This window comes from Prunus mume, linkage group LG2 (genome assembly GCF_029339155.1).
Source record: "Prunus mume cultivar Tortuosa linkage group LG2, ASM2933915v1, whole genome shotgun sequence".
In the NCBI taxonomy this organism is placed as follows: Eukaryota; Viridiplantae; Streptophyta; class Magnoliopsida; order Rosales; family Rosaceae; genus Prunus; species Prunus mume.
Window position 1 is genome coordinate 42,251,907 of NC_142699.1, and position 116,222 is coordinate 42,368,128.

The 116,222-nt window shown below is 35.9% G+C and overlaps 4 protein-coding genes and 4 pseudogenes across 14 annotated transcripts in view; 1 reads left to right on the forward strand and 7 right to left on the reverse strand.

Moving 5' to 3' along the window:
• LOC103322503 (uncharacterized) overlaps positions 1-2,155 on the reverse strand; it is a 7,230-nt gene extending 5,075 nt beyond the window's left edge. The window contains exon 1 of the mRNA XM_089044370.1: positions 2,076-2,155. The gene's annotated coding sequence lies outside the window, so the exon portion shown is untranslated. The remainder of the gene's footprint in view (positions 1-2,075) is intronic.
• Positions 2,156-5,222: 3,067 nt separating this feature from the next.
• Positions 5,223-6,020, reverse strand: LOC148920418 (uncharacterized; annotated as a pseudogene).
• A 4,420-nt stretch (positions 6,021-10,440) lies between these two features.
• LOC103322507 (ENTH/VHS family protein) lies at positions 10,441-19,437 on the forward strand. Of its 5 annotated transcripts, none has more exons than XM_089047512.1 (14): positions 10,441-10,727; positions 11,226-11,351; positions 11,583-11,634; positions 11,801-11,880; positions 11,962-12,040; positions 12,277-12,360; positions 12,539-12,684; positions 13,734-14,117; positions 14,555-14,596; positions 15,250-15,342; positions 15,435-15,595; positions 16,521-16,795; positions 17,485-18,430; positions 18,556-19,437. In XM_089047512.1, the coding sequence occupies exons 2-14, from the start codon at positions 11,317-11,319 to the stop codon at positions 19,038-19,040; spliced, it is 2,862 nt and encodes a 953-aa protein (XP_088903638.1). In that variant the 5' UTR covers positions 10,441-10,727; positions 11,226-11,316; the 3' UTR covers positions 19,041-19,437. The 5 variants fall into 5 exon arrangements, with proteins under 5 accessions (XP_088903638.1, XP_088903640.1, XP_088903642.1 ...); XM_089047514.1 differs by having other exon boundaries at positions 16,524-16,795; XM_089047516.1 differs by having other exon boundaries at positions 10,442-10,727; positions 16,551-16,795.
• A 362-nt stretch (positions 19,438-19,799) lies between these two features.
• Positions 19,800-26,388, reverse strand: LOC103322502 (Phosphoenolpyruvate carboxylase family protein). 7 transcript variants are annotated; one of them, XM_089047518.1, is made up of 9 exons: positions 25,916-26,386; positions 24,659-24,870; positions 24,083-24,364; positions 22,991-23,113; positions 22,014-22,164; positions 21,425-21,645; positions 20,348-20,384; positions 20,101-20,270; positions 19,800-19,997 (listed from the first exon to the last, which is right to left on the reverse strand). In XM_089047518.1, the coding sequence occupies exons 1-8, from the start codon at positions 26,277-26,279 to the stop codon at positions 20,134-20,136; spliced, it is 1,527 nt and encodes a 508-aa protein (XP_088903644.1). In that variant the 5' UTR covers positions 26,280-26,386; the 3' UTR covers positions 19,800-19,997; positions 20,101-20,133. The 7 variants fall into 7 exon arrangements, with proteins under 7 accessions (XP_088903644.1, XP_008222651.2, XP_088903646.1 ...); XM_008224429.2 differs by having other exon boundaries at positions 19,800-20,252; positions 25,916-26,382; XM_089047520.1 differs by having other exon boundaries at positions 19,977-20,270; positions 21,425-21,522; positions 25,916-26,387.
• Positions 26,389-43,575: 17,187 nt separating this feature from the next.
• Positions 43,576-45,609, reverse strand: LOC148920419 (uncharacterized; annotated as a pseudogene).
• A 4,715-nt stretch (positions 45,610-50,324) lies between these two features.
• On the reverse strand, positions 50,325-52,070 carry LOC103342997 (uncharacterized). The gene is made up of 2 exons (XM_008246670.2): positions 51,829-52,070; positions 50,325-51,316 (listed from the first exon to the last, which is right to left on the reverse strand). Exon 2 carries the CDS (start codon positions 51,308-51,310, stop codon positions 50,474-50,476), a length of 837 nt encoding a protein of 278 aa, XP_008244892.2. The 5' UTR covers positions 51,311-51,316; positions 51,829-52,070; the 3' UTR covers positions 50,325-50,473.
• A 16,730-nt stretch (positions 52,071-68,800) lies between these two features.
• LOC148920420 (uncharacterized) lies at positions 68,801-75,503 on the reverse strand (annotated as a pseudogene).
• Positions 75,504-113,466: 37,963 nt separating this feature from the next.
• LOC148920421 (uncharacterized) lies at positions 113,467-114,219 on the reverse strand (annotated as a pseudogene).
• Positions 114,220-116,222: the final 2,003 nt, after the last annotated feature.

Below are 116,222 nucleotides of genomic sequence, written 5' to 3' on the forward strand. Positions count from 1 at the left end.
TGACACACTTTTCAATCTCTGACTTTTGAAGTGGTCCATAAGCATATGGTCTAATGCTTGGTGGTTTACAACCAGAAATTAGTGGGATCCGATGATCATGTTCTCTCACAAGAGGTAGTGTAGTTGGGGTGCCAAAGACAGCAGAAAAAGAATCCAATAAGGCTTGCAATTCATGCTGTTGTGGTGAGGATAAATCTTCTGCGGGTTTGGCCATATTTTCACATTCTACAGCACAAAGAATCACACCATAACATCCTGAATGCAACAACTGTCCATCTGTTGACAAGAAATAGGCTTTGGAGGCTGAGGCTTAGAACTGGACAAACAGATTTGCTCATTCCCATGCCAAAACTTCATAGTTAATCTCTCAAAGTCCCACAAGATTGGACCAAGAGTTCTCAACCACTGAACCCCAAGCACAATGTCACAGCCTCCCAATGGCAAAGCAAACATATCAGAGGTATATACATAAGTCCCGATGGCTAAAGGAACCGCAGCACAACAACCCTTACTCTGAACTTGTCCACCATCAGCTATCATGACATCACAAATATGAGACTGATCTAACTTCCAACCCAACTTCTTAACCATGCTAAGATCGATGAAATTATGAGAACTTCCAGAGTCTAACAAGACCACAACCGGACAGTTTTTAATTACAGCAGTGAGTTTCATAGTCTTAATAGCAAGAGGAGCAGGAGTACCATACAAAGCACAAGCTGTGATACAACAAGCAGTTACCTCAGCCACTTGTTCAATCTGTTGTAATTCATGAACTATTTCCTCTTCTTCAGAACTATTATAACCCATATCCAACAACAAGATTTGTTTCCTTGCACACTTATGACCCCTCACAAATTTTTCATCACAATAAAAACAAAGATTATTCTGCCGTTTATATTGGATTTCTTCTGGGGTTAATTTCTTGACAGGCATATCCTTCCTAGGAGCAACCTCATTTTTAGCAGGAACTAAATCATTTTGAATGGGTAAAAAAGGCAATCTTGACTTAAAATTTCCAGCAGAATGTGCATACCTCAACTTCTGAAGTTTAGCCTCCACTTCGTGAGCAAAATTCATGGCCTCATGAACTGTAGCAGGACGAAGCAGCTTGACATCATGCTTGAGTTCTTCCTTTAATCCTCCAACGAAACAGCTCAATCGAAAAATAGGACTAAGATCACGGATTCGAGTTGCCAATCGTCGAAACTCAGCAATATAATCCTTTAAGGGACCTGTTTGACGAAGCTTAAAGAGTGACTCTGCAAAATCCTCAAATCCATGAGAGCCAAATTCTCTACAAAATGCCCTGGTAAAATCTTCCCATTTGGACAAAGAAGAAGCACATTCCTCCCATTTATACCATTGCAGAGCCTCACGATCCAGATGGAAAGAAACCATTTTTACCTTTTTCTCAAAGGCACCGAAAAGTAATCAAAATACTGCTCCGCCTTGTAAATCCATTCAATTGGATCATCCCCATCGCTGAATCTGGGAAATTCGATCTTGACAAAGGGCATCCGATTCTCAGAAGAAAAACCCGTTCCCTTCCTCGGTGATCCCTCTCTCGCGCCACGAGAGCCGTCACCGTCGTCGTCATCGGATGGAGGCGGAAATGGCTGAGCAAAACCCTCACGACGAGAATCAAATGAATCGAGGCGCTTGTCGATGGAAGCGAACTTATCCTCAAGAAGACGCTGAATGGTTTCCAAAATGACTTGGTTTTTGGAATTAGAGGTTTCCAGCGCAGCAACACGAGCGTCCATTGTTAACGCACGAGTACGAACTCGAGCACGGGTCATATACTAAAGGAACAGCTTAGAGGATCAATGGCCTGATACCAATGATAGGACTCTATCTTTCAACCTTAGACATTAACCAAGAACAGAGAGAACCCAAAGAATGTTTCTGTATATTTCTCAACAATACGTACAATGGCTCCCCAAATTGGTAATAAAGCCACCTTCAGGATACAACAGTAATTGTAACAGATTCCCCAACTAACACTTGACACATGGCTAACTAACTATCCAAAACTGTTTTACAGTTTTGGCTCTAACTCCTAATTCCTATCACTAGTATTTACTAATTAATACCCATCGGAGGTGAAATCGTTACTAGATAGAGAGTGGTGAACTGAAAAGGTTGTATCCATCCCCTTTTCACTTTCGGGATTACTTACTAGTGCCCCGAAAATATGAATTTCATGACATATTTACTTATCAAGAATAGGAAGGCTTATTTATGTACATGCCATGTGCTTTCAAATTTGTCTTAGATTATCATATGTATTTACAAACGTTTTAAAATACCCCTTAACATTTTAAAAACCTGTCTCATGTTACCCATTCTCAGTTTTTTGACGTTATGAATGTTGGGCCCCACTTCCTTTTTTCTTCTTTTTTTCTCCTCCTCCCCCTCCATTCCGAACAACCCTCCCTTTGTTTGTTCATTGCTTATTTACCCTCCAAAACTCAAAAATTTCTCCTAACCAACACAACTAGCAAGAACAGCTCGAAGGTTGAAAAAACCATACAGATCGAAGCAAATGGTGCTCAGAATCGCCCAAACGAGTGATGGAGATTTTGGCTAAAAACCAGCCAATTTCTTGCTTTTTCGATCCGCTTGGTTGGCGAGATGTGAGGTTGGTAGAGGACAACGTGCTTTGGTTCTTTTGATACCCATGTCGTGAGACAAAGACTTGATCCATATTTTTTTTTCTTCAGGTGAGCCGAAAGAAGGAGTTATGACATATGCATGAGATGCTATTAATTGTGGGAAAGTTAGGTGAAGCAGATTCATTACTTATAATTGGAGTCAAAGCCCGGATGAACAGTAACAAAAGGGTCAATAACCAAGTTGACCAAAAAGTCAACAACCGGTCAAAAACCAAACCGGACCAGTTTAGACTGGTTTTGGATCCGATTTCATGTCTTCAAAAATCGATCGGGCCGAACCGAACCGGTCAAATTAAAAAATATATATTTTCAATATATATTTATATTTAATGCTATATTTTTAATTTAACCAAAAAAAATATTTATCCAAGTTCAATTTCAAAATATCTCTCTTTTCTAACTCAAGTAGAAAATAATAGGGACATTTATTTTTATATGATTTTTAATTAAGGAATTCAATAATTGCATGCTAAGCTTTGGCTTTTTCAAGTGTAGAAATCCTAATAATATTTCAGTTGAGAATTGTATTAAAAAAATAATTTTTATAATCCGGTTCAAAATCGAATCGACCGGAACCGATTCAACTCAACCGGACAGTTTTTGAATTTTTTCTTTTATTAAAACCGAATCGAACCAAATCAGATGAATGGTACCAGATTGATTCTAATTTGAGACAAAAATCAGTCTAACCCGAACCGTGCCCACCCCTGACAGCAATTGTGTGTTAAGTGAAGTGAGTGTGATTAGTAAACTCAATTGTATAATTAGATTTTTACTTCCCCTAGGCCTATAAATAGTAAGTTGTTCTCTAAGCTTATAGACACTAAGGGGGGGAGCTCTCAAACACCTCTCTAGAGCTCCTCTCCATTCTCCCTTATCTCCCTCAAATTCTCTTAGTTTTCCTTTCGAACTCTCAGTTGTTGTAACAAAATCATTTTGTTAAATTTTTCTTTAAGTTTTTCTGAGTTCTACTTTAATTTTCATTGTAATGTAATTTCTTATTGTAAGTTTTCAAGTTTGATTATTTTCCAAGTTTCAATTATGGTTTTTGTTCTTATTCATTATGCTTATAAGTTAATATGCTAGTTTGAATGATTGATCACTATTAAGGCTTGCATGTTAGCTATCTTGATTTGAATTAAGAGTAGACACCATGCTTTAATTCAAATTGAACTATGAATAGGAAGAGTATGTATGGAAATTCGACAACTAGGATTAGATACATACTTGGTTGTTTAAAATGTTCTTCTATGCTTAATGGATTCCTAATGCTTAATTTTAGGTTAAACAACAGATGATCAAATTAGGGAATTAGGAATACAAGGTTAGGATCAGACATCATGGTTTAATCATACTTTAGTTAGAATCAATCTGTTAATCTAAATTGAACTTGGGAACTTATTTGCTTGAGTTAGTTATTTTCTTTCTTTCTCGTTTTCAATCTTTGTAGTTTTCACAATCATCTTTAAACCTTGTTTCCATTTTTGTTTATATAGGGAATCAAATTGAATCAATCTATCATCAATCCTCTCGACCTCGCACTGACATATGCTATACTACCAAAAGACTTATGCACTTGCGAGTATCACAAGTTGAGGATGCAGCTGAATCAATTTTGGTGCACCTCAATCGATGCAATGAGTTATTGGTGCCGTTGCCAGGGATTGGCAACATAGTTTGGTTCTATTTCATTTCCCTACTTGTTTTACTTTCTCTTTTCCCCTTTTTATTTCAGTTTTTATTCCGTAATCCTTTTAATTATGTTTCAAGTTTTCTGTGTTTGTTTTAGCTTAATAAAAAGGGAGAGAGAAGGCTACTTCAATCATAAAGATAGGAAGTGTGGAGTATTGGGAGAAGTCGCGACCTTCAATGACTCCATGCTCGACCTAATTGCTTCAAGGGGGAGTATTCCAATCCTTTGTCTTTACTTGTTTTGTTATTATTTTAGTAATTTTAAGTTTATGTTTTTTTTAAAATTTAAAAAAAAAAATTAAAAAAACATTTTAAGCATTTGAATGTATCATTTGAGCTGACGTTTGGTAACTCTAGTGAGCACCTCCGTTAATACAGTGTCTAGGAGTTCTTTAGGCGATACCTTCGGTGTCTAAGAAGTTCGGGTTTTAAGTGGGACCATTGTGACCCCTCCAACCTTCTCGGAACCCCGGTTGTGTTTTCTGATGCCCTTAACTGGTCATCCTTGAGTTGCTTGTACATTTACGTGTTCTTAAAATAAAATTTTTATTTTAAAAAAATTAGTTTAACTAAAATAAAATTTAAGTTTGGCTATTGTATTTTTACTAATAATAATTAATTAATTAATTAATTAAAAAAATTTTAAATTGCAATTGGAACTTCTTTGTTTTCTTTCCTGTTTATTTATTTATTTTTTTGTTAATTTAGTTTTATTTATTTATTTACGTGGTGTGGTTAGTTAGTTTATTTCTAAGTGTTAGAAAAAAAATTCACTTCAAACAAGGCAGCATTAAAAAAAAAACTAAAAAAATTCAAGTTTTAAGAAAAACAACAACACCATCATCTTCATTATCATTCTTGATTCCACCATAGGACCATAGTAGCTTTTAGTTTGGCACTTTGGATGTTCTCTTTTGGGTCTTCACATACCGCTTCTTGGGCTCATCAACTGAGCTCCCAAAGATCACTCTCTTAGATTGAGCAAAACTTGTCTCGTGATCTCGCTTGTGCTTCCCTAGGTTCTCCAAGGCCTCCAGCTGTTTTTGCATGCCTTTAGAAGAAGAATCTACCATCTTTGATAGCTTTTTGTTTTCTTCCTGCAATATTTGAAGCTGGCGTTGGTTCTCCTCTGCTGTCTTTGCCCTATTCTTTTTCAATCTTTTGATGTCACGATGATATTCATAAACCAAATTCTGCTCTGCCACCAACTGAGCTCTCAATACTTGCATCTTATGAGATTTCGCAATGAGGCGATGCCCCACACTTGCGATAGATGCAGCACTTTGCACGTTCAGTGCCACAACGTCGCTCACTAACCGGTTGTCATCCCTCGTTCCCAATATGCGCACATCCCGGAGTCACCAAACTCTTAGCAACTCCAATGGCCTTCATGAGAAAGCAAAGTAGAACGTCGGACGGTGCAACTCCTTGTCCCCATGTCGTGTTGGCAGTGCAGATTAAGATCTAGAAAAGATTGGAAGGAATACGACATTTTCTTTATGCTTCCTTTTTCTTTCTTTTCTCTTTTCATCAGTCCTTCGTTTCCTTTTATAGACGTCAATTATGACAAACCTTAGCACCATTGTGGCATCTAAAAATCTTCTGATTTTCCAGCGTTCCTCGAGCTCCACAGCCTTCTGGCTTTCCCATCGTCCCCAACTTTGTCGCGACGTGCCCTTCCTAAAAGGACGCGTTCAACAAAGTCGTCGCTCCTTTTCATGACATTCGTAATTTTCGCTTGGGAATCTGCGGCGCCTTGTGTCTTGTCACATCTCACACTATTTGTCGTGCCTTACACAGAGTCAAGACATTAGGACCCACGTTTGAATCCAATTCAGGTTTGTTTTTAAATTACAAAAATTACAATAATTTAATTTAATTTTTTAAAAAAAAAGTGTGGCCTTTGAAATTCATTGTGGTTCGGGTTTCACCGTTGTTTGAGTTGTGGGTTTTGGGCTTCAAGTTTTTTGGGTTTCATTGCGTAAGCATGTGTGATTAAGGCTTACTGTTTCTTTTTTTTATTATATATTTTTTATTTGTTTGTTTGTTTTGTAATTTTTATTTTGTAATTATTTTATTTTATTTTATTTTTGTATTTTGTGATTTTTATTTGCTTTAATACCTTCATTTGTTATTATGACATTGTTTGTGGCTAATTTTTAAACATTGAGGACAATGTTCATTTCCAAGGTTTGGGAGTATTGGAGTTTACCAAGTAAATTTGGGTTTTCTTATTTAAATTTTTTTGTAATTTGTTTTTATTTTGAATTTTTGCTTGTTCATTTCTATTTTATTTTAGTCTTGCTTTTCTTTTCTTTCATTTTTTTTAGTCACTTTCCGAATACATTTGATGAGATTGTGATAAATGTTTGCATGACTTAAATAAAAATTGAGTTTTCTTTAAAAAAAAAATTTAATTTTCAAAATTTTTTATTATAAAATTTTAATAAAATTTGGCATTGTTCTATCATGATATGTTTGAAACCTTCTTTACACTTGCCATTTGTTTCATAATTTTCCAATTAAAGGATTTGCATGATCCAAAGAATTGTATCAAGCATAAATTAGACTTATCGAACCAACCATATAAAGTGAGCTTTTGAGTCTTGTACTTCAATTCATGAGTGTTATACACAAACTCTTATGTTCTTGTCATCTAAGTTGTTGTTTGATCTAATTATTCATTGATTTGGTTAAGCACTTAAAAGTCATTCATTCTAATGCAATTTAATTACATGACATTTAAGAAATGATATTAAGGCCCTCTTTGTGCCTTTCAAGCTAACCATATGCATGCTTAAGAATGATTTTCCATTGTTAACTATTTTGAGCCTACATGTCAACTTTTTCTTTCATTTAACCAATTATATTTCCTCGTCTTAGCCTAAAAAACAAGTGTTTATCTTTCTAAGGAACTCATGAGCTCTGATTGGGATGTGTCTTTCATGCTAAGTTTGGGAAGGGATGTTACATTTCGAAAAAGAAAAAAATCACACTTTTGGTGAAAGAAAAGAGAAAAGTTGTGATTAAATGGTGGTTGATTGAAATTCATTTTTGGGCCTTCAAAATAAATTGGCGGTTGTTCAATTAAAAGAAAGGAGTGTGAATCAAATTAAATGGAGGTATAAGGAGTTTTGATCATGTAAAAATAAATAAATTTTCAATTAAGATGATTCGAAGTCTTAGAAACAATTATTTTATGCTCTTACATTGTGAGTTCCTTAGACTCTGTATTATCCATACCTTTCATTTCTCACTCACCTTACACCCTTGGCCCCATTACAACCTACGCTAGGCCTAAATTGATCATAAATGTGATGTGGTTGAATTGCATTCATTTTCCTTGGCCCCATTACACCCTTGGCCCCATTACAACCTTTCATTTCTTAGGAGTATCTATTTAGCAGAGTTTAAATATTATTGGTTTTCTTTTCTTTGCCCTTGCTACAAATCATACCAACTTTAGATGTCTACACAGGCTATTACATAATTATCTGCATTATTTTGTACATGCCTCAAAATCGGTTGTAGCTCAAGAAACATTACAGAATTATGTTCATCGAAGTACCAAGGTCATCACAGAGCAAGAAGCTAGGCAGATTCTTAATGTCTCAGAGGGAACCACTTGGGAGGAAGTTCATCATGGTCTCATCTCATGTATGTATTTTGAACGGGTTCGGAAAAATCTTTCTTAAATCCAAGTTCGAACCCTCTTCTTCACAAAGTATATTAATTTAGAGTAATTTAAACTATCATTTATATAATCAGTGCAGAGATACAACACTTTCGAAAATAATGCCAAGAACGGGACCTTTTACCTCGAGTCAAAAGTTCACAAGGCCAAGGAATGCTTAGAGGCTGCATATCGAGACAAATGGCCTGAAAGATTGAACGTGTATGTGTATGTTTAAAAAAGGAGGGCTGGGATTTGCAGAGTGGTCTTAAACGGAGGGCTGAAGCCATCTTCAAGTTTTTTGTTTCGTGCGTTGGCCGAGTGAAGCCATCCCAATAGAAAAAAAGCATCTCTTGGCCTACTTTGATTGACAAGTCACAAGTTTAAAAAAGCACATGTGCCTTTGATCACTTGTGCTATATGATTATGCTTACCACCATTACAGATTTTCACTATATAAAATAAATTTCTTAGTTGTGTTGCTTTTTAGACTCCCTTTATTTATTTAGTAGCCTCTCTTTTTCTTTTTCTTTTTCTACGTAAATTTCATAATTTGCTTTTACCTTGATAAAAGTTTGAGGAACAAAAATAAAATATAAAATATCACTCTTTTTCCTCCTCAACTTTTTCTAAAAGTACATTTGCCTCCTGTAGTAGAGACATCTTGTGCGCACCTCGACAACAAGTGACAAGTGTGCTTTGACATTTTTTTATATGTGCAAATAATAGCAGGTAAAGGGGATTCGAACACAAGATATCTCTTAATCACTTGAGTTACAAACTCCTTTGCAGTGCCTTTGGACGTCTTTCAACTATGTTGGTCGTTGACTTTTATTTTTGTTTTTCTTTTTTGGAGTTTTCAACAAATTTAATTTGTAAAGAAAATTGGAATAAGAAAAATAATGATTTTAGGGAAAATTGTAGCTTTATGACCAAAAACCTTTCTTAATTTTCATTAAAATAAGAAATATTTAAGTTTTAATGTCATCCATTTAAAAAAGGTGGAAATATATTCTATATGAAAGTTTAAGAATGTTCCTAGAAGCACTATGTTTCACCTGTCTTCCATTCAATATGGTGCAAGCAAACCGCGTTAGCAATAGAATAAGATTTGTGTGTTGATGATACGATGCTTCGCAATCGCAAGGGATTCTATTTTGGAAAATGGATGACATCACAAAATGGCACAGGCATACATAAAATATGAGCTGTAATTTCACCCGGAATATGAGCTGTGACAGCTCCTCTCTCTCTCATCATCATCAATTCTTAATCATTTTTATTTATTTATTTATACAAGCGATATTAAGAGAATGAGAATGCGTTTATATTTTTTTGTCGATATTAAGCAAAGAAGAATGGGTGCTGGCTGTTTAATGGTTTCTCTTTTTGGCCACTTTCCAAGGTTGTGTAGAATATAGTAGAAAGAGGCTTTTATGCCGGTTGCTTATCAATTAAAGTTTTGAGCAGGATTGAAATGAACACTAAAGAATTAGGACAAAAAAAAAAAACATTAATGAAAAATAACGTAGGGTGGGCATAATAACCGGTCCGCTGAAATATCCAAGAAACCAAACCGACATCTGGTGTGATTTTGTTTGATTACCAATCACACAAATTTTCTCCATTAGTGTGTCAATCCGAACCGACATCGATTTGGTGGTTTGGTTCGGTCTGTAATTTGAGAGCTAAAGTGTGCCAAACTGGTTTATGTTTAAACTTAAAACATAACGTCTTTTTATTTATCATGGAACTCCAGTAAATGTTAACAAGTGGACGATAAGTGTTTATGCAAAAATTTTGATCATCCAAATTTTATATGAACGTGACCGGAATTCCTACAATCAAAAAAATTGAAAAGTTCAAAATCATAAGTAACATGAGAATTCGAACCTAAGACTATCGGTCTGCTCCTTAAATAATTGACTAGTGATATATCATATTCTAGTTTTGAGCTATATCAGTGACATTTCAACATAAAATAGTGAAAAATTGTCAATTAACATATCAACATAAAATTGGTTGAATTGTCTAAGGACAACAAGATAGAGACATTTTAGCAGTCCAGCTATTCAAACACTCTTTCACTATTGATTTTTGGTGTGAGAATGGGGGACCCTTCCTTCACTGTTATTACATCTCTAAATGGAAGAAAAGTATAAAATCTTCACACAAAAAACGTTTAATCACAATTAAGAATTATTTAAAAATGGTTAATTACAATTAAGGAAAATAAAAAAAAATGAATAAGATCATAAGAAGGAGAGGGTTGTTTTCCTTAATTGGCTGCGTGTAAGGTGCGCTGTCTTTCTCGTCATTTTGCCATTTAAATAAATTATTAATTTCATTTTTTTCAAAACAAAATTTTATAGTCAAAATGGATGGAGATTAGAGAAAAAAAAATTTAAAAAATAAACAAATTAACCCAATAAACCAAAAAAAAACCCAAAATCCAAAAGCCAAGGCCAAAGACCTCTTCTCTCTCTCTCTGTCTGTCTCTCTTTGCTATTCTTATTTTGTTCAAAGAAGAAGACAATGACCAAAACAACAGCTTAGGGAATTCAGGAGCACTTCTCTCTATCTGCTCCTCCTCCTTTCCCTCCCTTTGTCTGTAACAGATCCAATTCTTATTATTTTTTCATAATTTTTTTTCTTGGTCTCAATAATCGCTTCATTTGGATCAGGTAGGTAGGTTTCGTTTCATTTAGATCTGGGTATTTCTCATTTTGCTTCATTTTTCTCTGTTCCAGATCTAATCCATCCAAGTGTTTTTATTTTATTTGATTCAGCTCTGCTGATTGCCTACCTTTGCAATTTTTTTCTTCTTGTAATGGCTCATTTGAATTCAAATTCGATTTCCCAATTGATATGGGTCAAAGTAGATGTAGATGGTATCTGGGTTGTCAATACTTGATTCAAAAGATTCATTCTATATTTATATGTAAATTGGTTTAAAACATTACATTTGGGTGCCTCTTCCATTTACAACATGTAGCATATTCCTGAAGTTTTCCAACCAATTCTGAATTCGATGACATTTGGGTTTCAATTCAATTGATGTGTTGCATTTTTTAACCAATTTTTTTTTTGGGGTGAATTTAATCAATGAACGTTCTGTTCTGTTATTGGGTCCAAAGATCTTCAACCTTGTCTTGTATTAATTGAATTGATGATTCTTATAGGTAAAGTTTTCCTTAGAGGCGATATTCATTTGAATTGGATCGTGGAATTTGCTGCTGTTAGTGATTTCTGTTAATTCGGAAACGAGCTACAATGAAGAAAGTCTTTGATCAAACTGTTAGGGACATGTAAGTCTCGAATTGTGTTCATCAGATTAAATTGCTTAGATAATGATCTTCCTACCTAGCATTTGAGTGTTGCTTGTTACTTTAAGATTATTGTGAAAAAACTGATATTGAATTGTACTTTTGACAAATTTCGAGTTTTTATGCCCCTCTGTTGATAAAATAACTTCTTATTTTTCCCTATATTTTGCAACCAAAACTGCGTAACTGTAGTTCTTTATTGTGTTCTTGCAGCAAGAGAGAGGTGAATAAGAAAGTGCTTAAAGTTCCTGGAATAGAACAGAAGGTAACCTTCTTCTCTGTTAGTTGTTCTATGTCAATATGCAAAAGTAAGTTGGTTAATAGTCATCAATGCCTAGGTTCAGTGGTCGTGAGGTAGAACTCTAATAGGCTTTGAATTTATATTCTCTTTCTTACTCAATTACTCACTCTCTCTCCCATTTCCTTTCAAGGTTCTTGATGCTACTAGTAATGAGCCCTGGGGTCCTCATGGATCACTTCTTGCTGATATTGCACAGGCAACCAGAAACTAGTAAGCTTCGTAGTTTCCTTTTATGGGTTCTTTGAATCTCTAACTATCTTCGAAATAATTCATTTTGGAACAATTGTGCAGCCATGAATACCAAATGATCATGTCCGTAATTTGGAAGCGGCTAAGTGATACTGGGAAGAATTGGAGGCATGTTTACAAGGTTTGTCATGTTCTATATGCTTTTTGTAGTAACTGGCAGATACACATTGTTTAGCTTGCTCTCTCTCTCTCTCTCTCTCTCTCACCCCAGGTCCCCTCCATCCCCATGTACTGTATGAGTAACTCCTATTATCACCGTCATGAGATTTCCTATTTTTAGTTTTATGATGCAGCAATATGGTAATGTTTTGTTTACTATATGTGTTGGTTCATAAAATATTTTGTTCTTAACTGCAGGCATTAATTGTTTTGGAATACATGGTGGCTCATGGGTCAGAGCGTGTCATCGATGATATCAAGGAGCATGCGTATCAAATATCAGTAATTTCCGCCTCAATGCTGTTTCCAAGATTCATATTAAGTCTTTGGTTTTTTTTTTTTAAAGGAGAATTGCAAAGAAAATGTATCTGCTATCCTTACCACTTGTGCTAGCCCCAATGGCTTAGCAATCTGCTTTATTCATTGAGCTAACTGAACTAGTACTTTTTCTATGATACAGACATTATCCGATTTTCAATACATTGATTCCAGTGGAAGGGACCAGGGAAGTAATGTCAGAAAGAAGTCTCAGAGTCTTGTGGCCCTTGTCAATGATAAAGAAAGGATAATTGAGGTTAGACAGAAAGCAGCTGCTAACAGGGACAAGTAAGCATGCTCTCAGAAAGGGTTGTTAAAAATACTGCCATGTTATTCTCGGACATTGCTATATAGCATATAATGCATAAAATTAAATACAATTGTTTGTACCTATAGTATCAGGCTTCATAATTTATATTTTTCATTTATATGGGGTTCACAATGGTCTGAAAACCTGAAGTTGTTTGGTCTGCTGCTTTGTCTATTTTATTTATTTATTTTTACTATAAGAGACATACTTTCATTAATAAAAATAAAAATACAATACTATATAATATAATACAAGGGAGAAGATGTCCATTTCTCTAGCTAGACTACTCAACTACAACTTCAAAAGACAGCTAAAAATCATAATATTACATGGCAGCAAACAAACAGCACAGTAAAATACAGCAGCACTCCAACAATAAAACATACTTTCTGTCTTGCTTCGACATCCATTTTTTATTTTTAAAAAGCAGTCCATGCAATTAAGAACAGGAAAAGTTTCTTCAGTAGAAATATGTGAGAGCGTTAAGTTTCTTAAGTCTCATATTGAAGTTTCTTTATTGATGCACAGTATTAATTTGAGGAGTGGCTGTAACTTGTCTCTTGTTTTTGAGTTATTGCATCTACATTAAATTATCGAGGCAGTTTAAGAATATTTCATTGATTTTAATTTGTCTTCATTTGATGAGTTATGAATTAATTGTAATGCTTTTCCTGTAATATTTCCCTTTTGTATTTTTAAACATAAATGGGCACCTTGTCCTTTCTTGCACCTTCTATTTCAGTTTTGTTAAATTCAAATGTTTCCTATGATAGACCCTTAAAATTTTCCATATTTATTGTGAGGAACATCTCACTAGCTAATTGTAGCTTATCATGCTCATCATCTTATGTGCAGTTCAGATAATAGTTCAAAACAGTGATTTACTTATGTTTTTCCTTTTATAAATGTTTTTGCTAGTTGTAAGAGGGAGAAGTCGAAGGAGTAGTATTGTAAAACTACCCCTGGTTCTTCCTTTACAGGAAACCATAATGAAACAGGTTTATGACTCTTTTCTGTATCGCAACAGGTTTCGTAATACATCATCACCAGGCGGAATGTATAGGCCCGGTTCCTATTCAAGTACAGGAGGATATGGTGACAAATATGACGATGATCGTTATGAAGGCCGCTATGGAGGCAGGGATGAGGATAGAAATGGTTATGGTTATGGGAGGGAAAGAGAATTGGGCTATAGGGATGACGACCGGTATGGAAAACAAGGGGATTCATATAGTCGTGATGGAGATCGTTATGGCAGAGAATATGATGAACGCAACGGCAGAGAAGGTTTTAGGGATGATGATTACCGAGGAAGAAGTCGAAGTGTTGATGATTACCATGACTCTAGAAGTAGAAGCTCTGATAGAGAGAGAGAGCGCTCATTAGATGATGATGGCCAATATTCATCTCGGTAATTGCCTACTTCTGTTGATAATCTTGAATCACTAGCATGATTAAGAACCGTTTTCATTTTATTGGTGGCGTTATTGATTTTGTTTTGGCTTATCATGCTCAACTCTCTAATTTAAGAATGTCGACTTAGTTTTTCACTTGAACATTAAGAAGGGAAAGTTGTTATGAACAATTTTGTTTTATTTTTATATATAATTTTTGTGATGGTTCTCTGATGAGGGATAAGAAAATCTTAAAAAAAATATTATTTTGAACAGGGATTAAACACATTTTCCATTTTAATGCTTGAAAACTGGAAGTTATCTTCGTAACATGCCAAATTATTATGTTTAAAAGAAAATATCTGTCACAATTTAGGCTACAATCGATGCCTTCATGGTATACTTGACCTAGATTATAAACTTATTTTTTGTCCTTTGTTTGTCCTCACTGCAGTGGTAGTGGCGCTAGAGCTGATGACCAATCTCAGGATGGAAGGTAAATCTGCAGTTGATTTGTGCTTGATATATATCTAAAAATCTGTGTGTGTTAGGAAGTTATTGGACATGACTATATGTGATTAAAGTTGGACAGGAATCAAATGATACAATTATGATCCTAATATTATCACTCTTCTAAATCACATAATACATATGAAGAAATTCAAATTTTTTCACTAAGTATTTTGTTGTATGAGGAACATTATGATTTCTAGTATAAAGATTTTCTTTTAAGATTGGTAGTACCTTTACTTTATTTTTAAGATCTCTGGGTTTCTTTACTTACTCATATGAAGGAAATTTCTATATATTCCAATTAAGAAGGCTTCTATGTTTTTTGGTCACTAAAATAGGTGGATGGAGATAGCATGACATGAAAAAGAATTAACTAATTTAATTTATAGGCATTTTTAGAAAAACAATGTTCACCCACATTGGCATCCATATTTGTGTGTTTTTTATTGGTGGTATATATGTACATAAATTAATATATGATACATTCAAGAAATATTAAAGATTTTGGTAAGAAAAACAAAGTAATGATAATATATTTGAAATTCAGTGATAATGTTGTTTCACAAATATTCATCACGCTCAAAGCATTCCAGAATATTGCGAGTTCCCCTTAAGAATATTAGTCATTATCTGCAGGCTAAGTAGGAAATTTTCGGAACAAAACATTGGCGCTCCTCCTAGTTATGAAGAGGTTGTAAGTGAATCTCGAAGTCCTGTTCACAGTGAAAGGTATTTTTTTCTTTATAAAGATATAAAATTCACATTTTATTTATATTTGTTCTATTATAACAGTAGCTCAATCATTTAATATTTCTTTACAGGGGTGGAGAAACTCCAACAGCTTCTGCTCCTAGAGCTTCTTCTCCCCCAACAAGCACTAATCCAGGCCAAGCAACCAGTGCTCAAGTTGCTTCTGCATCGCCTGTAAAGCAGGAAGTGGAGTCTTCCGATGAATTTTTTGATCCACGTGGTTCTGTTTCAGGTTAGTAAGTCTTGTGTACGTGTTTGTGCTTTATTCAAGCTTGAAGTGCGGAATAATGAGCTATCACTGTATCATCAATGATGTTAACTCATTGGTTCTGATTGTGAAATGTTGCACACGTCAGGATGGGGGTATTTGAATGGCAGATGGTCCCATTCAAACGACATGGGACATCTGCTACTAAACGGTCCCTACTCGATATGCACTTTACTTTTGCATGAATTCTTTATTTTCTTTTATCTTGATTGTTAATCATGTTAGTAGATTCAGACGTGATTTTGGCTGATTAACAGTCTAAAACATAATATACTAGACTATTTGAGAACTATTACCTGTTTCATATATATTTTTTCTGATAATATAGAACCAGAAGTTCCTTTATATATGTGAAAAGTTGCATGTTTTCTTTGTATGAGAAAAATGCCCACAATATGTCTTATAAAGTTAGTGACTATAAATCATAATGGTGAGATCAGTAGGAGCTGTGGAGGTTGAGGTAACGACATAATACTTTGTGATGGAATGATAGGTGATGGTGGTTGTGTAGGTTATGGTTCCGATTAGGCATGGTAGTTGCAGTTGTGGTAACTTTGGGCAGTGTAGATTTATTGTTGGCAGCCTCCTCTTAGTTTGATCCTCTTATCAGGCTTGGATGCTATTTTTACCAGTTGTGTTCAACATCATAATACTGTTTAGGCAAAGGTAGTTTAGTTTTGGATGTGTATAGAGAACCAAGATCTTGTGTAACAATAGTGTTTTTATGTTGGTTTCCTGAATATAGAACCAGATCTTTAACTATTTGGTTTCCTTTTGCAAGCAGGTTTCGTTTTGATATAGTTGTTTTGTGGCCCTTTAGGTATATTATTTTGTTTACAGTAAGAAAAAAATGCAGCACTATGAAAAACTCATACTGTCTTTCCTTTAGCAGCTGCCCAAACTGCCCAAGCTGCCCCAGCTGCCCAAACTGCCCAAGCTGCCCCAGCTGCCCAAACTGCCCAAGCTGCTTCAGCTGCCCCAGCTACCTCAAACAATGTTGAGATTGACTTACTCGGCTCCCTATCAGACTCATTCTCTTCAAATGCATTGGCCATTGTGCCAACTACATCTCCTACCACTACATTTGAACCTGATGCCCATGCAAACTCTGGTTCTGCGACCACATTTGTGGCAACTCCATCAGCTTCTAATGTTATGAGCCAGGTAGGCATTTTTTATGTCATAAAAAAATTTGAAGGGCCGTACTTCTTGAGTTGAGTTATGACAGGATAATCGTTTAGGAGATCTTTCAATTTGATTCTTGGATGTATTTAACATGTCCATTTTTTGGTCAGAGTAATATGTCTCATTTATGACCCACTTTTACAGGTTATATGCATATCACACAACAAATTTCCCCTGGACACATTCATTATTCTGTTTGTTTTTAAATGGGTTATCTTCCTTAGGAATAAATATATGGATCATTTAGTATATGAGTAAAATGGTAAAATGTAATATTGGTATGTAAAAGGCTTCTCTCTACAATTATAGGAACGGAATTTATAATTTGAAAATTTTGAAATATTAAAAGTTCTTTCTCATCGCATCTCATATTAATAATGGTTTCAATGGCTAACATGTTCAGAGTAGTTGACATTAGAGAATCTGTGACCCCCGCTTTCTCTGCTGTATCTTCATCTATGTTTTTGTCATTTTCCATGGAATTAAAATGGCTACATTAAACTTTGGCCCTTGTAGTTTGAGGTGTTTTCCACTTAAGTCCCCGTAGTTTTAAATTTTCCAATCAAGTCCTTTATAACAGCAAGTTAAGTATTTCCGCCTAAACTTTGGGGACAAAATTGTATAGCCAATTATAATTATTGGATTAAGAGTGTTCTCCTTTGATGCAGTCATTTGATGATCCATTTGGCGACTCCCCCTTCAGAGCTCTCCCTTCCAGTGAGACTGTCCAACCTCAGCCACAGACTTCCACGCCCACAGACTCTTTCCCTCCAACCATGAACCAGAGTGCAGCTAACTTTCCCTTTGGGGACTCATTTTCTGCCGTAACTTATTCGGCACCTGGGGTTTCCAGTGTTCAAACTCCTCCAACAAACCCACAATTTTTGCCTCAAGAGCAGTCTGCTGAACACAACACTGATATTCTTGCAGATATTCTCCCCCCTCCTGGACCTTCACCTGTCATGACTTCACAGCCACCCTTTTCAGGTTCAACAGGTCAACCTTCACAGCCAAATGCTAATATGTATGGGAATTTTCATGCACAGCCTGGAGCTATTGTGCCTCATAATCAAACTGGATTTGCTGGACAAAACAGCAGTGGGGGTTTTTCCCCACAGGGAGGACCTGCAGCTCCCATCACTTCACATGTGGCTCCCCAAACTCCGACAGGACCAATTGCGCAGTTTAACAGTGGGAATTTCATTTCACAACAAGGTGGATTTTCCGCTCCCAATAGCGGAAACTTCTTCCCACAACAGGGAGGTTCTACGGCTCCCATCACCTCGTACATGGCTCCTCAAACTCATACTGGACCAGCTGCACAGCTTAATGGTGGGAACTTTCATCCACAACAGGGTTCTGTCGGCCCAGTAGCTTCGCAGGCTGTTCATCAAGCTCCAACTGGACCAGGTTTGCAGCACAACAGTGATGTTCTTGGAAACCTTTTTCCACAAACAGGGCCAAACACTTCAATGGGTTCACATCAAGCACTGCCATCTTCAACAGGGGCACTTTCTATAGTTGCTCAACCACCTAAAGACAAGTTTGAGCCCAAGTCAGCAGTTTGGGCTGATACACTGAGCAGAGGACTAGTTAATTTTAATATATCCGGAGGTGAGTGCCATATGTGCCTGGTTTTTTTCCTCTTTTGGCAGGAGGACAAGCCTCTTCAACTTGTTTATTGACTGTCTATGTTTTTTGTGGCTCTTGTAACGGCTTTTGTTTATTTTTATCTGCAGCTAAAATTAATCCGTTGAATGATATTGGAATTGATTTTGATTCCATTAACCGGAAAGAAAAGAGGATGGAGAAGCAGCCAGCAACTCCTGCAGCATCTACTGTTACCATGGGTAAAGCTATGGGATCTGGTTCTGGTATTGGCCGTGCAGGTGCAAGTGTTCTTAGGGGTCAACCAAACCCTATGATAGGTTCTGGTATGGGCATGGGTATGGGTCCAGGTCCAGGTCCAGCTATGGGTATGGGTATGGGTATGGGTGGCGGTCCGGGTGGAGGCATGGGCATGGGTGGCTACGGAGGCATGAATCAACCCATGGGTATGGGAATGGGGATGGGGATGGGGAACATGGGGATGGGAATGAATATGGGCATGGGGATGCAAGGGCCAACTGGATTGCCTCCTGGGTCAAACATGCCTGCCGGTTATAACCCCATGATGGGGGCAGGTGGTTATCCTCAGCAGCCATATGGCGGTGGCTACCGATGAAATTCACGGAAATAATCAATACATGTTTGATTTGAGGTCGATGAGATTGCAATGCCAAGCTGGGTTTTTACTATAAAATTCTATCACAATTCACATCTAGACCAATATTTGGTATAGAAGGTTGTATTTCAAAACAAAAGTGGTGTAATTTTATGTGGCCCCCATGTGATGTATTTTTTATCCGCCCCTTTGTAACTCTCCTGGTTTCTCAAGGGGTCACTAGAGAGTTATATAGGTGCAGTGCCTTGGCTGGTTTCTGCTGTTGTCTTGTTTGTGTAGTAGTGGAGATAACCGTTCTCAGGTTATCGTTTCTGTTTTTATCTTTTTTATATTTTTTTAATATCAGATATATATTCTTTTTGTCAGTTGGCTAAATAAGTGTTGATTCATTCCTGAACTCACTCATCTTTTATTTTATTTTATTTTTTCTCTAATGGAATCAGAATACGTTGTCTGTTTGGCGAGAAGGTATGAGAACGGGACGGGGTAGGGCTGGGTTTATCATTCCCATCCCTGTCCAGCCAGATAAATGGTGATTCCGTCAGGCATATGGTCTTAACGGTACCTCTTTCCTTATTAGGAATGATAAAAATTGAACATTGATAAAATAACACTAAATCTAAAAGGCAGGCAAATTAATTTCGAAAAATCTGTTACGGGTTGGCGGGTTGATGTCATCCAAATTGTATAATTTTTTTTTTTTTTTCTTCCAGCAAATGGTATTTGTTTGTTCGAAATGTAGTATAATTACACGACATCTAGAAAGCAATCACAATCAGAATTTTTTTCCATCTCTTGAAAAGAAAGTTTGTGTACATACTTTTTTCTAACATTTCTTCTTCATGTGCCAATAATTATGACAATCTTTCTTCTAAACCTGACATTGTTCTCACCACCAGTTTCTTTTGCCAAGTATGAGTGTGTAGGTCACCAATCATAGAAGTTAAACACTTGCATCTGCATTTTGGTATTTTTCTACCCAATTTGAGAAATTGTCTCTTAAGAGAATACCCAATAAACAAAGCGTCTTGGAGGACCGTTCATGTTATACAGAGAATACCTTTAGCATTAAACTGGTAAAACCGCATTGGATTTACTCCAGAAAAACTTGAATCCTATCACCAATTGTGTCATTAAAATCTAACAGCACTTTCCCTCCCATTTCATCAGCTGCCTCATTCAACAGTTCTTTGATGTTTACACCGCCGAGAGCTGTTGGAAAAATGTGGACTTTTATTTATACTATAAGCGACTACCAGACTGAAGTAATTACCCATTTTCAAAAGTATAGAGAAGATGAATAATACCTGGAACTATATTTGTGATTCCATCCAAGAATCCAGCCTGTAAAATGTATATAACCAAAAAAATAAAGCACTTTTTCATAAGACAATCTGAAATATCATAACTAGCATGCAGGGGATTGGTGTATGAAATCATTTCAAAGATTAAGAGACAGGAAAAATGGGGTGGGATTACAAAGAAAACTTCCTAGACCTTCACCCTTCTTCCCTCCATCAAAAACCTTCCGCCTTCTACAAAACACAGCAGTACAGGATGTTGGAATCATCCAACTCAAAGTAGTTTCCTTGAAAAACCTTGATACAATTAGGCAAACTTCTCTTTTCCAAGAAAGTTTGAAGCCTTCTCTTGTTCTTCAAGATTCTATAGCCGCGCCCACTTCTGCTCCTTTACATTTTTCTTGATAAGCATCTCCTTGTACATCTACTATTGATTTTCTAGTGTAGGAAAATGTTCTCTTGGGAGTCGGGATGAAGCCAAAATTGCAAAGTCTTCTCAACTTCCATCCATTAAAGTTGATGGCAGATTGCACCCTGGCACTGTTCACCTAATATCACAACACCTTAGGGATTCTAATGATATAAGAGTGAAGACCAACTTGGGATTATCAATAAGGTTGATGGTGAACCTTTTCCGAGAAGTGCACGAAAGTGGTGTGCTTGGACCAAGAACTTCAAGAAAAAGGTTATAGAGGTTTTGTCATAACAAGGACCGACTCCTAGAGGTTTCAGCTATTGTGCGAGGTCCCTAAAAGTGACAGTTTTACTCTTTCTGAATACCAGAAATAGTTGAGGTTATGAATGTAATTAGCACATCACCTAAACTTTATGCACTACAGAAAGATGCCATGATAAATGTTTAAAAGAATAATAAAACATAAACTACATAATGAAAAGTAAAATATAGTTGAAAGTTATTTTAAATAAAAGAGTTAAGGCTTCATCATTAAACTACTAGGTTTTGTTTTCTCTATTTTTATTTTCTATAATAGTTTGGTTCTAACAACAAAAGCACTATGAAGGGAATGCTATGCAATAAGAAAACTATACGATATCTGTGCCCATAAAGAATAGATGACTTACAGGAATCCTAACGTCAAGTTTCTCAAATCCATCTCTTCCAGTTATTTTGACCCTCAACGTCCGAGACCAGATCCCAGAAAATGAACCCCTGGAACCATCTGCACCATAGTTATTGTAGACGTCAGGTGTTATAACTTCAACAATGGGATCTTGAGGACTCTGATCTTTCTGCTCTGCATCCTCTTTAACCCTCCTTTGGAGACTGTACACATTACTGGTCACTGGAAAATAACCTTCACATATAAGCACTAAGAAACAGAAAATGGCCATCTATATCTATAGAACTTTGGGTGGGATGGTAACTGGTACAGGAAAAATTGGCCAATCTTGGATATTTCCTTTAATGGAAACAAGTTGAAATTTATCTTCCAAAGAGTCATTCATACTGTGATGTTAATCCAGCTTTAACCCAGTTAACTTCTGATGAAAGTAATCAACCTCAATCAGAACAGAGGGAAAGACATTGGATTTCCAGTTGATAATATCCAACTTCATGTTACAGGCCGTGTGATAACGAATTATCATCATTCGGAAGTGGGTAAGCAGTAATGACATAGATATGAGTCATGTGACTTTACAAGGTACTCACATCTTTCTGAAGATTGTGGAGTGATGCTGGCAGAATACCGCTTTTCTTCGTCATAATAATTGTTGAAACCTAGGATTTCCTTAAGCTCTTCGAAGGATGGCATGCTTCCAGGAGGAGGGATACGACCTCCTCTGATACCAGCTAGTGCTTCCTGCAATTGATTCATATAAGTTCCTTGACCATAAGTAATATTCTAAATTAGAGAATTCTAGACGAGTAACACTTCTGAAAACCATAGAAAAATGCATGGTCTTTTCTGAAAATTAGTTTGTTGACAGATTTGGTGATAATACCTTTAATATTCTTAACCAGATTATGTATTCATATAATAAGTGAATTACTCGCCGTGGAATCTAACAGAATCATGTCACAAGATAACTTAAAAATTGAATTTAGTGCAAAGTACCTTACATAACAACGTAAATTGTTACGATTTCACTTTATAGATCTGTAGCAGCCATTATTAATTGAAAAAACTACGTTATACCTCAAATTGATTCCGTGTGAAAGATAATGGAACAAAATTGCCTTTTTGTTCATTAATATATAGAAAATAATTCCATTTCCAAGGAAATGGATAAAAGAGTTCTAAAGATACAGAACCATTCTAGTGGAACTTGTACACTTCCAGATTGTATTGTAAAGGCCAAGAATTCAAGGTGTAATCATTTGAGGATTTTCTTTAGCAAAGAATACCCACAGAGATTGTAACCCACAAATCCATTACTACTATTTTGTACACAGTTTCTTGTCTATTTAATTTTCAGGAAATTAGTGGTTATGTTTTTCTTAGCTGCTCAAATGTTCTGGGTTTTGAACAACATCATTAATTCACGTAAGAAAATCAGAGAGATCAAGAGTCATAACTATTTCAAACCTTTTTATAGTAGCACAGTTATTGGATTTCCAAGACAATTGAACTTTTCTTTTGTCCATGAACTGGACTCAAATGAAATGAAAAGGTATAGGCATGTTACCTGCATTGCTCGAATAGAAACCCCAATCAAGGAAAGTGGATAGGTCACAAGTTTATATCCAACATCCTCAAGTTCAAGAGGATTGAGTATTGGTGTTTTGCCCCCTCCTTCAAGCATATTGGCCTGATAGAACGTAGAGCTTTATCAATCTCTGCAAATCATTTTCATTTTTGTACAACGCTTCTGATGTTACAAATTTGAGTCAGATGATTTTTTCTTAGATTAATGATTGACATATCTTGATATGTATAAATCACATGTTTCCATATGGATGCAGTGCAGCTAAAATACCTGAAACTAAATGTAATTTCTCGTTCATGCAACAGCAAATATCTCATACAATACCCACATGGTAACTAACCTAAATATCTCTGTTAAGAATGTCCAAATATGTTCTTGTAAACAGAAATTACACATGATAATGAACCAAAAAAAGTAATGAAAAGTGCATGTAGTCAGATCCAGAACTTACAACTACAGCAGTATCACACCTTGTGGACATAACATGCCCTATCAAGTTTGACACTCCATAAACAACTAATAAACAAAAACCAAGGACCAAATAATAAATATCCCAGGCAGCAGAATGATGCTGTAGTAAATGATCAACAAATTCTATATCTTCCTTACACATTTAGCACCAGGTGACAGATATCCTTCAGAGTTCAGCTTTTACCACTTTGTTGAGTGCTCCAGTCAGAACATAATTTGGAGTCGTGCTACAACATATTTCTCAACTTACATGGTACAGATATATTCAACTTTGTTGGATAAAAAGAACAGTTTTTCAACAACCAGTATCACAGGAGAGAATAAAAGCTGAAACTTTTTATGTTTACTTTTTTAATTTTCAATTCTAGATATCATTCAGGTTTATCTTCTGCTTCCAACACATGGGTTATAGTCAAACCCAATTGTTTTTGGGATAAAGGGTTAGTTGGGTTGAGTTGGGCCTTGGGAGAGTGTGTGTGTATATACACATGCATTTAAAAGGGTTTACTATACGACTTAGGAGAAATGTAATAAATGCCAAATCTTCAACAACATTAGATGTTTGTTACTTGTTAATGTACCATGAAAAATGTAAGGTACCATTTTTGGAACTGGGGAAGATATTCCACAAAAAGCCTTCATCTCTTCTTTAGAAGTTAGTGCATCAATGAAAAGAACATCTGCTCCAGCATCAGCAAATGCCCTTGACCTCCAGAGTGCTTCATCCAAAGACACTGCTTGACGAGAATCAGTTCGTGCTACAATGACAATGTCAGAGCCACTCTCTTTCCGAGCATCAACAGCTGCTCTTATCCGTATCACAGCCTCCTCTCTTGAGACCACTTTCCTGCCTTTCGTATGACCACAAGCCTTTGGAGAGACCTAAAGAGGATAGCTTTGTAACCAATAAGTGTCTCATACAGGCACAAAATAACAGAACGCACAATACTTAACAAAACAAGGAAATTTTTTACAAAAGGATTGTTAGAAAGTGTTTCACATCAACTTATCAAACCAACCACAAAGTCATACAAAGGTATACCAGGAGGATACTCAGAAATTACTTCACCTAACAATACAAAATCACACCATGCAACAGCCAGTGCATGCAAGAGTGAGTAAGAAGATGAAAACAGGCAGATTCATGGATGAAAAATTATATTTTAATATTATAACCTGATCTTCAAGCAGAATCCCAGCAAAACCGGCTTTAATATATCCCTTGACAGTTCTCTTAACATTGATTGCATTCCCGTATCCATTATCCCCATCCCCGATAACAGGAATTGACACAGCTTGGGTAATTTGTTGCCCCTGATCCACCATTTCTCCATAGGATATCAAACCTGTATCTGGCAATCCTAATCTAGCAGCCGATATCGAAAACCCTAATGGAAGAAAAAAATGGCATTAATAAATTTGTTTCTCTGTTTATACACTTACACAAGAAAATATACCACGAAATAACCAAGAACTCAGATCCATATGCAGTAACTCAACTTCAGTTACTTGCTTTCAGGTGTTATGATTTTTATAAAAGAATTAATAGGGTTTAATTAAACGTGCATGAAAGCAAGTGCATACACAGTGAACAAATTTCCCACTTAAAATTCAGTTAAAGGCATTAAAATCTAATTACTGGACAGCTAAATATATATCTCACAATACAGAACATCTAGAATAGATAATATCTAGAAAAAAACAACCTGTAAACTCACATGAATAAAGAAGGACGCTAAAATATGACTTTTACGTTTGACTGCTTTAGAGTTCATTCAGATAACAAGCAATATTTTACTTTGATTGAACAATTTCTATTTCAATTACTTCCTGTTTGCCTGGTTGACAATGTAACAATAGTTTGTTCAACAATGATGTCACCAACAATGGAAAAGCTGCAGCAACAGCAGCTTGTAGATCCGATATAACTGTAAGAATATAGAACATGTATTTTCCATATTCCAAAAGCTTAAGCTTTTGTGGAACAGCATTAAACCAATAAACTTTATCAGGATATCAGAACAAGATATCTTGAGTTAGAATCCCTGCAATTGCACCCTCGCAATATAATTTGAATTCCCCATGTTGTGCTAATGAGGGAGAGAGATGCACAAGTGAATTGTGGGCTCACATCCCAACAGCTAAATCTTTTGGAAATAGGGGTATCAATAACAATGAGTATATAATCAAGAGAAGTCCCATATTCCCACAACAAGAAACAACACACTGGCAGCATGAGCACCAATAATCAACCACATATCTATTACAAAGAAAACCAATCAACCCCTTATCTAAAAATGCTCAATACCAAAGTACCAATAATCAATCCTGCCTCAAAAATCATAGTCTGATACCACCCCATATACCAAATCATGCAATTATGCCAACATCTACAAACAAGATAGAAAACCCACATCTAAGAAATTCACATACCACTGGTCAAGCAGCACTGGAAGCCAGCTCTTTCAACCAACTTGGCACTTAGAGCATCAAAACAAGCAGGGGCTTGATGAACCCCTGGCAAGTCAAGAATTCGGCGGAGCGCTTTCGCCGGAGACTCAGGGGCTGATTCTCTGCCTCTTGAGTAAGCAGCGACGAGTTGAAGGACACCCCTTTTCGCAGGAGAGGCAGAAGGGGTATGGTTTAACTTGTGGGGCAGTGAAAGTGCGCGTTGATGGAGGGATGACCCAAATGTGAGATTTGAAGATGGTGGTATTTTTGTGCTGAGATTGAAAGAGCGGGTGTGAGGAAGAGAGACAGTGCAGTATCTGCTAAGCACCAGATGCTGCAGATTCATTCTCTCTCCTCTTCAATTCAATGGCCGTGTTCAAATTGATGGAAGGCGTAATGACTTACGACAAATACAAAGACTGAGCTGAGTTCAGTCTCTTGTGTGTTTTGGGAGAAGAAAGTCACACAACTGCTGACTTGGCGACACATTCCACTTACGTCTTGCCTTGTGGCAATGCTCCGCCAATAGTTTTGTTTTAGTTTTTTAAATTTCTTTTTTATTTTAAAATTTTTATGCAAGTTATATTTGGGGAGGGGGTTTGTCCCCCACTGTTAAGGTGTCCTGGGGTTCAACACACTGTTAAAAATCTGTGAGGGTTGACGACAGGTTGGGGTGGGTGATGGCTATTTTCTTTTTGATTTTTCTTAGTTTTATTCACAAGACAATAATTAGATTCCAAGTCTAGCTATAAAATAAGTTTAAATTATTATTCTCAAATGACACATGACATATTTTCAATGGGAGTATTACTCATTGAGGTGGTAGTACATTCTTACTTTATAATTTCTTGAAGAATAATGCTACTCTTATCATATTTGTATACCATATCTTTATACCATCTTATGTGGCAGTTGAGGTGGACAGCTATATCAATTAAAATTATTTAATATTTTCTTTTCTTTTATGATTTATTCCAGTATTTGTTTTTCTAATTGCCTTAATTAAAATACACTTAATTGATTTAATTGATGTGACATATAATATAGACATTCCACATCATGTGGTATAGAAATGTGGGATAAAAATCAATGAAGTGTAATGTGGGATAAAAATCAATGTGGTACTATAAAAATCAATCCTTGGCCATAATATATAAATTGACTAAAATATACATGCCCAAAAATTCATGTGGTTAATATCAAAATTAAAAGTTCAAATAGTAAATGGGCACATACCTCTAAAAGTTTATGTGAATGCTAATTATTTTGTGCAAATTCATATCGTGTTAATGAGTTATGTGCAATATTGATATGTCAAAATTCATATAGTAACTATGTACATACCTAAATCAATGAAGTGCAATATTGATATGTCAAAATTCATATAGTAACTATGTACATACCTAAATCAATGAAGTGCAATATTGATATGTCAAAATTCCACATCATGTGGTATAGAAATGTGGGATAAAAATCAATGTGGTATAGAAATATCGATGATATTATCATTTTTTTCAGGTCGAGGATATTTTGGAACATATCCATACATATATCGTATAAGTATCGATAATATTGGAAAATATCGACGTCGATAATTTCTCTTACACTTCAGCAACATTTGACCAAAATATCGCTATAATATCAAAAATATCTAGAGATGACGAAGACAGTGAAAAATTTGAAGAGTTATTTACACTAACACCCCCTGAGGTTTCTTGTTTTTCACAAAACCCCCCTCATGTCTCAAAAATTACGCTAACACCTTATGAGGTTTCAGTTTGTTTTCACAAAACCCCTGATTGATTGTCCAAAAATTGATGATTTCATTGCAAAAAAAAAACTTATGCAAATGGCAAAATTAACCTCAATGAAGTATATGCACTCCAATCTCAAAGGCCAATTTTGTCATTTGGAGAATGTTTTTGTATAAAATCATCAATCTTTGGATGAAAAATCAATGAAAATGAGTTTTGTGAAAACAATTTAAAACCTCATGGGGTGTTCTTGTTATTTCTAAAACATCAAGGATTTTTGTGAAAAAGCAGAAAACCTCAAGGGGTGTTAGTGTAAATAACTCAAATTTGAACCTTATAGGAACTCTATTTGATACTAAGTCATTTATGTATCTTACCATGAAATGTATGAAGTGTAAAATATTATAGTAAATCATTACAAATAAATGATAATGGTGTGTTTAATATTCTTTCATTAATTACTGTAGGGGCTTTTTCTTTCGACAGGTACAAATGGGCTGAGTTGCCATAAGGAGCGAACTGATGAAGTTATCCCCTGTGTCTAAGTTTGAAGATCAAGCCCCAAGAATGCTTCGAAATGACAGAGATGCCTTAGGAAATACCTAGGTTACCTTCACCAACAAAAATAACAACAGCTTACAGATAGATTTTCTAGCTTGGCATGAGAAGCTTGTGACATGGGAGCTAAGCATTCATGAGTTTAGCATGAGAGAGAGAAAGAGTTGCGATTTCCAGAAGAGGAGATGGGAGGAGATGGAGGAAAATGGCTTGAAATTGCAAGGGTTTTAGGGATGAGAGATGATGATTGCTCTTTGGATGTGTGTTTATGGAAAGAGAGGAAGAAGATGGAAGCATGGGTGGCTTTAGCATATTCCAACAGCTTGACGAAAGCTTTGTCAAGCTCTTGGGTGATATGACAGAAGAGAAAATGGGAAGCAATGGAAGAACAAGGATTGGAATCAAAGGGTTCTAGAGATGAGAGATGATGCTTGCTCTCTCTGGATGTGGGTTTTGAGATAGAGAAATGAGGAAGATGGAAGAATAAAGCATGAAATTGAAGAGTTCCAGAGGGGATGCTTGCAGCAACCAAGGTGAGTTGTTTTTGCTGGGTAGAAAGTGGCTCCTTTTATAGGTGCTGGAAACCTTAATTTTGTCAAGTCACCCTCTCCCATTTTCCTTCACTTTCTTCCATTCCATCTTATTTGGTGAAACTTCCCTAGCCTGAGCATGTAGGCATGAAGCTTTTTAGAGTTCCAAGGTCCTTAGGCATCTGGACTTCTTCATGTGGGTGAGGAGCCACCCACTTTTGTTTCTTGTTTTCTTACCAGAACTTGAAGAGGAAAGAATGGGTAAGGGTGCTTGTCAAAAAAGGTGATTAGCACATGGGTTTGCTTGGTTTTGATAGTTTTGACAGATATGCTGGATATTTTTCACAATCTTTGGGCAATGTTTTGTTTTCAGACTTGTGAGTTCCTTTGATTTCAGATTCTGGAAGCTTTAGTGATGTGGAATTTTTTATGGGCTGTGGCTATTTGATATTTTTCTAAGATGTTTGGGCCTTTTCTTAAGGTGATGGGCTATTGGGTTTTCTCTCATGCTTACCCATATGTTTGGGCTCAAGGAATGGGCTTGAGTTTTGGTGCTCCCAAGTAGCCCAAAACTTCCACTCCTTGGACCATCAATGGGCATCGTGAATGTTCGTAACCATCCATACCACAACCCGCTTAGCAAGCCTCAGGCATTTGCGTGGCTTGGGCCCACTTAAGCTTGTAGCGTGGCATATTGCTTAAATAAGGATTTTTCGCAGTGCTGTATTGGGCCGAAAATATATTTGGGTCAAGCCTTGGATTTTTTGGGCCTCAACAATTACTACATATTTTCTACACTCACAGTGTTTGTTAGCTCGCTATATAGTCAACTTAAATAAGTGATCATGCAATGCATTTCCTTCCAATTTTTTGTGATTAAGTAATAGATAATTGACTAAATAAACATCCTTAAAAGTTTCAAGAAAAATTTCCAAGTATTTCTTACAAATTCCATGGTTTTTATTCAACTTTTATTGATATCGATAATTTCCCGATATTTTCATCAAAATTTATGTATTTTTGGACCATCGATATTTCTGACCTTAATTATGGCTCACATAAATCGATTTCCCTCCCTACCCATACCTAATAAGCCATTATAATGCCAAAATTGGAGCCTAATAATAACCCAATTCCCTTGCAAATCAATTTCTCTCCATACTAAATCCTAAATAATTCTATAATGCAATCATCATTGAAGTCTAAATGTAGATGAACTAAAATATTCATTCAAATGAGAACATGTGATATATTTTCACGAAAAGTGGACGAAATATATCTTGGGTGGTAAATTGTAACTCTTTACCAAGTACTAGTAAAAATTAAAAGTTTAGATAGTAATTGCGCACATGCCAAGTACCAGTAGAAATTGAGAATAAGCTATTGGAAGATTGCCACAAGGCAAGGCGTACGTGTGTTTGCCCAAATGGGGGAATATAAGAATTTTGGGGCTTCACTTCACACACGTGTAGTGTTGCATTATAATTGGCGTAAAATTAATATGCTAACTATCCAATTAAAAATACTCGCAAATGTACGAATATATTGGAGTATAGATTTGTAAATATGAGGTCGTTCCCAAGAGGACTTGATAGTTTATAAACAAATCTAGTTTGAGTATGTTAAGAATACTTAATTTAAACACAATCACAAGAGATGAAACAAGAAAAGTGAAAGGAAAAATAGGGGAAAAGCGACCGGTTGTTTTGTACAGAGACGAAATGTCTCGGGAGAGGGAAAAAGCGACATATTGTTTTTATCAAAGTGACCGGTCATTTTACAAGAGGCTAATTTCCTCAAATTTCCAGCTTCGACCTATGTTCCTTTTTTGACTTGTAACTTTCCAATCATTAGGCCACATTTTATGTTCTTTATATGGTTGGATTCAGTATGAACAAATGAAGAACCCAACATAGACCAAATGTCGAAATAAGCTATAGAAGTGAGTAGGATTCAGTAAAAAGAACACTCAATGTTTCAAACAATAAACACAAAGGGGGAGGGGTTTGTGATTCAAGTTACCTAATTCTACTGCTTAGAATGTAATCGAACTCTAATTTTAACAAGATTAACAAATGTGATTATCAAAGTGTAATTCAATGGTGACAAACACTAGAGCATTCGGAATCCACCCTAAGTAATCCTACTCATGTCCATGGATACTAAAGTTATGAATTCTAGGTATATTGATGAAAATATTAGCAATCAAGACCGGGTTTAGTGGCTCAAGACGCATGATTCTCTCTAAAATAAGTAAGGTGCGTGTTTAGTGCTACAATACTCTTGCTTCCCATACAATAAATCTAGGTGTGCTTAGTACTTTGATCTAACCACATGAGGAAACCATTAAGATTGAAGAGAATATGAACATCACAAGAACCCTAATAGTATGGTGTTTACTTTAGGCATTCAAGAAACCAATTCACATGAAACTCACTTAGAAAGGATTAAATCGTTTGTTGCTAATTAGAAGTTGTGTTCTTGGGTATTTTACACAACTTCTCAATTATAGCTAGATGCATACAACCTAAGGTGATCAATCAAAGGAAGCAAACACATAATATATGATTAGTTTAGTGAAAGAGAATTCATGAAAAATATCTAGAAATCCATAAACTTAAAACATCAAAACAATAGAGTAATCATGTTTAGGGCTTCAACCTAAGCCGTAGTTATGAGGTTTAGTTCCTCATATTCATTACAAAAATAACTTAAAATAAACTTAGATAGAGTTTATAGATTTTGGATGAAGGGGGAAAGCTAAAGGCATTCAATGGTGGAAAAGCTTCTTCTTCTTCTTAAGAGCTTCTCCCTCTAATTGTGTAGAGATTTTCCTTGATATTGCTTGATAGCTAACCCTCTATGTGAATGAAATTTAATGGAGAGAAGCTAGATATTTTCCTCAGCATTACGTGAAAGTATTCCTCATGCATTATATGCAAGTAATCCCTTGCATCACGTGCAAGTAATTCCCTTGTGCAGACTCTAAGTCTCATCTCCTGTGTTACGCTCAATTCTATATCGGTTGGGAGAGTTGTGATCTTCCAATGGAGCTCAATTTCTGATATGCTACAGTCGACACCCATTAGAACAAGTTCCATGAAGAGCTCCACCTCATCCAAGGACTGGGACATGATGAAACAAGGCCAAGAAGTTGACCTACGAAAATGAGCAAAACGTAGTTTAAATTCAATATTGTATTTTTAGCTCAAATTCATTCCAACTAGAGTAAAACCTATAAAAACACAAAAAAGAAGTAAAATGCTATAAAATATCAAGAACTAACTCAAAAAGTTGGATGAATATTGTTATACCCACAAATATTCCAGTGGGTAACGTATGAAAATGCAAAACTCTAGTTTACTTTGGGACAAAGACAAGGATAAGGGACAAGGCATTCTTTGTGCATTCCTGGTATTTTATTCTTCTTCCAAGATTTCCCAAAAGAGAGAAAAAATATCATTTTCTACAAGCATCACAAGTTCTATTTATAGGAAGATTGAACAAGATAATTTACGAGCTGGTCACCTCGGCTCGGAGCCGAGCTGTCCATGTCACACCAATTTGTTAGGTGGCAAAAAGTCAGGGTTCACCCACGTCCTTTTCTCATGATGACTTTATGCTTTTACTAAGAGGCGGGTGTGGGCAGAGTAGCATGTCACGCTCGGCAGTAGTCCCATCTGGTCAAGTGGTGATTTAGGTGGTTTACACATGGCTTTTGAGAGGACATGGGCATACTTTATGAGGTGCGGCGAACTTGTGGTCAGAGGAGGTCTTGTCGTCGACGTGGTTGATTTGCATCCCTTGAAATTTCCCAAAGTTAGCTCCGAGACTGAGATAGAGGGCGGTTTGGTTATCTCCCGATGTGGTACGCAAGGTCCACGTGTTATACTTTTATTGGGTAGATGAGCTTGGTGTGTGCCGAGCTTGGTACGCAAGGTCCAACTCTCTAGGCAAGTCTCCTTGGGTGGGGAGTTGCCTTTGTCTCTGTCTGCCTAATAAGAATGTGTTCCAAACAGTCCGATCTGTTAGCCTTGACGAGCGGTTCGATTGGTCTACCTTGACAACCTTGATGAGTTATTTTTGGATCGAGTGGTCGGGTTAGTCCCCCAACTCCCTAGAGAAAGAGTACATTTCCTCAGGCAGGTGAAATGATTTGACAGGTGTCGTTTGCTCGGGTATTGTGCAATTGATTGGGGGTATGATGATTAGGTGTCTAGGGAAACGGAGTGATCGGGACTGCTAGTTTCACGTCGATTGATGGAATCAAAGAGAGTGCCACGCGTCGTGATAAAAAGGGGGATCGCAGACAGGATGGATGACAATGATTATGAGTCAGGGTCTTATATATAGGTCAATTTGGAGAGAATTTCCATTTCCGCCACTACGAGTTTTCAAAAGTTTTTGGCTTTTTGTTTCCGAGTGCTAGAAGGAAGGGTGATCCTGGTTTGTGGCAGCTAGGATATCGTGGCAGCTAGATGAGAGTCTTTCGCTCGTTTCTTTTTTTGTTTTTATGGTGAGAGGGAGAAAAGATAGTGAGAATGGCTATGGAAGAGGAGGGGGACAGTGGGTCCAGTAGGGGTAGTGTGAAATTTAGGATTTTAGACAAGGCCTGGCATCGGTTGGGTGATAGGCCGCTAGTGGGATTGATGGTCGGTGCTGGGGCGGGTCCTCTGTGATGGAAGTTCTGAGCTTGTTAAACGATTCTGAGGTAGAATAAGTGCCGGAGGAGAGGGAGGCCGAGGTGGAGCAAGTGCATGAGGTGTCTTTAGATGACGAAGAGAATCTCGATGGTCATCCTAATGTTGAGGCAGAGGTATCTGGAGATGGGGATGCCGAAGACCCTAATCGGCCTAGGGTGGACTTGGATGGAGTGCCATTAGAGGTGAGCACTGTGATAGGTTCAGGGGAGCTGTCATGCTTTTATAGGTGCCTATACATCCGTACTTTTATGAGGCCGGCCTAGTGGTCCTTGGTAACCAGTAGTACCGTGCGCAGAACAAGGTAGCGTGTAGTTCTTTGCTTGTCAAGGTCGAGAGTGCATTGCTCGGTGCTCTACTAGGGGTCGTAGTGCTCGACGAGATGGGCCGATAGACCGACCTCTACGGTATTACGACAGATCGAGGCCGGGGAGAAAGGGTTTCGCCCATCGAGGTATCTTTGTGTGATAAGATAGGCCCATAAGACTTTGAGCAAAAGTTTAGCCCAGTCCCCTTTCTTGACTCCTAGCTTTTTTTTGGAGTGTGCGCTTAATAATTTTGTTGATGGCCTGGACTTGGCCATTGGCTTGGGGATGCGCTAATGATGAGAAACAAAGAGAGCTGTTAAAATTTGAACTTAATTCTCGGAACTACGCATTATCAAATTGTCGGCTGTTGTCGGTAATAAGAACACGAGGTAGTCGAATCGGCAGACGATATTCTTCCATACAAAACTATGAACACGTGCCTCAGTGATGGTGGCGAGGGGCTCGGCCTCTACCCATTTGGTAAAATAGTCCTCCGCAACTATGGCAAATTTTGTCTAGCCTTTCCCTTCGGGCATGAGTCTGATTAGGTCTAGCCCCATTAGGTGAAGGGCCACGGGCTAGCCATAGCAATGAGCGGCTCTGGTGCTTGGTGTATGAGGTTAGAAAAAGGCGACACTGTTCGCACTTCTGGCTAGAAGTTGGATATTGGTCTTCAAGGAGGGCCAGAAATAGCCTCGGTGATTGGCTTTGATGGCCATGGTTCTAGATGCCAAATGATCCCCACAAATGTCCTCGTGGATCTCATGGAGAATCTTATATCCCTCCTCGAGTGATACACATCGTAGACAGGGCAAGGAAAATCTTCACTTATACAAGTGCTTGATTATGCAACTAGCGGGATGCCTTAATGTCGGAAGGAGAAATCCCATCTGCCATGTAGTTGTAGATAGGGGCCATCTAGTTGGGAGCAATGTCAACGAACATGGCCTCACTCCGATCTCTAGTGACGGTAGGTTTGGCGAGGTATTCAATTGGGATCAACTGTTTGATTCATCCGTCAAGGGCCGAGGCCAGTTGGGCCAAGGCATTGCTAGCTGTTTGGCTCGGGGAATCTGCGAGGTGGTAAAGTTTGTAAAAAGGGACACCAGACGTTGTGCTTCCTCCAAGTAGATCCCTATGATTTTTCTTTTGACCTAATAGGTGTTGTTGATCTGGTTCACGAAGAGCATCGAGTTGCTGTGCGCAGTCAATTTTTGGCTCCAAGGTTAGGGGCGAGGTGGAGCCCAATGAGTAGGGCCTCGTACTCGGCCTCAATGTTAATGGTCTTAAATTGAAAGTGAAAGGTGTACTCCACTTCGGTGTCATCTGGAGAAGTGAGCATGATCCCGGCACCACCCCCGGAGAAGTGCAAGTTTCTCGATTAGAGGTTACGTGTCTCGGCTTCTGTGAATGCTCTACTCACATAATACATGGCCGTTGTATGGCGTTGGTTTCTCTAATGAGAATTGAGCTGATGGTGGAGACGAAGACGGCTAGATAAACGCACATGGTCTCACCAGGCTCTGGTTTAGAAAGGACATAGGTAGCTCCCATGTGCGTTATTAGGCTTCGAAAGGCATCGTCATATTCTTCTTTTTAGTTGATTTGCCTTTTCACACCTCGTATGGCCTTGAAGAACGGCAGACATTGGTCGATGGGACTGTGAGATAAAACCATTTAGGGCAGCCACATGGCTGATGAGACTTTGTATTTCTTTTTGTTCTTAGGGGGAACCATTTCTACCAACGCTAGGACTTTTTCGAGGTTGGCCTCGATCCCTCACAGGCTAACCATGAACCCCAAGAACTTCCCTGACTCGACGCCGAAAACACATTTGGCGGGGTCAGCCACATTTTGTATTGTTGGAGGACTGCAAACATCTCGGCGAGGTGATTAACATGCTGGTCGATGGTGAGACTCTTGAAAAACATCTCATCCACATATACCTCGATGGACTAATCGAGGTATTTAGTGAACATCTGATTAACTAGTCGTTGGTACTTAGCGCTAGCATTTTTAAGCCCAAAGGGCATAATTTTGTAATCGTAGAGCTCCCGGTCAATGATGAATGAGGTGTCTTCTTCGTTGATGAGGTCCATTCTGATATGATTGTACCTAGAGTAGAAGTCTAGGAAGCTAAGGAAGGCAAAGCCTGTGGTGGCGTCGACCAGTGGGTCAATTTTGGGAATGGAAAACTGTGTTTAAGACAGGCTTTGTTAAGATCCGTGAAGTCCGTGCACATCCTCCATTTCTCAGGTGTCTTCCTGACCATGACTACGTTTGACACCCATTACAGTAATCCATCTTGTGGATGAAGCCGACCTCCCTGAACTTTTGGACTTCTTCCTTCATGGCAGAGTATCGGGCGTTATCGTATGGTGGACGCTTCTATCGAATAGACCGAGCCTCAGGGCTAATTCCTAAGTGATAGGTTATAACCAGGGGGTCAATGCTGGGCACGTTGACATGAGACCAAGCGAAGCAGTCCGTGTTTTTACGTAGAAAGATGATGAGGCTTATTCTTTCGGCTAGCTCCAGGTTCATCCCTATCTAGATCCGTTGGTCTAGATGCCTGTCAGAAATTACTATCGACTTTAGGTCTTCCAAGGGTTGTGGTCGGGGATATTCATCAGTCAGTCTTCGGAAGGTCGAAAGGCCCAACGTCAACGAGCGATAATGCAATGTTATATGAAGAGTCTTTAAGAGGGGTTGGCCAAAAATGGCGAAGTACGGGCTCGGGTGATTGACCACCACAAAGTGTGTCAGTGCTCCGACATGTACTGGGAACACTACTACAAAAAAGGAAAAAGACGACGGGAATTCACCGTTGTGTATTACGTTTTCAAATGGTCTTGGAATCCACCGACATCTTTTCCCTAACCAAACCACGACGCTAAATACCCGTCGTTGTTAAAATAAACAACGTCATCAACAAATAAAAACCGACGTCTTTGTACTGCAAAAAGAGACAAAAAAATAGTCGAGGATGAGAATAGACGACCAACTCTAACAAAAAACGTCGTTAAAAAGGCAACATATGACATATATTAACAGAACATGGCCGCAAGATACACATACAACGACGAGAAATAAATCTCAAAGCCATTAAATACACCTTTCATGACAAATAAAAATATGACGTCTTTAAATACATAATAGACGACGTTATTGACACCTACTACGTCACTACATTTCCAACAACCGTCGTGAAATAAATTTTCCACTTCGATTTTTCTATGAATGATGACGTGGAAATAGATGTTAGGTTCATTACTTACGACGCATGTATTTACAGAGACGACGTTGAAATGAATAAACAATGTCGGTTCCAAATAAATGAGAGCCGTATTACAGAATTTATACGTCATATTTTAAAATATAATCGTCGTCTAATAACTCTGAGACGGCATCGTTTCTCATTCCACCGCCGTGTAAAATAATTTTAAAGACACGATCTGAAAATAAATGATGTGGAAAAAATGTTGGGATCATTAATTATGACACATTAATTTATAAAGACGACGCTGTCGTCAATATACAACGTCGTTATCATGAAAAAGACAGCCGTATTTCATAATTTATACGTCACCATTAACAAAATTACCGTCGTCTAATTCATATTAGACGGCGTTGTTTATCCGAAATTCGCTGTATAAAGCAATTTTAACGACATTATCATAAGAAAAGAGACGTGGATACGTCAATATAACGTTGTTTTTTTTAAAGGAACGACGTCCAAATATATCATAACGTCGACAAATTTACCTATGGACTTCAAATACCGTCGTGAATTTATCTTTTCCACTTCATTTATGAAAGAACATGCGACGTGGTAAATTTATGACGACGTCATCTTTTGTAACGTTCATGTTAGATATCTCGTCTTTTAGACGTCGGTATTATGGGATTGGAGTCGTGTTATTTTGAATTACATGGCGGTGCTTTATGCTTCTCCGACGTCTTATTCTGAATAACTGTTTCACAATAGCGTCGTGGTTCTTCATTGTTATGTCGCTTTAAGACGTCGGTAAATATATTGCGGTCGTTGAATGCTCCAAAACGTCGTTTTTTATTAGAACATACATTTGTTTTTCACATTTTAATCAAGACCGTCGTGTTTGTAATGTGGAACCAGTAATTTTTGTACTGATTGTTTTGTGGCCAAAACCTGTATAATGAAAGTGAAGAAATCACATTACAATATATTACAAAATTAATGTCATACACTGCCAATTACATAAAGCATCATTCAATCCATATATCTTCACACCCATCTCGAATATTTTGGCTCCCTAACTCACCCACCACTTCATAAAATGTGTCAACATTTGGCATCCCTCTAGTAAATGGCTCACACTCAATTCTCACATCACCTAAGACATCATCACCAATAACATCATTATATTCTCTATTTGGCATTGATAACACTACCGACCAACCACGATGCGTTGGGTTGTCAACAAAAAATACTTGTTTGACTTGAGAAGCCAAAACAAATTGGTCATTCCTATGTCCAGTTTTACTCAAATCTACAAAGGTAAATCCAAGTTTGTCCACTACAAGACCAGAAGTACTATCTATCCAATTACACCTAAAGACTGGGATTGTAAACTTTTGGTAATCAAGGCCCCAAATTTCTTGAATGACACCATAGAAACCCATATATGAGAGAATTGAGTTTTTATCCTTGGCACTAGCAACTTGCATGGTATGTGCAAGTAAATAAACTCCACTATTTTGAGTTGTCCGCACATTATCTTGTGCCTTGATGTTGAATTTAATACCTTTAATAAGATAGCTCATATATAATGGCACTGCCATGTTTGGACCATTGCTAGCCACCTTAAATTTTCTGATACGCCATGATTGTCTTCCTCATTAAGTTCACTTTGAACCTACAAATTAATCATAACTTAATTCAATCTAACATAGAAAGAAGAAAATTAAAAGTCCAATATGTTATTCAATAACGTATACCTTGAAGCATAGCCATTGAATGAAAGTGCTATTGTGCTTATCCTGCAGCCACTTTGTTCTCTTTCTAAATTTTGGATAAACGGTCTTGATGTGGATCATATATTCCCTACTTGACACGAAAAATTCAAGCATTACGGTCCCAAACATATAAGATAAACATAAAAAATAATCTAAAATGGAAACTTAAAGAATAAAACTCATACGTACTCGATATAAGGTAGGACTTTCTCCGTATTCTCCAAGACATATAGATGTGCTTGGTTCAACAGGTCTCGATCAACTACGCTCACTGTGCAACCTGATAATGGCTTTGAAACTCCCATCTTTTGGCTTGAAGGCACTCCAACTGTACTAACATCAGATAAATGCTCAGTACAAAACTCTATAGCTTCTTCAGCTATATACCGCTCAGCAATGCAACCTTTGGGATGAGTACGATTCTGAACATACCCCTTTAGCACTTTCATATATCTTTCAAACGGATACATCCATCTAAAATATACTGGCCCACATAGACAAACTTCTCTGACAAGATGTACTACTAGATGAACCATGATATCAAAGAATGAAGGGGGAAAGTACTTCTCAAGCAAACACAAAGTAACTACTACATCTTCTTCCAACTTATCTAGCTTGGAAACATCAACAGTCTTTGCACATATAACATTGAAGAAGAACCATAAACGAGTTATTGCATACCTTGTAGGCTTCTCCAAAACAGAACGAATTGCCACAGGGAGCATTAAGGTATGACAATCATGTGATTTAAGGCCAAGAAGTCTTGAATCTTGTAAAGATACAAGATTTTTTATATTTGAAGAATAATCTTTAGGGACCTTCATACCATAGAAAGAATTGCAAACCTATCTCTTCTTTGCTCTTGACAAATTCCAAGGTCCTGGGAGGCAAACGAGTACGTCTTTCTCCATACTCGGGTTGCAAATCAGTTTTGACCCCCATGTTCAATAAATTTAATCGAGCAGCAATCCCATCTTTATTTTTTCCAGGGATCTCCAGCAATGTACCAATGATACTATCGCAAACATTCTTCTCAATGTGCATAACATCTAGGACATGCCTCATAGGAAGGTATTTCCAATACTCGAGATCAAAGAATATTGATTTCTTCTTCCAACAAACTCTGTCACCATCTTCAACCATATGCAACACTTTTTCTTCGGTTAATGGCTCGGGAGGTGTGCCATATTCAGGTTTCCTATTAAAAGCTGCACGTTGCCTCCTATATGGATGATTGATTGGTAACCATTTTCTATGCCCAATGTAACAAATTTTGTGGCCATTTTTCAACCTGTGACTAGGTGTATCATCGCCGCATATTGGACAAGCTTTATATCCTTTAACAACACAACCAGATAAGTTTCCATAGGCAGGGAAATCATTAATTGTCCACATTAATGCAGCTCTGAGTGTAAAGTATTCTCCATTATATGCATCATACACTCCTCTAATCCCATCCCACAAAGATTTTAAATCATCAATCAAAGGCTCCAAGTAGTTGTCTATATCATTTCCGGGTTGTTTAGGACCGGAAATCAATAAGGTCAACATCATGAACTTTCGTTTCATGCACAACCATGGAGGGAAATTATATGTAACTAAGATAACTGGACCAGCAACTATATCTGTTACTTAGAGAACTGTGGGGATTGAATCCATCAGATGAAAGAGCCAATCTCAAGTTTCTCGGCTCATTACCAAACTCGAGCCATTTATCGTCAAGAAGTTTCCAAGACGGGGAATCCGCCGAACGAGACATCTGACCGTCAATTGATTTTCTAGTAGCATGCCAAGTCAAACTCTTAGCTGTTTCATGTGATCGAAACATCCTTTTAAACCTTGGAATTGGAGGAAAATACCACACCACCTTCGCTGGCACACCCTCTTTCAAGATTGAATCTTTGCCTTCCTTCCACCTTGAGATACCACAAGTAGGACAATTTGTTGAATCCTCATACTCATTCCTATACAAGATGCAATCATTAGGGCATGCGTGCATTTTCTCATAACTCAGCCCCAATGCACACAAAGTCTTTTTGCCTCATACATAGAGGCAGTCATATTTCATACGAAGCAAATCGCCTTGAAGTATCAATAATTCTGTAAAACAGACATCACTCATCCCATGTTTTGCCTTCAAATTATACAACTTCACTAATGCCGATAACTTCGTGTACTTTCTACAACCAGGGTACAATGTTTGATCTCCATCTCCAATCACATTGGCAAACTCATAAGGATCAGATCCAAAATCACCAAAATCATTATCATCCATCTCTATTTCTTCAGACACAAAACTGTACCTACTATGGTCATCATCTTCTTCAACATTTCTACTAGAATTAGTAGTTGCTTTCCAAGGTTCTCCGTGAAATGTCTAATTCTTATAGCTTTGGTCAACTCCATTAAAGTATAAGTGATTCCTTATAATTCCAACCCCAAACAATTTCAAATTAATACATTTAACACATGGACAACGGATATGTGATGTAGTTACCAGATTTTCTACAGAAAAGTTCAAAAATGCTTCCACTCCTAACTCATATGCCTTCGATCTTCTATCCGAGTGCATCCATGGCTTATCCATCTCCGACATTATACCCTATTACATATAATAAAGTGAAAAGACAAGCAATGACCATCACTATAGCAGATTATATAAAGTTCTAATAGCAAGTAATATATAACACATACGACGGTTTTTAAACAAAAACAGACGTATTTGACATATATAGACGACGGATTTTCAACAAACGTTGTCTAATTATAACCACGATGGTAGTTAAAGAACACCATCGTGTATAAGTAATACAAACGACGGTTTATGAAAAAACCGTCGTAGTATGCCTACAAACGCGTCGATATCCCAGTTTATTTTCAAGATCCCAAAACGCTATTAAGAACACAACATATACATGAAACCAAGCATGAAACCAACATATACATGAAACCAAGCATGAAACCAACATATACAAAGCATGAAAACAATAAATCTATTCCCAATTCAACATAACAGAGAGTGATTAAAAGATCCGACAAAATTAAATCTATTCCCTATTCAACATAACAGAGAGTGATCAAGAAAACATTAAACAGAAAATCCATGAACCTATACCTCCAACAACATTATTAACAGATCGCAAAACATATATCTAAAACCCTTTAATGAAACAACCTAATATCATTCAATGAATTTACAAGGGGAAGATAGGGTTTGTACTTACAGGTTGGCAGAGCTCACAGATTATGGCCTACTTGGATTCGACAGAGCCTGGAGAGCCCAACTTTGAATTAGAGATGAAGTGAGAGAGCGAAATGTTATGTTGCGCAAAATCTGAAAATTTTAGGGTTCAGGGTTAGAAGTATAAAACTAAGAGCCAAATCTGAAAATTTTAGGTTGCGCGAAATTTTTAGAAAGCGCGCTCTTTAAAACATCGACGAAAAAAACAACCGCGTTAAAAGTTCACTTTAAACATGACGCTTATTACATTAAAGACGTCATGGTAAAACTATGTACGACGCAAAATCAAACAGAAGTCGTCAAAACTAAGAAAAACCATGTCGAAAGTTCTACCAAAACCGACGTAAATATAGTATTCCACGACACAAACACTTAATGTAACACCGTTTATTTTGAAGAAACCACGTCGGTATCATCACTTTCGTTGGCCACGTCGGTACACCTTTGTTATCGTCGCTATCATCACTTTCGGTTTCCCAATCCTCCTCCTCATCACTTTCGTAGTTCGGGCCCAATGGAACATCGTATCGCGGAAGATCACCGAGGTCAATTGTAATTGACTGAATTGGTATTTCGATTGAAGACACTCCTTGGACCTGAAATGGTTCTTGTATAACATTTGTATCTCGAAGTATTTCTGCATCATTTTCCATGGAAGACTCCAAACGTTGGTTAGGGACATCATTTTCCATAGCATACACATTCCTCTGATCCATCTGCTGAACAACTTTCCAACCGCTCTCGGCTTTAGGGTCATCTAGATACACAATCTGTTTTGCTATGTTTTGCTATGTTTGCATGTTCTGTTAATGTTCACTGATACTAAGCTATGGTCGATTTTAACACTTCCCTACCTATTTGGGTTTGTATCAAACCGTCGACACTTAAACATGATCACTTGGTATCGGTCTTTGTAAAGCAATTGCACGACCGTTGTTAGTTTGCCATAGAAATCAATGTCCGTACTTTCGCCTCCACTTGGGACATGGACACCGCTGTTTTGCGTACACAACTTGTCATCTCGTGCAGTCCCCAAAAACTTGATGCTGTTAACATGGCAACCCGAGAATAATTCAGCCCGAATCGGGCCGAACGCCAAGTTATATTACTCTTCACTGTAAGTGGGGGAATTCGATGATTTCAACTTGTTGACCTAATGTTATACAAAAACATTCACATGTTAGTTTGAGAACATTAAATAATACAATATATATCTCAAATACAAAACACTATTAACTTACAGTTTTCAAAATCCATTGTGGAAACAATTCACGGTGTTTCATGGCATATAAATGTGATGGATGTTCTCGCTTCATCATCTCTTCATGCTCATCTAAGTATGCCATTATCTCATCACAATTGTTCAGTACGAATGAATGTGCTACCTCCATGTCATTTATGGAAAACGACTCTCCTCGTACAGGATCTCCAATGGTCGTGCCCTTTGGGCAAAAACATAAAATTTCTCATTTCTCACACCTCCGTCATTATTGTGCCGAGGACGATTGAAAGCCGTGTCCAAATCTTGTAAATACATTCCACAGAAAGTAAGCAACTCATATTGAACCCAAGCCTCTATAATTGACCCTTCGGGCTTCGCCTGTTGCGTCTTTTTTCAGCTCTTCGAGCAGCCTGCGAAAATAAAACGATACGATACAAATTATGAGGATTATATACCTTTCTATTGGATACATCCAACGATAGTTGACAGGACCAGCAAGCAATGCCTCTTCTGGCAAATGAACCATCACGTGGATTATACTTGTGAAGAAAGCTGGAGGGAATATCATCTCAAACTTGCATAGGACTTGGACAATGTCATGGCACAACTGAAACATGCCCGTCTTTCGCAATGTCTTTGCCGTCAGTTGGGAAAAAAATATGGACAACAATATGATCAGCTTCACTACATCGTCCGACAATAGGTGTCGAATACCCACAGGAAGTAAGCGTTGCATAAACACATGGCAGTCATGGCTCTTAACTCCAGTAAATTTACCCTCATCAACATTCACGCAACGCATGATATTAGAAGCATACCCATCGGGAAACTTTACCGACGATGCAAACTTTAGAAAATCTTTTTTGTAATTCGGTTTCATGGAAAAAAATGCCAGATCCCTTCTAGCTTTATCACCATCCCTGTTCATCCATAAACCTCTTCGTATGCCCATTCTTTCCAAATCAAGATGAGCTTTGATTGTGTCCTTTGTCTTGCCCTCGATGTCTAGAATCGTACCCATCAATGTGTCAAACACATTTTTCTCAACATGCATAACGTCGAGATTGTGCCTCAATTTTAGTTTCGACCAATATAAGAGCTCCAAGAACATAGACTTGTGCGTCCAGTTCATACGTGTAGAAGGTCTAGTCCGACTAACTGTTTTCCTGAACAGAGCAAAATCCAAGCAGTTAAGTGTTCCAAGATGTCATCACCAGACCATTCTCTAGGTCTGAGGTGATGCTCTGTGTTCCCGTCGAACTCTTTATCTTTTTCCCGCCATTTGTGGTCCCATGGCAACCATCTTCGATGACCAAGATAAAAAACTTTTCCGGCATGCCAACTAGAAGTTACATCTTCCTTGCATATAGGGCATGCCATATAACCCTTTGTGCTCCACCCAGAAACCATTGCATATGCAGGAAAATCATTCACAATCCACATCACTCCTGCCCGCAAAGTGAACACCTTCCCAGTGGATTTATCGTACGTGCGCACACCGTTTGCCCATAAATCCTTGAGCTCATCAACCAACGGCCTTAAGTAAACATCGATTGACCTGCCAGGATCCTCAGTTATCAAAATAGTCATCATCATGTACTTTTTTCATGCATTTCCAAGGCGGCAAATTATATGGAAATACGAAAATCGGCCAAGTGCTGTGGTGTTGGTTTAGAACCCCGTACGGATTGAATTCATCAATGGCAAGTCCCAATCTAACATTTCGGGGATTAGCAGCAAAGTCGGGGAACGTTCGATCGAACTCTTTCCATGCTTCCCCATCGCAGGATGCCGCATCACATCGTCGTCTACCCGTTTTTCTTTATGTCATCTCATGTCGTGGCAGTATGCGTCGACATATACAATCGTTGCAGCCTAGGTTTCAGAGGCAGATAATGCATAACTTTTTGTGGGATCTTAATCGTTCTATTCTGAGATGTCATTTTGAACCTCGACTCATTACATATAGGGCATGTATCCAATGTTTCATACTCTTTGTAGAATAACATGCAATTGTTTTTGCAAGCGTGAATTTTTTCATAACCCAATCCAAGACCATTCAACACATTCTGCACGTGTTTATGGTTTTTCGGCAAACAATTGTCCGTCGGAAGCATTCTCTTGAAAACCCCTAAAAAGTAATTGAAACACAGGTTCGACATACGATATTTTATTTTTCCGTGCATTAGCTCTATAATGCCGTGAGAAAGAAAAGCTCTCGCACCCGGGTATAACTCTTGGTTGACATTTTTAACAGTTTCTCATATTGTTCGAACTCTGCACTGTCCATTGGTGTAGGCATGTCATCTTCCCCTTCCTGATTGATGTTCGTCGATGCAAATGGAAAAACATCGTTTATAATGTCCATGACTTGTTCATTAGGATCCACAATAGGTTCAACATTGTCCACTCTTGTGGAATTTGAAGACGAAGCATTGTCTAATTGTTCCCCGTGAAGGTTCCAAATGCTATATGTCTCAATCATTCCATTCCTTACTAAATGAAATCCAACATTTTCAATTGTCTCCCATAACGTGTTGTTACACCTCCTATAAGGACAACGGATTCTAATTGCACCCGGGTTGTGTCTATGTGCAAACTCAATAAAATCCTCAATTTCATCCAAGTATTCGTCTGTGCATCTATTCGGGTTCTGTATCCATAGCCTGCTCATAATTCTTGGAGCCACAATCACAACACAACAATCACAACAACTTCATATGAAGTTATAATGTCACCTTATGCCTCCGGTAAGGGTCCTATCCCATTCGGGAATGCAGCGTAACCTACGGCTACATGAGATTAGATTTCGACGTGGAAGAATTTCAGACATCTCGTCATAGATTCTTGAGGTGGGCATAAGTATAAATACCTACGTACCACCCGAAGAACGTACCGAGATAACACCAAAATTTCCACAATCGAAACCTAGTCCTGTAGTCGTAGATTACGTGACAACACTATGCATTACCAAACTGTCCAAATAATGGGACAATTCAAGAATTAATTGGACCGCAGTCATGCTTTACGCATCCATGCACGACATCCAACTAATCTCGAAAGGGAAACTAAGTTTTAATACAATAAAAAACAAAGTACGAAGTTAATTTCAATTAACTTCGTACATCACAACACATTGTGCTACGTGACGGACAATTTAACAACATAATATAAATATAATTTCACAACAAAAAATATAAAAATAATCAAATACCTTCTCAATCGTTTTCCACCAATCGCTAATTACAATTATCCCTAAAGACAACAAAATTAATTGCGTTAGTGTGAATTTAAATTAATACTTTCAAACTAACGACTTCAAATACATACCTAATGACCGTAGTCAACTCCCAGCATAGCGTGCGCAATGATGCAGAGGCGAGGCGAGCAGTTTTTGTTTTGAAGTGCGCCTGCAATGGCGAGAATCCGGCATATGAAGAAAAGAGTTTCACGCATGCGAACCCATAATTCGTCACCCAAAAAATCTTATTCCGTTGTGCAAACGGCATGGGTTAAATCACGCAAAACCCCAATCTTGTCGCCCATGTGTTCCGTTTTCGCCCAAAATAAATTTTTCGTCCGCAACCGTGTCGACATCCGGCTTTTACGCGACGTAAAGTTTCGTCGCCAAAACAAATTTTCCGTCCCGCAACCGTGCGACATCAGCTTTGCGTGGACGCAATGGTTTGTCGTCGCGCAAAAGACGATTGTTGTCACGCAAAATTAAGTTTCCGTCACGCATGACCGGGCCGACATCAACCTTTAAGCGACGCTACCAGTTTCCGTCGCGCAAGCTATAAGCCCAATTTTTTGCGCGACGATAAACCTTATCGTAGCGCAAAGTGTTCTTTTGCGATGAGTGTTGTCGTCGCGCAAGTGTTTGGCGCCAGATAAAAAAATTGGCGGTTTTTATTTCGTCGTGCTAATTGTTTTTGCGCGACGATATATGTTGTCGCCCAATGTTTTGGCACCATAAAATCTTTCCCTCTTTTTTGTTCCTCACTTTGTGCGACGATGGTGGGTTGCGTCGCGCAGAGTTCTCTTGCACGACAGAATATATTTGTCGTGCAAATTTTTCCTAGTTTGTGCGACGAATGAATTTTTCCGTCACATAATTATGTCTTGCGAGACGAATGTTTCTTCGTTGCGCAAAATACCGTCGCGCAAATAGTAAAATGTAGTAGTGATAGTCATCAACAAAGAGAAGAAAGTATTTCTTGCCATTAAAAGATGGTGTTCGAGTCGACCTACATATATTTGCATTTACCAACTCAAGAGGGGCTCTTGCTTTCCATGTTGATTGTGAAAATGGTAAGCGGTGAAATTTTTCAAAAATACAACCTTCACATATTTCTTTCTCAGACTGAACGGAAGGAAGGCCAACCACCATATCTTTCTGATGTAAGAGCTGTAGACTCATTTGATTTAGATGTCTGTATCTCATATGCCACAATAGTGATTCTTCTACATTTTCAACTTCCAAAACATAGTTTTCTTTTGATATCATGATCAACAGAAAGACTTTGTTTGCCATCATTTTTATCTTAGCCACTACATTGTTTTTCTTTTTGTCAGAAATAACACAGTGATCATCATCAAATTTAATAGAGAAGCCTTTTTGTAGGAGCTGTCCTACACTTAATAAATTTTGTGCCAAGTTAGGAACATATAGCACATCATAGATTAGTTTTGGTGTACCTTCTCGAGTTTGAACAGAGATAATACCCTAGCCTTCCACGTTGTGAAGCTTTCCATCTCCGAGCTTGACTTGTGAATTCACATTTTCTTCAAATTTGATAAAACATTGTCTGTTTCCCGTCATGTGGTTACTGCATCCACTATCCACGTACCATATATCTTGTGGTTCTTGATGAGAACTAAGACATGTATAAAATAGTTGCTCTGGAGAGTCATTATTTTCTGTGAAATTGGATTCATTATTTTTTTGATATCTACAATCTCTTTGAGAATGGTTGGGTATTCTGCATCGGGTACACCTATACCGACAATCTGCACTTTTGTGCCCAGTCTTCTTACAAACATGACATTCAAGGATAAGGTTACATTCTGGTTGTTTTGATGGCTGCATCCTTGCTAATTGTTGTTATTATAGTTGCCTTTGTTGTAATTCTTCTGCCAATGAGATTCTCCTTTACTTTTTCTGTTTTGGGACTTTTGAGATTCTCCTTTTTGTTTGTCTTCTTTCTCCTTTGAATCCAATTTGGATTGAAAAGCTTGCTCCAAGGATTGGTATGCAGACCTATTAATCCTTTTTTCATGTGCTTCCAAAGAACCAATTAGTTCATGGAGTGAAAGTGCAGTGAGATCTTTTGACTCCTCTATTTCTGCAACAACATGATGGAACTTTGGCAATAGACTGTGTAGAGTTTTCTCTACAATTTTCTTGTCTGGAATTGTATCCCCATAACTTCTAATTTGGTTAACAATTCCAGAAACTTTTGTGAAGAAAACCTGAATGGACTCATTCTCCTTCAGTAATAAATTATCACACTCTCGCCACAAGGATTGGAGTTTGATGGAGATCACTTTTTGTGAACCTTGGAACTCAATTTTGAGTATTTCCCAAGCATTTTTTGATGTAGTTGCAGAAAGTAATCTTGGAAAGAGATTTTTGCTTACTCCCTGTTGAATTAGGAATAAAGCCTTGGCATCTCTTTTCCTATTTCTTTAAGTGCTGGCTGCGATTCCGGTGTCGCTTTACCCGTCCAAGTTTTTTCCGGTTCCTCGTAACCATCTTCTACAAGATCCCAAAGATCTTAAGAGATGAACAAGGTCTTTATTTGTAGGCTCCAATATTCATAATTCTCTCCATCGAAAATAGGCATTAAATTTTGAATATTTCCAATGGTTGAGGAATTTGAACTTGATGCCATGATTAACACAATGGAGGGATCGACTGGCTCTGATATACCAAATTTGTTGGAGAAAGATGGATATGAGAGAATTTGGAAGAGAGTTTTAAACAGAAAAACTAAAGCTTTATTGATTTCCTAAAATTGATTACAACACTAGGCCATCTTATTGGCTATTTATAATAACATTCAAATCTTTTCATAACAGACATAACTCTTGGATTAGTTCCAAGAGTTGCAGACACAACTCTAGACTTCTAATGAGATACCACTCTTTCTAAACATAGCTCTTCTCAAGAGACACAACTCTACTTAACAACTGATACATCTTACAAGGGGAAAATGCCTTACGTTTAACAGAACCAAAGTTATTCAACTTACTAATGGGGTGTGTAAACTGGTGTTGAGACAGCAAAAGCATGAGCAGGAAGCTCAGTATAGTCAGCCGACCTCGACAATTTTACCCTTCAACAAACTCTCTAGATAACTTTATATGCCTTATATACTCAATCGACACATATAGGAGCTCCTTTAGCCTATTATACAATCATATCATAATCCTTAAGCACAGGGACCGATATTCTAGTGCTGGAGTAGGAGAGGGTGGGAGGTGGGGGGCGGGGCGGCAACATGCATTAATTTAACAAAAAATTCACCGTCATACACATCACCCATTAGACAAGCAACCAGTAACGGAGCTAGAAACTTTGATAGAAGAGGCATCTCAAATATTAAAATATATTTTTCTTATGGTGACATTTGAACTAATTTTTTACGTGATACTAAATTCCTAAATTTGATTACTATATTATTTTACATATCACATTAACTATCTATTTATCATTGATACTAGCAAAAGATATTGACTCAAATTAAATGTACTTTGTCAGATATACAAAGATTTGATAATAAAAGGTTTGTAGTTGTGTTAAGAAAACAAAGGTCTCAAGAAAGTTTAGAGGGGAGCATAGGATCCCCCAACGCCCTAGCTCCCTCTCCGCCCCGGACTATATCATGCTATATAATCCAACTCACCAAATGAATATAATAGAAGAATGAATGTCCCAACATATCGTATGGTACAAGGTATTAAACCCTTCTTTGGTGACTGATCCCAAATATTTCTTGTGTACAAACAAAATAATTAAAACTGCCAGACAAAATCATATCCGCAGCATGTCAAAAACAGAATATACAATGAGACCTGTGGTGGAGAATAGGAAGTTTTACTCATTCACGCCGTCCAATAGGTTTTACAATAACTATAAAGAGTTTATACAATGCGGAGGAGTCCAATGGCAACATCAAATTCTCATACGGTATATCTCAATTCACATGGCTAAAGAAATTCTGGAATTACTATGATAAGCCTAAAAAACGCAATAATCGTCTTATAATATTCTTGCAGTTGTATTTGATGTTGCCAAAGTTTTGTATCCCAACTTTTCGGGAATTAACTGCTATAATTGTGTTCTTATAAATGTCGTGACTGATACCTTCGTTTTTGTGGAAGCCCTCGTTTCCTTCACAGCCACCTTCAGCTTGGCCGGCATTGATGTTGACGTTGTGAAAGTTGAACATCCCAACATTTGAGGATTGATTTTGTGCTGTAATTTCATTGTTAGAAATTATGGATTCGTTGGTGCTGCCACCTTGGCCTTGGGCGGAACTCGAGCTACCTGCTGCTTTGCCTTGATTTTTAGTACTAGTAGACTTGAAGTTGATGTTGCTGTTGCCAAAGTTTTCAAACCCAACGTTTGTGGATTTATTGTCTGCGGTAATTTTATTACAATCAATGTTGTGACAGATACCTTTGTTTTTGTGGAAGCCCTCGTTTCCTTCAGAGCCACCTTCAGCTTGGCCGGCATTGATGTTGACGTTGTGAAAGTTGAATTTCCCGACGTATGAGGATCCATTGCGTGCTGTAATTTTTTTGTTATAAATTATGGATTGGTTGGTGCTGCCCCCTTGACCTTGGGCGGAACTCGAGCCACGTGCTGTATTTTTATAAATATTGGATTGGCTGATTCCACCACCTTTGGGTTTCTTTCCTCTTCCACCACCTTGGCCTTGGGCGGCGTTGCTCCCGTTGACATCTGAGTAGGGAGGCTCAAAAATCCCAACATCCGCTGCGTGATCGGGGTTCATAATTTCATTTGTGGCACTATATCTGTTGCTGCCGTCGTCTTCTTTCATTTCTGGCTGGAGGTTTAATAGACAACAGGTACACAAACAAGATAAATTTTAATCATAATTCTATTCAAATTTTAAAAGATCAGAAACGATATTTGGATTACAAAAATCCTACAAAGCAGGAATCAGATTCAGCAAGGACTAACAAAAATAAAAAATAAAAACCATGAGTAACTGAGGGGAAATCTTCCAAATAAAAATAATAATTAGAAGAAAAAAATTGTGTTATAAGTCCTGAAAATTTTAAGAATTAACAAACCGAGACAAAATTTTACATCTTCTAGCAAAAGCAAATCTTGTTCTCTCACCCCTCTCTTTTGGATGATCTGCTTTAAATACCTAGACACTAAATTTATTCAATGAAGACCCAAGCCCTAATTCTGTTCATTGAACACCAAACCCCTAATTTGATAGAATGGAAGCCACAATAAAGCAGAAAAATGAAAGAAAAATCGACATAAGTAACTCATAATTCCAAAAATGAAACAAAAAATTAGAAGAAAAAAATTGGAAAGACATACCAACTGTGTGGCCTGGGTCTATAGCTTCGATTCGACCAACGAAGCAGAAAATGACTGTGAGGTGTGGATGGAGTTTGGACTGAGAGCAAAAAAATGACTGTCCTTCCTTCCTTTCTCCCACTTTTATTTCTTCTTCTTTTTAGTTAATGAAATTTTTGGTTTTGCACTAAAGATAATAGAACGGCAAAATCATACATTAACAGTGAGTTGAGGAGAAGAGTTTTTCTTTTGTCAAACTGTATAATGGGTGGGTTAAGGTTTTTTTCATAAGTCCTTAGAAGTCTTTTATAAAGGGATAAATTTGTGTTTAAAATTCTAAAAATAAAGTGGAAAGGAAAATAGAACATGGGGCTGAAATAGCTGCATTTTATATTAATACTAGAGTCAAAAGAGTGTACAACTAGTCGGCAAGGGAGCCCATCAGAATCATTGCCTGTAATTCTTATAAGAAGATTACTAGCCTCTTCAGACGCTGCTTTGCTGTGAGAGGCCTTTTTTAATAAAAAAATTAAAATTTATTTTAGAATTAAAAGAGATAATGGGTAGTTGTGTTCTATAAAAATAAGATTCATTATTTTTCTTTTAATTTTAATTTTTTAATATAAAAATGTGTGAATTTACCATATTATCCTCATTTAATTAATAATTTTAATCCTTAATGTTTGGATTAACAGAGGATATTTTCTAGTATTTTGAATGTTTCACCATTCTCTGCTTTTTGTTTTATATATATAGATAATATCCCACAAAATAAGTGACACAATTAAGAAAACAATAATGAATTTATGGGCTAGTGTGATCCCAGGCCTCCACTCCACTTTTTACCTCTTCTATTTGTATATTATATATGATATATAATATTATAAAATATTACATTAGTTTTAGAATATGTCTTTTTGTCTACAAATTAACTATAAAATTTCTTGATATCTCTTCTACTTTTCTCCCTTAAATCTTCTAGGTTAATTTATGATATTTGCACTAAAAACTCCCAAAGTTTTAACCTTTCTTTCTCTTCCTCTTTTGTTTAAAGCTTTGTGAATTTTTTATCTTCCTCAAATTTTTTTTTTCATGTATGAGTTGGGTACCTTAATATATATTGCGCTTTATGAACTCAATTTTTTTTTTCTCTATTTGTGTTCAGTTTTGGAATATAAATGATTAATTTTTAAGTCTTTGCATAGATGAGTATCTAACCAATTTAAAATATGAAATGCATGATAATTATGAAGAGAAGACAAGTTTTATGAAGGGCTCCTCTAATGTGAAATCCGAGCTCCGTCACTATTACTTAGCATTAATATACTTATGGCATGGAGAAGAAGAAAGAATACAGAAATATAAGATAAATAAGATTCAAATTCAGATATGGTGGCCATGGTGGCCATACATCTCCAAACCCTTCCGCTGCGTAATCGCACGGGAAACTCCAAGCCTCGCGTTTCTTGCTTACTTATTTATTTGTTTATTTATTTTTTGCCAACTATCATTTTTTGTTTTTCTTACTCACCATTAATATATAAAAGGAAAAAAAAAAAGCTAGAACAAGAAGACTATAAGAAGAAATGGTACGCTCGATTTCTTGTAGTACTGGTTGCCAACTTTGCTAATCCCTGCACGCTTGCATAGTTTGAATAAATGCTACTGCCACCAATGTTGTGGTTTTGACCCCTTCTTGCTTGATGAACATCAACATCACCTTCACCTTCACCTTCATGATATTCATTGCAAGTGTCACGAATACCAACATCTGTGCGATGATTTCATTCTCAAGAATGTTGAAGGTTTCATTGCTTTCATTAGTATTTTCTGCCTCACTACTATTTTCGTTGTGCTGGAGCTCTTGTTCAGTTCTTTCTTCTTGGCGCTCTTGTTCAAAAAGCGTTCTAGGGTGACCAGAAAAACAGTTTCTTAGACTCTCTGTTTGGGCCAAAAGCAACCACGCACCGGCCCATTTCTCAGAAAGGCCCACGAAACAGAAAAAAAACGGAGGACTAGGCTTTGAGTTCAAAAAAGAGGAAGCCCAAAAAGCCAAAATCTAGAAACCCATGATCTTTCTTGCAAATCAACCACCAAAAATAGATAAATAGAAATTGAAAGAAGTTTGATGGGGCCCAGCTGTTGGTTCACCATTAAAATCTCAAAGTCCAAAGTGCAAAGATAGCAAAGATCTTTTTTGGAAAGCCTATTTTCAGAATTCATGTGACTACCTGACTTAGAAAGAGTCAACAATTTCAACTATCATAGGGGAAGTGATTAAGAATTAAATGAAAGCAGGTCATTTGGCAAGAAAATTTATCTGAAATCCTTTTTTTTACAATTCTACGTCAGAAAAGGTGATCCTTCCAAGAGATAAGCAAGCTACAAACTTAAAAAGAGATAAGCAGGAAACAAGGAGTGGTTCAAATTGGAAGATCAAACTAACCATCACGGATGAACTCTTATAGGGGCAATTGGAATTAAAGAGGGGTTAAGCCCTCTTTTAGGAAAAACAAGGAAGTGATCTGAAGAATTGACTATTGAGAACTTATCTGCCATAATTGACAAAACCATTTTTTTTTTCTTTCCATTAAAAATGGAAGATCCTGCTTTCTAGAAAATCTGCCGCCCATTTTTAAAGGATTAAAAATTCTATTCCAGCACTCCTATAAAAATAAAGAGAGGATGAATAGAGCAAAGGGGACTCAACTCAACTGTAAACACGAATTTCCTGCGACAAATGAGACAAGAACACGTGTACAAAATAATATTTGTATTTATGAAATTTAGGGTTACAATCTCTGTATTGAATCCTCTGATTCGATCTCCAAAATGTATAAAGAAAATTTGTGTTTGATGCAAGGGTCGTAGAGACTTGATCTTGATCAAACGGGTAGCACAAGGCTTGTTTGGTGTTTGGGATTTTCTAGGGTGGAGGAACCGACACGTATTTGTTGTGCTTGGTGGCTCTTCCCAAGTGTAGGTGAAGAATGCAGGGAGTTTTCTGCTTCTTCTCAATGCTAGGTTTTTCTGGCCTTTTCTTTCGTCTTGAAGCCTCCTATTTATAGGCTTTTGTAGGGTGCTTGACCTAAATAACTTTCCCTATTTAAAACCTTGTTTTGTAGGATTTTGATTTGATTTAAATCAATTCCCATAATCTGGCAATTTTAACCAGATTATCTTTAATTGATTGACCTGATTAATATTTGATTTAAGTCAAGGTCAATCACAGAAGATTCTTTTCCTTAATTTTGTCTTCATCTTGAACCGTTTGATGCATTCCGTCGGATGTCGCCATGTGTCACCTTTTTGACAACTAATCCAATTTTGATGAGTCACATGCCACATGGGCGAATTATGGGGCCCACAATTTAATCCACCAAACCCTAATTATTTTCTCGTCCAATGGGATTTATTACACCAAAATTTCATTGTCTACATCAACAATCAATCAAACAACCAAAAATCAACCAAAGGCAAAAAAAACTCAAAATGATCACTTAATCACTGAGAACCTTCAAACAAACGGGAGCAATCAAAAGCTCTCTCTTAAACCACAAAAGAAGCTAGCTATAGATTAGAACTTCCAAGTTCATACTTAGAAAAATAAGTCATTCAAAACGAGACTTTTCTCATTACAAAATTTGGTTCAGCAAAAGCCAAAACAAGCAGAGTTGAAGTTTTTACAAATATGAAAACCTCAACAAATTTGTGGAGAGTCCGATCAAGCACAGTACTATAGTGCGATTCCACTCGGTAAGTCCTTAAGTCCAGCCACTTCGCCCTTTCAGATTGAAGAGGCGCAATTCGCCCATTCAAAAAGCCGTAGACAGGCTTGAAATAGATTCAAGCTATGTCAAAATTGAACTTTGGTATCGATTTACAAAGGTGTCGAGTAGTTGAAGTTAGGGACAGATCCGTCCAAAGACGGATATACCCAATTCACCCAGATCGAAGCTTGTCCGACAGAAATGGAATTTCAGCTATCTTTTTCTTTCTATAGTTGATTTTTTCCTTTCTAGTTTTGTAAAAGGTAGTTTTGCCTAAAACAGTCCACTTTATTATCAATTATTCTGGCCAGAACCATCAATTTTGTACTGAGATAAATTGTGAAGTCCTCACCAGTCTGAGGCAAGAAAAGAACTTACTTGGTAGATATTCCTCATCCAAATTCACAATCGCTTGTTTAGAAATCAGTATTTTGGGGCAGAAGTTATCTGTTTCAAAGAAGTTTGCTAGGATTTTTCATTACTAGTAGTGGCACGCTTGCACACCAAAAGACAGTGGGCTTGTTGACCAGTCAATGGTTTTCAAGGCAATGAGAAACTTTGCCCTTTCATCACAAGAGTAAACACAAAATGGATGAACACTCTCTTGTGAGCTCTTGTTAAGTTGTTTAGCTTTAGTTCGAGACCTATCTTCTATATATGCAAACTAATTACACAAATTCCTTATAGGATACACATAGAATCACATCAAGGAAATTATCTTGAATCAAATAAAAATATTAATCATGCATTATACACACATACCTGCCATTGATGAAAGCTCAAAAGAAAGTCTTCTCCTCTCTGTAGAGTTCTTATGTTCAACTAGTAATAGGAACACACTATTATATGTGTGGATTTATTTATTACTCTTTATTATATCGGGAATGATCAACTTGAAATATATAGACTTTGCCAAAAAGTACTGTGTGTGGAGAAGGTTAGAGATTTTCCTTTTTTTTTTCCTCCCAAACCTCGACAGTGCTAGTGCATTTATTAAAAATAAAATAAAAGAATTGCAAATTAACAATCCAAAATTAAGCAAAATTAAGATTAGCCAAATTAATATAACCTAATCATACAAAAAATAATAAATACACCGGTCCTACCAGGTAAGAAGAAATCAAGGGTAAAATAGTTTGCCAAAGCAATTACCACCCCACCAAGGTGGCGTTTGGGATTGCTGCGCTTAATAAATAAGTAGCTTATAAAAAAAAGTTAGGGAAACAAAAGCGTTTGGTAAAACAATTGAAGGCTGCTTATTTTAAAAACTGCGGTGATCCACGGCAGAATCTCGAAGCAGCCAACACGCTGCTTTGAAAAAAAACAGCGGTTCTTTTAAATGAATTTTCACGTTTCCCATAATACCCCTAATAATTTTCTAAATTGACAGCTTTTATCCCTCTTGCAACTCGATTCTTCTTCTCTCTTGCAACTCGACTTCTGTCTGCAACTCAATTCATACCCAAAAAAAAAAAACCTAGCCCCTAGCTCTCTACGCTGTTATCTCCACTCCAGACACAAAAATCCAAACCACAGCTTTAAAAAAAACTCAACCTTAGCTCCCCAGTCCATGATCTCCACTCCAACCACAAAAGATCCAAACCCCAAATATATCTTCAAACATCTGTATGCGAATTGTGGAGGACCAAAATCGATAGCAACACAGGCATCTACCATCCTTGATCAACGATTTTCACAAAAAATAGATTCTTGAATCCATCAACAATTCGTTGACCTTCTCTTGGAAACCAAAATCAAGGAAAGTTGAAACTCAAAAATCAAAACCACAGGAAAACAACATTTTCATTTGGATTTGATTTCCTTCTTGTTGTTTTCTTTGATGACAACACAGTTTTTATTTCGGTTTGGGTTGAGTTTTTGGTTTTAAAATTCTTGATCTGGGCTTTTTCTCTTGGTGTTTTGGGGCAATGGAGTGAGAGAGAGAGAGAGAGAGAGAGAGATGCAGGTGGGTACGGTCTGGGATGGGGTTTTTTTAGGGTACTTTCTTAATTTAATTTTGTTTATATTTTTATATTTTTGGTAACAATATTTGGAATTGGAACTTATTTTGTTACTTTAAAAATTTATGGCAAAATAAGTGACAATTTCATCATGATGTCCTTTTTAGTCATTATACATACTAAAAGTACTTCTAATAAAAATTTACCAAATACTTTGACTCTTCACAATACTTTTTCTAATACAATTTACTAAATGCCTAGCTATTTTTTTCACAGTTGTTTATTCTCATAGTACAGCAGAAGCAGTTTTTAAAAAAAACACAGCAATACCAAACTAGCCCCAAATTACCATAGCAGAAATTATCAAGACTTGAGAGGTCAAATCAAGAATGCAAATAACAATAAGGATTTTCAGAAGTTTTACCCTGAAGTATCACGCTAATCGACACTTTACCCTAACAATAATAACTACAGACGTCATGTCACTGAAAAAATTAGATCATTTTTCTTTGATGCATTGCGTTCATTCAGCTTATTAGCTTCTGCATTACTTTTTTGTCCCTATATATGTCATTAATTCTAGCAAACTCGTGACAATGGTTAATGATTGTTCAAAATCTAGCTATAGTGTCAAATTTTTTGTTAAGTTGTAAACGTGCCTCGTGCCATTAAGGAGATTAGGGCTTAACTCTCAATTCAAAGAAAAGATTAGAGTTAAACCTTTGCACTCAGGGCTTAACGATCTTGGGGAGAATTCAGGTATCAAATTGAGATGGGCAGCATTGAGGTTAGGGTTTTGACACTATTTTGAGGTGATATCGAGGATTTGTGGAACTTACGACTGTTAATGTATGCATTTTGAGTCTTGCTTTTGGCTTCCCTTGATAATTTTGTAATAGGATTTTTATTGTTTTTATCAAGCTCAAGTTTAGATTAAGAATAGCTTCTCTAGGTGTTCTTAACTAACAACTATCCTATGGAGGTTCAAGCAAATTAACAAAGGTAAATTGTATATTGCATCACATTACATTAAATTGATTTCATAAAATGATGACTAGTCATTTGTTTCTTGTATGTCTAGTCATCCTTGCTCTGTAGGATTTCCAGCTGGATAACCAATATTTTGTCCTATTCTCCTTTCTCTCTCTGCTGCCATGTGTTGATTCTAACCTAGGGAATTTTTGGGGTTAAAAGCCAAAGGATTTTTCATTTGGTAGCCGTCACTTCGGGGGACAAGTTTTGGAAAGTTTCATAGCAAACTTTCTCTTCTTCTTCCTCAAGAGTAACCTTCATATTTTTCATCTTTGAGTTTTCCAAATTGTTTCTTTTTGAAAACTGCATTTGAAATATGAAAACTTCATCTTGCTAGATTAAACACTCTATCATATATATCTAGGTCAGATTCAAGATTGATTTCTTCAAAAATATGGTTTCTTGAAGAAATTGGTCATTTTCTCCATGAATCCAAATTTCATTTCTGTCTGAGTTAGAGCTTGCAAGCTAGTGCCATGGGATGAAAGAGCTGGAGAAGGAGCTGTCATTGCCATGAAGAACTGAGCTTCAAGCTTTGCTAAGTTGGAGAAGAAGATTGCACAAAGGAGGTATAACTCATCTTCCTAAATAGACCTAGCAATTTCTTGAGCTTGCTAGTGTTCTTTGTAAGAATCTTTTTGCTTAGTGGATTGTCTGGTCGGTTGATGACCCCCAGTTTTTCCCAATGGTGGGTTTCTGAGTGAACAATTTCTGGTTTCCATCTCTGTAAATTTTCTGGGTTTGTGTTCATGGTAGTTGACTAGTCATCTGATTTTGTGTTCTTGCGGTTGACTAGTCATCTTTTTCTATTATTTGGTATTTGCTTGATTATGCTGTCTTCACCCACTTTCACCATAGTTGTAGCTAGTACAAGGGATGCCTAGATTGACGGGTCCTTCCGAGTGCCTACATTGTCACTAGTAATTCTTTAGGCTTGCAGGTACATTTTAGTATGCTCTGTGTATGTTATTGTTTGATATAATTCATATCTGACCGTTGACTAGTCATAAGAGTATTTGGTCAAGGTCTAGAGTATGTGAAGTTTGTTGCGTTCTTGGTTGAATATCTTTTAAATTTACCCCTTGTCACCTAGGTACCAATTTCAACGACTATAAGAAAGCGTATTGTCGTTGATAGAGGGCCAAAGGGTCTTGGTGAAGTTTTTGCTTCCAACTGAGGTTGTTTAACTATCGAGCCCTTGAGTTTAAAATAGGGGTGTCATTTTGGACCGAAAAACCGCAAAAATCAACCGATAATTTACGCAATAAAACCGCAATTGCAGTAAACCGAACCGCATTTACTGTATTAAAACTCGAACCGCATTTGCGGTTGCGGTTGCTGTATTCGATATTCAAATACCGTGGTTACCGCAAACCGCAAAGTATAGCCGCACGGCTATACTCTACAGCCTTATTTCCATTTAATTGTCTGTAGCCTTATCTCTAGCCGTTAGATGCAATTGCAATCTCACTCTCACTGATTCTCATTCAACTCTCTCTCTCTCTCTCTCTCTCTCAACTATGAAAATACGCTTGTCTTTCACAGATTCAATCAAACTCATCTCCTCTCTCTTTCTCTCGATCTCAATTCTCTCTTCTCTCTCAACTCAACCTCCAGGACGCTCACTCAACTCAAGCTCTCTCTCTGTCTCTCTCTGTGTCTCAAGCTCAACAGCTGTTCTCAGCCGATAGGGTGTTCCTAGGCCGAAACCCGCAGCCCACACTGTCAATAGCCGCTCTCAAACCCGTCGGCCACCACTATAACTAGTTTTGGAGGTAAATTATGGTGTTCCTAATTTCTGAAATTGATTGTTTCAAAGATAGGGTTTTAGGTTTTAATTGGGAATTTGTAATGTCAAATTTGATGGGATTTTTAGGTCAGAGAAACACGTACAACCAAACCTATAATGGCAATCGAAATCAAAACTCTTGAACTGAGTTTGTTGATGGGATTTGAGTGGCCATGTATGAGTTTAGACATTCATCATTTTATACCTACAGAAAGAACCTATCTCATTAATGGAAAAATAAGTAGTCTTTGGATCCGACTCATTCTCATTTTCTGCTTATATATATGAGGATGTATATGAGGCATTATTCTTTTGTGCGCTGATTGAATTATAATGTTTTTTCCTGCCCCGAAATTGTAACTTTAATTTTCTTTAGGTTGTGAATTTATAATATGCTTGAGGAGATTGTGAATTTATAATATGTTGAGAAGTTGAGGTTGTGTATTTATTTATTTAGGTTGTGAATTTATATTTTTGTGAATGCTTGAGAACTTGCGGTTTTAAACCGCTAATTCTCTCAGAATCGACAGCAATTTACGGTTTGCAATGCATTTACGCAAATTGCGGTCGGTTCGCAGATTTGAAAAATCACCATACCTCAAATAGTCGGTCGGTTCGCAGTTTGGACAAAAATTCGCGATTACCGAACCGCAACCACCCCTAGTTTAAAATGTTGACTTCTTTAGATGTTCGGCGCGTAGGGTTTTTTTTAGTCGTTGACAGCTATTGCGAACTGCAACTTTTGCTGTAGTAATTGTGAACATTATTGTTTCCTAGTGGTTTAGGGAATCTTAGTGGTACTTAATATAGTGCAGGCATCCTACTTGCGTGTGTTTGGGTTTACGTTAGGTTAGTGGTGGTCCTACCATGTGCATATACTGCCTTTACTTTTCAAATTGTGATCATTTCACCATGAATTCAAGTTTGAACAAGATTCAGACCAAAAACTATTGCTGCATACGGTCGGGTCGGGCCGGTTATGGGCCCAAACCGCACGCCAACCGGGCCTTGTCGGCAGGCCCAAATGCAAAATCGTGGACCTCTTTTTTAGGCCCATTTTCGAGTTTGGTCGAAACCCGAATGTGTCGGGCCGGGTTGGTTCGGTTCGGGTATTTGCCGAGGCCCAACAAAAGCAACAGTTTTAGGGTTTTTTTTTATATTCCAGTTTTCTAGGCCCATTAAGTTTTTTGGTCAGATTTTTCAACAATTCCAGTTTTTCCAGTTTTGACAGTTCCTGTACAACAATTCCAGTTTTTCCAGTTTTGATAGTTCCTGTACAGTTTTTCCAGAATCTCCAACTCTGCATATCTAAAATTTTCATCATTCAAATACTTCAAAAAACCTTAAAACCATAGCAAATGATCATCCACCACACGTCCAAATACAAAAATTAATATTATACAGTCCATAGCAAATTGTGAGAGTAATCTCAATCACAATTTGCAAAGTTCTAACGAAAATCCAAATAAAAACAAATAAATGTCCATTACATATACACATACAATTCCATGAGTTGTTTCATATTCAAATCAAATTTGCACCTCTGCACAAAGAAAGAAAAAACAGTTAGTAAACATATGAATTAATAACACAAAGAAACTACAAATTATGATTAATGTAGAAAAGAAAGAAAACCTTTTTCCATTTTTTCCAAAGCTTGGTAGAAATCTAACTCATCCAATGCGGGTTCTTTGTAGTAGCTAAACTCCTCCGCCCTTAACCAATCACTACAACAAATCAATGCCTCCACGGTTTTTGGAGTTAATGAACTCCTAAAGGGATCTACAACTCTCTTTCCCGTGCTAAAAGAACATTCCTAAGCCACAGTTGATGCTTGGACAGCAAATACATCTTTTGCAACATTGGAAAGTATTGGAAATTTTGTAGCATTCTCCTTCCACCAATCAAGCAATTTGAACTCATCATCGGTAAGATTCACGGGAGGTTCCAAAAGGTATTTATCAATCTCATTTCTTATCTCAACAACATCCTTATCTCTCCTTGACTTCAAGAACTTTTGTAACCTTGATGATTTAGTAGCATCATTGTTCACATGCAATGATCCTTCACTCTCTACATTACCACGAAATACTTGGGCAGCAGTTGGATTTTGCTTTCTATAGTAATCATACAAGTTGTGTAAAAGTGTCTTGATCTCCAATGACATGTCATTAACCCCATTTTCATCGGACACCAAGTCACCCAAGCAAAATTCCACATACTCCATCTTGTATCGAGGATCTAGAATAACCGCCACAAAGAATAACTTGTTGATGTTATTCACATTTCCCCAATATTTATCAAACTTTTTCTTCATCATTGTTGCTATTTTGCACATAACAACATCATCAACATTCATCATTGTGTCTATCTCCTCCAAAAAAGAACATATCTCATGGAGTGGGGCATTAGAAGACACGGTTTTTGATGCACTAAACCTCAAAGTAGCATCATAAAACTTCTTCAAAAATTTGACAAATACCTTTGTATTATCCCAATCCAAAGAAGTTGGAGGCCCAACTCTTTTCTTCTTTTCCTTACCATGAACTTCATACTCCTCAAAGTACCCCAAAAAATTTGGGTCATCCTCCTCCATCCTCTCAAAACCTTTTTGGAGCTTCAAAGCACTCTCCAACATCATGTAAGTTGAATTCCATCTTGTGCACACATCTAAAGGAACCATGGTTCTAGTATCAACCTTCTCCATCTCCAAACAAGCCCTAAACTTCTCTAACCGTTGGGATGACCCCCTAATGTACTTAGCACAATTGCGAATACTCTCAATAGATTGATGAATTTCTTTCATTCCATCGGTTACAATCAAGTTTGTAATATGTGCACAACACCTCACATGCAACAAACTACCATCACCTATGAGTGAATTCCACTTTTCTAACCTCTTCTTCATGTAGCTAATACATCCATCATTAGATGAAGCATTATCAACCGATATGGTGAAGACTTTGTCTATTCCCCATCCATTCAAACATGCCTCCACAAGCCTACCAATTGTATCCCCCTTATGATTAGGAATGACACAAAAATTAAGGATTCTCTTATGCAAGACCCAATCATCATCAATGAAGTGGGCGGTGAGAACCATGTAATTGATATTTTGAATGGACGTCCAAGTGTCGGTGGTAAGAGAGACTCTTTGTGCATTATGTGTTAAGACACTCTTGATTTTAGCTTTCTCCTCTTGATAGAGATCCCACACATCTCTAGCAATTGTTGTACGAGATGGCAAATCAAATCTAGGTTGTGCCTCCTTCATAAATTCACGAAACCCAATACCTTCCACATGACTAAACGGAAGCTCATCCCGAATAATCATCTTAACACATGCAATTCTACATCTCTCTTTACTAAATGCATGTGCTACTAGGTTACCCCCTTTCGCTTGGCCCTCAAATGAAAGGACTTTTTGTCTTTTCTCATGTCTCAATGGAGAACTCTTACATTGACTTCTCAAATGGTGCCACAAAGTGGATGTACCATTCCTTTTACCATCACATGCATAGTCCTTTTTACAATACTTACATATGCATCTAGCCTCACTAGTTTCATCCTCACACTTTATCTTTGTGAAATGATCCCAAACCCCCGAAGCTTTCTTACAAGGCTTTCGTTTTCCTAAAGTGCTAGGGGCTGATTTTGGAAGGGCTGATTTTGGAGGGGCTGATTGTGAAGGGTCTGATTGTGGAGGGGCTAATGGTGGAAGGGCTAATGGTGGTGGTGGGTTAGTTGAAACAGGGGTTTCAGATTCTGCTTCCATTAAATTAATAATACCCTACAAAATACAAATATTTGGTGCTTTAATAACCAAAAACAATAAGCATGTAATCAATATTGCATATCAGCCAAAGCAGCAACCAAAATACAAATATCACATTATTATTCAATGATGCAATTTTCCAAAATGCAAAATGAAATCACAAAAAACAAATAAAACAACAACTGAAAATAACAAATAAATCAAATAGCAACAAAAAATCACTTCTGTCCCAAAATCAATTCTATGATCCTAGATATTACTAGAAATCACAACAACACCAAAAATAAATCGAACAAAAATAGAAAATAACAAATAAATCAAATAGCAACAAAAAATCACTTATGTCCAAAAATCAATTCTATGATCCTAGATATTACTAGAAATCACAACAACACCAGAATTAAATCAAACAACAACAGAGTTAGATCAGAGAAATTACCTAGAGCAAGCCAATCGTTTCCTTCCTATGATCCCAAAATCAATTCTGTCCACCAAGCCAATCGTTTCCTTCCTATGATTCCAAAATCATTTCTGTCCACCAAAAATCACAACAATGTCAGATTAGATAAATAGAATTAACAAAAATTGTCAAATCCCTAACATTTTTAATTAGGGTTTACACATTAATACCTGAAACTGAGAGAGAGCGAGAGAGACGGAGATAGAGCCGCTGACAGAGAGCGAGAGTGGCTGAGAGAGAGAGAGAGATAGCGAAACTGGTTGAGGGAGATGAGAGTCAAAGCGGGTGAGAGAGAGAGAGTGACTGAGAGACTGAGTGACTGAGAGATTGGGTGAGAAGGAAGAGAAGAGACAGAGCAGAGAGTGATTGAGAGAGGCAGGGCCGAGATTGATTGAGAGAGGCAACGGCGAGAGTGAGTCTGAGAGGAGAAGAGCCGAAATGGAGAAAAAAAAATCGAAGCAAAGTTTTAGGTTTTCGTTCGATCCGGTGTAACGTAGCATAGGAAATGCCTTCATCTCGACGAATCATCAGTTGACACGCATATATATATTTTTTTAATAATATAATTAAAATACTCGGTCCGGTCCGATTTTCGGCGGGTTGTAGCCAATTAAAACCGGTCCAACCGGTTCATGGCGGTTCGGCCGGTTTTTTACCGATTCTTCAATTTTTCAGTAAAAACCGAACCAAACCACCTTTGGCGGTCCGATTCGGGCGGTTCGGTCGGGTTTTCGGTAATAATGCCCACCCCTACCAAAAACAAAAGTTTGAACAAGAATTTTGTTCACACTTCACGTATTCAAATACCTATATGGTAGGGTTTGAAAACATGCCCGTGAACCAGCGAGTGGTCTCTATCGTTTGAACTGTGACATTGCTGTGTCTTGGCATTACGTACGTGTCCCTTTTTATTTTGGCATAACTCTTTTGAATCTTAAAAACAAATAGTTTATGAAGGCTTATATAGTTGAAGGAGAATTATAAGCATAATCTTCATTCAATCACAGTGAAGATTAAAAAGTTACACTTCCACATTGCCGGTCCCACCGACATTGACTCTCACTATGGTAGGATGGAGGCTTAGTTAGGACTTTGGTTCCTTACTTAGTTAGGATTTTGGTTACTTACCAATTTATTTAATCCTATTGTAATTGAGGTTTATTTACCCTAAACCTCTCCTCCCCTTCTCTTCAAGGGAGGAAGGGAGAGTGAAAATGATATGTTTCTCTAGGGTTGATTTTTGGACAGATCAAATCGGAACAAGAGGATTCCAATCCCATTGTAAAAAAATTCAAAATGAAAATTCATTTCTAATTATGTTCCAAAAATTCAGAATTTCAACATTCATTCAAATTCGAAATTTCAGAATTCTTTTGGAAAATTTCGGAAAATCAATGGAAGTTTTAAACATGTCTAACAATTTGAACGGTTGAAGTTGGCTCAAAATTGAAAAATCACATGAAAAACTCAAACAACTATTATATGATATATATAATTTATATGTCGTTATCCTTTATGAAATAGCTCGTCCGTCTATATCTATTTTGATCATTAAGTCATATCAAATTCAACATGAAACTAGCCATTATGTACAAGAATCCCAAATATATTATGGAATTCAAAAATATTTAATTACTGAAATGCCCTTAAAGAAAGTAAAGTTTATTTCATTTGGAATTCAACACGAAACTACTACAACTTTTCATGTGGAAATATTCTATAAAATATTCTCTATACTTATGATATGTATTAACATAAAAATTCATTATTAAACTATTGTTTGGCTACATGGTGGGGGAGGTGGTGTGGTACAAGAAGATCAAAGTGGGTGAGGTGGTCGGTCGGCTAGTAAAATATGAGAGGGTGAGGAAGGTGGTACGAAGATGAGAGAGTGGGTGAGGGTGGGTCAGGTATTGCTACCCTATCATTATAAATTTATGATTTTGAAAATGTACGAATAATACTAGTCTTATCACATTTTTTATACCATAATTTTATACCACATGATGTGGCAACTGATGTGTACATACTACATTATGTAAAATACTAGTTTCTGTTTTTCTAATTTTATTTATTAAAATACACTTCATTCATTTAATTGATGTGACATATGATATAGACATGCCACATCATGTGGTATAGAAATATGACATAATAATGTGATAAGTGCATTACTCAAAATGTACAAATTCTACAATTTGAGGAATTTAAAACTTCAGCAATGGTGATGCTCAGAAGAACCTTATTGCCTAAATCATATATGCCTGCAATCAAGCAGTAAAATTGAGGGAATTAACTAACTAAAGCTGAACTTGGGAGGAGCATTAATATTAACCATCAACATAATATATAACTTATTTTACTTATCAAATTAATATTACATATAACTTAACTAGGATGGATGGAGGGGGAGGCCCTAGCTAGCTACAGATCTCAGTGAGTCATCATCAGTACCGGAGGCCGAGTCGGTTTCTCCACCGGAGTCGACTGGTTTCTATTTCCCTTGGCCTTTATAGATGTGGGTGTTGCCAAACTCAAAAATTCCAACTCTCTCCGATTTTATCCCCGTATTATTATTCCCAACGATGTTGAAGTCATTGCCTCTTCCGCCCTTGTCTTTTTTCTTGGGTTGGAGAGTTTTAGTGCTCACTGATGGGGATTGCGAGCTGTTGCTGTTTTGTTGGTCGGTGTTCGCCTTGTTTCTGATCACCAAGCGGAGGCTTCAGATATCGCCAGCCGGTAGACATTTTCACCGTCTGGGATCCTTGTTTGGAGGTATCGATAATTGGCTGCTTGTGTGCCAGAAAAAGTTATGTAGTTTCTAATTGTAAGTGAAGCCAAACAGAACTCTTTTTCTAATTATAAGACTTCAATTGGCAGAGCAAGTGGGTCCATTAGTATGTTGAATAAAGAATAGGAGTGAGTAAAAGATTTCTGCTCATGTGGGTGTGAACCTGTTTAACAATTGCGCTTCATGATGACAATAGAAATTTGATGGGGTTAGTGTTTTTAGTTGTTTATGATTAATAAAGTTTACATAATTAATTAGCATTTGTCAGCATTTGTCTAAACATAATTTATTTAATATTAGTAGCAGCCCTCACCATTTCAATTTGGATCTACACAATTTTTTATTTCCCATCTGTGAAAGAAACATGAACACCAATAGGAAAAACGAAAATTTTCCACCCACATAAAATACCTTTTGAGTCTTGACTATACTAATCCAAGTTGACTATCAGGACTTTTTTTATTTGTTATTTCCATTTTTATCCTCACCTCTATACAAGATGGGTCTCCAAATGAAGCTGAATACCTGCACAAGGAGATGGCAACAAAACCCTTTACTGGTTCCTCTAGAAAACTTTCTGAAACTGAAACAGAGCTCCCACAAAAAGAAACTGAAACAGTGCTCCCACAAAAAGAAACTGAATCAGAGCTCCCGCAAAACAGAACTAGTGAGGCAAAAAATAGTAATAACCAGACCTGCAACATTCGTGAGAATGTAATTACCGCAACAGAAAGCAGAAGCGTTGGGGTTTTCGACTTCAACAACGAATATCATGAAGGTGGTGCTGTCGATCATCATCAAGGAAGGAAGGGTCAAAACAAAACTGACTACAACATTGATGGCAACAAGATTGATTCAAAAGATGGGGAGTTTGTTGGGATCGGCAAATTCGGCAACAAGTACTACAACTCGAGGAAAGAAGAAGGAACGAGCAAGAAGCCATGGTATAAGTTTTGGTAAAAATAAACAAGAGAGAAAGTAAGGGAGCTGCGCTGCTGAATAAAGAAAGAGGCTTGAGTTAATTTCCATTTTATAGTCCATGTCTTTGTTTCTTTGTAGTGTCTACTATTTGAATGTGGTTAGTTACAGTATTGGAGTTGAGAATATGGTCGATCTGTGGAATTTATATATTGATTTTCAGCATGAAAAATACGTTCTACCTGAGAAAAGTAGGGATTATGAACCCCGAAGCCATGTGGGTCTTGATCAAAATCATAGAAGGATCAACCCCTAACGTATACTCATCAGTAATCTGTGTGTATTTGGATTTCTTATTAATTTGGGCAAACGAGAAGAGGAAACTTTCCCGCATTTGAATGCCATGAACATCTGAAAGCTTTATTCTGAGCATGAGAAAGAACTAATAACGAAGAAATCTGACTTATTGATTGCCACAAAACCAGTCCATACATAAATCTAGATTTTCCTGCCCCATAACATGTGGTAGAGTCTTGACCTGCCCCATAAAATCTAGTTTTTCTCAAACTATTTATTTTTGTTCTTCTCAGTCGTGCCATTTTTTTTCACTCAAGCCGCTTCCTTCATTTTTTGTTTTGCGTACTCACCATTGATATATAAAAGAAAAAAGAAGAAGCAATAACTAGAAGAAATGGTACGCTCGACTTCTTGTTGTACTTGTTGCCAACTTTGCTAATCCCAACACGCTCGCCTTTGTTTGCGTAAAATGTATTGCCACAAATGTTGTGGTTTCGACCCCTCCTTGGTTGATGAACATCAACACCACCTCCACCTTCTTCCTTGTAAGCGTCGTGAATTCCAATATCCGTGCTTTCAATTGCGGAGAAATCATTCTCATTAATGTTGAAGGTCTCACGTTGCTTTCATCAGTATTTTCTGCCTCATTATTTTTGTTTTGCTACTCTTTCTCCTTGGGGCTCTTGTCCAAAAACCGTTCTAGGGCAACTAGAAAAGCGTTTTCTTATCCTCTCCTGGAGGCTTTGATTCAGTTGAAGCGTTTTCTTCAACATCGTTCAGCTTCAGATTGAGATCGAGACCCATCTTATGTATATGCAAAGATAAAAATGGAAAGATCTTCAAATAAGTGGAGGCAAATACTCCAAAATCAATTGGAAGACAAGCTTTCAATAACTGGAAGTTACTATTGTAAACTAATTACATAAATTCCTTAAACCCTATACACACATAGAATCACATCAAGGAAAAGATCTTGAATCAAATAAAATTTCCTACTCTCTCCGATTTTCCCCGTAATATATTATTCCCAACGATGTTGAAGTCATTGCCTCTTCCGCCCTTGTCTTTTTTCTTGGGTTGGAGAGTTTTGGTGCTCAAGGAAAAGAGAAGTTCACATTAATTATATAATAAATTATAATTGGTGTTTGCAATTATCAATTATCTAGCTAATTGATTGCGTCGAAATTATAATTATCTTGCAATTATCAAAAGAGGACCCCTCCTGTCCTAACCAAAGAGGGACCGTACAGACTTTTTAAAGTGGCCATGCTTGTGGAAAAATTATACAATACATTGTACATAGAATTTGGAAAGCAGCAATTTGAATAATCACCAGTGTTGGCCAGGGCAACTAGGTCATCGCCCGGGGTCCACAATTGAGAGGGGCATAAATATGACGTTTTAATATGTGTTTAGGTCAGTTACCAAGCGGGTATAGTATTTGTATGAGATATTTCTTAGAATGAACAGGAATTCTTTGTAGAGATTTGTAACTTTCTTCGATTATGAGTGATCGTTAGTGGATGCACATTAGATTGTCTTAATTTTGATGTTAGATCGTTTTTTTATTGTAATTGCCCCTTATGACAAGTTTGTATTGGTCATTTGTGACTAATGACTTTTTTAGCTAAATTATGTATGCAATTCTAGAATTTCTCAACAAAAAAAAAAATAATAATAATAATAATAGTCATGATCGATAGTGTAGTACAAAAGGTACTCCTGTGGACAAAATATGAGAGTTTCACTAAAACACCCAAAATAGAGGTTGAAATTATAAAAAAACCCAACACCCAAAACACTTTATAAATACACCCAAAACCCATAATTACATACACTCAAAACCCATTTATAAACACACCCAAAAAATATACAATTGTTGATTTTAGGTGTGTTTCTATGTTTAAATAGTGTTTGAGTTTTTTTATAAATACATGTCTAAGATTGGGTTTATTTATAAATTTGTAAAAAAATATTTGACTTCTTTGGACACGCACATGCACCTTTGAAAGAGAAGTTCACACATAAATTATATAAGAAATTATAATTAGTGCTTGCAATTATAAATTATCTAGCTAATTGATTACGTTGAATTTTTGTTTTGATCACATGCAGGACAACTTTTGTCCAAATGCTAAGGGGGGCCGGACACAGACATTTGTAAGTGGCCATGTTTCACAGAGTGTACGTAGTATATGCCCAGTTGGCTTCTAAACAAAGAGCTCATGTGTTTTGTAACAAACAAAAAAACAAAACAAAACAAAACAAGACAAAATCAAAAACCAAAAAAAAAAAAAAAAAACAGCTTCTTTGTTTTATTTTTAGCCAGTCCACTTCATATTTATATCAAAATATAAAAATATGAACAATTTTTTGATCTATACGCATATTCCGGGCTAATCACCTGCAAAATTTTTATATTGAAGGTCACCACGTGCCTAGTGATAATCTTTGACTGTCTCTATGTTTTATCCTCTGTCTTCACATCACATCACATGTCACCACGTACCTAGTGACAATCCTTATGTACTTTGTCATTTGATGCTCTATTGATAATAGAGGGCTCTGGTTATTTAATTAGGGTAATTTTTTCATTATTATTATGAATTTGGATTCCTTTATCATTGGAAAAAGAAATACTACTCAACCTTAAGGTTAACTATGAATCAGAGTGAGAATGAATCGAATCAACATGACTTCTCATTAAATTATATATATATACTAACTGTCATGAATCGAAATGAAGAAATATTTGATTAGTGGAATGCATGCCCTCGAAGAATGTTTATTTTATTTTATTTTTTCAAAAACCAACTACAACTTTTCAAATGGGAAAAACTGTTTCACTAACAATAAAAATATTATGTAAAAATATTTATGTAGTTATTATATGTATTAAAATAAAAATTCATTATAAATATAAATTATAGTTGCCTGTGATCTGACACATTATATATTATACTTGCAGTCCTACTGAGAATTGAGGGGCTCAAGCAACTTTGATGCTTTCCAGTTTGTTTAGCGTGAATTACAACAACTTCCCCTCTTTTTAGCTGTAACGTTAGCAAAGATACTAGTGATATTAATTATTGGAGCATACATAAGCTTGAAAATAGGTATTGCTATTATTAATTTATGATTTTAAAATGTCAAATTCTACATACGTTAGATCTGAAGCTAGCCCTTCTATCATACCTTTTATTTTCTTTCAATTTCGTAGACAACCTTGTTTGCTTTTGGTGGAACCTTCCTGTTCTTAGAATAAAAAAGAAGAATTTAAATTAATTTGTTTATGATAATAAGTCCTTGAGTTTTCCATAGTGGAACTTTTAATGGAGGCACCGTTGAGTTTTTAGGGTTTTACAGAAGTGAAGGGGAGGAGGGAGGGGATGAGTTCAATGTTGAATCTTAAATCGTTGGGTGTTTTATTTTTTATATTAATTTTTTGTTTGGTGAAATTCTTTTTGTTGCAAAAAAAATATGGAATTTAAAAAAGAAAGATGATATAGCAGATAATATGGTCTGCCATATCATGTGTCACATGTGTTGGTATTTATAAGTTGATAAATAAGTTGGTGGGCATAGCGTTATTGCATTTATTATTATTATTTGGGGTAATAGTGTGAATGGAGGACATTTTTTTCCAAATTCAAGGGAAGTGTGCTAGAATAAAATCATTTTTTGTAAAAAGAAGTCTTGACTAATTAGGACAAAGTATTTCAATTATAATTAATTAAACCTTCCCCTCTTTAGTTGGTAATTCACTTTTTCGACCACAGCTTTTTTCTTTTTTTAAAAAATTTATTTAATTGATTTTCATTTTTGTCGGTTAAACTACTGGGGCCCATTTCAGTAGATGCGCTCCCATTCTTTGCTTGCTTCATTGCATCCCGCGTTCTTGATGGGCCCCGTTTTATTTAAAGATCTATTCATAGCCGTCTCCAGTTGTATCGATACATCTAATCTAAATTTAAAACTATTGTATGGCCTTGAATCTTTTTTTGTATTATTTTTAATCTATGACCATTAGCAGGTTTTAAAAAGGCAAAAATTCATTTCTAGTCTTGTAATTTCTCGGTTTTACCACTTGGGTCCTTATTGTTTCAATGGCACTTTACTTATATTTTATTGACACAATGGTTTGGACATAAGAGTTCTAAAAACTTGTAAAGTGGATCTTTAATCTCGTAGATAACAAGCTTTGGATTCTCATTTATCATATTATGCACCATGATTACAAGTTTAAAGTTCTTCATAATCTTGTAATAACCTAATTCATAATTTTCAAGAACTTGTAAAGTGGATCTTTAATTTCATAGATTACAAGCTTTATCTTTTTTTTTTTTTTATTATGAGTTGCAATCTTAGTTAGGATGCCTATGCTAGAGTTTCTTCGATCATGAGTGATCGTTATAGTAGATACACATCAGATTGTCTTAATTTGGATGTTAGATCGTTTTTTATTGTAATTGCCCCTTATGACAAGTTTGTATTGGTCATTTGTGACTAATGTCTTTTTTAGCTAAATTATGTATGCAATTCCAGAATTTCTCAACAAACAAAATAAAATTAATAATAGTCATGATCGATAGTGTAGTACAAAAGGTACTCCTGTCGAAAAAATATTTGACTTCTTCGGACACGCACATGCACCTTTGAAAGAGAAGTTCACACATAAATTATATAAGAAATTATAATTAGTGCTTGCAATTATAATTTTTCTAACTAATTGATTACGTTGAATTTTTGTTTTGATCACATGCAGGACAACTTTTGTCCAAATGCTACGGGGGGCCGGACAAAGACATTTGTAAGTGGCCATGTTTCACAGAGTGTACGTAGTATATGCCCAGTTGGCTTCTAAACAAAGAGCGATCATGTGTTTTGTAACAAACAAAAAACAAAACAAAACAAAATAAAAAACCAAAAACCAAAAACCAAAAACCAAAAAAAAAAACAGCTTCTTTGTTTTATTTTTAGCCAGTCCAGTGTTTATATTTATATCAAAATATAAAAATATGAACAATTTTATATTAACTTCCGTAGTTTCCTTTGATCTATACACATATTCCGGGCTGGTCACCTGCAAAAATTTTATATTGAAGGTCACCACGTGCCTAGTGATAATCTTTGGCTGTCTCTATGTTTTATCCTCTGTCTTCACATCACATCACATGTCATCACGTACCTAGTGACAATCCTTATGTGCTTTGTTATTTGGTACTCTATTGATAATAGAGGACTCTGGTCATTTAATTAGGGTCATTTTTTCATTATTATTATGAATTTGGATTCCTTTATCATTGGAAAAAGAAATACTACTCTACCTTAAGGTTAACTATGAATCAGAGTGAGAATGAATCGAATCAACATGATTTCTCATTAAATTATATACTAACTATCATGAATCGAAATGAAGAAATATTTGATTAGTGGAATGCATGCCCTCGAAGAATGTATATTTTATTTTATTTTTTCAAAAATCAACTACAACTTTTCAAATGGGAAAAACTATTTCACTAACAATAAAAATATTATGTAAAAATATTTTATGTAGTTATGATATGTATTAAAATAAAAATTCATTATAAATATGAACTATAGTTGCCTGTGATCTGACACATTATACATTATACTTGCAGTCCTACTGAGAATTGAGGGGCTCAAGCAACTTTGATGCTTTCCAGTTTGTTTAGCGTAAATTTCAACAACTTTCCCTCTTTTTAGCTGTAACGTTAGCAAAGATACTAGTGATATTAATTATTGGAGCATACATAAGCTTGAAAATAGGTATTGCTATTATTAATTTATGATTTTAAAATGTCAAATTCTACAATTTAAGGGATTCAAAACTTCAAGAGCGATGTTGAGTCAAACAATACAGGTAAAATATTTTTTGGTATATTTCCATTCATCCAAAGGAGGTATTTATAATACAAGTGTGTAAACCCTAATAAGGTTATACAAGAAAACAAATAAAATTCTAATTACACAAAATTTGTACAAAAGAGAAAAAAATAAAATCCAAATAGAATAGGAAATAAATATCCTAAACGAATTTTTCGAACATGATGATGATCACCGTAAAGTTCATTTTAGTGTTTGAAAATACATAATACGGTCAGTTATAATAAACGAATTTTTTGATAACGAGAGATTTGTTATATGTATTAATGTTCGTAAAACTACATTTTTCACGAAAATCTGATGAACGAACTCTGCTTCTTCATTTTCCATTTTTATGGTTCGCTGGCTTCTGTTTTTTTATTTTGTTTTTATCCATATATACTCCAAAAATCTGATGGCTTATTCTTCTGCTTCATAGAGCCTACTGTGCCTGTGCCTTAGGGAGAAATCGTTATTAGATATTTATGCATTTTGTTATATATAATGCCACTGTTGCTGAACTTGAGAGAGCATTAATATTGTATATTGACGACCATCAACAGAATATATATATATATATATATATATATTTTTTTTTTTCATCAAATTAATAGTACATGTAATTAAGAAGGGAGGGGAGGCCCTAGCTAGCTACAGACCTCAGTGAGTCATCAGTTCTACTTCGTCTTCATCAGTACTGGATCCCGAGTCAGTTTCTCCACCGGAGTCGACTAGTTTTTCTTTCCTGTGGCCTTCGTAGATGTGGGTGTTGCCGAACTCGAAAATTCCTACTCTGTCCGATTTTTTCCCCGTAATATTATTCCCAACGATGCTGAAGCTGAAGTCATTGCCTCTTCCGCCCTTGTCTTTTTTCCTGGGTTGGAGAGTTTTGGTGCTCACTGATGGGGATTTCGAGCTGTTGCTGTTTTGTTGGTCGGTGTTCGCCTTAGAAGAATCCTCCGAACCTTGTTTCTGATCACCAAGTGGAGGCTTCAGATATAGCCAGCCGGTAGACATTTTCACTGCTTGGGATCCTTGTCTGGTTTGAAATTTATCTATATATATATAGAGGCGGAAAGCCTCAAAAGCCCCAGAATACCCTTGGTAACCTAAAATAATAAAACAAAAATTGTAAAACAAAAATTAATAAAAGAAAAATAAAAACCGGCAGAATTTATTAATTTTTGCAAACACGTCTTGGAGAAACCGCTTGCCCTATTCATACACCTTCATCAGAGGTCTTGGGTGGTTCCTTCAAGTGTGGCTCATTCTATTATTGGTGAAAACATTACAGGAAGTGATCACAGAAGAATGGACAAGACTGATCACAATTGCAGATGCCATCTCTTGATATTTTGAACTTGCATTTCTCTTCATATGAAGAAGAAACGTGGTATGAAATCTGCTTTGAATTGAGTCTTTCTCTTTTTCTCAAGGGTTGATTTGAAATCTCTTTAACGCTACCGCCCCTGGTGTGACTATCCAATTTGGATCAAATCTAAATTTTTTATTTTAATTTCCTCTTTTCTTCATTGAATTAAGTCGATTGTTATGCTTTGATTAACCAGGACATGCATAGAAATTTGAATACTTTAGCAGGGTAACAAAAAATAAATAAATGTTATATGTTATCTAAACAAAAAAAGAAATAAATAAAAGTTTTCCCTCTTATAAGAGGCTTTTTATTTAGGATAATACTAGACTTACCATATTTTTATACCACTGTAAAACAAAAGAAGACTTCAACATTCGAAAAGACTGTAAGAATTAAATCATATCCGACTCAAAATATGATGAAACTCGACTAGTAAAATGATACTATATCAACTAGGTACAAAAACACATGCATTTAAATTATGGTGCAAAGTAATAGTTGTGTGTGACTTCTCATTTTCAGAAATTGAAACTAGTATTCAAATATTCATGGTTTGTAAGGGAGTTGTAGATGATATGTTTGATGGATAAACATGATGTACACATAGTTATTTTGTGAAATAGAATGTGTAATTATTTGTTGTCAAGTATTGAATTTGTTTTTGCCGCAATGATTGTATGAAAACAAATGTGACCCTAAAACTACGAACAAAAACAAAGAGAGAAAACTGTAATTGGTGATGAATTTTTAGTGACCAAGAGAGATAGCTCACGAATCAGTGCACGCCCATATTTTAATGACCAATTTACAAATGTTAGTGACCCAATTATTGACCTCTATATGCAAATAATAAGCACAAATGGCACCGTTTTTAGCGACCACCCAAAGGTGGTCTCTAATAGTTTGTGTTTTAATGACCAGATTTTCAGCGTGCTGGTCACTAAATGGAATTTGTGACGAGCTTCTACCAAGTGACCACAAATATTTGGACACTAATTGCATTTAGTTAACATAATCGGTACTTTTTTGTGACCAATTGGCTGGCCACAAATATCTGTCTTTCTTATAGTGGTAGTTGGCCAAGAGAGGAATTGGAGAAGAAAAAATATTTGGACACTAATTGCATTAATATACTTATGACATATAGAAGAAGAAGAAGAAAATACAGAAATATAAAATACATAAGATTCAGAATCAGAGAAAGGAATGCAAAGAAAAGTTTGAGCCCGGCCCTAAGGCAGGGTGAGAAGGGCTACTGCCCTGGGCCCCATCTCATGGAGGGCCCCAAAATATTTATTTATTTAATTGTTCTTTTAAAAGTTGTTTATAAAATAATTTCTTAATACGAGGTACAGTAGTATATTAGTATATATAAAGGTCTAGAGTATATAAGAAACTAATAACATCAAGATTTCTGAAGTTCCATCTTGCATTAATGGTTCTCTTTGATTTTATTCAAACCAAATCTATGTTCAAGTCCTACTAGTGTTAAGAAATAAAACCTTCTTTTTTTTAATGATGCTTGATGAGTTGATGTTTTGATTATAAATGTATCAAATGGACTATCTTTTGAAAAAAAAAAAAAAAAAGATTATAAATGACTTTGGAAGGACTAATTTGTGAATTTTGTTAACTATTTCTGTTAAATACAGGGGCAAAATGATATTTTTGTATTAAAACAAAAAAAAATGATTTATATATATATACATATATCTCTCTCTCTCCTCCCTCCCTCTATCCAGATTTCTTCCCCACAGCCACCTCCACCCAAAGCCCCTTTTCGATTTTTCGTACAAAGTTCAAGGAAGAATAGCACTGGGTTGGAGGGGGAGGGGAGGGAGGGAGGAGGAGTTGTTATGGGTTATTGGTTCGTTGGGGGTTTGGAGGCCAGTGGTCATGGGGGAAAAGAAAATTGAAGGTGAAGGGGTGCTGGGTGAAGGGTGGCGGTGGTCATGGGGGAAAAGAAAAGGAAAAAAAAAGCATTAGAAAAAAACACCAATCATGATTCAAAGTTAAACCTCTAGCCTCCCACCCCCATCAGAAAAAAAAAAAAAAAAAACCCTAGAACGCTGCCAATCATTATTGAATTATTGGTATAGCCTATAGGCCAAGTCTTGTACTACCATCAAAGTAATTGAATTAAGCAAGGTTGCAAGTTTGGTTATCATATTTCATGTTCTGAATGAGATCTTAACACTGTAGCACAACCACAACAGTGAGGGAACAACTATTAGATCCAGGGACGGACCAAGGATTTCAAACTTAACTGGGCTAAATTTAACTTACATATAAATATACTAAGTAGATAGAAAACTTGACCGTATGATGTAATTTCATTGATAACAACAAATCAAAGGGGGACATAAACAATTTCTTCTACTATTTTTTTTTTTTTTTTTTTTCCGCTTGTTGTTCCTTCTTTTTTTTCCCTATGTGTAGAGATGTGCATATTTCCTTTTCTCTTTTTATTCTCCAGTGCACTACAAGGTACTTAGGATTGTAGCTTCATTACTACAAAAAGTGAAAAAGACGACCAGAAAAAAATGACGGTTTAACGGAAAACCGTCGTTGTGTTTGAAAAGACGACGGTTTTATAAAATCATCGTGTAAGAATAACTTAAACACCTAAAAAATGGGGAATTCAATGGTTGTTTTTAAAACACAACACACCTATTTTAAAAAGCGACGTCTTATTGAAAAAGGTTTTCCTTAGAGTAAACTCGGAGCTCACAAACAACGGCAGAAGGTATGAATCAACCGACGTAGAAAGTAAAGACGACGGTTTAAAGAAACAGCAGCTGTTTTTTCTCGGCAATAACCACGACCAAGTTTTCGTATCCGGACGTCGCATAATTTCAAAAGAATCCACGGTGGTATATTACAAAATACCGCCGTCTTAAATACATGTACAACGACGTAAAATATAAATTTATCGACTTATTTCATGTTCCATACTACGACGGTATCTTTAACTCTAACCACGTTGGTTTGTTCAATTAACGCCGTGTAATAAAATTTACCACGTCGTGAAGTTAAAATTACTGTCGTATTTATTTGCTTTATACGTCTACCCTTATACCTAAACGATCATCTTAATTACCTTATTTTTTACTATTGATTTCTTGGATTTTGGTATCCCACAACGGTAGATCAACTTAATGACAAGAATTGAGAATAACCACAACGGTTTATATAGAAAGCCGCCGACAAAATAGATTTTTCTGAGATCCAAGATATACGTCGTGAAGTTAAAATTACCATCGTATTTATTCACTCTATACGTCCGACCTTATATCTAAACCGTCGTCTTAATTGTAATTTTTTTAAATTTTTATTTCTTGAATTTTGTTATCCTACGTCTGTAGATCAACTTAATGTCAAGAATTGAGAATAACCACGATAATTTATATAGAAAACAGCCAACAGAATCAGATATGAGATCCCAAGAGTTACGAAATCTTACCAGATGAAACTTTGTTCCTCATCATAATCAGACCACAGAAAGACACAGATTTGTCTCTAAAATTTGACGACGACATCCACAGATTTGCATTTAGAAAGGCAATTTTTTGGAAGTTGATGATGTGTGTGTGTTTGTGTCTTTCAGATACACAAACGCACACACACATCAACATCCAAGCAATTGCCTCTAAAATTTGACGACGGCAGCCACATATTTCAATTCAGAGAGACAATATTTTAGAGATTGATGATGTATGTGTATTTGTGTCTCAATTGAGACACAAATACACACACATCAACATCCAAAACAATTGCCTCCTAAGAGGTGAGACAGAGGGCAAGAAGAAGTTGGAACCCTAATTGAAAACTGAAACTGAAAGAAAATCGTGGAAAAAAACTCAATTTATATATAAAAAAAAAATTAATATCCACGTCCGTTACATTAAAACTAACGCCGTTTAAGAAAGGAATCAACGTCGGTTCTTGAAAAGAGAAGGACGTATTAAGAAAGGAAACAACGTCGGTTATTAAACTCAAGGCGACGAGGTTTTTGAAAACCACATCGGTTTAATATACAAAAATGACATGGTAACTTATAATATTACTTATTTAAAAGTAAACTTCTGATGTGTAGCGCCCAACTAACCACGTCGTTTTCGGAATACAAAAAGTCAAAAGGCTTTTTACTAACTACGTCGGTTCATATTATTTTAATATCGTCGTAACTACATACTAGGGCGGTTTCTATGACCACTGTCGTTGTATTTATCTTTGGGACACTATACAAACTTTTTGGTCACCTGACCTAAACTTTTACGCTTCTCTAAAATTTTCAGTTTTCTCTACGCTCTCTCATTTCCGAAAAGCTGCGTTTCTGATTCTCGTTTCCCTCTCAACTTCTATGTTCTTCCTCGTCTTCGTCTCCAAAATTTGATTCCGAAGGAAACTTTCTTTGCAAGCCAAACGTTTGAAAACTTTCTCACTCCGTTTTTCTTCTTCATTTTAAGTTTTTTATTTATTTAAAGAACTAGTCTCATTGATGTTTGAAACAAGATCAGGTTTGAAAATGCCAAATCTTTCAATGTTCGCACTCACAGGTCATGTGAGGATGACGGGTTTTATTTAAATCGTCGTCTGGTTTGTTGGAAGAACGTGGGAGAGAGAAAACTGGGCAAGTGGTCTTTTTATGAATTTATAATACAAGGATGGTCTTATTTAATGACCGTCGTGTTAAGTTAATGACTACGTCGTATTAACACATCCACGTTTCTATTGATTTGCACGACGGTTCCTTTTTTTGTCCGTCGTCTGAACTTTCATTTTACGTCTGTATTTTACCTAACCGTAGTTGTTTTTCTTGCAGTTTGTATTTCTCTGTAAGCATGGTTTCAAAATCTGAAAGTAAGGATTCTCAAGCATCAAAAGGTCAAGGAAACGACATTGTAGTTTCAAAGGCACAATTTCTTCCAAGCAATCCCCCAAAGAAGATGAGATTTACTTCATCTTCCGCGAAAGACCCAAGCTCTTCGACATTTGATGAAGTGACGAAATCTACTCGCGGTATCAACATAATGAGCCGTGTTGTGAAGAGGAAAATCCAGAAGATTAAGCCTGTGGTTGAGTACAATAAAAGTGGCAGACCACATGGCAAGGCTGCTATTGAGATGCAAAGTTACATTGGTGTTTTGGCAGACACTAGAGTCCCTCTTGTAGACAAGAAATGGACTCAATTGCCCAAGGACCTAAAGGAGCAGATTTGGGAAGCTGTTCAAATGGCTTATGTTGTTAGGGAAGGGGGCAAGAAGATGGTGTTGTCGATGCCGCCAAAAAATGGAAGGATTTTAAGTCTACCTTAACTAGGCAGTTTATCCTTCCATTCGCAAATGAGAAGGAGAAGTTAAAATAGTCCCCTCAGCTTTATAACTTCATAGAGAAATCTGAATGAGATGCCTTTGTAGCTTCAAGGTTATCCCCAGATTTTGAGGCTGTGCATTCTGAGCAATCACAAAGAAGGGAGAAATGCGAGTACAACCATAGGTTGTCTCGAAAAGGGTAGGTTGGTTTGGAGGATCAATTGGAAGAAACCGTGCCCGATGAAGAAATCGATCGATCTCTGCTATGGAAGAAGGCAAGAGAAGATAAACAGGGAAACATCCCTAATCCAAAGGTTACAAAGAAGGCAAAATTAATTGTAAGTTTCACTGACTCTGTTCTAAATTGTAAAATAGAGGTTTTATTTTTCTTTCAGACAGCAGTCTTTTTATCAACCGTCGTTAGACATGAAACCCCACGACGGTTTTTAATCATCGCCTTTTAAAAAATATATAACGTCAGTATTTTTATAAAACCGAAGTCTTCATTGAATTACAACGATGGTTTTGTGTGTTTGTATAAAGTTTTTTAAATTAAATTTTGAACTTTCTTCATATTCACACTCACACACACTCTCTCTCCCTCTCTATTTCTCTGCAATTGGTTTGTACAGTATTTCTGGATCAGTGAATATTTTGGTTAAGTGTTTTTATCTATGATGTCAAATAAACGACGGTTATTTCATGGACCGATGTTTTAATGTATACAAAACGACGGTAGTTTTGGGATGATGTATTAAATTATTTTATGCGTCTGTTTTTAAAATAAACCGTTGTTATAACCTATTTACCACGTCAATTAATATTTTTATTAATTTATTTATTTGATCAGTTTTATTATCTATTCACTCACTGACATTCTCTCTCTCACTTTTAGGATGATTTGAAAAAAAAAAGTCTTCGTGGGCACTCTGACTGTCTCTGGGAGTAACGATGTTTTGACCATGGCTTTGGGAACCCCTAAGCATGGTGGGAGGGTCAGAGGTGTTGGAGATGGGGTTTCCCCAACTCAATTCTTCAATTTGTCGAGACAGCAGAGAGTAAAATTTGCTGACAAATTGAAGGAAAGTGTTATGGCAGCAGTGAGAGAGGAAACCAAAAAGATGGAGGCCAGGGCAAAGGAAAGTGTTATGGAGGCAGTTAGAGCAGAGAGGGAAATTATGTTGAAACAATTCAGTCAACTAATTCCCAACTTTGATCCCAACATGCTCAGTAAAATTCCAACTACACCAACTACACCAATTACTCCAATTCCTCCAATTCCTCAAGAGCAAAGCCCAAAAAATCCAATGTATGACAAAGCAAGCTGCTCTAATGTGAGAGCCCCTGAATTGGATGAAGGCAATCCCACGAATTATGCTGATGTCGATGTAAAAAACACGAAACCGTCAAGATCAAACGGTAAAATCTCTGACATTTGCTTTTTCTGAATTTTAAATTTTAAATAGACGTCGGTGTTTATTTTAAAACTCGTCGTCTAGTTTAACCTAGACGACCTTTCTATTGTGTAGCGATGTTATAACTTTTACACAATGACTGTTATGTATTTACCGTCGTCTATAACCTTTATCCTCAGATAAAATGTTCTAGAAACCGCTGCTGATATTATATACCACGTCAGGTTTGTTGATTTGTTGGAGTCGTTTATTTTACTTCATGAACACATTAACTTTTATTTCTTTATTTATTTCTTGTTACAGGATCTCTCAAAGCTTGACATGCCAGCTCCTCTGTTAGCCCTATGCCAATATGTCGAGCCCAAGTTGAAGCCTGCTAACGAGACCATTGCAGTTCACATGCCTAAATAAATGTTTGGCACTGATCATGATACCTGGCTCTTGAGTGAAGACATTTTACAGTTTGCTTCATGGTTGAGATTAGAGCCACAGTGATTGCAGTATACATGAGGTAATTCTTGAAATCCAATTTTGTTTTTGTTTTTTTTATACATTTTCTTTCTTTTAAATTAAAATCTCATTTAATTGAATTTCATATATTTAATTAGGTACCTATTTGACTATTTAAAAATGGCAAATATGGTAAAACTTGTTGGCCTCGTGGACCCTAGACAAGTCAGCTCTCAATCTGGAATGTTATCTCATCGCTCAAAACATATCTCAGAAAGCCCGAAAAAGGCAGATGGGGATCAATTTTACTTGGTGCCTTATAATCCAAGGTTAGTCCCCTTCTATACTTAATTGGTTCCTTGTAATATATATTTTTGTAGTATATTTAATATATATATATATATGGATAATTTTGTGTAGGGGTCATTGGGTGTTAATAATTGTGAGACCAGCTAAGGAGACTGTCTATTACATGAATTCATTGCCAAACCGCTCTGTTGACGAGGACATGAGAAATATAGTGAATATGTGAGTTTATTAATGAAAACCTATGATTTTTTATATCTGCATTTGATTGATACGACAGCTTTTTCCAATCGTTGTAGTGAAAACACAATGATGGTATATTATAACTGACGTTTTCAATCATTTACAACGTCAGTATTTTCTTGAAACCATCGTCTTAATTGAAATACCACGTCGATTTTGTTTTTAATTTTTTCTGTTAAACTTTCATTTAACTTTGGTTATACGTCGTTTTTCTTCGTCACCGACGTTAGAATGAAACACAACGACGGTTCTTATTTTCCGACGTTGTATATAAACTACAACGTCATTTGTTTCACAAAACTGTCGTCTTCAATTATTTACCATGACGGTTAATAATTTTGATGCTGATTTTTAGTTTTGTCATTAACACTTTTTGTTTTCTTGAAACAGTTCAATCAAAATGTATAACTCTCACACAAGGAAACAATCATCACGTAAATCACCCATATGGAAAAATCTACAAGGCACTCCTAGACAACCAACAAATGTAGAGTGTGGCTATTACGTGATGCGTTTCATGAGAGATATAATTCATGATCTAGCCATAGCCTTTGAGAAGAAGGTAAAATTTAATATATAATTTATTTATTTTAATTCCACGACGTTTGCTTTCAAAACTGTCGTTTTATTACTTGTAACATGTCGGTTTTTGTTCTTTATTTGCAGTTTGACAAGAAAAAGGAACTAGTTGTGTGTACTCAAGAACATATTGACGAAGTCAGGCTGGAATGAGTGAATTCGTAAACAAGCAATTACAAAACAATAATTGATAATATACATTTATTTAAAAAAAATTTAGGTTTATTTTAATTTTTTGACAATGTATATAAACATATTTTTAGTAATTTTTTGAAAATTCATAAAAAAAATCAAATGAAATATATTGTTGTTTCTAATTTTTTTTTTTTTGGTATAAAATATAAATGTGTTAAAATGAACTAAAATTAAAATAAATCATAAAAATGTATTAATTCCCAAAATCCGACGTCTCATTCATCTTTATACGTCAGTTATATATAAACCACGGCCGCCTTGTTATAGCGGGAAACAAAACATCAACGACATTTCTCAAAAACAACATTTAAGGTTAATATACACGTCGGTTTCTTTAAAAAACTGAAATCTACGAAAATATTTGTAGAGACATACAACGTTTGTTACAGGTTAAATGGTGACGTTGTATTCATAAACAACATCGTCATCAAAATAGTAATAGACGTTGTAAATAACTAAACATGGCAGTTTTACATTGCGACGTTTAATAATGTTTACTAGGACGACGTTATGAGTTACTTAACATCGTTGTAAACTGATGCAACGTCGGTTATGTACTTTTGTATTCAATTTTTGTATGACTTTTATATTTTATTCCTAATATTCATAATAATTTCAAAACAAATTCCATAAAATAAACTGACAACTACTATGCACTCATTGGAAGATTTTATCTCCCCTAAATCTTTAAAAAATTTAATGTTAAAATTATTTTTATTTGTATTTAATTACTAATATTAAAAAAATATTCATAAATAATCTGAAAAATAAACCGACAAATTCTATGCATTCATTGAGACAATATCAATCCCCTACATGCCTCAAAATTTTAATTTTAGATTTCAAAATTAGAAGTGATAACAAAAGTCAAAATGATTTAGAGACAAAGCACAATAGTCATTATATTTTCCATTACATAACCCTAAGGTTTATGTGATCCATTGGGTGGTCACAAAACAATAATTGATAATATACATTTATTTAAAAATGTTTAGGTTTATTTTAATTTTTTGACAATGTATATAAACATTGATGCGCATATTTTATATTATATATTTAACCCCATTTTTAATATAGTTTGGTTAATATTTTGGAAGAATTTTGATACTTTGAATTATATTTCCAATATAGGACTTTCGACTCCCTCTGGAGCAAAACATAATCAAATGGACGAATTTTGGAGTAATTCTAGTTGGAGGACGTTCGTGAGTCACTTGGCTTGATCGTATCAAAATTTAAGACTTTTCTACCAAGCGGTTATTTTCTGGCGATAAAATAAAGGAGCAAGTGCGCGGTGCTGGAATAATGACGATTTGAGCTTTTATTGTGTTTTGGAGCCCAAGATGACTCAGATGGGTTCGTGCCCTTCTGGAGAAGTGTTCAGAACGTTTTTATCTTTAAAACGAGCTATCTTGGGCCAGATTTGGAGGATATTTGAGACCAAAACGTGGCTGGGCAGATTTGGGCAGATTCTCCTAATCCAATTTGGATTTTATATCCTAGTATTATCTTATTTTAACCTAGTTTCCTTGTGGGGATTGGGCAGCTAGGTTTTAGGAGGTATTTAAGCTCCTTTTCACAGCAATTTAGGGGACTCCCTTTTTACTTGTTTTTGGCTTTTGGAGCAATTGCTAGGATTTTGGATTTTCGTGACTTTCAGGTGTCTTCATTCTTATTCTTCTTAATGATATTTTCTTGGATTTCAATTGTGAACATGCGTAACTAACTCTCTTTTGCTAGGGTGAGGCCACGAGCCTTAGCAAGAATATGTAGTTTCTGTCCAATTTGCTTATGATTATATGCATGCAGGTTTTCGAATTATTCATCACTGGGTTAAACTATCTAAGTGTCTTGATGCTTGATCACCATTAGGATGTTTAGAAAAGTAATTTGATGCAGTTTTGGTCGGAGGTCGGTCCCTGAAATTGACGAAGGCTTCTTGTGATTAATATGTGCAAGTTCACTTAGGATGAATACCACGCCTTAAGGGTTGCATGGTTTTTCAAAAGATTTCATAGAACTTAATGAGTCATGTATGTTTAGATTTGATCCGAATACCACAGACGGATTGCATGTGTGATATACGCTCTATGTTGGGGGTCCAAGTAGGCATATGTTAGGAATACCTAACCTTCGAAATATGTATGTATAGGTCATAAGTAATTGGGGAACTATAAAGAATTGTTAAGGTGACGGCGGATCCCTAGTGCTTTCTTAATTTGATTTCTAAAACACAACTGTTTCTCTTGCTCTTAGCTTTAATTTTCATATTGCCTTATTTTTATTAGTTAAATTCCTTTTAATTTAAGGTTTTCAAATCAAACATCTCAACTTTCTCTTTTGCGATAATTAATTAGAATTTGGTTGCTACGAGTTATTTAATAATCCCTGCGGAGAACGACCTTACGAGAATCATTTATACTACAATAACCTTGTCATTCTTGCAAGTTTTGTAGGAGTTTTAACCCTGTTTGCACAGGTACTAAAAAGCCTATCAAACATATTATAAAAATGTGTTAAAATGAACTAAAATAAAAATAAATCATAAAAATGTAAATTAATTCCCAAAATCCGACGTCTCATTCATCTTTACATGTTTGTTATATATAAACCACCGCCGTCTTGTTATAGCGGGAAACAAAACATCGACGGCATTTCTCAAAAATGACATTTAAGGTTGATATACACGTTGGTTTCTTTAAAAGACTAAAATCTATGAAAAAATTTGTAGAGACATACAACGTCCGTTACAGGTTAAATGTTGACGTTGTATCCATAAACAACATCATCATCATAATAGTAATAGACATTGTAAATAACTAAACATGGTGGTTATTACATTGCGACGTTTAATGTTTACTAGGACAACGTTATGAGTTACTTAACGTTGTTGTACACTGATTCAACGTCAGTTATGTACTTTTGTATTCAATTTTTGTATGACTTTTATATTTTATTCCTAATATTCATAATAATTTCAAAACACATTCCATAAAATAAATTGACAACTACTCTGCACTCATTGGAAGATTTTATCTCCCCTAAATCTTTTAAAAATGTAATGTTAAAATTATTTTTATTTGTATTTAATTACTAATATTCATAAAATATCTGAAAAATAAACCGACAAATTCTATGCACTCATTGAGACAATATCAATCCCCTACATGCTTGAAAATTTTAATTTTAGATTTCAAAATTAGAAGTGATAACAAAAGTCAAAATGATTTAGAGACAAAGCACAATAGTCATTATACTTTCCATTACATAACCCTAAGGTTTATGTGATCCATTGGTGGTCATAAAATTGAAAATTCTTTAATATAGATTTTAGCCTAATAATATAGAAAGCATTGTTGTAAGGAGTCCAAAGCAATTTTCGGTTCATTTTTCTCATACTTGTGTATTTTTTTATAATTATTGTAAAATTTAGGGTTTAGGGTTTAGGTTTTATTGAAACGATGCCGGTTTGCTCTCGCTCGTTTTGGTCAATACCCTCGTTCGAATCCCAGGAAATGCACACCAAAGCTAATTTTTTAATATTTTAGATGTCGGTTTTTGTATGGGCGATGTCAAAACACAATATAACGTCGTAAATGTAACATAACCGTCGCTGTAAATGTGAAATTAAACGACTATCGGTTGTATTTACCGTCGTCTTTAAAAAACGCGGTCCTTTGAATTTTTTTACTAGGATCTAAAATTTTCCGAATTTCCATTTAACCCTAAAGTATTTCATTCTCTCTCTTCAACATAAATTTGTCTTAAAGTTTTCGCTCTCTCTCAAAACATTGGGTATTTTCTCTGAGCTATCTCTCAAAGCATTGGGTATATTCTCTGAGCTCTCTCAAGTATTTGATATTTTCTCTCAGCTCTCTCTCAATATCCATGTAAGTATATTCTCTCAGCTCTCTCTCAATATTCTGTTATTATTAGTTTGTATATATTCTCTTAGCACTCTCTCAATATTCTCTTAGTTTGTATATTCCCTTAGATCTCTCTAAATATTCTGTTAGTTTGTATATTCTCTCAGCTTTGGTTTCTTAATATGGGTTCTTTTATGTTTTGATGTTTGCATTCTGTTAAGGGTTCTTTGAAATGGAATGGGGATGGAAGAATTAGGCATTGGTTTTTTGTAAACCATGATGACGGTTGGTTTCCACCAACTGTCGTTTAAATTTTTAGTATACGTCGGCCTTTTATATACTACTGCCGTCGTTGTTAGTCGACCACAACCCAGCCCTGTTCTTCAAAAAGAATACAAATATCTTGTTTGCTTAAAGACGACGGTAAATAGACATACAGTCGTCTTAATCTATGTTACGCAACGATTATTTTGTAAAAACCGTCGTCTGATTATTGTGCAATTTTTTTTTTCATTTTTCCCACTTTGTTCTCTTCTCTATCAATATAGTAGTGTTTCATTACTGGTCTTTTCACTTTATTATATGTATGATTTTATAGTGTGTGAGATATTTAAGTCATGGATGCATGCGGATAGAAGATCAAAGGCATATGAGTTAGGTGTGGAAGGATTTTTGAATTTTGCTATAGAAAATCTTGTAAATACAACTCATATTCGTTGTCCATGTGTTAAATGTGGGAATATTCGATTGTTTGGAGTTGGAATTATAAGGGACCACTTATACTTTAATGGAATTGACCAAAGCTATAAGATTTGGACATGGCACGGAGAACCTTGGGAATGGACTACTAATGCTAGTAGAAATGTGGAAAAGGATGAGCAATGTGGGTTCAGTTTTGTTTCTGAAGAAGTAGGGATGGATGATAATGATTTAGGCGATATTGGATTTGATCCTCATGAGTTTGCCAATGTGATTGGGGATGGAGATCAACCCTTGTACCCTGGTAGCAGTAAGTACATGATGTTGTCGTTTGGTGAAGTTATATAATTTGAAAGCAAAACATGGGATGAGTGATGTTTGTTTTACAGAATTATTGATACTTCAAGGAGATTTGCTTTAGGGATGAGTTATGAGAAAATCCACGCATGTCCCAATGACTACATCTTGTATAGGAAGGATTATGAAGATTCAACTAACTATCCTACTTGTGGTGTCTCAAGGTGGAAGGAAGGCAAAGATTCAATCTTGAAAGAGGGTGTGCCAGAAAAGGTGATGTGGTATTTTCCTCCAATTCCAAGGTTTAAAAGGATGTTTCAATCACATAAGACAGCTAAGAGTTTGGCTTGGCATGCTGCTAGAAAATCCGTTGACGGTCAAATGTCTCATCTAGCGGATTCCCGTCCTGGAAACTTGTTGATGATAAATGGCCCGAGTTTGGTAAAGAGCCGAGAAACTTGAGATTGGCTCTCTCATCTGATGGATTCAATCCCCACAGTTCTTTTAAGTAGTATATATAGTCATGGCCGCTTATTTTAGTTAAATATAATCTCCCACCATGACTATGCATGAAACAGAAGTTCATGATGTTGACCTTATTGATTTCCAGTCCTAAACAGCCTGTAAATGATATAGACGTCTACTTAGAGCCTTTGATTGATGATTTAAAATCTCTATGGGATATGATACACATATAGGAGAATACTTTACACTCAGAGGTGTATTATTGTGGACAGTCAATGATTTTCCTGCCTATGGAAATTTATCTGGTTGTGTTGTTAAAGGATATAAAGCTTGTCTAGTATGCGGCGATGATACACCAAGTCACAGGTTGAAAAATAGCCACAAAATTTGTTACATTGGGCATAGAAAATGGTTACCAATCAATCATCCATATCGGAGGCAGCGTGCAGCTTTTAATGAGAAACTTGAATATGACACGCCTCCCGAGCCATTAAACAGAGAAGAAGTGTTGCACATTGTTGAAGATATTAATTATATATGGGGCTGGAAAATTGGGGGAAGTGTTGGTGAGAATGATGGTGACAGAGTTTGTTGGAAGAAGAAATTAAAATTCTTTGATCTCGAGTATTGGAAATACCTTCATGTGAGGCATGTCCTAGATGTTATGCATATTGAGAAGAATGTTTGCGATAGTATTATTGGTACATTGCTGGAGATCCTGGAAAAAATAAAGATGGGATTGCTGCTTGGTTAGATTTATTGAACATGAGGGTCAAAACTGATTTGCAACCCGAGTATGAATAAAGACGTACTCGCTTGCCTCCAGGGCCTTGGAATTTATCAAGAGCAGAGAAGAGAGCGGTTTGCAATTCTTTCTATGGTATGAAGCTCCCTGAAGGTTATTGTTCAAATATAAAAAATCTTGTATCTTTAAAAGATTCAAGACTTCTTGGACTTAAATCTCATGATTGTCATACCTTGATGCAACAATTGCTCCATGTGGTAATTCGTTCTGTTTTGGAGAAGCCTGCAAGGTATGCAATAACTCGATTGTGCTTCTTCTTCAATGCTATATGTGCAAAGAAGGTGGATGTTTCCAAGCTAGATAAGTTGGAAGAAGATATAGTAGTTACTTTGTGTTTGCTTGAGAAGTACTTTCCTCCTTCATTCTTTGATATCATGGTTCATCTAGTAGTACATCTTGTCAGAGAAGTTCGTCTATGTGGCCCAATATATTTTAGATAGATGTATCCGTTTGAAAGGTATATGAAAGTGCTAAAAGGGTATGTTCAGAACCGTACTTGTTCGGAAGATTGCATTGCTGAGCGGTATATAGCTGAAGAAGCTGTAGAGTTTTGCACCAAGCATTTATCTAAAGTTAATACAGTTGGAGTGTCTTCAAGCTAGAAGATGGGAGTTTCGAAGCCATTATCAAGTTGCATAGTAAGCTTAGTTGATCGGGACTTGTTAAACCAGGCACATTTATATGTCTTGGAGAATACGGAGGAAGTCCTACCTTATTTTGAGTACGTATGACTTTTATTTTTCATATGGAGCCTTTTTAAATATTATTATTCCTTATGTTTATCTTATGCACAAGGAATCATAATGCTTGATTTTTTTGTGTTAATGTAGGGAACATATGATCCACATCATGACCACTTTTCCAAAATTTAGAAAGAGAACAAAGTGGCTGCAAGATAAGCACAATAACACTTTCATTCAATGGCTCCACTTTAAGGTATATATATGTTATTGAATGACATGCATCAACTTTTAATTTTCTTCCATTCTATATGTTAGATTGAATTAAGATATATATGATTAATTTGCAGGTTCAAAGTGAACTTAATGAGGAAGATCATAATAGTGTATCAGAAAATTTGAGGTGGCTAGCAGCTGGTCCAAGCATGGCAGTGCCATCATATGGGAGCTATCTTATTAATAGTGTTAAATTTAACACCAAGGCACAAGATGATGTGCGAACTGTCCAAAATAGTGGAGTTTATTTATTTGCACATACTATGCAAGTTGCTAGTGCTAAGGATAAAAACCATATTGTCTCCAATATGGGTTTTTATGGTGTTATTCAAGAAATTTGGGACCTTGACTACCAAAAGTTTAGAATCCTAGTCTTGAGGTGTGATTGGATAGATAACACTTCGGACCTTGTAGTCGACGAACTTGGATTTACCCTTGTAGATTTGAGTAAAATTGGACATAGAAATGACCAATTTGTTATGGCTTCTCAAATCAAACAAATATTTTATGTTGACGACCCAATGCATCGTGGTTGGTCGGTAGTGTTATCAATGCCTAATAGAGAATATAATGATGTTATTGGTGATGATGTGCTAGGTGATACTAGAGGGATACCAAATATTAACACATTTGATGACTTAGTGGGTGAGTTTGGGAATGAAAATATTAGAGATGGGTGTGAAGATATATGGATTGATTGATTGTTGCAATGTATGACGTTAGCTATTCAGTTAATTGTATGACATTAATTAATAATTATGTACAACATTTTAATTCTTATCACATTTTCATTATGCAGGCTTTGGGCAAGACAAATCAAAAATTAAAAATGCTAGGTTAAAGCTGTAAAGTACGACGGTCAGGGATAAAAATTGAAAATATGGACGTCTAAGATAAAAACAACGTCGGGTTTCAACAAGGGAACATACCGTAAAACAAAAAAACAAACATATGAAAAAGAAATCAAGACGGTTTGCTTAAAATAAACCGTCGTCTAAACCGCAAAATAAAGGCCATTCAGTTCCATTATCCGTCGTGATGTATGTTCGCGACGCTTGCTAGTCTAAAACAACGACGTCTCCGCTCATATATACGTTACGGAAGGTCAAATAAGTGACTTTTAAAAGGACATCCACGTCATTATGTGATAAGAACCGACGTGGTAAGTAATTACAATGTCAAGCAGATGGATCTCTAGACGTAATGAAGTAATTAACCACGTCCTTTATTTTAAAGCAATGGACGTTGAATCTATAATCCACGTCAGTTATGTTCCTATCCACGCCTTAAATACTATTTATAACGTCATCATTTGACATAAACCGACGTGGGGGAGAGTTTTGTACGTCTATATTGAGTAATATTCTATCATTTTAAATATTTTAGACGTCGGTTATTTGGAAAAAGTGACATCTACCTCTGTTAAAGGGCCTTCTTTGTACTATTTAAATGACGATTCTAGAAAAAAACATATGTGTCAACGAGTTAACACGTCGGTTTGTATTATAGTTCATGACATGGATAAACATATAAGCGTCGGTGATGCCTGGTGCAGGACGTGGTTATTTTATTTTACGGCGGTTATGGAAAGACAAATGACATGTAATACTCTTTAAACGTCTGTTGGTTTGTATGTACGTCGTTGTTTATGGTTCACAAGTCGGTTTTTTTTTTAACGTAGTAAATATTAACCACGACGGTTTCTAGCTTATCCAAGTCTTTTTTCCTTCATTTAGAGACGTGGATAATTATATGTACGTCGGTTCTTCTTTTGATCTTGACATGTAACAGTCTTTAGACATCTCCATTTCCATAAAACCGTCGTGTAATGTTGTGGGAGATTTCATTTTAGGCTAATTATATAGTAATTACACGTCGGTTAGTAATAAATATGGACGTTGAATTCCTTAACAACGTCGGTTATTAACCGTCGTTGTTGATAGTACAAAAGATGGCGGTCGATTTCACGACGGTTGGAAAACCTTCTACACGACGGTGGTTTCCCGCCGTCTATTTCGATTTTTGTAGTAGTGCTTATTCAATTGGTTGGGCTCACTGGAAAACCTATGATTTTTTTAGCGAATGTGCAATTTTGGCCAGGATTTATTTATTTAAAATAAAAAAAACAAACGAACATGCTCCAGTGGCAGCTTTTATTTCTTCAATACATAAGAGTTAGGTTATTTTTGTAAAACTTTTTGTGGCGGCTTTTAACTAGATTGACCTTAGGTCCCTTCATGTATTCATATTATACATGAAAAATTATTTTATGTAAAAATATTGGCTAAGTATGAAAAATAGTTTTTCAGAATTATCATTTTTTCAAGATAGTTTTTAGCGGCTTTTATTCCTTACACATCAAATAAGAAAACTTGATTTTATGGGATTTTAGTATGAAGTATATATTGACTTAATGAGCCATTATTTTTAGCCTAAAACTTATTTTGCACTAAAACCGATTTTTCATATTTTGATTTGGTGAGAATTTGATTTTCTAGTATTTTTATTTTAATCCAAATGGGGGGTACTTCCTTATTTACATTATAAACTTAAGTAAATGGAGTAATATAAAAATAAATAAAAGTAAAAGAAGAAAGACATTTACTTAGTAAATCCGCCACTGACTGGGCTATAATTTTTTTATCGGCTGGGAAAGAAAAAGCCACCTAGGCTATAGCCCAGGTTAGTCATGCCTATGGTCCATCCCTTAGATCTGAAGCTAGCCCTTCTATCATACCTTTTATTTTCTTTCAATTTCGTAGACAACCTTGTTTGCTTTTGGTGGAACCTTCCTGTTCTTAGAATAAAAAAGAAGAATTTAAATTAATTTGTTTATGATAATAAGTCCTTGAGTTTTCCATAGTGGAACTTTTAATGGAGGCACCGTTGAGTTTTTAGGGTTTTACAGAAGTGAAGGGGAGGAGGGAGGGTATGAGTTCAATGTTGAATCTTAAATCGTTGGGTGTTTTATTTTTTATATTAATTTTTTGTTTGGTGAAATTCTTTTTGTTGCAAAAAAAATATGGAATTTAAAGAAGAAAGATGATATAGCAGATAATATGGTCTGCCATATCATGTGTCACATGTGTTTGGTATTTATAAGTTGATAAATAAGTTGGTGGCCATAGCGTTATGAAAATTGGTACTTAGGTGACTAATGGTAAATTTAATTACACAAACAAGACAAAACAACACAGCAATCTTCACACACTTTAAACCTTGACCAAATACACATATGACTAGTCAACTGCTAGTCATGAACAATCACAATCAAGAGAACACACAGATCATGCCACAATGTACCTGCAACCCTAGAAGATTACTAATGACAACCTAGGCACTCAGAAGGACCCAGTCAATCTAGGCATCCCCTGTGCTAGCAACAACTATGGTGAAAGTGTGTGAAATCATCATAATCATGCAAACATCAAACAGCAGATAAAGATGACTAGTCAACCACCAAGAACACAAACCCAGAAAAATTACAGATATGCAAAACAGATTTTGTTCACCTAGAAACCCACCATTGGGAAAAACTGGGAGTCATCAACCGACCAGGCACTCCACTAAGTAGAAAAAGATTTTTACGAAGGAAACACAACCAAGCTCAAGATCCACCTAGGTCTATTTAGGAATATGAGCAATACCTCCTTTGTGCAATCTTCTTCTCCAACTTAGCAAAACTTGAAGCTCAGTTCTTCATGGCAATGGCAGCTCCTTCTCCAAATTGCTCGTTCATCCCATGACACTAGCTTGCAAGCTCAACACAGACCGAAACCAATATTTGGATTCAAAGGAGAATGACCAATTTCTTCAAGAAACCATACTCTTGAAGAAATCAGTCTTGAATCTGACCTAAATATAAATGAGAGATGATTTAAATAGCTAGATGCAGATTTTGGTTTTTTCAAAAGCAGTTTTTCAAAAAGAAATCAATTGGAAAAACTCATAGATGAAAATATATGGTTCTCTCTTGAGGAAGAAGAGAAAGAAAGCAAAGCAATCTTTCCAAAACTTCCACGCGAAAGAGGCAGCCGCCAAATGACCAAAATCGTGGCCTTTACACCAAAAAAATTCGTTAGGTCAGAAAACACAGATGGCAGCAGAGAGAGAGAAAGAGGAATAGGACAAAACAGTTTGTTATCCAGCTGGAAGCAAGGATGACTAGTCATATGAGAAACGGATGACTAGTCATCATTTTATGAAGACTGTTTAATGTAATGATATGACTAGGCAACCATAAGCATAGATGACTAGTCAACTAAAACAGCATTATGACAAACACCAAATAATATCGACCCTGTGAAAGACATGGTTTTGGTTTCTAAAAAACACAAGCATGAACTAGCACATATATCAAGTGATCAAAGTTGCATTAGCACAATAGCCTAGACCAAGTCTTCAACACATGAAGGAAAGGGAATGAAAAAGAAGAAAAGATTAAAACCATATGCAGTTTAGATAGACAATCAACTCTGAGAGATAGGCAATGAGATGCAATTCATGCTCACAGACAAGGCATATTTAGGAAAGAAGGAGGTTTAGAGCCAAGGGACACAAGAGATGATATCTTATCTCTCTTGGAGAAAACTGTATACAAAGCATTCTTAAGACATGATCATAGTATGGGCTCACAGCAAAATATCATCACTCTCTAATGACAAAATATTTGATGATTTATTTTGATTTACTTGCACATCCCGAACATAAGTGCTTTGAATGGCCCAATTTTACGGCTCTTTGCTCTAGATTCTTCAATCAAAACACCTTATACCTTCCTAGAGCCGTGACTACATTAGTCACACTTCCCCTTTTTTTTTAAAAAAAAATTTAAATAGATTGGCTAAGAGAGTGAGACCAGCTAATAGATAATAACAAGAGCAGTCCAAAATGAAGCAGAGATACGTGGCTCACCAAGAGGACAAGATAGCACAATTTAAGTCTCATCTAATAGCATCTTAAACAAGAAAAGGGATTATGCACAAGTCAGACAAAGCACAAAAACATTCAATCATTCACACCATCAGAAATGAGAGATATGAACAGTGACATATCAACATCAAAATATAACAAAAAAATTTTGGACTTGACTAGGCAACTACAAGCAAGATGACTAGTCAACTGTTTTGGAATGTGCTGAAGACAAGGAACAGACCAGCTAATCAATCAATTGAGCAAAGGCCAATAGACTGCTGAAGTGTAACATGTTTCTGAAAGTCCAAGGCCTTGGTGAGTATATCTGCTAGCTGTTTTTTAGAGGGAACAAATTCCAAAGATAAAATTTTGTCTTCCACAAGATCTCTAATAAAATGGTGCCTAATGTCTATATGCTTAGTCCTAGAGTGTTGAACATGATTTTTTGAAATATCTATGGCATTCATGTTGTCACAATAGATTAGAAAGGATGATTGGGCAATACCATAGTCTTTCAACATTTGTCTCATCCAAAGGAGTTGAGTACAACAACTCCCAGCTGCAACATACTCTGCTTCCAGTGGATAAGGAGACAGAATTATGTTTTTTGCTATGCCAAGCAACAAGTTTGTTGCCTACATAGAAGGCCCCCCCGGATATCATCACTACAACCTGCCCAATCGGCATCACTATACCCAACAAGATTGACACAAGTGTCATAGGTATACCACAACCCAAACTCAATAGTCCCACTCACATATTTTATGATTCTCTTAACAGCAAACAAGTGAAACTCTTTTGGGTCACTTTGAAACCTAGCACACACACCAACACTAAAAGAAATGTCAGGTCTACTATCAGTCAAGTAGAGAAGACTTCCTATCATGCTTCTATAGAGAGTTTGATCCACACTTTTTCATGCAAGTCTCTATGAATCTTAGCACTAGTGCTCATTGGAGTTCTTGCAGATTTTGCTCCCTCCAAACCAAATTTTGTCACAAGATTTTTTGCATATTTAGATTGAGATACAAAGATCCCATCATGGCTTTGTTTAATTTGAAGACCTAAGAAATAGTTAAGCTCACCTACAAGACTCATTTCAAATTCACTAGTCATGACATGAATAAAATCTTGAACATGCAAATCAGAGGTAGAACCAACCACAATATCATCAACATACACTTGAGCAATCAAGACATCCTTTTTAAACCTTTTCACAAACAAGGTTTTATCAACGGACCCTCTAACATACCCATTTCCTAGAAGATGAGAGGTTAACCGAAACACATCATTTGGATGATGTGGATCTTCAAAACCCTTTGGTTGCTCAACATAGACCTCTTCATTTAGGACACCATTCAAGAAGGCAGTTTTGACATCCATTTGATAAAGTTTAAATTTCAAATGACAAGCAATGGCAAGAAGCAATCTAACTGATTCTAATCTTGCAACATGGGCAAAAGTTTCATCAAAGTCAATGCCTTCCATTTGAGTGTCTCCTTGAGCAACCAATCTAGCCTTGTTTCTGACCACATTACCTTGCTCATCGGTTTTATTTTTGAAAATCCATTTAGTGCCTATGACATTTGTGTTGACTGGTCTAGGAACAAGGTACCAAACGTCATTTCTCACAAATTGATTTAATTCTTCCTGCATTGCAAGAAACCATTCACCATGGTGTAGGGCTTCTTTCACATTTCTAGGCTCTTCCTTGGAGACATAACACACATGGCTAATTTCTTGAGCAAGTTGCTTCCTAGTTCTCACTCCCTGATTAAGAGGGCCAATAATGACACTCTCAGTTTGAGTGAGAGGACTAAGATCAGTATGAGAGCTGGCAGTCTGGACAGATGAGATGGAACTAGAAGTTGAAAAGGTTGACAAGTCAACCGGGACAGAATTTCCAAAAGTTGACAGGTCAACCACAAGATCCAGACCTGGAGATTCTTGCTCAAGAGGAGGAGGAGGAGGTAAAAGACCATCCTCATCCAATGCCATCTCTGTAGATGCAGCAAAATCATCAATAGTGACATTTATGGATTCAATGATGGTTCTGGACCTACAGTTGTACACTCTATAGGCTCGGCTTGAGGTGGAATACCCTAGAAATATTCCCTTATCACACTTAGAATCAAACTTAGCAAGATGCTCCCTATCTCTCAAAATATAGCATGTGCTACCAAAGACCCTAAAATATGACACATTAGGCTTCTTTCCTTTCCAAATCTCATAGGGAGTTTGTTTGGTACCAGACCTCACAACACCCTGTTTGAGATGTAACAAGTTGTATTGACAGCTTCAGCCCAAAAGTCTTTAGCAAGATTTTTGCTATTTAGCATCACCCTTGCCATCTCTACAATCACTCTAGTCTTTCTCTCCACAACACCATTTTGCTGAGGTGTAATAGGTGCAGAGAACTCATGTTTAATTCCCATTTCTTCACAAAATTTCAGAAACTAAGAATTCTCAAATTCAGAGCCATGATCTGTTCTAATTCTCACAAGAGGTAGATGACTAGTCATCTTCTCTTTTTGCAAAAGGTGGCAAACAGACTTAAACCTTTGGAAAGTTTCAGATTTCTCACGTAAGAATGAGACCCAAGTGAACCTAGAGAAATCATCAACCATGACAAGAATATATTTCTTTCCACCAAGGGACACGGTTTGGATAGGACCAACAAGATCCATGTGAACAAGTTCTAGACTAACATTAGTTTGAATGTGTTTGACCTTTTTGTGTGACACTCTAACTTGTTTGCCTAATTGACATCCTTCACAAACATGCAGATCAGATTTTTCAAGCTTTGGTAGACCACTTACTAACTCTCTCTTGGACAATTTATGCAATTCTCTAAAATTCACATGTCCAAGCCTTTGATGCCACAAAACACTTGTTTCATTTACAATCTTGTTGCAAACTACTTCTTTTGCATCATTGACACCATCAATGCAGTAGCAATTGTCCCTAGACCTTGCCACGCTCACAATCTCATTGCCACCTTTTCCAATGATTTTGCAGCCATGCTTGGAGAATCTAACCTCTACTATTCCATCATCACACAGCTAACTCACACTAATGAGATTGGATGTGAGACCCTCAACAAATCTAACATTCTTAAGCTCGGGCAGACCAGGGATACAAACAGTACCATTTCCAACAACTTGAGACCTATGACCTCCACCAAAAGTCACAGTGCCTCCATCAAAGGGGGTGAGAGATGAGAAAACATTTTTATCCCCAGACATATGTTTGGAACAGCCACTATCAAAATACTAAGAGTTGGTGTTTAAAGCAGCAAAAGCATTTAGCACAACAAGAGATTTGGTATGACCTCTTGCAATCCAAGTAGACTTAGGCACAATGGGAGAACTCATTTTGAGGGAGACAAGTTTGGCTATCTTAGTAACTTCATTCATCAAATGATCAACTTGATTTTGCAAAGATCTGGGATTCCTTTTAGATTTTGAAGACAATTTTCTGGTCTTATCTTTGCTAAACATATGACAGACTGGTCAAATATGACCAGTCAACCCACACCTGTGACAAGTTGGAACAAACTTAGGTTTCTTGACAACCTGCTGAACATCAAGAGGTACAATGATTGGAGTTTCTGATTTGACAAACTTAGTGGTAAAACTAGATGAACTAGAACCAAAGTGATTAAATCCAAGACCACCTTTGTCCCCATGAACTTTTCCCATATTCAACATTTTGTCAATTTTTGAAGCACCAATGGTCATAGATATAATCTTCCTATTTGCTTCATTCAATTCACCTAGGAGCTGTTTGTTTGAGTTCTGGAAACCAATGTTACTTTCCTTGAGCACATTAACTTGATTCTCAAGGTTACTCCTAATTGACACAAGAGCATCACTTTCTTTTTCTAGAGACTCAAATTTGTCACTCAACTCCTTTTTGGTTTCTTTTAGGATGAGAATTTCATGTTGAAGATCTTGGTTATTGAACTCAAGTGTGAGGCTCTCTTCTTTCAAAACAAGGTCTCTTTAAACAAACAATCATATTTTCTTCCTAATGACTCAGATGACAGTCATCCGACTCAGAATCGATTCATCAGACGTGGGCTGCACAGAGGCAACAAAGGCAACATGTTGGTCATCATCATCAGAGGAAGATGAATCCTCTTGAGACCCTTCACTTTCACTCTCACTCCAGCTTACTTTCATGGCCTTGTCCTTTCCTTTGGAGTATTTTTTCTGATTGTTTGCACAGTCGGCAGCATAGTGTCCAATGCCTCCACATGTGAAGCACTTGACAGATTTTCTAAAATCTTTTGTGAAAGGTTTGACATCCTTATTCCTCTCTTCAGTTGATGGTCTAAATTGTTTCTTACTACCAGAGCTGCCCTCTCTAGCAAACTTTCCCTTATCCTTAAGAATTCTCCTAAATTTTTTGACAAACAAAGCCATCTCATCCTCAAAACCTGAGGATTTTTCACCAACTTTCAGAGAGGAAACATGCACTCCTTGAAGTGCAACATTTTTTGATTTTTTGGAGTCATTTTCTTCCATATTCAATTCCATCTCATAGGTTTTCAATTTTCCTACAAGCTTGCCAAGCTTAATTTCATTTAAATTTTGGACTTCCATGATTGCGGTTTTCTTTGCTCTAAACCTAGATGGTAGAACACGAAGAATTTTCTGAACAACAAGAAGCTCTTCAATGGGTTGACCTAGACTCATGGCTTCATTTGTGATCATCTCAACTCTCCCATAGAACTTAGAAATAGACTCAGTTTCAGACATCCTAAGTTCTTTAAATTGTGCAAGCACCATCTGAAGTTTTAGGGTTCTAACTTGGTCCATCCCCTTCATGAACCACCCTTAGTTTATCCCAAGCTTGTTTAGCATTAGGGATGTGTTGTATATGTGCAAATTGTGTGCTAGACAAAGCTGTAACTAAGGCATTTCTGGCCTTCTTGTTCGAATATGCACCAAACACCTCAGCTTCAGTCCATTGTGACCTAGGTTTGGGCACATCCTCACCAAAAACAGTCTTGACCGGAGCAACCCACTGTTTTGTGAGATACTCACTTGCATACTCATCAAGTGCATCAAGAAATATCTCAAATTTTTCTCTCCATGCAGCGTAGTTATTACCGTCAAAATAGGGAGGGGAGTTGCAAGATCCAGCAACTCGATCCCTTTCCATAATGAGCATACCTAAACACCAAAACAAATCCTAGGATCTCTATATTTGTGTTAAGAGCTGACGCTCTGATACCAATTGAAAATTGGTACTTAGGTGACTAATGGTAAATTTAATTACACAAACAAGACAAAACAACACAGCAATCTTCACACTTTAAACCTTGACCAAATACACATATGACTAGTCAACTGCTAGTCATAAATAATCACAATCAAGAGAACACACAGATCATGCCACAATGTACCTGCAACCCTAGAAGATTATTAGTGACAACCTAGGCACTCAGAAGGACCCGTCAATCTAAGCATCTCCTGTGCTAGCAACAACTATGGTGAAAGTGTGTGAAATCATCATAATCATGCAAACATCAAACAGCAGATAAAGATGACTAGTCAATCACCAAGAACACAAACCCAGAAAAATTACAGATACGCAAAACAGATTTTGTTCACCCAGAAACCCACCATTGGGAAAAACTGGGAGTCATCAACCGACTAGGCACTCCACTAAGTAGAAAAAGATTCTTACAAAGGAAACACAACCAAGCTCAAGATGCACCTAGGTCTATTTAGGAATATGAGCAATACCTCCTTTGTGCAATCTTCTTCTCCAACTTAGCAAAACTTGAAGCTCAGTTCTTCATGGCAATGACAGCTCATTCTCCAGCTCGTTCATCCCATGACACTAGCTTGCAAGCTCCAACACAGACCGAAACCAATATTTGGATTCAAAGGAGAATGACCAATTTCTTCAAGAAACCATACTCTTGAAGAAATCAGTCTTGAATCTGACCTAGATATAAATGAGAGATGATTTAAATAGCTAGATACATATTCGGGTTTTTCAAAAGCAGTTTTTCAAAAAGAAATCAATTGGAAAAACTCATAGATGAAAATATATGGTTCTCTCTTGAGGAAGAAGAGAAAGAAAGTAAAGTAATCTTTCCAAAACTTCCACGCGAAAGAGACAGCCGCCAAATGACCAAAATCGTGGCCTTTACAGCCAAAAAATTCGTTAGGTCAGAAAACACAGATGGCAGCAGAGAGAGAGAAAGAGGAATAGGACAAAACAGTTTGTTATCCAGCTGGAAGCAAGGATTACTAGTCATATGAGAAACGGATGACTAGTCATCATTTTATAAAGACTGTTTAATGTAATGATATGCAATGCTCAATACCTTTGTCAACTTGCTTGAGCCACCATAGAGCAGAGATTAGAGAAGAGCACCAATAAAAGTTTTCCCTAATCTAGACTTGAGCTTGATAAATTACATTACACATCCTATTGCAAAGTTGTTAAGGGAAGCCAAAAGAAAATACTAAAAACCATACATTAACACGTTATCGCATTTATTATTATTATTTGGGGTAATAGTGTGAATGGAGGACATTTTTTCCCAAATTCAAGGGAAGTGTGCTAGAATAAAATCATTTTTTGTAAAAAGAAGTCATGACTAATTAGGACAAAGTATTTCAATTATAATTAATTAAACCTTCCTCTCTTTAGTTGGTAATTCACTTTTTCGACCACAGCTTTTTTTTAAAAAAAAAAATTTATTTAATTGATTTTCATTTTTGCTTGTTAAACCTACTCAGCCCATTTCAGTAGATGCACTCCCATTCTTTGCTTGCTTCATTGCATCCAGCGTTCTTGATGGGCCCCGTTTTATTTAAAGATCTATTCATAGCCATCCCAAGTTGTATCGATACATCTAATCTAAATTTAAAACTATTGTATGTCCTTGAATCATTTTTTGTATTATTTTTAATCTATGACCATTAGCAGGTTTTAAAAAGGCAAAAATTCGTTTCTAGTCCTGTAATTTCTCGGTTTTACCACTTGGGTCCTTATAGTTTCAATTGCACTTTACTTATATTTTATTGACACAATGGTTTGGACATAAGAGTTCTAAAAACTTGTAAAGTGGATCTTTAATCTCGTAGATAACAAGCTTTGGATTCTCATTTATCATATTTTGCACCATGATTACAAGTTGAAAGTTCTTCATAATTCATAATCTTGTAATAACCTAATTCATAATCTTCAAGAACTTGTAAAGTGGATCTTTAATTTCATAGATTACAAGCTTTATCTTCTTTTTTTTTTAATTATTATTATTATGAGTTTGCAATCTTAGTTAGAATGTCTATGCTAGAGTCTCTTCGATCATGAGTAACCGTTAGTGGATGCACACTAGATTGTTTTAATTTTGATGTTAGATCATTTTTTATTGTAATTGCCCCTTATGACAAGTTTGTATTGGTCATTTGTGACTAATGACTTTTTTAGCTAAATTATGTATGCAATTCCAAAATTTCTCAACAAAAAAAAAATTAAATTAATAATAGTCATGATCGATAGTGTAGTACAAAAGGTACTCCTGTGGAAAAAATATTTGACTTCTTCGGACACGCACATGCACCTTTGAAAGAGAAGTTCACACATAAATTATATAAGAAATTATAATTAGTGCTTGCAATTATAAATTTTCTAGCTAATTGATTACGTTGAATTTTTGTTTTGATCACATGCAGGACAACTTTTGTCCAAATGCTAAGGGGGGCCGGACACAGACATTTGTAAGTGGCCATGTTTCACAGAGTGTACGTAGTATATGCCCAGTTGGCTTCTATACAAAGAGCTCATGTGTTTTGTAACAAACAAAAAACAAAACAAAACAAAATAAAAAACCAAAAACCAAAAACCAAAAAAAAAAAAAACTGCTTCTTTGTTTTATTTTTAGCCGGTCCACTGTTTTGTATTAACTTCCGCAGTTTTATTTTTACACTACTACAAAAAAGGCCAAAGACGACGGGAATTCACCATCGTGTATTCGGTTTTTAAACCGTCGTGAAATCGACTGTCGTCTATTTGGGTTTCAAACTACAACGGCTTTTCACCGTCGTTGTTTATCTGTAAAGACGACGGTTTTTAAAGAAAATCGTCGTTGTTTAGAGGTAAAGATCGTTAATTATAGGAGGAAAGACAACTGTTTTTAATAAAACCGTCGTGTATTGTACGTAAAGATGACGATTTTTTTATGAAAACCGTCGTGGATTGTTTATAAAGACATCATCTTTACATACAATAGACGACTTTTTTTATAAAAAGCGTCATCTTTACGCATACAATAGACGACCTTTTTTATAAAAAGCGCCATCTTCACGTATAATAGACGATGGTTTTTTTATAAAAAGTATCATCTTTACGTACAATAGACGACGGTTTTTTTATAAAAAGCGTCATCTTTACGTATAATAGGACGACCTTTTATAAAAAGCGTCATCTTTACATACAATAGACGACGATTTTTATAAAAACGTCATCTTTAAGTACAATAGACGACCTTTTTATTATAAAAGCGCCATCTTTACGCATACAATAGCGACAATTTTGTTATAAAAGCGTCATTTTTACGCACAATAGACGACGGTTTTAATAAAAAACAGTCATCTTTACGCATACAATATATGACGGTTTTTAAACATACAAATGATGCACAACTGAAGTCTCCTCCATCATCCCTGTAAATAAATCAAAATGACAAAGAGAGAAAAAAAGAAGAAGCTAAGATTATAAACATAAAAAATTAGGTGGAAGAGAAATTTTACCATTGGTCCATATTTCCATAGAAAACTTGTAAAATGAGCATAAAAAAGACCATCGAGAAACTGCAAATTTTCAACAATAAAAAAACATACGACTCACATAGAAAACCTGCAAAAGAAAAAGTTATAAATCTGCAAGCTTCCTCCTTATCTCCTGATAACCAAAACAGAAAATCTAAAAAGAAACCAAAAATAATAAAAAAAATGTAAACAAATCAGACAAATCAAGAGAGACAAAATCTGAAATTAGGGAGACAAAAAACATACCAAAAACGCAAAGAGACTAATCCAGAATTCACTAGCAAGATATAGAAGGGTATTAAGAGATTAGGTGACTTTCAAATCAAACCTTTCAACCAGCTTTGATTCCCAAATACAGAACATCCCTCTACATCTTATGGATTTGCTAAGACCTCAATCTCTCAACTCCTTTATTGATATCGATTTTTTGATGATTTTGTAGAGATTTTAGAGAGTGCAGGAGGGTTTCAAGGAGGGAGAGATAAGGTTTTTAGAGACGGGAGAAAATCTGAAAATTTGTTGAGCGCGAATTCACTTCAGTAGACTTTTTTTAGCGTGTTTTAAAAGACGACGTTTGTTAATGAGAGATAAGATTTTCAAAGACGGATGAAAATTTGAAATTTGTCGAGCGCGAATTCACTTAAGCGGCCATTTTTTAGCGTGTTTTAAAAGACGACGCTTTTTAAAAAAATTGTCATCTTTACATATAATAGACGGTTTTTTTTATAAAAGCGTCAAAAAGATTTACACGGTTTTATAAAAAGCGTCATCTTTACATATAATAGACGACGGTTTTTATAAAAAGCGTCATCTTTACATACAATAGACGACGATTTTTTATAAAAAGCGTCATCTGTATATACAATAGACGACGGTTTTATAAAAAGCGTTATCTTTACATACAATAGACGATTTTTTACCACTACCCTCCTTGACCCCATATGAATACAATGACTGAATTTGATCTTCAATTTAAAATATTTACACTAGTGGATACCACAAAATCTTATGTTATATTTAACGAAAGTATAAATAAACTCTTAATTGTTAGTGAATATTTTTTTTTATGGCATACGCATTTTAAGAAACTAGTTTCAACGATCCAATCGTCAAAATTGTTTGTTTATACTTCGAGATCATATACGCCAAAAATCGGAAAAAATAAACATTCAGAGATCAAGTAACGAGACAAAAAATTTCGACGATTATAAATGAAAAATCATCATTTAACGGTTATTTTAACTCCGATTTTGATGATTTTTTACTGCTACACTCCTTGACCCTATATGAATACAATGATTAAATTTTATCTTCAATTTAAAATATTTACAATAGTGGATACCACAAAATCTTATGTCATACTTAACAAAAGTATAAATAAACTCTTAATTGTTAGTGAATATATTGTTTTGATGGCATACGCATTCTAAGAAACTAGTTTCAATGATCCAACCGTCAAACGTGTTTGTTTATACTTCGAGATCATATACGCCAAAAATCGAAAAAATAAACATTCAGAGATCAAGTAACGAGACAAAAATTTTGACGGTTATAAATGAAAATTCATGATTTAACGGTTATTTTAACTCCGATTTTGATGATTTTTTACCGCTACACTTCTTGACCCTATATGAATACAATGATTGAATTTGATGTTCAATTTAAAATATTTACACTAGTGGATACCACAAAATCTTATGTTATATTTAACGAAAGTATAAATAAACTCTTAATTGTTAGTGAATATATTGTTTTGATGGCATACGCATTCTAAGAAACTAGTTTCAATGATCCAACCATCAAACTTGTTTGTTTATACTTCGAGATCATATACGCCAAAAATCGAAAAAATAAACATTCAGAGATCAAGTAACGAGACAAAAAATTTCGACGGTTATAAATGAAAAATCATCATTTAACGGTTATTTTAACTCCGATTTTGATGATTTTTTACTGCTACACTCCTTGACCCTATATGAATACAATGACTGAATTTGATCTTCAATTTAAAATATTTACACTAGTGGATACCACAAAATCTTATGTTATATTTAACGAAAGTATAAATAAACTCTTAATTGTTAGTGAACATATTGTTTTGATGGCATACGCATTCTAAGAAACTAGTTTCAACGATCCAATCGTTAAACTTGTTTGTTTATACTTCGAGATCATATACGGCAAAAATCGAAAAAAATAAACATTTAGAGATCAAGTAATGAGACAAAAAATTTCAATGGTTATAAATGAAAAATCATGAATTATTTAACTCCGATTTTGATGATTTTTTACAGCTACACTACTTGACCCTATATGAATACAATGACTGAATTTTTTCTTCAATTTAAAATATTTACACTAGTGGATACCACAAAATCTTATGTTATATTTAACGAAAGTATAGATAAACTCTTAATTGTTAGACAACATTTTTTTTTATATAAAAAGCGTCATCTTTACATATAATAGATGACGTTTTTATTTATTTATAAAAAGCGTCATCTTTACGCATACAATAGATTTACGGCGGTTTTTTAATAAAAACGTCATCTTTACATTACAATAGACGGTTTTTTTATAAAAGCGTCATCTTTACATACAATAGATGACGGTTTTTTATAAAAAACGTCATCTTTACATACAATAGATGATGATTTTTATAAAAAGCATCATCTTTACATACAATAGACGACGGTTTATAAAAAGAGTCATATTTACATACGATAGACGACGGTTTTTATAAAAAGCGTCATCTTTACATACAATAGACTACATTTTTTTATATAAAGAGCGCTATCTTTACATATAATAGACGATGATTTTTATAAAAAGCGTCATCTTTACATACAATAGACAATGATTTATAAAAAGAGTCATCTTTACATACAATAGACAACGATTTTTATAAAAAGCGTCATCTTTACATACGATAGACGACGGTTTTTATAAAAGCGTCATCTTTACATATAATAGACGACGGTTTTTTATAAAAGCGTCATCTTTATATACAATAGACGACGGTTTTTATAAAAAGCGTCATCTTTGCATACAATAGAGGACTTTTTTTTAATAAAAAGCGTCATCTTTACATATAATAAATAATTTTTTTTTATAAAAAGCGTCATCTTTACAAACAATAGGCGACGGTTTTTATAAAAAACGTCATCTTTACATACAATAGACGACGATTTATAAGAAGAGTCATCTTTACATACAATAGACGACGGTTTTTATAAAAAGCGTCATCTTTACATACTATAGACAATGGTTTTTATAAAAAGCGTCATCTTTACATATAAAAAACGACGGTTTGTATAAAAATCGTCATCTTACATATAATAGACAACGATTTTTTATCAAAACAGCCACGTGTTTACCAAAAAAATGACACTTGATTTTTAAAAGACGACGCTTGTCATACCGCCATCGTTGTTTTTGGTCGATTTTAACTCAAGAAAACCTTTTTAATAAGACGACGCTTTTTATTTGTGTGCGTCGTTATAAAAAAATATTCAACAGTACCTCCGGTTTTTAGTTGTTTACGCTCACTTATCCACACAGCTTTTTGTTACCGTTGTCTTTTTAAATACGACGACGTTTTTTCTTCTACCGTCGTCTTTTTCTGGTCATCTTTTTCACTTTTTGTAGTAGTGTTAGCCAGTCCACTGTTTTGTATGAACAATTTTATATTAACTTCCGCAGTTTCCTTTGATCTATGCGCATATTCTGGGTTGGTCACCTGCAAAATTTTTATATTGAAAGTCACCACGTGCCTAGTGATAATCTTTGGCGGTCTCTATGTTTTATCCTCTGTCTTCACATCAGATCACATGTCATCACGTACCTAGTGACAATCCTTATGTGCTTTGTTATTTGGTGCTCTATTGATAATAAAGTGCTCTGGTTATTTAATTAGGGTCATTTTTTCATTATTATTATGAATTTGGATTCCTTTATCATTGGAAAAAGAAATACTACTCAACCTTAAGGTTAACTATGAATCAGAGCGAGAATGAATCGAATCAACACGACTTCTCATTAAATTATCTACTAACTATCATGAATCGAAATGAAGAAATATTTGATTAGTGGAATGCATGCCCTCGAAGAATGTATATTTTATTTTATTTTTTCAAAAACCAACTACAACTTTTCAAATGGGAAAAACTATTTCACTAACAATTAAAATATTATGTAAAAATATTTTATGTAGTTATGATATGTATTAAAATAAAAATTCAGTATAAATATAAACTATAGTTGCCTGTGATCTGACACATTATATATTATACTTGCACTCCTACTGAGAATTGAGGGGCTCAAGCAACTTTGATGCTTTCCAGTTTGTTTAGCGTAAATTACAACTTTCCCTCTTTTTAGCTGTAACGTTAGCAAAGATACTAGTGTTATTAATTATTGGAGCATACATAAGCTTGAAAATAGGTATTGCTATTATTAATTTATGATTTTAAAATGTCAAATTCTACAATTTAAGGGATTCAAAACTTCAAGAGCGATGTTGAGTCAAACAATACAGGGTAAAATATTTTTTGATATATTTCCATTCATTCAAAGGAGGTATTTATAATACAAGTGTGTAAACCCTAATAAGATTATACAAGAAAACAAATAAAATTCTAATTACACAAAATTTGTACAAAAGAGAAAAAAATAAAATTCAAATAGAATAGGAAATAAATATCCTAAACAAATTTTTCGAACATGGTGATGATCACCGTAAAGTTCATTTTAGTGTTTACGGTTGGTTATAATAAACAAATTTTTTGATAACGAGAGATTTGTTATATGTATTAATGTTCATAAAACTTTATTTTTCACGAAAATCTGATGAACAAACTCTGCTTCTTCATTTTCCATTTTTATGGTTCGCTGGCTTTTTTATTTTATTTTGTTTTTATCCATATAAACGCCAAAAATCTGATGGCTTATTCTTCTGCTTCATAGAGCCTATTGTGCCTGTGCCTTGGGGAGAAATCGTTATTAAATATTTATGCATTTTGTTATATATATCTTCCATATTTCCAAATTCATATTTCATCCGTAAAATAATGCCACTGTTGCTGAACTTGAGAGAGCATTAATATTGTATATTGACGACCATCAACAGAATATATATTTTTATTTTATTCATCAAATTAATAGTACATGTAATTAAGAAGGAAGGGGACGCCCTAGCTAGCTACAGACCTCAGTGAGTCATCAGTTCTGCTTCGTCTTCATCAGTACTGGATGCCGAGTCAGTTTCTCCACCGGAGTCGGCTAGTTTTTCTTTCCCGTGGCCTTTGTAGATGTGGGTGTTGCCAAACTCGAAAATTCCTACTCTCTCCGTTTTTTTCCCCGTAATATTATTCCCAACGATTCCGAAGTCATTGCCTCTTCCGCCCTTGTCTTTTTTCTTATCTCTCTCATTCTTGGGTTTGACATTCTTCTGAGACTTACTGGTGTGACCATTAGACCGAGCTGACTTTGATCCAACGTTTAAGCTAGCAAATGCTTTCTCTGCACTATTGTCACTGTGCCTATCAAGCCTCTGCTCATATCCTTTTAAAATGGCAACTACATCCTGGGCATCAATAGTGTCCAGATCTTTTGTATTCTCTATCACAGCTGCAATACTATCATAGGATTTAGGCAGACTAATGAGTAGTTTCTGAACAATTCGTTGATTGCTCAGATCCTCACCATAGCTCTTCATTTGGTTGATCAAATCAAACAACTTAGCAATATATCCAGACAAAGATTCATTATCATTCATCCGAGTATATTCAAAATCACGCCTAAGACTCTGAAGTTTCACGGATCTTACCTTCTTATCACCAACAAATTCTTGTTTCAGAATATCCCACGCAGCCTTTGCAGTTTCTTGAGTTGCTATTCTTGGAAAAAATTGATCTGATACAGCCCCTTGGATAATACCCAGAGCTCTAGCGTCCTTCACCACGTTCTCACGCATTAGCTTCCTTTCTGCCTTCGTGAGCTCCTCCTCCTCTTTCTTCGGAGTTTTGTACCCATTCTCCACAATATCCCACAGGTCGTGCGAACGGAAAATGGTTTTCATTTTGATTTGCCAGAAATCAAAATTTTCACCATTGAAGATTGGTGCCCTGAGTTCCCCTCCTCCAGATCCAGCCATGTTAGACTCAATCGCCGATGTAAGCTTGAATCACTGCAATAAGCCTTCGCTTATGAATCCTAGCTCACTTTAACAAACCCACCATGTTAGTGTTTGACAAGCTAATATGTGCTAATGGGAAAATGGAGAGTTGAGAATAATGACGAAGCGAGAGATAAAACAATATGCTCTGCAAAACTTGTATTAATTCGTGAGGGTGAGGCACTATATCATTTACATTCACAGCTCATATTACCGTTAGAGGAGAGAGAGAGAGCTAGACAATTCCTAGCTTCAATCTCAACCATCCAACTACACTATCAGTAGGATTAAGACACCTGTCCAGTCAAGTCCTATGAGACTTAACAAACCGTTGACTAGTATAAATAGCTTAGCCTATGAGCTAAGTATTAACACTAAACAAAAAAATTACATACTAAATCAGTTTACCATTTTGCACATTAACAGTGGGTGTTGCCAAACTCGAAAATTCCTACTATCTACGATTTTTTCCCCGTAATATTATTCCCAACGATGCTGAAGTCATTGCCTCTTCCGCCCTTGTTCTTTTTCTTGGGTTGGAGAGTTTTGGTGCTCACTGATGGGGATTTCGAGCTGTTGCTGTTTTGTTGGTCGGTGTTCACCTTAGAGGAATCCTCAGAACCTTGTTTCTGATCACCAAGTGGAGGCTTCAGATATAGCCAGCCGGTAGACAATTTCACCGTCTGGATCCTTGTCTGGAGGTATCGATAATTGGGTGCTTGTGTGCCAGAAAAAGTTTCTAATTGTAAGTGAAGCCAGACAAAACTCTTTTTCTTCATATATAGACAGACCATTGTGCCCAAGTTTACTATGAGCCAACCGAAGGAAGTTGCCCAACTCTTATAGCTCCCTTTAGCTTTTCAATGTGGAAGAATGCTTTCAACAGTCTAAATACACTACGAAAGTGGAGACGCACCTAACCATGATTCAGAGTCACTACATCTCATCTGCCATTAAATTCAGAGTCCCATCTAGTGAAAGCAACAGTTGCAATAGGATAATTAGCATTTGTCATCATGCGATTACCTTTGCAAAAATAATTTATTTATTATTAGTAGCAGCCTTCAACATTTCAATAGGAAAAACTAAAATTTTCCACCCACATAAAATACCTTTTGAGTCTTGACTATACTAATCCAAGTTGACTATCAGGACTTTTTTTATTTGTTATTTCCATTTTTATCCTCACCTCTATACAAGATGGGTCTCCAAATGAAGCTGAATACCTGCACAAGGAGATGGCAACAAAACCCTTTACTGGTTCCTCTAGAAAACTTTCTGAAACTGAAACAGAGCTCCCACAAAAAGAAACTGAAACAGTGCTCCCACAAAAAGAAACTGAATCAGAGCTCCCGCAAAACAGAACTAGTGAGGCAAAAAATAGTAATAACCAGACCTGCAACATTCGTGAGAATGTAATTACCGCAACAGAAAGCAGAAGCGTTGGGGTTTTCGACTTCAACAACGAATATCATGAAGGTGGTGCTGTCGATCATCATCAAGGAAGGAAGGGTCAAAACAAAACTGACTACAACATTGATGGCAACAAGATTGATTCAAAAGATGGGGAGTTTGTTGGGATCGGCAAATTCGGCAACAAGTACTACAACTCGAGGAAAGAAGAAGGAACGAGCAAGAAGCCATGGTATAAGTTTTGGTAAAAATAAACAAGAGAGAAAGTAAGGGAGCTGCGCTGCTGAATAAAGAAAGAGGCTTGAGTTAATTTCCATTTTATAGTCCATGTCTTTGTTTCTTTGTAGTGTCTACTATTTGAATGTGGTTAGTTACAGTATTGGAGTTGAGAATCTGGTCTCTTGGATCGATCTGTGGAATTTAAAATATTGATTTACAGCATGAAAAATACGTTCTACATGAGAAAAGTAGGGATTATGAATCCGGAAATCATGTGGGTCTTGATCAAAATCATAGAAGGATTTTATTGATTTGAATTTATTGATCTGCATGTGGGTTCGAATGCCATGAATATCTGAAAGTTTAATTCTGAGCATGAGAAAGAACTAGTAACGAAGAAATCTGACTTATTGATTGCCACAAAAGGAGTCCATACATAAATCTTGTTTTTCCTGCCCCATAACATGTGGTCTAGTCTTGACCTGCCCCATAAACTCTAGTTTTTCGCCAACTATTTATTTTGGTCGTGCCATTTTTTAACTCAAGCCGCTTGCTTCATTTTTTGTTTTGCTTACTCACCATTGATATATAAAAGAAAGAAGAAGAAGCAATAACAAGAAGAACAAGAAGACCAAGAAGAAATGGTACGCTCGACTTGTTGTTGTACTTGTTGCCAACTTTGCTAATCCCAACACGCTCGCCTTTCTTTGCATAAAATGTATGCCACAAATGTTGTGGTTTCGACCCCTTCTTGGTTGATGAACATCAACACCACCTCCACCTTCTTCGTTGTAAGCATCGTGAATCCCAACATCCGTGCTTTCAATTGCGAAGAAATCATTCTCATTAATGTTGAAGGTCCGTTTGCCTTCATCAGTATTTTCTACCTCATTTTTTTCATTTTGCTGGAGCTCTTTCTCCTTGGCACTCTTGTCCAAAAAGCATTCTAGGGCGACAAAGAAAGCGGTTTCTTACCCTCTCCTGAAAGCTCTGGTTCAATTGTTCAGCTTCAGATCGAGATCGAGACCCATCTTATGTATATGCAAAGATAAAAATGGAAAGATCTTCAAATAAGTGGAGGCAAATACTCTAAAATCAGATGAAGACAATCTTTCAATAAATGGAAGTTACCATTGTAAACTAATTTCATAAATTCCTTAAACCCTATACACACATAGAATCACATCAAGGAAAAGATCTTGAATGAAATAAAAATATTAATCATAATATATAGTACTTACCTGCCATTGATGAAAGCTCGAAAGAAAAGTCTTCTATTCTCTGTAGAGTTCTTATGTTCAATTAGCAATAGGGACTAGATGTTTTTGAAAGTGTGTTTATAAGAGAGCATGTGACCTCCTCTTGAAAATGGAATAAGTTACAATTATATATATATATTATTAGTCTTTGTTATATCTGCAATATTCCTAATGATCAACTTGGGAAAGTCTTTCCAGCAAAAACCAAAAAAACTTGGAAAAGTCTTGTAAAAAATGACCACTCTTGTCCTAATGCAAAGGGGGACGGACAGAGTTTTTAAAGTGGCCATGCTTGTGAAAAAATTAAACAATACATTGTACATCAAATTTGGAAAGCAGCAATTTGAATAATCACCAGTGTTGACCAGGGCCGGCCCTTGGCCAGAGCAACTAGGTCATCACCTGAGAGGGGAATAAAAAAAAATATGTCCATATATATATATATATAGGCATATGCAAACAAAAACAAACAAAAAAAACAAAAAAAAAAAGTTCTCATAACAAAATAAAATTAAAAGTTCTCATAAAAAATAAAAAAAATAACAGTAAACGGGCATGTGTGATATTTATTGAGAGTCTTAGTTGGTAGTTTAAAACAATAATAAAAAAAGAGGCTGCAGAGTTAATTTCCATGTTTGTTAGGTGGAGCACTTTGCTCTAGTTTTGCTTCTTTCTATCTTTCTTTTTTTGTTTTTGCTCTCCTTGGTTTGTTGTGCGACAGTTTATTGACAGAACTGATCTGACAATGTTTCTTTTATTCATGTATGAGTAATTATTTATTTACACATTGAATTTAATTTTTCATATCTCATGTCAAAGAGTTAAACTGATATTGAAATAAACAGACAGAACTTAAAAACTTGTATTTGTGGGGTTTAAAAGGATAAGATGAGATAAATGGTATAATTCAGTTGTGGCCTTCATTTCGATTTTTTTTTTTTTTAAACTGAATTTTGATATTAGTTTTTTTAAATTCGGTATATTAATATGACGTTTTAATATGTGTTTAAGTCAGTTCCTACGAGGGTATTGTATTTGTATGAGATATTTCTTAAAATGAACAAGAATTCTTTGTAGAGATTTGTAACTTTCTTGTTTTGTTTATGGTACTGGAAATGACTTTCTGTTTTTAGGTATTTTAGCTGTACTACATCCATATGGAAATATATATATATATATATGTGATTTATCTACATTTCAAGATATCAATCGTTAATCTAACCAAAAATCATCTGATGACTACAATTTGTGGCCTATCCACTTTCCTTCATTGGGGTTTCTATTCAAGCAATGCTGGTAGTAAGGTAACATGCCAACAAGTTCATGAACAAAATTAGAAAAGGTAATTTGTCTTGGAAAGCAAGGCTCAAACACGCAGCTTCCGCCTCTGATTGTTTTACACGAATTAATGATATGGTTCGAGATTTTAACCCTCCGTTTGTACAAAGGAATTGAAAATTACATAGAATTCTAAAATGACAGAATTTAGATTTATATCATTTTAATTTCTGGCAATTGAAAATTCTAGTGTTTGGATTTATGTATGTCGAATTTTGTAAATGACAAAATTTTGTAAATAATACTATGAAAATTGTGAAATAATGCCTATTTTGGTGGAAATTAATTAAACTCGGGAATGTGATGCCCCAATTTCCACGATTTTTTCCGCATGTCATTTAATAAATTTCTTGCTTAAGTTGCCAAACAAGGGAATTGTTAATTTCCCCTCTTAAATTCTTGACTTTTAGTTAAATTCTGAGTTATTTTCCTTCATCCAAATGGACCATAAACATTTCTTAATCTCCTCTTTTTTTTCTTTGCTTTCTCTATTTGAATTTTCTCTCTTTTTGGTTTTGCTTACTCTCACTCCTGATATACTTTAGCGGCTATGAAAGAAAAAGGCTAGAACAAGAAGAAATAATACTTATGCCATGTACACAAGAAGAAAAAGAAATAATACTTACTCAGCATATATCAATATACTTATGGCAT

Excerpts from the sequence above, each read along its gene's own strand:
- LOC103322507 (XM_089047512.1), top strand. The coding sequence starts at position 11,317 with ATGAAGAAAGTCTTTGATCAAACTGTTAGGGACAT. Across the intron at positions 14,118-14,554 it reads GATGGCCAATATTCATCTCG|TGGTAGTGGCGCTAGAGCTG; the intron begins GTAATTGCCTAC and ends TCCTCACTGCAG. Across the intron at positions 15,596-16,520 it reads TCCACGTGGTTCTGTTTCAG|CAGCTGCCCAAACTGCCCAA; the intron begins GTTAGTAAGTCT and ends TCTTTCCTTTAG.
- LOC103322502 (XM_008224428.2), bottom strand. The coding sequence starts at position 26,279 with ATGAATCTGCAGCATCTGGTGCTTAGCAGATACTGCACTGTCTCTCTT. Across the intron at positions 24,871-25,915 it reads CCAGTGCTGCTTGACCAGTG|GGTTTTCGATATCGGCTGCT; the intron begins GTATGTGAATTT and ends TTCTTCCATTAG. Across the intron at positions 20,890-21,424 it reads AACTTGACGTTAGGATTCCT|GTGAACAGTGCCAGGGTGCA; the intron begins GTAAGTCATCTA and ends TTGTGATATTAG.
- LOC103342997 (XM_008246670.2), bottom strand. The coding sequence starts at position 51,310 with ATGAAAGAAGACGACGGCAGCAACAGATATAGTGCCACAAATGAAATT.